At 45.3% G+C, this 144,179-nt stretch overlaps 2 protein-coding genes across 6 annotated transcripts; both read right to left on the bottom strand.

Annotated features, from left to right (window-relative positions):
- Positions 1-47,029: 47,029 nt before the first annotated feature.
- Positions 47,030-52,008, bottom strand: C1H1orf216 (chromosome 1 C1orf216 homolog). Of its 3 annotated transcripts, XM_074012440.1 has the most exons (4): positions 51,831-52,008; positions 49,672-49,846; positions 48,801-49,497; positions 47,030-47,422 (listed from the first exon to the last, which is right to left on the bottom strand). In XM_074012440.1, exon 3 carries the CDS (start codon positions 49,490-49,492, stop codon positions 48,803-48,805), a length of 690 nt encoding a protein of 229 aa, XP_073868541.1. In that variant the 5' UTR covers positions 49,493-49,497; positions 49,672-49,846; positions 51,831-52,008; the 3' UTR covers positions 47,030-47,422; positions 48,801-48,802. The 3 variants fall into 3 exon arrangements, with proteins under 3 accessions (XP_073868541.1, XP_005544051.3, XP_005544052.3); XM_005543994.4 differs by having other exon boundaries at positions 47,030-49,497; XM_005543995.4 differs by lacking the exon at positions 49,672-49,846.
- Positions 52,009-65,528: 13,520 nt separating this feature from the next.
- On the bottom strand, positions 65,529-103,347 carry CLSPN (claspin). Of its 3 annotated transcripts, none has more exons than XM_005543992.5 (25): positions 103,205-103,347; positions 98,560-98,668; positions 97,608-98,056; positions 96,507-96,668; positions 95,751-95,828; positions 95,341-95,413; positions 94,441-94,549; positions 93,670-94,247; positions 85,676-85,867; positions 82,868-83,127; positions 81,265-81,443; positions 81,099-81,163; positions 79,718-79,917; positions 79,219-79,373; positions 78,392-78,618; positions 77,100-77,211; positions 75,188-75,263; positions 74,871-74,974; positions 70,547-70,711; positions 70,318-70,439; positions 69,627-69,754; positions 69,219-69,324; positions 68,566-68,648; positions 68,142-68,303; positions 65,529-67,837 (listed from the first exon to the last, which is right to left on the bottom strand). In XM_005543992.5, exons 1-25 carry the CDS (start codon positions 103,226-103,228, stop codon positions 67,727-67,729), a joined length of 4,029 nt encoding a protein of 1,342 aa, XP_005544049.3. In that variant the 5' UTR covers positions 103,229-103,347; the 3' UTR covers positions 65,529-67,726. The 3 variants fall into 3 exon arrangements, with proteins under 3 accessions (XP_005544049.3, XP_015293973.3, XP_073868527.1); XM_015438487.4 differs by having other exon boundaries at positions 103,217-103,347; XM_074012426.1 differs by lacking the exon at positions 103,205-103,347 and adding an exon at positions 99,531-99,620.
- Positions 103,348-144,179: the final 40,832 nt, after the last annotated feature.

The following is a 144,179-nucleotide window of genomic DNA, read 5'->3' as shown; positions in this document are numbered from 1 at the left end:
AAAACCCAGGGCGGGCTGCTTTCTGGGGTCTCTCAGCTGCAGTGCAAGTGAGGCCTGCACAGATGAGATTCCATCCACCCTGGGCAGCTTTCCTGAGCCTTGGGGGACCAGCTCCCAATGAATCTTAGGCTTCGGTTATCCCTTGCTGTCTATCTGTAAGTCATAACTCCACTTCATGTAACCTGCTATGTGTGTGGGTGTTCTTTCTCACCAGACCCAGGCAAGTTGGTAACCAATGCACAGAGAATCTGCTTCACTTCTCCTTTCTTTCCTCCCTCCCTCCCTCCCTTCCTTCCTTCTTTCTTTCGTTCCTTCCTTCCTGTCTTCCTTCCTTCCACCCTTCCTTCCTTCCATCCTTCCATCCTTCCATCCTTCCTTCCTCTCTTCCTTCCATTAATGATCCCCCACTAGATTTCCATAGGATACTGGACACTTTGCCAGGGCACTGGGGCATAATTTGATTCCTAACCTCAAGGAACTCCTAGCCTGACAAGGGAAACAGAGAGATGATAGTGGTCTTGGGAAGATAGAGAAAAAAACATTTTTAAGATGCATACATTTCTGAATTTCCTCATCTATCAAATGTGAATAATAATCCTTGACTTACAGAGTTGTTCTGAAGATGTTGTCTGGCATTTAGTGGTGGCTCAGTAAGCATTTGTTAAATTTAAAATGTGTTGATGTAGGCTGGGTGCGGTGGCTCATGCCTGTAATCCCAGCACTTTGGGAGGCCGAGGCGGGTGGATCATTTGAGGTCAGGAGTTTGAGACCAACCTGGCCAACATGGTGAAACCTGTCTCGACTCTGTCTCAAAAAAATAAAATAAAATAAAATAAAATGTGTTGATGTAGAATAAACACGACTTAGTGCCTAAGAAAATAGGGGTTTAAGAAAGGAGAGAAATACAGGATGATTCCTAGGTTTCTGGCTTTGGTAACAACTGGGTTGGTAATGGTACCAGGTGGGGTTAGAGAAAGAGAAGGGGAAGAAGGTTAGGGGCAAGATGATGAAACCAGTATTGGACACGCTGAGTTGTGAGAAAGATGATGGGGGAGGGTGTCCAATAGGAACAGGCTAAAAGTGTCCAGACTGCAGGTGAGACATCTGGGCTGGAGACAGAGACGAGTGAGTTAGGAGAACATGATTCAGGCATAGGTGAGACATAGATGAACGGAAGAGGATTGGAGCCCACACCAGCATTTAAAGGGTAGGTGGGAGGAGCACAGGACCCCGAACAAGTATCACAAGGGAAGAAGAGGAGGAGCAGAGAGTGCTATCACAGAAGCTAGAGAAGGAGAGGGTTCCGGGGGAGAGGGGAGGGTCCATAGGGTCAAGTGTTTCAGACAGGCGGTGAGAAGCCTGTTGATTTTGGGATCAACATCTGTATGTATGGGCAGCTCTATCAAGAGTGTGGGTGGAAGCCAGACCACACAGTGTTACAGAGACAATGAAGGGGAAGTGTGTCCACGGACTGCAACTATTCTTCCAAGAATCGTGTAAGTGAAGCAAAGGAAAGGATTTGAATGATAGCTTAAGGAGAGGCAAGCCCATTTTGGAATGGAGACAACCTAAGCAAATTTTTTAAGCTAAAGAAGGAATCAGGGCCGGGCACAGTGGCTCACGCCTGTAAAACCAACACTTTGGGAGGCCAAGGCAATAGGATAACTTCAGGTCAGGAGTTCAAAACCAGCCTGGCAACATGCTGAAACCCTGTCTCTACTAAAAATACAAAAATTAGCCGGGCGTGACACTGTGCACCTGAGTAGTAATCCCAGCTACTCAGGAAGCTGAGGCAGGAGAATCACCTGAACCCGGGAGGCAGAGGTTGCAGTGAGCTGAGATGATGCCACTGCACTTCAGCCTGGGCAACAGAGCCAGATTCCATCTCAGAAAAAAAAAGATTCAGTAGATTGGAAGAAAGATGAGGATACAAGTTGAAGAAAAGTGAAGGGTTGACCAAGAGCTAGATATTTCCAGCCTCCCTTTGGGCATCTCCTTGCCTGTTCTGTGTGCATAGTGAGAAAGCCTAGACCAATTCAGCAGGCTCTGCCTGTGCTAAAAGGGGGCCCCTTTACCTTTGACATAGGCAGATGAGGGCGTGTGAAGGGGTGTGCCTCAGTGTCCAGGTCTACATCATCCACATTTGAGACTATCCACATATACTCTCATTTCCACCCCTAGACTCATATATACCCTTTCTTTTTTAACTTTTTTACTCTTTCAATAGAGACAGGGTCTCACTATGTTGCTCAGGCTCATCTTGAACTCCTGGGCTCAAGCAGTCCTCCCACCTTAGCCTCCTAAAGGGCTAGGACTACAGGTCCCACCGGGGCTTCCCAAAATGCTAGAATTACAGGCATGGGCCATTGAGCCCAGCCACATATACCCTTTCTAACACACTATTTATAATAGACATCATGAAGGCATGTGGAATTTTATTTTTGAGTTGGAGTTTCACTCTTGTTGCCCAGGCTGGCATGCAGTGGCATGATCTTGGCTCACTGCAACCTCCGCCTCCTGGGTTCAAGCAATTCTCCTGCCTCAGCCTCCCGAATAGCTGGGATTATAGGCATGGGCCACCACACCCTGCTAATTTTGTATTTTTAGTAGAGATGGGGTTTCTCCATGTTGGTCAGGCTGGTTTCGAACTCCCGACCTCAGGTGATCCACCCACCTCGGCCTCCCAAAATGTTGGGATTACAGGCATGAGCCACTGCACCTGGCTGGTATGTGGAATTTTTATAGAATGTTCTCTTCTATATTATTCACAAGGTTGTGAGGATCAAGAAGTATATCTAAATGCTTTGCAAAAATATAAATGATACAAATATTAAAATTAATATTTATTAATTAATAATTCTTACTATCATTGATAAACAGGCTCCACACCATGTTGGCCAGGCTGACTGTGAACTCCTGACCTGAGTGATCCTATTGCCTCAGCCTCCCAAAGTGCTGGCATTACAGGCATGACACACACAGAAGCCCATGAGCATATGCAGAGGCTCTCGTACATCCACCTTGCTCATACTGTTTGGCTAGGGCTTATGTGTCCACACGAGTTCATGAATTCACTAAGACACCCTCACCCACTCCCCTACAGGCCCACACAAATCTTTACAGGCTAACACACTTACACAATGCCCACCACATTCTCAGACCCACACACGTCCAAGTTCACAAACACACTCTCACAAACAAGCATCCTCATACACTGCCATTTAGGCTTATGTGAGTATGTGTGCATGCACACACACCCTCTCACACTCACAGAGGCACATGTGCCCACACAATTAAACTGAGAATATTCCAGCCTAAGGAGGGCTGAGTTGACTGAATATCCATGAGCCAGGGAGAATACCTTGGTTAGCGAGCGAATGATTTCACCGCAGACCTGCAGCTTTGCTCCAGGACGTTTGTTTCAGCAGAGAATCAATGTGTCTGCGGCCAAGGCAGAGACAGAAGGGAGCAGGTTTGAAAGAACAGAACTCTCCTCTCTCCCTCCCGGTCTGCCTCTCTGCAGATGCTCAGGGGCTCCCACTCCCACCCTCCTGAGCAGAAGCTGGGGATCCTCTGACCTTAGACAGCCCTTATCCCTGAGACCAATGCCAGTCATCAAATCGTCTCACAGGATGTCTGCACAAACTCAGCCGCCCCAAGCCCCTTGCCTCCCTTCTCCTGGCTTCTCTGATGCATCCCCCACAGGTGAGCAATATGCAGCTGGGTCCCCACTTGGGTGATCTTAAAAATGAGTTCAGGGAAATGAAGAGCTTTATCCAAGGAGTGGTCTTTCACAAGCCCCCAACAGGTGCCTTGCCATTCCCCATAACAGCTGCTTCATACCCCCACATCTCCAGGCCTGCTGGCATCACTGTCAGCATACAACCTCACCTTTTTCTGTTTGGATGTGTTTTTTTTTTTTTTTTTTTCTGTTCTGAGACAGAGTCTTGCTCTGTCGCCCAGGCTGGAGTGCAGTGGCAGGATCTCAGCTCACTGCAACCTCCACCTCCCAGGTTCAAGTGATTCTCCTGCCTCAACCTCCCGAGCAGCTGGGATTTCAGGCCTGCGCCACCACGCCCGGCTACTTTTTGTAGTCTTAGTAGAGATGGGATTTCACCATGTTGGTCAGGCTGGTCTTGAACTCCTGACCTCGTGATCTGCTCACCTCGGCCTCCCAAAGTGCTGAGATTACAGGTGTGAGACCCCGTGCCTGGCCAACTTCACCTTTTTCTTTACAGAGAACATAAATAGATTAGGGACCATCAGAAGGAGACGCTTTTAACTTCCTGAGCCACCACCACCATCAGGAGAAGCTACTCACATCTGTCTCATTTTTGTCTTCTCCCATCTCAGAAGGGTGTGGGGCTGATTGCTCACTGATGCTCCACATCCCTCCCCTCCCACATCGCCTGAAAACTTGCTTTGTCAGCAATTGCTCCCCTTTCTCCTGCGTCTTCAGTCTCTTGGTCTCTACTGGATCCTTCCCTTCACAGATAGATATGGTGCTGTCTCTTCCATCTTAAAAAAATGAGTTCTCTTGGCCAGGCACGGTGACTCACATCTGTCATCCCAGCACTTTCAGAGGCCAAGGTGGGAGGATTGCTTGAGTCCAGGAGTTCAAGAGCAGCCTGGGCAACATAGTGAGGCTCCATTTCTACTAAAATAAATTTTACAAAATTAGCCAGGCATGGTGGCACATACCTGTAGTCCCAGCTACTCGGGAGGCTGAGGTGGGAGGATCGCTTGAGTCCCACAGGTCAAGGTTGCAGTGAGCTATGATCGCATCACTGCACTCCAGCTCTGTGTTACACAGCATACATAGGTCTTCTTCTATACAGCGCTTGCTTCTATCTGCCACTCTGTCTCTCTCCTTTCATTCATTGCCAGTTTTCTTAAGAGTTACCTCTACTCCCTCTCTCCTCCTATCACCCCCTCATTCCCCAAATCACTGCAATCTGTCTCCTGCACCCCACCACCCCGCAACACACACAACTGTTCACCATGGGCCCCAGCTGGACACAATGCTCACTTCTCAGTCCCTGCAGTGGGGACCCCTTAGCAGCACTGAATACTGTTGACCATCTCTTCTACTTGGAACTCTCTCCCCCGGTTGTCTTCTCTCCTAACAAGTCTCGGTTTTCTTGTCCACTTACCTCTCTGACTACTTCTTATTGCCTCCTTCTTCCTCTGCCCTCTTCCTAGACTTCCTAGATCCAATTAATATTAATTATGTAGCTTCAACCTTCTAAAGAGTTCTTTTTTTTTTTTTCGAGACGGAGTCTCGCTCTGTTCCCCAGGCTGGAGTGCAGTGGCACAATCTCTGCTCACTGCAGCTTCCGCCTCCCTGATTCAAGCAATTTTCCTGCCTCAGCCTCCTGGGTAGCTGAGATTACAGGCACACACTACCATGCCCAGCTAACTTTTTGTTGTTGTATTTTTAGTAGAGATGGAGTTTCACCATGTTGGCCAGGCTAGACTCGAACTCCTGACCTTGTGATTTGCCCACCTCGGCCTCCCAAAGTGCTGGGATTACAGGCCAAGAGCTCTTAAAGAAGAGAACACTACTTCTCTTTTTTTCAACTGAAACTCTCACTTTGACCTGAAACCAAATAAAAGCCCCGTAACTGGGTTCCCCGCATCCACTCCTGCCCTTTTTAACTTACTATCGACACCTCATCTAAATTGTCTTTTAAAAATATAAAACCAGCCAGGAGCAGTGGCTCACACCTGCAATCCCAGCACCTCCCAGGCCGAGGTGGGTGGATCACCTAAGGTTCCAGACCAGCCTGGCCAACATAGTGAAACCTTGTCTCTACTAAAAATACGAAAATTAGCCGGGCGTAGAGGTGGGCACCTGTAATCCCAGCTACTCGGGAGGCTAAGGCAGGAAAATCTCTTGAAACTGGGGGGCAGAAGTTATAGTAAGCTGAGATCCAGTCATTGCACTCCAGCCTGGGCAACAAGAGCGAAACTCCATCTCAAAAACAAAACAAAACAAAACAAAACAAACAAACAAAAAAAACCCCACCATATTGCTGAAATGTGGGTGTAGTGAAAACAAAAACAGATGATAGATGATAGCTAGCTGGCTAGCTAGCTAGATAGATGATAGATAAAATACCAATCTAGGCCAGGTGCAGTGGCTCATGCCTATAATCCAAGCACTTTGAGAGACTGAGAAGGGAAGATTGTTTGAAACCAGGAGTTCAAGACTAGCCTGGGCAACATAGGGAGATCTTATTTCTATAACAAATTTTATTTTATTTTATTTTTTGAGACAGGGTTTCACTCTTGTCACCTAGGCTGGAGTGCAGTGGCACACTCTTGGCTCACTACAACATCTATCTCCCAGGCTCAAGTGATCCTCCTGCCTCAGCCTCCCGAGTAACTGGGACTACAGGTGCACACCGACACATCTAGCTAATCTTTGTATTTTTAGTAGAGACAGGGTTTCACCATCCTGCCCAGGCTGGTCTGGAACTCCTGACCTCAAGTGATCCCCCTGCCTCGGCCTCCCAAAGTTCTGGGATTACAGGTGTGAGCCACCGCACCTGGCCTATAACAAATTTTAAAATTAGCCAGGCATGTGGTATGTACCTTTAGTTCTAGCTACTCAGGATCCCAGGAGGTCGAGGCTTTGGTGAGTTATGATTGCACCACTGTACTCCAGCCTGCGTAACAGAGCGAGATCCTGTCCCTAAAAATAAATAAATAAATAGAATACAAATCTGGGCCGGGTTAGGTGGCTCATGCCTGTAATCCCCACTTTAGGAGGCCGAGGCGGGTGGACAACCTGGGGTCAGGAGTTTGAGTCCAGCCTGGCCAACATGATGAAACCCTGTCTCTACTAAAAATACAAAATTAGCCAGGCGTGGTGGCAGGCGCCTGTAATCCCAGCTACTCGGGAGGCTGAGGCAGGAGAATCGCTTAAGCCTGGGAGGTGGAGGTTGCGGTGAGCTGAGATCGTGCCCTGCACTCCAGCCTGGGCAACAAGAGAGAAACTTCGTCTCAAAAACAAAACAGAACAAAACAAAACAAACAAACAAAAATAATACAAATCTGAATGCACCCTTTTGCTATATAAAATCTTTCACTGTCTTCTTTCATTATCTGCCTATAGGATAAGTTCCAAACTCTGAAAGAGGGCTTCCAGGGCCCTCTGTGTCAGACCCCACCTTCCTCTCTAGTTTGTCTCTCACACCTACCCCCTTTCCTTCTCCAAGCCTTTTCCATTCAGCTAAACCCTTTCAGTTCCCCAAATCCAGCACACTATCTCTTGCTTCTGGGCATTTGAACATGGTATTATCTCTGCCCAGAACACCCTCCTGTCCCCGCTGTCCCTCCGTTTATCGAACTCCTACTCATCCTTCAGAGCTCAACTCAGCCATTTCCTCTGCTTACCCTTTGCTCATTTATTCAGAGGGGGCAGCTGCACGTAAACTTTAAGAGCCTCAGAGAGAATGCTCAATCCAGCCAGGGACCTGCTAGGAAAGGGAAGGAACAGGGGGAAGAGGATTGTAGGGTCTTAATGGTTTAAAGGGTGGGAGCTGAGCGGCCAAGCTACTGAGAAAACAAGCGTTCTCTGAACACAGAGTAATAATATACAGAAAAACAGAAAGTTAATGAGAACTTCGGGATTTTTCTCATGTATGTTTAAGTTAAACGTTCTTCTCAGGCGATAATAAACTTACAAAGGGCTTAATAGGGAACACTTAGATGACCAGGAAAATGGACTTAATAACAAGTCATTTATTGAGCACTACAGGCACTGAGTGAAGCATGTTATTGTACATGATCTACCACATTGCTGGTAACAAAATAAGCATTGCTCTCACCATTTTGCAGATGAGGAAGAGTCAGAGAGTTTAAGCGATTTGCCCAAAGTTCTCACAGTAAATCAGTGCCAGAGTCAAAGTTCAGACTAAATCTATCTGAACCCAAAGCCAACTTCTTGATGTTGACATTCTTTTGCCCACTTTTACTATGGGATGGATTTCAGGGGAGATTCTAATGTGCCAAGAAGATGGGGAGCCCATTGGTAGTTCCCACACTTAATGTCCCCATGACACCCATCCTGTGCATGCTGACAGTTTGACAACTTACACAGCAGCTGGTTTGCTCGGAGGAGATCTCTGTTAATTAAAATAGCACTAAGGGAGCGCAGTGCAAACCATGGCAGTGGGTAATGAATGCAAAGGAGGACCGAGGCATGCAGAAATGCTCAGCCTCTACCTGCCAGAGCCCAGCTCCACTCATTGCCCCCAGCCTAAAGCTGCCACTTTGTCCCTCTGGCTACGAGCTGCTGCTGCCTGTCCGCCTACTTCCATGGATGGGGAGGAACGACCTGTCCTCTGAGGTCACACCCAGGGCTTCTACTCTTACTGGGCTCTGCACTCTCAGCCCTTTTTGAACTATCTGTCTCTCCCCGGAGATCCAGGAGGACAAGACCAGCCGGAGATCAGCCATCCAGGCCCCAGGGCTTTGGGGGCATCATCTCAGAGGAAGTGTCAATCCTAGCCTACTCCCGCCCCCATCAAGCTGTCTGTCAGGAGTTGTTGCCTTATGTCTTAGGGCAGGAGCTTGAACCAGTCTGCCTCAGTATCTAGTGTGCTGGGCTGAACCGGACCCAACCTCCTCAATGCCTCTGCCCAGACCTAGGACTTGCTTCCCTGTTGGACCTGGTCCTGAAGCTCACTGCTTTGCTGGGATCCTGATCCACCTTCCTGTTCCTTCTCTCATTTCATTATCATCATATCTCCAGCAGGTACTCTGCAAAAAGATAGTTCTCCATTTTGCAGATGAACAAACTGAAGTTGAGAGCAGGGAAGTAGCTTGTCTAAGGACAGCAGACATTTCCCTTCTGTTCAGAGGCTGTGTTCTTCTGGGATTCCAGCCTTCAGTTCAGCTGTAACTTGCTGTTCTGTCTTTAATAAACCTTTTGTTTTGGAATAATTTTAGATTTACAAAGAAAGTTATAAGGACAGCAAAGAAAGTTCCCTTATACCCTTTGTTCAATGTCTCCATTGTTGACATTTTCTATTACCATGGTACATTTGTCAAAACTGAGAATCTGACATTGTATACTTGATTTTTTTTTTTTTTTTTTTGAGACGGAGTTTCGCTCTGTTGCCCAGGCTGGAGTGCAGCGGCGCCATCTCGGCTCACTGCAAGCTCTGCCTCCTGGGTTCACACCATTCTCCTGCCTCAGCCTCCCGAGTAGCTGGGACTACAGGCGCCTGCCACCGTGCTCAGCTAATTTTTTTGTATTTTTAGTAAAGACGGGGTTTCACCGTGTTAGCCAGGATGGTCTTGATCTTCTGACCTCGTGATCCACCTGCCTCGGCCTCCCAAAGTGCTGGGATTACAGGCGTGAGCCACCGCGCCCGGCCTGTATACTTGATTTTTGAATCAGGAATTTTTTTTTTCCCTCAGGAATAAGCTCCAAATTTCTCTTTTCTGCATCCAAAAGTCCAGTGAGGAGTATGGATGCGTGTAATGTAGCCCCTTCTGCACCATGACACCCACCCTGTGCATTCCTACCTTGCCCAATGCCCCCAACCCCAAAAAACAGAAGGACGATTCAAGGAGGACCAGCTGCAGGCCCAGAGACTCAGATTCCTAGTCAGCATTCTTCAGGTACCTCACTCATCAAGCTCCTCTTTCCATAAGACTTCAAAGATACCTCTTGCCCACAAACACACTCCTGCCCACTAACCTCTAAACTAACTCCACCTTTAATTCTTGTGGACACCCGCCCAATATCAACTCCATCCTCAAAGCTGTCAATAAGATCCAATGAAGCAAATATTTATTGATAACATAGAAATAAATCCAATCCTGTGCTGACCTTAAGCACAGGATTGGTCTCTTGGAGGAAATAGACGCCTTTGTATATGATTAAAGTAGCATGTGGTAAGTGAAGCAGTGTAAACAGTGGTTAAGAGCTTGAGGTCTTCAATCAGAAATCAATGTGACTTTAGCTAGGTGGCATTAATTTCCATGAACATCAGTTTTCTCATCTCTAAAATAAGAGGCTAGGGCTGGGCGTGATGGCTCATGCCTATAATCCCAGCACTTTGGGAGAATGAGGCAGGCAAATCATTTGAGGTCAGGAGTTCAAGACCAGCCTGGCCAACATGGCAAAACTCTGTCTCTACTAAAAACGCAAAAATTAGCCAGGCATGGTGGCACACACTTGTAATCCCAGCTACTCAGGAGGTTGAGGCAGGAGAATTTCTTGAACTCGGGAAGCAGAGGTTGCACTAAGCCGAGATCGTGCCCCTGCACTCTAGCCTGGGCAACAGAGAGAGACTCTGTCTCTTCCATTGCCTTCTAGCATCTATTGTTACTGTTGAAAAGTCTACTGTTAGTCTGATTGTCATTGCTTTTACTTAATATGTCTTTTCTTCTTAATAGCTTTAGATTTCTATTTTTCCTTGATATTCTATAGTTTCAGCTGGGTGTAGTGGCTCATGCTTGTAATCCCAGCACTTTGGGAGGCCAAGGCAGGCAGATCACGAGGTCAGGAGATCGAGACCATCCTGGCTAACATGGTGAAACCCTGTCTCTACTAAAAATACAAAACATTAGCTGGGCGTGGTGGCAGGTGCCTGTAGTCCCAGCTACTCGGGAGGCTGAGGCAGGAGAATGGTGTGAACCCAGGAGGTGGAGCTTGCAGTGAGCCAAGATTACACCACTGCACTCCAGCCTCGGTGACAGAGTGAAACTACGTCTCAAAAAAATAAGTAAATAAATTATATATATATATATATATATATATATATATATATATATATATTCTGCAGTTTCACTGTGAGGTGCTGGATGTGACTTTATGTTGATTTATCCTGCTTGGGTCATCATGTCTATTTTTCATCTGAGAATTTACATCATTCACCAATTTTGAGACTTATTAACTATCATCTGTCCTAATATTGTCTTTCCCTCATTCTGTCTGTTCTCTCCCTCTGAAATTCCTATTAGTTGTATTTTGAAGGTGTGTCATTTTATTATCCAAGTCTCTTAACTTTTCCCCCCCGATCTTTATCTTGTTGTGCTACATCCTGAGTGATTTTCATACCTCTATATATTAGAATTCAACAATTCTCTCCTCAGTTATATCTAGTTAACTGTTTAGCTCATCCATTGAATTATTTTTTCAAAGGTTACAGTCTTTAAGAATTTACTTCAAATTCATCTAAGTTTTAATAATGTCTTATTTGTCTTATGTATTTTATTATTTTCTTTTTCTTTTAAATATTTTAAAACCCTGTTAGAATCCTAAAAAAAACAAAAAACAAAAAACAAACAAAACAAAACAAAACAAAAAAACTAGCAAACTGAATCCAGCAGCACATTAAGAGTATCATAGACCGAGGCGGGCGTGGTGGCTCACGCCTGTAATCCCAACACTTTGGGAGGCCAAGGTGGGCAGATCACTTGAGGCCAGGAGTTTGAGACCAGCCTGGCCAACATCGTGAAACCCCATCTCTACTAAAAATACAAAAATTAGCTGGGTGTAGTGGCCCATGCCTGTAATCCCAGCTACTGGGGAGGCTGAGGCAGGAGAATCGCTGAAGTCTGGGAGGTGGAGGTGGAGGTTGCGGTGAGCTGAAATCGCACCACTGCACTCCAGCCTGGGTGGACAGAGTGAGACCCTGTCAAAAAAAGGAAAGAAGGAAGGAAAGAAAGAAAGGAAGGACGGACGGGCGGACGGACAGAATGAAGGAAGGAAGGAAGGAAGGAAGGAAGGAAGGAAGGAAGGAAGGAAGGAAAAAAGAAGAAGCACTTGGCAAAATTTAACACCTTTTCATGATAAAATATCTGAACAAAGTAGGAATAGAGGCATAATAAAGGCAATATATAGAAAGCCCACAGCTAACATCATATTCAATGGTGAAAAACCAAAATCTTTTCATGTAAGATCAGAAAAAAGGCAAAGTTGTCCACTAATGGCACTTTTAGTCAACATAATATTGAAAGCACTGGCCGGGTGCGGGCGCTCATGCCTGTAATCCCAGCACTTTGGGAGGCCGAGGCGAGCGGATCACAAGGTCAGGAGATCAATACCATCCTGGCTAACACGGTGAAACCCCGTCTCTACTAAAAATACAGAAAATTAGCCGGGTGTGGTAGTGGCGGGCGCCTGTAGTCCCAGGTGCTCAGGAGGCTGAGGCAGGAGAATGGCGTGAACCTGGGAGGCGGAGCTTGCAGTGAGCCGAGATGGCGCCACTGCACTCCAGCCTGGGCGGCAGCGCGAGACTCAGTCTCAAAAAAATAAAAAAGTACTAACAAGAGCAATTAGGAAAGAAAGAGAGAGAGAGGGGAAGGAACGGAAAGGAGAGGAGAGGGGAGGGGAGGGGAGGGGAGGAGAGGAAGGAAAGGAGAGGGGAGGAGAGGAAGGAAAGGAGAGGAGAGGAAAGGGGAGGAAAGGGGAGAGGAGGGAAGGGATAAAGGGAGGAAGGAAAGAGAGAAAGGGAAAGAGAGAGAGAAAGAGAGAGAAAGAAAGAGAAAAAAAAGAAAGAAAGAAAGAGAAAGAAAGAAAGAAGAGAAAGAAAGAAAGAGAAAGAAAGAGAGAGAGAGAAAGAAAGAAAGAAGGAAAGAAAGAAAGAGAAAAGAAAGGGCTTCCAAATTGGGGGTGGAGGGGGGAAGAAGACGTAAAACTATCTTTGTTTGCAGATAACATTATCTTATTTATTTATTTTTGAGACCAGGTCTTGCTCTGCCGCCTCAGCCTCCCGAATAACTAGGACCACAAGTGTGCCATCACGCCAGGCTAATTTTTGTATTTTTGGTAGAGATGTGGTTTTGCCATGTTGCTCAGGCTGGTCTCAAACTTCTGTGCTCAAGTGATCCATCCACCTCAGCCTCCCAAAGTGTTGGGATTACAGGTATGAGCCACTGTACCTGGCCCAGATGATCTTATATATAGAAAACCCTAAAGACTCCATTAAAAAAATGTTAGAACTAATAAATAAATTTAGTAAAGTTCCAGGATATAAGATCAACATATAAAAATCAGTTACATTTCTATACACTAACAATAAACTGCCGGGCGCGGTGGCTCAAGCCTGTAATCCCAGCACTTTGGGAGGCCGAGACGGGCGGATCACAAGGTCAGGAGATCGAGACCAGCCTGGCTAATACGGTGAAACCCCGTCTCTACTAAAAAATACAAAAAACTAGCCGGGTGAGGTGGTGGGCACCTGTAGTCCCAGCTACTCGGGAGGCTGAGGCAGGAGAATGGCGTAGACCCGGGAGGCGGAGCTTGCAGTGAGCTGAGATGCGGCCACTGCACTCCAGCCTGGGCGACAGAGCGAGACTCCGTCTCAAAAAAAAAAAAAAAAAAAACAATAAACTATCTGAAAAGGAAATTAGAAAAACAATCCCATTTACAATTGCACAAAAAAAGAATAAAATACTTAGGAATAAACTTAACTAAGGAGGTGAAAGACTTGTACACTGAAAACAACAAAATATTGATGAAAGAAATTAAACAAGACACCAAAAAAGGGGAAAGACATACCATGTTTATAGATTGGAAGACTTAATATAGTTAAAATGTCCATACTACCCAAAACCAATGCAATTTCTATCAAAATCCCAAGGACATTTGTTTTACAGAAACAGAAAAAACAATTCTAAACTTACATGGAACCACAAAAGACCACAAATAGCCAAATCAGTCTTGAGAAGAACAAAGCTAGAGGCATCACACTTTCTGATTTCAAACTATGTTACAAAGCTACACTAATTAAAACAGTATAGTGCTGGCATAAAGACAGACATATAAACCAATAGAACAGAATAGAGATCCCTGAGACAAAATCCATACATATATAGTCCACTGATATTCAACAACAGTGCCAAGAATACACAAAGGTGAGAGACAGTCTCTTCAACAAATGGTGCCGGGAAAACTGGATATGCCCTGTAAAAGAATGAAACTGCATCCTTGTCTCATACTATACACTAAAATAAAATCAAAACATATTAAAGACTTCAACATAAAACCTGAAACTATAAAAATCCTAGAAGAAAACATACAGGAAAAGCTTCATGACATTGATTGTTGCAATTATTTCACAACTGATGATGCACAGGCAAAAACTCCAAAAATGAACAATTAGGATTACATCAAACTAAAAAGTTTTTGCACAGCAAAGGATACAATCACCAGAATTAAAAAGCAACATACAGAATGGGAGAAAATACTTGCAAACCACGTATTTCATAAGGAATTAATCTCCAAAATATATAAGGAACTCCTAAAAAAAAAGTAGTAAAAACACACCACATAATACATTCAAAAAAGATTTGAATGAACATTTCTCCAAAGAAGACATACAAGTGGCAAATAGGTATATGAAAAAATGCTCAAGGTCACTTTTCATTAGGGAAATGCAAATAGAAACCACAACAAGGTATCACTTCACACCTATCAGGATGGCTATTATAAAAAAATGAAAAACAAAGATACATGTTGGTAAAGATCTGCAAAAATTAGAACCCTTGCATGCTGTTGATGGGAATGTAATCTGCTGCAGTGATTATGGAAAACAGCATGGAGGTTCCTCAGAAAACTGAAGTAGAACTACCATATGATCCAGCAATCGCACTTCTGGATATTTATCCAAAAAAATTGAAATCAGGCCGGGTGCAGTGGCTCACACCTGTAATCCCAGCACTTTGGGAGACCCAGGCGGGCGGATCACTTGAGGTCAGGAGTTCGAGACCAACTTGACCAACATGGTGAAACACCATCTCTACTAAAAATACAGTTAGTCAGCTGTGGTGTCACAACCTGTAATCCCAGCTACTTGAGAGGCTGAGGCAGGAGAATTGCTTGAACCCAGGAGGCGAAGGTTGTAGTGAGCTAAGATCACACCATTGCACTCCAGCCTGGGCTACAAGAGCAAAAAAAAAAAAAAAAAGAATTGAAATCAGGATCTCAAAGAGATATTAATACTTCTATGTTCATTGCAGCACTATTCATAATAGGCCAGACGTGGAAACAACTTAAATGTTCATCAACAGATGAGTAAATAAAGAAAATATGGTACACACATACAATGGAATACTATTCAGCCTTTAAAAAGAAGGAAATTTGTGGACCTAGGTGAAGGGGCCCAGGCTTGTAGTCCCAGCTACTCAAGAGGCTGAGGCCAGAGGGATCACCTGAGCCCAGGAGTTCAAGGCTGCAGTGAGCTATGACTGTGCCACTGTACTCCATCCTAGGCAACACAGCAAGACCCAATATCTGAAAACAAACAAACAAACAAACAGAGTACAAAGAGGAGGAAATTCTGTATGACAACGTGGCTGAACCTTGAGGACATTATGCTAAGTGAAATTAACTGGTCACAGAATGACAAATACTGCATGATTCTATTTACATGATGTATGTAAAATTTACATGATTCTATTTACATGATGTATGTAAAATAGTTAAATTGATAGGATCAAAGAGTGTAATGGTGATTGTCAGGGGCTGGAGGAAAGGGGAAGTGGGGAATTATTAATCAATGAGCATAACTTTTTAGTTAAGCAAGATGAATAATAAGGTCTAGAGATCTGCTATACAACATTGTACCTATAGTCAACAATAATATTGTATACCTAAAAATTTGTTGCCAGGTGCAGTGGCTCACACCTGTAATCCCAGCACTTTGGGAGGCCGAGGCGGGCGGATCACCTGAGGTCAGGAGTTTGAGACCAGCTTGACCAACATGGAGAAACCCCGTCTCTACTAAAAATACAAAATTAGCCTGGTGTGGTGTCGCATGCCTGTAATCCCAGCTACTAAGGAGGCTGAGGCAGGAGAATCACTTGAACCTGGGAGGTGGAGTTTGCGGTGAGCCGAGATCGTGCCACTGCACTCCAGCCTGGGCGACAGTACAAGATTCTGTCTCAAAAAAACCCTCAAAAAAAACAAAAAAAAATTTGTTAACAGGGGAAATCATGTTGTGTTCTTACCACAATAAACCACAATAAAATTTTTTAAAATTTTAACCTATTAGATTACACTATTATCTATGATTTGCAGACTGTCTCTTTTTTTTTTTTTTTTTTTTTGAGGCAGAGTCTTGCTCTGTTGCCCAGGCTAAAGTGCAGTGGCACGATATCAGCTCACTGCAAGCTCCGCCTCCCGGGTTCACACCATTCTCCTGCCTCAGCCTCCCAAGTAGCTGGGACTACAGGCGCCCGCCACTGCGTCCAGCTAATCTTTTGTATTTTTAGTAGAGATGGGGTTTCACCATGTTAGCCAGGATGGTCTCGATCTCCTGACCTCGTGATCCGCCCGCCTTGGCCTCCCAAAGTGCTGAGATTACAGGCGTGAGCCACTGCGCCCAGCCAACTGTCTCTTATAGTATTAGATTTCCTCACTTGTTTTGTAATTTTTTTTTTTTTTTTTTTTTTTTTGGTGAGACGGAGATTTACTCTTTTCACCCAGGCTGGAGTGCAGTGGCACAATCTTGGCTCACGGCATCCTCCGCCTCCTGGGTTCAAGCGATTCTCCTGCCTCAGTCTCCCGAGTAGCTGGGATTATAGGCATGTGCCACCACGCCCAGCTAATTTTGTATTTTTAGTAGAGATAGGGTTTCACTATGTTGTCTAGGCTGATCTTGAACTCCTGACCTCAGGTGATCTGCCTGCCTCGGCCTCCCAAAGTGCTGGGATTACAGGTGTGAGCCACTGTGCCCGGCCACTTGTTTTGTAATTTTTATTTGTGAACATATCTTCTGGGAACTTTTTCTTTACAGGATTCTATTAATTCCTTAGGTTTTGAATTAACTGTGAATTGTTTTGACCAATGTGATTCATTGGCTTTGGATCAATTTTTATCTTGGGCTGGGATTATTTTGATATTGGGGTTTCTATATCAAGAAGATAGTGCAGAATAGTAGCTATCCAGTCACACATTGCCCAAGACAGAGGTTATGACATCTCAGGACTGACAAGAATACTTCTCATGGACTGGGCTGAGTGTCCCATTTTCACTTCTATCCATATTTCCCAGGCAATGAGTAGGTACAGTTTTGTAAGCCAACCTTAATAGACAGGACAGCTCTTTTCCTGCCTCCTAGTTTTTTTGCAAGGAGCCCAGTTCTAGCCTGTAGTCTTGACTGCTTCTCTGGCATCTAGTATTAAAAGCTCAGCCCCAGCCATGGCTGTAATCCTAGCAACTTGGGAGGCTGAGTGAAGGATCACTTGTGCCCAGGAGTTCGAGGCTGCAGTGAACTACAATCATGCCACTGCACTTTAGCCTGGGTGACAGAGCAAGATCTGTCTCTAAAATAAAAAATTTAAAAAAATAAAAATAAAAAGCCCAGCTCCTTGGCTTAGATTTCAACATCTTTATGGGCTCCATGGCTTCAGTTCCCACTTATTACTGAAGGAATCCACAATGTTGCTTTGGCATCTGAAATCTGAAATTTTACCATTGTTGCTTTTAGTTCAGCTGTACATTTTTAAAAATTGAACAAAAAAACCCCCAAAAACCTTCTATCCTGCATTTCTATGTGTTTGGAGCAAAATGCCAGCTCAGTCTGCCATCTTGAGCAGAAGTACAAGGAAGAAATTATTACAAAGATATAACAAAACTTAGCTGGGCGTGGTGGTATGCATCTGTAGCCCCAGCTACTCGAGAGGCTGAGCCTGGGAAGTCGAGGCTGCTCATGCCACTGCACTCCAGCCTGGGTAAAAGAAGTGAGACACTGTCTCAAAAAAAAAAATAAGTAAAAAATTTTAAAATAAATAAAGATATGATAAGAACATGGAGACAAAGATGTCTCAGAAGACAAGCAAGAAAAAAGTTTCAAGCAAAGGAATCGGGATGGGGCACAGTGGCTTATGCCTGTAATCCCAGCACTTTGAGAGGCCAAGGCGGAAGGATTGGTTGAAGCCAGAAGTTTGTTAGCAGCCTGGGCAACATAGTGAGACTCCGTCTCTACAAAAAATATAAAAAATTAGCCAGGCATGGTGACACACACCTGTAGTCCCAGCTACTCAGGAGCCTGAGGTGGGAGGATTATGTGTGCCCAAGAGAGGTGGGAGGATTGTGTGTGTCCAAGAGTTGAGGCTGCAGTGAGCTATTATGGTGCCACTGCACTCAGCCTGGGTAATACAGACATGCTGTCTCTAAAAAAAAATTAAAAAAAAAAAAAAAAAGAAAAGGAATCTACTGAATTATATAAAAAATTGCATTGTGGGCCAGGCACAGTGGCTCATGCCTATAATCCCAGCACTTTGGAAGGCCAAGAGGTGGGCGGATCACTTGAGGTCAGGAATTCGATACCAGCCTGACCAACATGATGAAACTCTGTCTCTATTGAGAATACAAAAAATTGGGCCAGGTGCGATGGCTCATGCCTGTAATCCCAGCACTTTGGGAGGCTGAGATGGGCGGATCACGAGTTCAGGAGATCAAGACCATCCTAGCTAACACAGTGAAACTCTGTCTCTACTAAAAATACAAAAAAATTAGCCGGGCGTGGGGGCGGGCGCCTGTAGTCCCAGCAACTCGGGAGGCTGAGGCAGGAGAATGGTGTCAACCCGGGAAAAAAAAAAAAAAAGAAAAGAAAATATAAAAAATTAGCCAGGCGTGGTGGTACACACCTATAGTCCCAGCTACTCAGGAGGCTGAGGCACGAGAATCGCTTGAACCTGGGAGCCAGAGGTTGCAGTGAGCCAAGATCATGCCACTGCACTCCGGCCTGGAGGAAAGACTGAGACTCCATCTCAAAAACCAACAAAAAACAACTGAATGGACATCATTAAATTTGAAGATGTGGAGGACATCAATGACTCTGGTGAGAGCTGTTTTGTGGAGTAGTGGGAGACAGAAGCCTAACTGAAGAGTGGAAAAGAGCTGATGGAGACAGAGAGATGGGAAGTCCTCCTTCTGACAAGTGGCTGTGTAGAGAGGAGGCTGGGATGGTGGCAGCAGGACAGGCGTGGGGAAGTGTCTGTGGGCTGAGGGCAGGGAAGATGCAGGAAGAGTCAGAAGATGCAGAAAGGAAGAGATGTCTCGCAAAAGCTAGAGATGGCAAGGGTTAGCCACAAAGGAGTTACTGGTTTTTCCCAGAAGGAGAAATCAGAATCCAGGGGGAAAGAAGAAGGATGAGAACAGCACGGAGGTCATTTGAGTTAGAGCAGGGGGTGCAAATGAGGGAGTTCACATTCCTGACCCTGTGGAGTCTGTAGAGCCACGGAGTAGCCCTGGTTGAAGGGATGAGGAGGAGCAGAATAGGTAAAGGCTTGAGGAGGGAGAGCGGGGAAGGTCTTTAGCAGCTGAGGTGGAAAAGAGGAGGGAGTCTCTCTTTGAAGGCAGAAAGGCTGTGGGAATCCCTCCCACGACCCTGGGCCAGCCTGGAGCGGGTACAAGTCAGGCGGCAGAGGGCCAAGGATGAGGAAATCTGGGCTAAGGGTGAGAAGGCACAGTGGCCCAGGTGAGGCTGGATGGAGAAAATGTTGAGAGAGAGAGAGAAAGAAAGAGAAAGAGAAGGGGAATGGGGAAACCACCCCGTTCAGAGAGAGAGAGAGAAAGAGAAAGAGAAGGGGGATGGGGCAAACCCTCCCCCACCCCCCGAGAGAGAACGGAAGTAGGAGTGTGAATATTGTGCGAAAGTAAAAGTTTCCAAAAGAGGAGCTTGGGAAATTTTGCTTATATGTAAATTGTTTTGCAGGTCTATTTGACTGGGACTTGATCTGTAAATGAAGCACAAATGAATGACTGCTAGATACAATAGATCAAAGAAAAAGAAAGACAGAGAGAGGACCGGCGCGGTGGCTCACGCCTGTAATCCCAGCAATTTGGGAGGCCGAGGCGGGCAGATCACTTGGGCTCGGGAGTTTGACACCAGCCTGGCCAACGTGGTGAAACCTCATCTCTATTAAAAATACAAAAATTCGCCGGGCGTGGTGGTGGGAGTCTGTAATCCCAGCTACTCGGGAGACTGAGACAGGAGAATCACTTGAACCCAGGAGGCAGAGGTTGCAGTGAGCTGAGATTGCACCATTGTACCCCAGCCTGGGGGACAGAGCAAAACTCCAACTCAAAAAAACAAAGAATAAGAAAAAAATGAAAGCGAGAAGTGGGGCAGAGAGACAGGCAAGTGGGCAGTGGCTAGGTGAATAGATGAACATAAGAACAACTGGACTAGCTGGTCACTGTGGCTCATGCCTGTAATCCTAGCATTCTGGGAGGCTGAGGTGGGAGGATTGCTTGAGGCCAAGAGTTCAGGATCAACCTGGCCAATGTAGTAAGACCCCATTTCTGGAAAAAAAAAAAAAAAAGAACAGCTGGACAAACAGACTGACTCCTTACCCCCTAAACTTGGTCCCTCTAAACTCGATTCTTTTTTTTTTTTTTTTGAGACATGGTCTCACTCTGTCACCCAGGCTGGAGTGCAATGGGGCTTGATCTCAGTTCACTGAAACCTTGCAACCTCCGCCTCCTGGGTTGGAGCAATTCTCGTGCCTCAGTCTCCCGAGTAGCTGGGATTATAGGTGTGTACCACCATGCCTGGGTATTTTTTGTAGAGACAGGGTTTCACCATGTTGGCCAGGCTGGTCTCGAACTCCTGGTCTCAAGTGATCTGCCTCAGCCTCCCAAGGCGCTGGGATTACAGGCATGAGTCACTGCACCTGGCCTTTCTTTTCTTTGTCTTTTTCTTTTTGAGACAGGGTCTCACTCTGTCACCCAGGCTGAGTGCTGTGGCATGAACACAGCACACTGCAGCCTCGACCTCCCAGGCTCAAGCAATCCTCCCACCTCCGTCTACCACGTAGCTGGGACTACAGGCATGTGCTACCACACCTAGATAATTTTCGTAGTTTTTGTAGAGACAGGTTATCACTATGTTGCCCAGGCTGGTCTTGAACTCCTGAGCTCAAGTGATCCTCCTGCCTTGGCCTCCCAAAGTGCTGAGATTATAGGCATGAGCCACTGCTCCTGGCCTAGACCCAGTTCGTTCGTTTCTTTCTTTCTTTCTTTCTTTCTTTCTTTCTTTCTTTCTTTCTTTCTTTCTTTCTTTCTTTCTTTCTTTCTTTCTTTCTTTCTTTCTTTCTTTTCTCTCTCTCTCTCTTTCTTTCTTTTCTTTCTTTTTTTTTCTTTGAGATGGGGTCTTGCTCTGTCATCCAGGCTGGAGCTGCAGTGGCTTGATCTTGGCTCACTGCAACCTCCACCTTCCAAGCTCAAGCGATCCTCCCACCTCAGCCTCCTAAGTAGCTCAGACTACAGGCACGCACCACCACACCTGGCTAATTTTTTGTATTTTTGGTAGAGTTGGAGTTTGGCCATGTTGCCCAGGCTGGTCTCAAACTCCTGAGCCCAAGTAATCTGCCTGTCTTGGCCTCCCAAAGTGTTGGGATTTCAGGCATGAGCTACCGTGCCCGGCCTACACTCAGTTCTGTTCTCTGCATTTCTCCTCTCTTTCTTCCCTCTGTCTCCTGTTATCAAGGAGCTCAGTGCCAAGACTGAAGTGCAGCTTGGGGGTTATTTCGTGAAGGGCTAGTTCTGAGGGCTGGCGCTGGGGTGGGAAGGGCAGCTTCAAGGGTGCTGGGCCCCTGTAAGATGCAGCTGATGCTGAGGGGGTACGGGGAGACAGAGGTAGGGTGCCCTGGGCATGAAAGCTGCAGAGGTGTCAGAGGTAGAGACTTAATGACAAGCCCTGGGTCCACCTACACAGATGAGCAGGGCTGGGAGGGAAATTGGAAAAGGGACACGTTCATTTTTTTTTTTTTTTTTTTTTTTTTTTTTTTTTTTTTTGAGACAGAGTCTCGCTCTGTCACCCAGGCTGGAGTGCAGTGGCCGGATCTCAGCTCACTGCAAGCTCCGCCTCCCGGGTTCACGCCATTCTCCTGCCTCAGCCTCCCGAGTAGCTGGGACTACAGGCGCCTGCCACCTCGCCCGGCTAAGTTTTTGTATTTTTAGTAGAGACGGGGTTTCACTGTGTTACCCAGGATGGTCTCGATCTCCTGACCTCGTGATCCGCCCATCTCGGCCTCCCAAAGTGCTGGGATTACAGGCTTGAGCCACCGCGCCCGGCCAGACACGTTCATTTTTCAGCAGAGTTCTCTCTCCTTACATACTCTCTCTCTTTCTCTCAATAAAGAGCTGGAGGCTGCCTCGGTTCTGCCTCTCACTCCATTTCGACAAAGGATCCCTGGAGAGAGATTGTAAAGACAGCAAAGAGGGGAAGGCATGGGATTGCCTTCTCCACTGGGACTTGCAGCTGTCAACGCAGTTGCCTGGGGGACACCCAGCCAGCCCTGTTGGCTTGGGTCAGCTAGGGTGGGGGCGGGGGAGGGTCGGAGAAGCAAGAACAAGGCTGGGAGGCTGCAGGGTGCCCCACACTTGAGCAGGTACTCGGCTGGAACCCTAAGCCTCTGGAGCCCCAGGTTGGCTCCTCAGAGGAGGCCTAGCTGCAGCCCAGAAGACTTCTCAAGAACCCCCCCACCCCAACACACACAGGGCTACAGGAACCCCCCCCACCCCAACACACACAGGGCTACAGGAACCCCCCCACCCCAACACACACAGGGCTACAGGAACCCCCCCACCCCAACACACACAGGTCTACAGGAACCCCCCCACCCCAACACACACAGGGCTACAGGAACCCCCCCACCCCAACACACACAGGGCTACAGGAACCCCCCCCACCCCAACACACACAGGGCTACAGGAACCCCCCCCACCCCAACACACACAGGGCTACAGGAACCCCCCCCACCCCAACACACACAGGGCTACAGGAACCCCCCCCACCCCAACACACACAGGGCTACAGGAACCCTCCCCACCCCAACACACACAGGGCTACAGGAACCCCCCCCACCCCAACACACACAGGGCTACAGGAACCCCCCAACCCCAACACACACGGGTCTACAGGAACCCTCGCCACCCCCACACACAGGTCTACAGGAACCCCCCCCCCACCCCAACACACACAGGTCTACAGGAACCCCCCCCACCCCAACACACACAGGGCTACAGGAACCCCCCCCACCCCAACACACACAGGGCTACAGGAACCCTCCCCACCCCCACACACAGGGCTACAGGAACCCCCCCAACCCCAACACACACAGGGCTACAGGAACCCTCCCCACCCACAGACACTCATGAAACCCAGAGCTGTTAACTACTGCACTGGAGCTTGTGCCTGTAATCCCTGCAACTTTGGAGGCTGAGGCGGGAGGATTGCTTGAGCCCAGGAGTTTCAGACCCACCTGAGCAACATAGGGAGACTCCATCTTTTAAATAAATAAATAAATAGTGCTACACCGGGTTCTCCTTCTTCTACTCCAAATCGGGACAGTGGGAGCGCTCAGCTGAAACTCTGGGCCAGGGAGAGGCTGAGTTGCCTCTGAGATCAGCATCTTAGGACACAATTCCAGCCCTCACAGCCCCAACAAAACTCACATCTGTTCCAGAAGAGTGGCTACATCTAGTCAGAGCTGTCTCAACACTGTTCTAAGAACCAGGGGCATACGGCCAACTCCTGGCACTAGGGAGAAAGCCGCTTCCTCCACTCCTCTGCCTGAGGAGGAACTGGTGTTGGTATCCAGTAAATACACACCTGCACACACAAAAACTGGAGGCTCCCTAATGTAACTACAATCAAATAACAATAATCCCAACCCCAACCCAGAGGTGAAATTGTTGGATCATATGGTAATTCCATGTTTCATTTTTTAAGGAATTGCCATGTCATTTTCCACAGTTGCTGCACTATTTATATTCCCACCAGCAATGCACAGGGGTTTCAATGCTCCATATTCTTGTCAACACTTGCTATTTTCTGGATTTTTGTTTATTTGTTTTTGGCAATAGCCATCCTAGATTGCCCTAGTAAAGTAGGGCAGTCACTTCTGAATGTGGTCAACATTCACAGTCTTAATTTCCTTAAGTTCTGCTCACTCCATCTGCCTCTCTAATCGGGTTCCCATCTCCATCAGTCTACTGAGCCTTGCCTTGCTGTGATGGATAATGTGCCAACTTGAGTGGACTGTGTGGTTGCTCAGATTAAACATTGTTTTCTGGATATAGCTGTGAGAGTGTTTCCAGATGAGATTAGCATTTGAATCAGTGGATTCCCTAAAGTAGATTGCCCTCCCCAGTGTGACTGGTCATCGTCCACTCACTTGAGAGCCTGAATAAAACAAAAGGCAGAGGAAGGAGGAATTTGTTGCTTTTTTTCCTGCCTCACTGCTTGAGCTCAGTCATCTTGATGGCAGCAGTGGGCCATCTCTGTTCAACGTATTCCGTCTTTCCTTTATGGGCTTCTCTTCTCAGCCCACAGATGGTTGCCATCAGCCTCTGCCTGCTCTGGGAGCCTAAAGCCAGCTTGAGAGAGGTTTAAGGCCAGGCATGATGGCTCACGCCTGTAATCCCAGCATTTTGGGAGCCCAAGGTGGGAGGATCTCTTGAGCCCAGGGGTTTGAGACCAGCCTGGGCAACATGGCAAGACCTCATATCTAAAAATAAAAAAACTGAAAAAATTAGCCAACCAGGTGCAGTGGTTCACGCCTGTAATCCCAGCACTTTGGGAGGCCGAGGCGGGCGGATCCCCTGAGGTCAGGAGTTCAAGACCAGCCTGGCCAACATGGTGAAACAGTCTCTGCTAAAAAATATATATATATACACAAAAATTAGGCCGGGCACGGTGGCTCACGCCTGTAATCTCAGCACTTTGGGAGGCTGAGGCAGGCGGATCACGAGGTCAGGAGATCAAGACCATGGTGAAACCCCATCTCTACTAAAAATACAAAAACTTAGCCAGGCGCGGTGGCGGGCGCCTGTAGTCCCAGCTACTCGGGAGACTGAGGCAGGAGAATGGCATGAACCCAGAAGGTGGAGCTTGCAGTGAGCTGAGATCGCACCACTGCACTCCAGCCTGGGTGACGGAGTGACACTCCATCTCAAAAGAAAAAAAAAAAATTAGCCAGGCGTGGCCGTGGGCGCCTGTAATCCCAGCTACTTGGGAGGCTGAGGCAAGGAGAATTGCTTGAACCCGGGAGGCAGAGGTTGCAGTGAGCCATGATCGTGCCACGGCACTCCAGCTTGGGTGACAGAGCAAGATTCCGTCTCAAAAAAATAAAAATTAAAAATTAGCCAGGCATGGTGGCACAGGCCTGTGGTCCCAAGTACTTGGGAGGCTGAAGTGGGAGGATCACTTGAGCCCAGAAGATTGAGGCTGCAGTGAGCCATGATCATGCCACTGCACTCCAGCCCAGGCAACCCTGTCTTTAAAAAAAGAGACAGAGGTTTAAGCTGAATGATACCGTGATTACAGCCTATATTCTTATCTTCATCAGTATGGCTCTTGGACATGACTGAAATCAAGGTCACCTCCTCATTGCCTACAGGCATTTCCCAAATTCTGACTAGGTCACACTCTGCTAACTGAAGGGCCTAGTGCAGGGAAAGGTGGGACAATCAGTGGCTAGGAGAGACTTTTGGCACAGGCATCATATTCATGAAGAGCCTTCATTTTATACTTTTATTTCCAATTAAATTATACATAGATTCATCTGACTTTTTTTTTTTTTGAGATGGAGTTTTGCTCTTGTTGCCCAGGCTGGAGTGCAGTGGCGTAATCTCGGCTCACTGAAACCTCTGCCTCCCGGGTTCAAGCGATACTCCTGCCTCAGCCTCCTGAGTAGCACCCGCCACCACGCCTGGCTAAGTTTTGTATTTTTAGTAAAGGTAGGGGTTTTACCATGTTGGCCAGGTTGGTCTTGAACTCCTGACTTCAGGTGATCTACCCACCTCAGCCTCCTAAATTGCTGGGATTACAGGTGTGAGCCACCACACCCAGCCAATTCGTCTTTTAAAAAATTGTTAAAAGGACTAATTTATTAAGGTGCTATGAACTAAATATTTGTGTCCCTGCAAAATTCATATGTTGAAGCCTAAATCCCCAATGTGATGGTATTTGGAGGGGAGGACTTTGGGGGGCAATAGGTTCATAAGGATAGACCCTCACAAATGGGATTAGTGCCCTTATAAAAAGAGACATGAGAGAGATGAGAGATGATCTGTCTCTGTTCTCTACCACATGAGAACACAGCAAGAAGGCAGCCGTATACAAACCAGGAAGTGGCTTCTTCCCAGATATTGAATCTGCTAATTCCTTGATCTTTGACTTCCCTGCCTCCAGAATTGTGAGAAATAAATGTGGTTTAAGCCACCCAGTCTATGGTAATTTGTTACAGCAGCCCAAACTGACTAAGACACAAAGTAAGCATTTAAATTATACCATATTTAAAACACGTTGTTGGCTGGGCGTGATGGCTCACTCCTGTAATCCCAGCACTTTGGGAAACAGAGGTGGGTGGATCACCTGAGGTCAGGAGTTCGAGACCAGCCTGGTCAACATGGTGAAACCCCATCTCTACTAAAAATACAAAAATTAGCTGGGCATGGTGGTGCACACCTGTCATCCTAACTACTCGGGAGGCTGAGGAAGGAGAATTGCTTGAACCTGGGAGGTGGAGGTTGCAATGAGCCAAGATCATACCACTGTACTCCAGCCTGGATGAAAACAAAAACAAAAACAAAAAAACATTGTTTTGGCGTTAGACACTTTTATTTATTTATTTATTTTTTTGAGACTCTGTCACCAAGGCTGGTGTGCAGTGGCACAATCTTGGTTCATTGCAGCCTAGACCTCCCAGGCTCAAGCGATCCTCCCACCTCAGCCTCTCAAGTAGCTGGCACTATAGGCAAGTGTCACCGGGCTTGGCAACACTTTTTTTTTTTTTTTTGAGATGGAGTCTAGCTCTGTTGCCCAGGCTGGAGTGCAGCAGCCCAGTCTCAGCTCACTGCAACCTCCACCTCCTGGACTCAAGTGATTCTCCTGCCTTAACCTCCCGAGTAGCTGGGATTACAGGAGTGTGCCACCACGCCCAGCTAATTTTTAGTAGAAACGGGGTTTCACCATATTGGCCAGGCTGGTCTTGAACTTCTGACCTCAAGCAATCCGCTCACCTCGGCCTCCCAAAGTGCTGGGATTATAGGCATAAACCACCACACCCAGCCCCAGCAACACTTTTTACATGTGCCCTGGACCTTCAAATAAACAAAGGTGGCCTGGGCTCTGACAGCCTACAAGAGGCACTGACTGGCTGCCCCTCCTGAAGACGCCCGCCTCAGTGCTTCACGGTAATTGTCATGCTTCTGCTCCCTCCTCTGCCTGTTCTTCCTTTCCCACCCCCTAAATTAAAGCCTTCCTTTCCTGAGATGCAGCCTCCACTCTCTGGCTCTTCATCTCCCATTATCTTGCCCCACCGCCCCATGTCCACCAACCTTGCTAGGACAAATAATCTCCACATTTCTATCTTCCAAAAAGACTTTCCTCCCTAGCCTAGGCGTGTATTTCCCAACTGTCTAAAGTTGGTTTTCTGAAAACACTCTTAGGTGGAGACCTGCGGGCAGGAATTTTTTTGAGGAATGCTCTTGGAATCGACACTGTGGGGAGGGAAGAAAGGAGGGTTGTGCAGATGAAGTAACTGAATGGTCAGAACAAAAGCCCCCCAAGCAATGCGAAATGAGCTCTGGAAACTGAGTGGCCTTCAGACATGCTTCTCCTTAAGCAAGGGGACCCAGCCTTTATACCCCTACTTCGGTCAGTCACTGGATGTTGATTGCCTGGGAAGGCAGTGTGACCTTGGGCCAGGTGGCTCTCTTCTGCTGAGGGCAAAGGCAGAGGAGCACTCAGCTGAGAACCCTTAGCTACCAACACTCCTAGAAACAGGCAATGAGTGCCTCGTCTCTGAAAGGGGGATGTGGGTGAAGTATCACATCATCTCCTACCAGCCACCTGCTGAGCATCTCCACTTGGAAGCCCTCGGGCATCTCGAACTCAGCATGTCCGAGACTGAACTGAATCTGTTCCTTTTCTGTGTTATTTGATGGTAGGACCAATCTCCTAGCCTTGGCAGCTGAGTCAATTATCCTCAACAACTCCTTCTCCTTTATCCTATATCCAACCAAGACTTCATCCCACAGAGGGTATTAGGCTTTGTTTAAACTCCCTTGAATTCATCATCCCCATCTCCTCTTTCCCCACCACTGACCTGGCTCAGCCCTCACCACCTTGTTATGGCATCGTACTTCAATGACCATCTGACAGGTTCAGTGGAAAGAGCCTCTTAGCACGGCACATGTGGAGCAGGTGCTACATGAAAAGTCTGTTGGGATGCTGTAAAAAAAAAAAAAAAAAATAGAAAGCGTGTGATAATCTCCTAGGAATTAGGAAGGAAGAAAAATGATTTTAATAATAAATATTATTAGTTATAATATGTATAACACTACATAGTATGTTTTGTTGTTATATTTATACAATCATGTCTAATAACTATTAATTTTATATTTATTACATTTGCAAGGATGTCTTTGGGAAAATGGTTTCACAGTATTTCTCAAGAGCCATAAAGATAGTTTGATCCAGGAATTCTGAGAACCTACCCCAAACAAATAGTCTGAAATATGAGAAAAAATATGAACAAAGATGTTCATTCTGACATTATTCATTATAAGCAGCTTAAATATCTAATAGTAGAGAATTAGTTAGATATCTAAGAATGGGTTGTTCAATGGAACATTATAAAACTATTAAAAATAATGGTTTCCATGCTATGTAACAGCATGGAAAATTATTGCAATGTTAAGTCAAAAAATTTGGATTAATCATGCTTATGCACTATAATTGCAACTACGTAAAAAGTATTATTAGGGAAAACAATCTGAAAGAAAATGCACCAGCATGCTAAGAGTTGTATTAGAAAAAAAGAAAAGTCATCCCTGGTATCTTCAGTCCCGCTCCCCACAAGGTAATTTTTATCATTGGTCTTTCTCTGATATTGACAACAACGTCTTCTTAGTATGTAAAGCACTGTGAAAGTGCAGCTTCAAGATTCAGTCTTTTAGATCAGGTTGCTATCCCAAGCCCCTCTTATGTCAGAGTAATTCCATTACCCTACTTCTCAAACTTGTAATTGGTGACCTTATAATACAACATAACATATAATACATAATATAATATAATTATGATATAATAAATAACATGCCTTAGTATTTCACTTCTTTTTGTTGCTAAATAATATCCTATTGTACAACTTACCACATTTTTTAATCCATTCATCATTTGATGGACATTTGGGTCATTTCCATTTAGGCTATTATAAATAATTCTGCTATGACATCATGCACAAATTTTTGTGTGAATACTGTATATGTTTTTGATTCTTTGGGGTATATATGTACTTAGGAATGGAAATGCTGGGTTCTATGGTAACTCTACGTTTAAACGCTTGAGGAATTGCCAGATTATTTTCCAAAGCAGCTGCACCATTTTACATTCCCACTGGCCAGTTATGAGGGCTCCAATTTCTCCACATCCTCACCAACACTTGTTATTATCTGTTCCTTTGATTATTAACATCCTTGTGGGTGTGAAGGAGTATTTCATTGTGGTTTGATTTGCATTTTCCTGATGGCTAATGATGTTCACCATTGTTCTTTTTTTTTTTTGAGGCAGAGTCTCACTCTATCACCCAGGCTGGAGTGCAGTGGCACAATCAGCTCACTGCAGCCTCAAACTCCTGAGCTCAAGCAATCCTCTCACCTCAGCCTCCCAAAGTTGAGATTACAGGCATGAGCCACTGTGCCACTGTTACTCATTTTTAACCCAAACCAGTTTGTTTGATTTTTTTTTTACAAAATAAAGTTTAAATGTTCCCATTATAAAAGTAATTCTTGCATATTATTCTGTATTTGGGGGGAAAAAAACCCGAAAGACTTAAAAAAAATTTAAGCCACACCCAAATAGCACCATCTAGAGCTAACTACCGTAAACATTTCAGTGCATTTCCTTCTAATTTTTTTTTCTATCCTTTCTAGGATATGGTCGAGGTTATGTGACATTTGCAATTTTGCTTCTGGCTTTTTTACTTCATATAATAAAATAGGAATTCTCCAACCTTTTCCTGAACATTACTGGATATAACAATTTCCTTAGCCATTCCCTTATGAATGGATGTTTGGTTATGTCCAGCTGTATTTAATATTGTGAATAATGCAGTAACATGGCGCTTTGATATTGCTCTTTAATATCTGTGTTCCATTTGTCCAGTAAGGATCAGATCTTTGAAGAATATGTCTTTTCTTCCCTTTCCATCCACCTATGTCCTTCCAGGACAATGTTCAGTCCAGAGTAGACTCATTTAAGTCCTTATTATGGTCCTGTTATGAGCATTTGACACATAGCAAAGCATTTAATCCTTGCAACTTCCCTGTGAGGTAGGTAATATTATTATCATCCCTTTTGTCCAAGGTCATTGGCTAATAATGATGCAGAGGCAGAATTTGATTCCATGTAGCCTGGATCCAGAGTCTGAACACTGAACTATCAGTCATCTTGCTTTCCTGTCATGATAGTGGTGGAGGGAATTAAAAATGAGACAGCCAGCCATACCAGCTCTGTAGGTGGATTGGTCCCATATTCAAAACCTGTCACCTAAGCTTCATTTGAAAATGTATAAGGGAAGTGATATGGTTTGGCTGAGTCCCCACCCAAATCTCATCTTGAATTCCCACGTGTTGTGAGAGGGACCTGTTGGGAGGCAATTGAATCATGGGGGCAGGTCTTTCCCATGCTGTTCTCATGATAGTGAGTAAGTCTCACAAGATCTAATGGTTTTATAATGCAGAGTCTCCCTGCACAAGCTCTCTCTTTGCCTGCTGCCATCCATGTAAGATGTGACTTGCTCCTCCTTGCCTTCTGCCATGATTGTGATGAGAGACAGGACTAGCTGGATTTCCTAGGCCAACTAAGAATCCCTAAGCCTAGCTAGGAAGGTGACCGCTTCCACCTTTAAACACGGGTCTTGCAACTTAACCCACACCCGAACAATCAGATAGTAAAGAGAGCTCACTAAAATGCTAATTAGGCAAAAACAGGGAGGTAAAGAAATAGCCAATCATCTGTTGCCTGAGAGCACAGCAGGAGGGACAATGATTGGGATATAAACCCAGGCATTTGAGCCAGCAACGGCTACCCTCTTTGGGTCCCCTCCCTTTGTATGGGAGCTCTGTTTCCACTCTGTTTCACTCTATTAAATCTTGCAACTGCACTCTTCTGGTCGGTGTTTTGTTACGGCTCGAGCTGAGTTTTCACTCGTCGTCCACCACTGGTGTTTGCCGCCATCGCAGACCCGCCACTGACTTCCATTCCTCTGGATCCCGCAGGGTGTCCGCTGTGCTCCTGATACAGCGAGGTGCCCATTGCAGCTCCCTATTGGGCTAAAGGCTTGCCATTGTTCCTGCATGGCTAAGTGCCTGGGTTTGTCCTAATCGAGCTGAACACTAGTCACTAGGTTCCACGGTTCTCTTCCGTGACCTATGGCTTCTAATAGAGCTATAACACTCACTGCATGGCCCAGGATTCCATTCATTGGAATCCGTGAGGCCAAGAACCCCAGGTCAGAGAACACGAGCCTTGCCACCACTTTGGAAGTGGCCCGCCACCATCTTGGGAGCTCTGGGAGCAAGGACCCCCGGCCCCCCAACAGTGGGGCATCTCCAATCACGTGGAACTGTAAGTCCATTAAACCTCTTTCTTTTGTAAATTACCCAGTCTTTATCAGCAGGGTGAAAACAAACTAATACAGGAAGTGATAAGGTCAGAAAAGCTGGGGAGTACAGGGAAAGTGATTCAGCTCCAACCCACAGGATTGCAACTTCCAACTGTCCCCAGCCTTGCACAGTCCTCTTTTCCCACACAGCACCAGAGAGTTCTTTCTCAAATGCAAATCTGGTCCTGTCACTTTCCTGCTTGAGGCTCTCTGTCGTACTCAGGATAAAATCCCCAAACCCGTAACTGGCATGCAAGGTCGTCTCTCGCCCCTTCTCTCTCTACTCTTAGCCTGACTTCTCTCTGCCTCAGTTCTTTCAGGTCCTGCAAACCCCCCACTCTGTTTCATCCCTCTACCTGTTGTGTCTTGGCCTGGAGAGCTTTTCCCTACCTTGCCCCTGCTCACTGTCCTTTGGCCCTGCTCACGCTAAGTCTCTGTTTAAACACTCCTGTCTTCTATCTAGAAAGCCTCATTCAAAGCCCTTGATTAGATTGTGTTCCCTGGTTAAACACATACCTTTCTCTTGACATGAATTACATTTTGTAATTGCTTTTCTTCAAAAATAAAAATTTTTTTATTATGGAAAAATTCAAACATAAGAAAAAAAAGAAGAGTATTCTAATCACCCGACTTCAACAGTTATCAACCCACAGCCAATCTGGTTTCACCTAACCCCCCATCTATTTCCCTCCTCCTGTCTTTTTTTTTTTTTTTTTTTTTTTTTTTTTTTTTTTTTTGAGACGGAGTCTGGCTCTGTCACCCAGGCTGGAGTGCAGTGGCGCGATCTCGGCTCACTGCAAGCTCCGCCTCCCGGGTTTACGCCATTCTCCTGCCTCAGCCTCCCGAGTAGCTGGGACTACAGGCGCCCGCCACCTCGCCCGGCTAGTTTTTTGTATTTTTTAGTAGAGACGGGGTTTCACCGTGTTAGCCAGGATGGTCTCGATCTCCTGACCTTGTGATCCGCCCGTCTCGGCCTCCCAAAGTGCTGGGATTACAGGCTTGAGCCACCGCGCCCGGCTCCTGTCTTATTTTTAAACAATAAAACAGATAGTTTTATTTAATCTATAAATGTTTTATTTAGCAAGTTTCTCTAAAAGATAAGGACTTTCAAAATCATAGTTACAATATCATTATCACGCTTTTAAAAGGCCAATTATACTTGTTTTTTCTTTTTCAACTTTTTATTTTGAAAATTTTCAAACTTACAGAAAAGTTGCAAGAATAATTCAACAGCCCTAAACCTCTCACCTAATTCACTTATTGTTAACATTTTGCCACATTTGTTCTCTGAGACTAAGTCGCAAATGTTATGATCTTTTATCCTTAAACATTTCCAAATGTATTTCCCCAAAACAAGGAAGTTCTTTGATATAACCAAAATACAGTGATCACATTCAGGAAATTTAAGGTCGATACAATAAAATATCTACAATACAATCCATATTCAAATTTTGCCATATGTCCCAATGATGTCCTTTACAACAGGAGTCCCCAGCACCTGGGCCACAGACTGTATAGGTCAGTGACCTGTTAGGAACCAGGCCGCACAGCAGGAGGTGAGTGGCGGAGAGCAAGTATTACAGCCTGAGCTCCGCCTCCTGTTAGATCAGCCGCAGCATTAGATTATCGTCGAGACACGCGAGCCCTACTGTGAACTGCACATGTGATGGATCTAGGTTATGTGCTCCTTATGAGAAAGTAATGCCTGATCTTGAGGTAGAACACTTCCTTCCAAAACCAAAAATCCCTCCCCTAGTCCACTGAAAAATTGTCTCCTACAAATACAGTCCCTGGTACCAAAAAGGTTGGGAACCACAGTTTCACAGAATTTTTTTTCTTTTTTTTGAGACAGGGTCTCTCTCTGTCACCCAGGCTGGAGTGCCGTGGTGTGATCATAGCTCACTGAAGCCTCTACCTCCCAGGCCCAGGTGATCCTCCCAGCTCAGCCTTCTGAGTAGCCGGGACTATAAGCACATGCTACCACATCCAGCTAATTAAAAAAATTTTTGTTTGTTTGTTTGTTTGTTTTTTTGTAGAGAGAGAGTCTTGCTATGTTGCCAGGGCTGGTCTCAAACTCCTGGGCTCAAACAGTCCTACTGCCTTGGTCTCCCAAAGTGCTGGGATTACAGGTATGAGCCACCGCGCCCAGCTCTTCACAGAAACTTTTTCCAATCCTCCAGTATCCAACCCAGAATCATGCATTGCATTTAGTTGTCCTGTCTCTCTCTTTTTTTTTTTTTTTTTTTGAGACAGGATCTCGCTCTGTCACCTGGACTAAAGTGCTAGGCTTAAGTGATCCTCCACCTCAGCCTCCCAAGTAGCTGGGACTACAGGCACGGGCACCAGACCTGGATAATTATTTTTATTTTTGTAGAGACACGGTCTCGCCATGTTTCCCAGGCTGGTTTCGAACCCCTGGCTTCAACTGATCCTCCTGCCTCAGCCTCTCGAAGTGCTGGGATTACAGGCGTGAGCTACCACGCCCAGCCTCCTGTCTCTTTAGTGTCCTTTAATCTGGAACAGTTCATTCCTCTTTCATGGCACTGATATTTCTGAAGAGCACCTGTCAGCTGTTTTGTAGACCGACCCTGAATTTCAGCTTGCCTGATGGTTTCCTCCTGGTTCTGCATTCCTCAGGTTCCGCATCGTGGGTAGGAGTGGTACCTAGGGGAGTCCTCAAGGCTGCATCGGGAGGCAGATGTCCATTGCTTCATCATGATGAAGCTGATTGCTTAAGGTGTCCTATAATTGCTTTTTAAATTTCAAATGATCTGGGGCTTTTTTTCTGCTAGACTGTGAGCTCAATGAGGGCAGAAGTCACGTCTGTTATCTCCATCTTTATATTCCTCAAGCATAGCAAGTTTAAACTGGAAAATCGAACCTGCAAATGCATGTGCCACTTAATGCCTCTCCCTTTATTCAGCCTCACAGCAGCCCCAGGAAGGACTAATTGAGATCTCAGCTGGGGAAAAGGAGGCTCAGAAAGGGGCAGGCTCCATTACAGCGCTGTTTTCCCAAACTTTTCCTGCCTGGGCTGTTTCCTCCCTTCTAAGACTCTCCCTTTGGATGGCACCTGGGAAAAACCTCCTCGCCACCACCTCCTCTCCCGACTTCCCCCCGAAGTAACGGTTTCAATGGAAACAGAAATTCCCAGAAAGAAGGAAAGCAAAGCGCATTAGCTGTCCAGAGCCTAGGGGCTGGGGGAGAATGGTGGGAGGCCCTATTTGCATTTTTCCCATTAACAAGCTGGAGTTGAGCTAGCTTGCCTGGGGAGATCATTTGAGAGGAAAATCTTTGCATATTTTATTTAAAAGCACACTGCATTAGGCGGGTAATAATGCAGAGGGTGGCGATTAGGTGAGGCCTGCAGGGGGTGGGGGTGGGGTTCTTTCCCTTCCTTCCCTCCACTAACCCACCCTGGAAACTCCCCTCAGTCCTGGGAACCAGCCTCCCTAAAGGAACAGCCCTTTGGCCTCAGAGGCAGGTTGAGACTCTAGCCTCAGTAATTCCACTGTTTCTTGCTAAGAGAGCCAGAGAGATAGGAGGAACTGCCCTGGGCAGGAAGAAGGACAGAAGGGGGTGGGACAGTAGACCAGAGACCAGTGTCCAAAGCTGAGACTCCAGCCCCGTGCTTCTAAGTGGTGGGGGTGGCCATGTGGGGAAGTGTGGGGAGATGCTACCCCTATAGGGGGCTTTTAAACATGGGAAAGAGATGTTTTGGTGGTCTCAATAATTGGGAAGGCAGTGCTATTATTAGTATTTCCTGTCTAGGGGACAGGGATGCTAATTGGGACCTTCCATTGCCCAGGACAGGCTCACTCAAAGAATTATCCAAATGCCAAAGGCACTCCCATCGGGCCAGCCCTTCCTGTACAAGTGCAGGAGTGCACACACACACACACACACACAAACCCGCACACGCGCGCACACACACACACACACGCACAAATCAGACCTTTCCTTTAAGCCCTGCCATTCTGTGTTACCACGGACTTAACAGAGTCCTGGATGGTCAAATAGTTGAATAAACAGGTCCCTGCTTCATCACAAGCTGTTGAGTTTGTGCAATTCATTTATCCTCTCTGAGTCTCTAATTCCCAATTTATAAAACAGACACATCAGCTGAGTGTGGTGGTATGTGGCTCCCAGCATTTTGGGAGGCCCAGGCAGGAGGATTGCTTGAACCTAGGAGTTCAAGATCAGCCTGGGCAACATGGTGAAACCTCATCTCTACAAAAAAATACAGAAATCAGCTAGGCATGGTGGGGCACTCCTGTGGTCCCAGCTACCCAGGAGGCTGAGGTGGGAGGATCACTTGAGTCCAAGAGATTGGTCCCAGGCTGAGGTGGGACGATGGCTTGAGCCCAGGCGGTTGAGTGTGCAGTGAGCTGTGATGGTGTCACTGCACTCCAGCCTAGGTGACAGAGCGAGACTCTGTCTCAAAAAATAACTAAATAAAAATAAAATGAAATAAAACAGACACGTCAATGCCTACGTCTCAGGATAGCCGCTGGAAAACAATGGGATATTAGAGGGAAAGGGGTTTATAAAGCGTAAAACTCTGGGCACAGTGGCTCACGCCTGTAATCCCAGTATTTTGGAAGCTGAGGTGGGCATATGACTTGAGGCCAGAAGTTTGAGACCAGCCAGGCCAACATGGCAAAATCCCGTCTCTACTTAAAAAATACAAAAATTAGCCGGGTGTGGTGGTGCGTGCCTGTAATCCCAGCTACTCAGCAGGCTGCGGCAGGAGAATCGCTTGAACCCAGGAGGTGGAGGTTGCACTCTAGCCTGGGCAACAAAGCGAGGCTCCGTCCCAAAAAAAAAAAAAAAAAAAAAAAACTAGTGCACACATAGAGGATGTCATTAGAATGGGGAGCACAGCCCTAGGCTGCTGGTTTAGTAAGGGGCTCCTGAAGGTAGCTGTCCTCTGTGAGAGGTTTATAAGGCCATGGTGATCCTAACCATTCCCGCCTCACTGGGTGAGGGGCTCATATTCACAAGGTCAGCTTCCACAGTTAATGCTGTTTGACCGTGGCTACACCTTCTCCACTGAAAAACAGGGTTGCACCTACTTTATACCAAAAAAACGGAAGTGAAATTAACTTGGAAAATGTTAAATATGATGAAAAGGCAAGGTACTAGAAAACTCCATAATGTAATTTGTCACTTCCAGATGAACCTGAAGAGTCTCCCATTCTCCTCCCGCTGCCTTAGTCTTTTGTCTGTTAGATGGTTACATATTCACTCTTAACTTCTCCATCTCAAAACGCATATGTGCATGAGCCCACACACAGACAGACAAGCTAGAAAGTCTCATTAGGAATTAGGGGAGTATCTTAGTGTCTCACGTGAAAGAAGTTTTACGGCGGCTGTGGTGGCTCACACCTGTCATCTCAGCATTTTGGGAGGCTGAGGTGGGCAGATCACTTGAGGCCAGGAGTTTGAGACCAGCCTGACCAACATGGCAAAACTCCGTCTCTACTAAAAATACAAAAATTAGCCATAAATTAGCTGGGCATGGTGGCATGTGCCTGTAATCCCAACTACTCGAGAGGCTGAGGCACGAGAATCGCTTGAACCGGGGAGGCAGAGGTTGCAGTGAGCTGAGATTACGCCACTGCATACCAACCTGGGCGACGGAGTGAGACTCTGCCTCAAAAATAATAATAATAATAAAATAAAAATAAATAAATAAATAAATAAATATGGAGATCAACACAGTGATTGTACCTAAGGCATGCAGGGAGTGGGAGCATCAAGGAAGTCAATTCAGAAGGATCTGCTTCTATCTGGATGAGTATGGGAGTTGGAATAAATTCAGGCTAGGGTGGTTCGTGAGTCCTGGAAAGCTGTATGAGGATTTCACACAACCCAGACACAAGAAGCAGAATAGGTAGCAGCTTCTAGCTATTCTGGGGTGATGTGGAAACACAGAGTAGTGTGTCTGTCCTCCCAGAAATGGAACTCACCTAAAGCAACTTCAGTTTACTCACCTGTAAAATAGGACAATGGAAAAACCGCCTCATGGGATGGTTGCAAGGGCGAAACCGGAAGGCTCTGACACATGTTGTCAATTTTTGTCTTACCCTGTATCCCTTAGCTGCCCCTGTCTCCACCTCATTCCCATCCGCTTCTCCATTCTCAGTTCCCATTCCCATCACATCTTCCTCCCATCCTGTCCTAAAGCATTTTAGGAATGCTCACAATGGCTTTTGGGAAATAAAAGAGGGAATCTAGAGGCAGGACTTCCTGTGGAAAATATTGCCAATTTTGTTAACATAAGCAACTTTTACTTTCTTTTATTTATTTATTTATTTATTTATTTATTTATTTATTTTTTGAGACTGAGTCTGGCTCTGTCGCCCAGGCTGGAGTACAGTGGCCGGATCTCAGCTCACTGCAAGCTCCGCCTCCCGGGTTTACGCCATTCTCCTGCCTCAGCCTCCCGAGTAGCTGGGACCACAGGCGCTCGCCACTTCGCCCGGCTAGTTTTTTGTATTTTTTTTTAAGTAGAGATGGGGTTTCACCGTGTTAGCCAGGATGGTCTCAATCTCCTGACCTCGTGATCCGCCCGTCTCGGCCTCCCAAAGTGCTGGGATTACAGGCTTGAGCCACCGCGCCCGGCTACTTTCTTTTAAATTATTAATAATCACAAATAATAAAGATTACCATTTCAGTGGCCTCCATCAAAATTAGTTTCAAAAGAGCACAAAAGGGCCAGGTGCAGTGGCTCACACCTATAATCCCAGCACTTTGGGAGGCCAAGGTAGTAGGATCCCCGAGGCCAGGAGTTCAAGACCAGCCTAGGCAAAAAAGCGAGACTCTCATCTCTACCAAAAAAAAAAAAAAAAATTAGCTGGGTGCGTGGCACCTGCCTATAGTCCCATCTACCCAGGACCCAGGAGGCTGAGGCAGGAGGATCACCTGAGCCCAGGAGGTTAAGGTTGCAGTGAGCCATGATTACACCGCTGCACTCCAGCCTGGGCAACAGAATGAGACCTTTTTTTTTTTTTTGAGAAGGAGTCTTACTCTGTCACCCAGGCTGGAGTGCAATGGCGCAATCTCGGCTCACTGCAACCTCCGTCTCCCAGGTTCAAGCGATTCTCCTGCCTCAGCTTCCTGAGTAGCTGGGATTACAGGCGTGCGCCACCACGCCTGGCAATTTTTGTATTTTTAAGTACAGATGGGGTTTCACCATGTTGGCCAGGCTGGTCTCGAACTCCTGACCTCAGGTGATCTGCCCACCTGGGCCTCCCAAAGTGCTAGGATTACAGGCGTGAGCCACCACACCTGGCCTGAGACCCTGTCTTGAAACAAACAAACAAAATCCAAAAGAGCACAAAGTTTGATTCCCTGTTTAGAAAACAAATGGTCAATTATTGAAATAAAAATATTTGCTCCTAGAGTGAAAAAAAATCAAGAAAAAAAAAACACATTTGGTAGTAAAATATTTTGCAATTTACAAAGCAATTTCAAGAGCATTAATTTAATATTCACATTGCTTCTGTAAAGTAGATGATACTTGCTTTCATTACCCCCTTCTTTCGTGTGTGTGCGTGTGCGTGCCAGAGTCTCGCTCTGTGGCCCAGGCAGGAGCGCAGTGGTGCAATCCTGGCTCTCTGTAACAACCATCTCCCCGGTTCAAGCGATTCTCCTGCCTCAGCCTCCCAAGTAGCTGGGATTACAGGCCTGCGCTACCACGCCCGGCTAATTTTTGTACTTTTAGTAGACGCGGGGTTTCGCCATGTTGGCCAGACAGGTCCCGAACTCCTGAGTTCAAGTGATCCGCCTGCCCCAGCCTCTCAAGGTGGTGGGATTACAGGCGTAAACCACCACGCCCCGCCACGAAGGCTCTTAAGGAAGGTCTTTGTGGATTTGTGAAACACCAGACCCTGAGGAAGACTGGGCCAGCGGGAATGCAGGACGCAGTCAGCAAAGCCCTTGCAAGCCAAGCTGAGCAACTTAAGCCCCTGGAGAGCCTTGGAAAGATCTTAAATTGAGGAGGGATGGAGCCGTATTTGCCTTTCAGAAGCCCACTCTAGAGTACTGTGTCCCGTGGATGGGAGCGGGTCAGACAGGAACCGTTCCAGGTGTCCAGATGAGATTTGGCGGTGGCCTGAGCCAAGAGGGCATGAACAGGAGAGGGGCTGAGGCAGATGGGACAGGGCTTAGCACCTGACTGGCACGGAGTGAGGTGGGAGGGCCTGAGGCTCCCCCTACTCCAGGTGATGAGCAGACTGAGCAGGTTGTGGTTGGGGAGATGAGCTCGGCTTCCAACGTGGGAAGCCTGAGGTGCTTGCGGGTGACGTGGGTGGAGCTGGCCGGTGGGCGGGAGGATGTGCTGCAGGTGGGGCTGACGGCAAAGCCCCTGCTGGAGACGGAGGTTTGGGAGCCCCGACAGTGGGTGAGAACTGAGGCCTGGGGTGGAGGAGATCCCAGGAGGGTAAAGGGAAGCGGTCCCACGTCAGCTCAGGGAGGCGTCAAGGTCTAGGGAGCGGTCCTCGCCCTGAGAGCTGTCACTGAATGTTGGGGGCCGGTGCTAACTCGCACCACTCAAGAACACACCCACAAACCCAGTCCCATCACCAGGTTCCCACCCCAGCCCCCTACCCCCTACAGCTCCGTGGCCCCACCCCGCCCTGCAGACCCGGGTTAATCCTCCCCTCCCCGCTTTGTCCGCCCTCGCGCCGGAGGCCAAAGCCCTGGGCGGCGTGGGCGCTCCCGGCAGCTGAGGTGGGTGGGGGCGGGGGCCGCGGGGGAGGAGACACAAAAGGGGGAGGGGTCCGGGCTGCAGCTGCCCCGGACCCGCGAGGACAAAGGGCCTGCTGGCGGGCCGGCCCCAGCCGTTTTCATGCTTGTTGGGATTAGGGGCAGTAAAGGGCGCTCGGGACTGTGCGGATCAACAGTCGGTGCGGGGCGGCACGTGGGGCGGGCTGGGCCCCGCCCGCCCCCGCTTTGTGCGCAGCCCCCGGCCCGCGCCACTGGAGGCGCCGCGGGGCTCCGGGGACGCCGCCCCCTTTGTCTGCGCCTTTCGGGGACAAGCCCCGCCCGGGGAGCGCCGAGCACCAGCTGAGCGCCGCGCTCCCGCCAGCTACCTCTTCCCCGGCGCGGAGGCCTGGAGCCCCCTCCTGAGGCGAGGTCATAGCTCCCCGCCACGCCCGACTTCTTCGGACGGCTCCCATCCCACAGCCCAAGCCCCCTTTCATTCACGGTGAGGAGGCCCTCGGGGGACCCAGCCCTCCCCCGGCTGCGACATCTAAGACCTTAGTGGGATGCACCCCCCTTTCTCCAACGCCACCCTCTCCCCCTTCCGCCGGTCTCCACCCGACGAATCTCTTCTCAAATCTATGGGTGATAAGTGAGAATGGAGCGATTAGGGAATCGACTGGTTCAGAGCCTACGGGTTGGGGGCAGGAGTAGGGCTGGGAGGAGGGGGGATCTGGGCAAGGATAAGGTTCGGTTGGAGAAGCTTACAGGGTTGGACTGGAAATGCAGCCGCATTTCTGGCAGTCTGGTGCCAGGGCTGAGGTGCGGAAACCTCCCCAGTCTGGGTCCAGTCATTTCTGCCAGGGCTAGGGAGGAGGAGGGAATATGTATGTGGGTCCGTGTCCCCGAGTGTGCATGTGAGTGTGAACGAACCATGGTGCATGTGTACGTGTGTGAACGGGTGTGGGGGCTGGTGCCTGAGCGTCTGCAGGTGCGTGGTGGGCGTGAGCACGTATACCAGTGTGGATTTGAGGTCTGGCTCAGATCCCAGAACATCCCCATCTCAGGCTCCTCTTCTCACCACCTGCATCCTTTAAACTCCTGGGTCTGGGATTCCAGGCCCTTTAGCAATGCTTTTTAATATAAAGAACAACTGCTCCACCTATCTCCTACCTCTGAGAGCCTTCTTGTCCTCTCCTAGTCAGATAAAAACAATTCACATTTGTGGACTACTTCCTTTGAGCCAGACAGGCTCAGGTCTAAGCCCTTAACATCTGTTAACTTATTTAACTCTCAGGTAACCTGTAAGATAAGTACTCCCATTGTTCCCATTCTACAGTTGAGAAAAGTGAGGCACAACTAATAAGTGGAGGATCCAAGACACCTGGATCCACTCTACACTAGAAATCACTATCCTCTTTTGCCTCCACTTCTACTGGGTCTTCAGGCTCCTCTTCCTCCAGGAAGCCTTCCTTGACCAGGGCCTTACAGATCTCGCCTCTCCTGTTCCTGTCACCTGTTAATGCTGTGAGTAGGAGCAAACCTACAGCGTTTCCCGTGAGGCTTGAAGCCCTAAGAGGCAGGAAGACAGGTCACAGGCTGCCACTAGGGGGCATTCAGTCTTCTTAGAGATAGCCATTATACAGAGCCCTAACAATCCAGAGCCCACCTATGATATTCTGAAGCCTTCTTCTGCAGTCCTCTAATGCCTTACTCTCTTACTCAGTTCCAGTTCATTTCCTGCCTCCCTGCACTCAGGCTTTAACCCCATCTACTCTGACCATGCTTGATGGGGCTGACCTAGTTGGTGTCCCTGGAGAACAAGCAAGTTCTCAGTGGACCCAGCCTCACAGGGCTCTCTGCTAATCCCTTCCATGCTTTTGGTCCTGTACCTGCAGCCTAGTCAGGCCTCTGCTGTGTGCCCTGTGTTGGTCTCTGGGTCTCTGCTCCAATCTCATCCCTATGTCTCCTACTAAGCAAGACAACTCATGTCACACCCAAAACTTGGGTTAGACTTCCTTGCTCCTGGTCATGGGATTTTATTCTGGTGAGAAAGGTCAAGGGGTGGAGGTAGCTGACTGGCCAAACTCCTACCAAGTGCATGAACCTTTCCTATTCTCCTCACTGTCCCAGAGACTAAGGAATCCCTACCCCAATAACTTTTTTTTTTTTTTTGGAGACAGTCTCACTCTGTCACTCAGGCTGCAGTGTAGCGGCACGATCTCGGCTCACTGCAACCTTCGCCTCCCGGGTTCAAGCAATTCTCCTGCCTCAGCCTCCCGAGTAGCTGGGATTACAGGCATGTACCACCATGCCTAGCTAATTTTTGTATTTTTCATAGAGACAGGGTCTCACCATGTTGGCTAAGCTGGTCTCAAACTCCTCACCTCAAATGTTCCACCTGCCACAGCCTCCCAAAGTGCTGGGATTATAGGCATGAGCCACCGTGCCTGGCCCAATGACTTTAAGACAACATCCACATATAGAAGTCCCTGACTGAAAACTAGACAGAAAGCCAGTCCTGCATTTCCCCTCTCCTAGGTTACGAGTGGCTTGTACATTAGGCTTTTGGGGTCTTTTTGTGGGGGAGGGGGTTGAGACAGGGTCTTGCTCTCTCACCCACGCTTCAGGGCAGTGGTGGGATCATAGCTCACTGCAGCTTCAAATTCCTGGGCTGAAGTAATCCTCTAGCCTCAGGCTCCTCAGTGGCTAGGACTATAGGCATATACCACCATGACTACTAATTTTTTTTCCCTTTTTGTAGGGATGGAGTCTCAAATTCTTGGCTCAAACCATCCTGCTGCCTCAGCCTCCCAAAGTGTTGAGATTACAAGCACGAGCCACTGTGTCCAGCCTGCATTAGGCTTTTGGATGCAAGTCTCATCTACCTGTGCACACCACAGCTGCTCAAAGACAAGAACAGGCTCCTCAGGGCCTCATGCAGGGAAGGCACACAATCTTCTTAATGCATACAGAGCATCTTCACGTCCATTTCCTCATTCAGCCCTTATGGTTACCACAGGGGAGGAAACTGAGTCTAGAGGGTATAGCTCAGGTCTGCCCATAGGAGGTACTGCAGTCACCTCAGCACTTCCCATGATCAGGCCTCGTGGCCAGTGGACCTGATGGAGAACCACAATTCTTGGCTGAGTTGGTTCAGCCACTGGAGTCCTGCCTCTGTTTCCCTGCCCCAAACTCTGCCATCCTGGCTGTGGCTCTATTTTTTTTTTTTTTTTGAGACTGAGTCTTGCCCTGTCGCCCCGGCTGGAGTGCAGTGGCGCTATCTCGGTTCACTGCAAGCTCTGCCTCCTAGGTTCACGCCATTCTCCTGCCTTAGCCTCCCAAGTAGCTGGGACTACAAGCGCCCGCCACCACGCCCAGCTAATTTTTTTTTGTATTTTTTAGTAGAGACAAAGTTTCACCGTGTTAGCCAGGATGGTCTCCATCTCCTGACCTTGTGATCCACCCGCCTCAGCCTCCGAAAGTGCTGGGATTACAGGCGTGAGCCACCGAGCCTGACCATGTGGCTCTGTTCTTGCCAATCTCCTTCCCAAACCCATCACCCCCCAGGGCGTCCCTGACCTTCAGTGACTGGCAGGGGTCCTGTAAACATATAATTCACCACATATTCCCTTGGTCTCACCTTCATCTTTTTCTCAGCTCAGAGAGCTCTTTTCTGGAAAGGAATATTAGGCAGCTTTATTTTTTAAAAGTCCCCTTTCCCTCTAAAGATGACACTCAAATTTTAGATTCAGCCAGGCGCGGCGGCTCATGTCTGTAATCCCAGCAGGTTGGGAGGCTAAGGTGGATCACTTGAGGCCAGGAGTTAAGAGACCACCCTGGCCAACATGGTGAAACCCCGTCTTTACTAAAAATACAAAAAAATTAGCCAGGTGTGGTGGTGCATACCTGTAATCCCAGCTACTCGGGAGGTTGAGGCACGAGAATTGCTCAAACCCAGGAGGCGGAGGTTGCAGTGAGCCAAGATCACACCACTGCACTCCAGCCTGGGCAAAAGAGCCAGACCCTGTCTCAAAAAAAGAAAAAAAAAATTTTAGATTCAAATTTCATACGAAAAAATGTTTTTCTATGAAAAAGTTGTATGTACCATAAAAGTATGATTTATAATAATCATAACTCTTTAATTTACTATGTGACAGGTATAGTTCTAAGTCTTCTATATGTTAGATATTTATTTAAGCCTTGCAGCAACCCTGCAAAGTAGTTATTACTATTGTCCCCATTTTTTTTTTCTTTTGTGAGACGGAGTCTTGCTCTGTCACCAGGCTGGAGTGCAGTGGCGCAATCTTGGCTCCCTGCAACCTCCACCTCCCAGGTTCAAGTGATTCTCCTGCCTCAGTCTCCTGAGTAGCTGGAATTACAGGTGCGCACCACTATGCCCGGCTAATTTTTGTATTTTTTAATAGAGATGGGGTTTCACCATTTTGGTTAGGCTGGTCTCGAACTCCTGACCTTGTGATTCGCCCACCTCGGCCTCCCAAAGTGCTGGAATTCCAGGCGTAAGCCACCGCGCCTGGCCTATTGTCCCCATTTTAAGATGAGGAAACTAAAGCACAGAAAAATTAATTGACTTGCCCAAGGTCAAGGAAACATAAAACAATGGGGACAAGGTTCAAATCCAGGGTGTCTGGTTTTAGGGTCTCTGTTCTTCACCAGGGGCTGTGCTCAAAAGAGCCCTCACACATTTAGAAAAGGGGCTCCTGGCCAGGCACGGTGGCTCACGTCTGTAATCCCAACACTTTGGGAGGCTGAGGTTGGCCGACTGCCTGAGCTCAGGAGTTTGAGACCAGCCTGGGTAACATGGCAAAAACCCATCTCTACTAAAAATACAAAAAATTAGCCAACCGTGGTGGCATGTGCCTGTAGTCCCAGCTGCTTGGGAGACTGAGGCAGGAGGAAAATCACTTGAACCCAGGAGGTAGAGGTTGCAGTAAGCCAAGATCACACCATTGCAGTCCAGCCTGGGCGACAAAGTGAGACTCTTTCCAAAAAAAAAAAAAAGGCTTATTATAAAAATTCACTCTCTTATGCGCTAAAGGTTTGACAGAAGTCTCATTGTCAGAAATCTCCATTCAAATTTAGCCTTAGCCCTTTGCCAAAACATCTCTTAGTAAGTGGAATTTGCTAAAATTGGTTCAATACTATTTCTGTTTAAGTGTCAAGTGTGGAGATGACAAGAATTATTAACTGTTTCAGTGAGAAGTATACTTTGTGAGGTTTAAAATAAATATGTTGGCCAGGCACAGTGGCTCACGCCTGTAATCCCAGCACTTTGGGAGGCTCAGGTGGGAGGATAGTATGAAGCCAGGAGTTTGAGACCAGCCTAGGCAATATAGCAAGAAGCCATCACTACAAAAAAACTTAAAAATTAGCTGGCTGTGGTGGCACATGCCTGTAGTCCCAGCTACTCAGAGGCTAAGGTGGGAGGATCACTTGAGCCCAGAAGTTCAAGGGTACGGTAAGCTATGATTGCACCACTACGCTCTAGCTTGGGTGACAGAGCGAGACGCTGTCTCCAAAAATAAAGAATCGGCCGGGCCCGGTGGCTCACGCCTGTAATCCCAACACTTTGGAAGGCCGAGGCAGGCGGATCACGAGGTCAGGAGATCGAGACCATCCTGGCTAACATGGTGAAACCCCGTCTCTACTAAAAGTACAAAAAATTAGCCAGGCATGGTGGCGGGCGCCTGTAGTCCCAGCTACTCGGGAGGCTGAGGCGGGAGAATGGTGTGAACCCGGGAGGCGGAGCTTGCAGTGAGCTGAGATAGCACCACTGCACTGCAGCCTGGGCCACAGAGCGAGACTGCGTCTCAAAAAAAAAAAAAAAAATAAATAAATAAATAAATTCAAATAAAAATAAAATACAGTATTTCAGATCTGTGAATTTTGGTATCCCTGGGGATCCTGGAACCAATCCCCTCAGATAACAAAGGATGACTGTATGTTATAATTACATGTGTGTCAAAACCATCTAAGGACCTGAACTCATAGTCATAGAGTGCCCTTCAGGGAAGTGGTGACACAAGGGTACAGTTTTTTGTTTTGTTTTTTTGAGATGGAGTTTCCCCTCGTCGCCAAGCTGGAATGCAGTGGCATGATCTCTGCCCACTACAACCTCCGCCTCCCAGGTTCAAGTGACTCTTCTGCCTCAGCCTACTGCTGGGATTATAGGCACACGCCCCCACACCTGGCTAATTTTTGTATTTCTAGTAGAGATGGGGTTTCACCATGTTGGCCAGGCTGGTCTTGAACTCCTGACCTCAGGTGATCCACCCATCTCAGCCTCCCAAAGTACTGCGATTTCAGGTGTAAGCCACCGTGCCCTGCCCAGTGTACAGTTGAGTATGTGCGAGTGTGTATGGTATGTGTCCCTCACAATTCATTTAGGCCCAAAGGTGACACAGGACAAGGACAATCCCATTTGGGGCTCTCAGGGTAGAAGTCAAGTCTCCCATGTCACACTGGGAGGCCCCGAGAGACTTCTCCACCCCATCGGGTCGCCAGGCACAGCAGTCTAAATTCTTCAGTGTCTTTCCCCAAAATCACCTCCCTAGCTCCTAGTCCAGGACCCTACTCAGAAGGGGAGCTCAGATGGTATGGAAAAGAGGCCACCAGACAACAGGTAGAAGAAAAACACATACTCAAGAAATTTAATTCTCTGCCCCAGTTTATTTGTCTTGCGTTGGTCCAAAGGCCGGGTTTACACACTCAATATGTAAGAGCTACAGACAAAAAGTCTTCAGGGCCCACCCCTCACCCCCACTCCCTGGATCTTTCACTCATCCACCTGTCAGGGATGAAACTCTTTAGAGATAGACAGGAAGAGCCCCCCACTTTGCCGATAGGGAGACTGAGGGCCAGAGGCTGCATCAGTGACTTCCATGCCACTGTTCACCCACCAGTGTCCCCTCTTCATACCCCTGCTCACCCACCAGGATCTTGCATTCTCTTGGCTTCCAGGAACAAAAGAGAGCTCAGCTACCTTAGTCGTTGGTTCTTTCCAAGGCTCACCCACTCTGTAACTCACGGAGCCTGCCAATCCCTGTTTGAAGGACCATGCAGTGAAAGAAGGGGTTAAAATTCAGCATCCTAAGCATTTCCAGAGGCTTAGGCTGACACTGCCCCCTTCCCATCCCAGAAAGCCAACCTCTGGCTCCTCCTGACAGTCCGACTTCAGAGAAATGAACCAAACCAATTCGACATCCAATGCTTCTAAAGCCAGAGAGGCACAGCAAGGTAGAGGCAGAGACAGGGAAGCGATATTTTCCTCATCAGCTTTGGAACATCTTGTCTGTTCCTTGCAGGCTTATTAACATACATTGCTTTTCATCAGAAGCTTAAATCAACAGGGTTTGCGACAGCTCCTTTCCCAGTGGAGAGATGGTTTGTTTGGGAACTGGTATTTTAGAATTCCCGTTCTCCTATTCTTCACAGGGTTCCACTATTGTCATCTCCCCTGTCCCCATCTCCCATGTGCCCAAAGGCAGAGTTCAAGAGGGACAGTCCCCTATGTCCTTCTCTGTCCCCACCCCCACCATCATCTCCATCACTACTCCCGGTTCCCCTTCCTGATACCAGTTCTCCACCCACTGCCAGACAAAATTGCAGCCAAAATGCCATAGCAGGCCAGAGCAGCCACTAAACCTCCTACAAGCAAAGCCAACATCAGGGACGATAGCCTCAGCTGAGCAAGTCTGGGCTAAGTGAGGGAAAGGGAAAGAAGAGGTGGCCTGGGAAACCCCAGGAGAATGGGTCAGCCACAACCCTCAGATAAATGATAGCATGCTAGCCCTCTGTCTCCAGGGAACAGTGGGACCCAGTGGAGAAGAAAGGCTGCGGTAGGCCATGAGGAACACAAGGTGTGGGTGGATACCCCACAGTGCAGCTGGATATGTATTTGCACACACCTGCTCATGAGTCTGCCTGCAAACACACATGCTCCTAACATACACCTCCCATGCCTGCAGCCACACACGTGCACCCCTGCACACACAAGGGCTCCCTCACATACATCCAACACAAGCCTGCACACTCAAACTCACTCATAGACACACACATCTTCTGCATATACATCCTCACTCATGTGCATATACACACACTGCTGGGTACCTGTCTACACACGCACATACAGATTTCCTCATTCTTCTTACATACTACACACATACATGTTCACTCTTACATGCTCACATATAGGTCTGCAGATAAATTAGCTTGTGTGTGCACATGTGCACACAGCACACTTAAGCTCATTTATACATGTTTATTCACACATTCCTATACACACCAGCCTACATGTTAGCACATACACACTCATGCCTACCTGCAATCATGCCAGCAAATAATTATGTACTTACTAGTGCACAACCTCACACATGCCTGCAAATATACACATACACCCTTGCACACTTGTGGAGACACACCCTTAGCCCTGGTCCTGGGGCCTGGATGGTGCTGCCCTCTGCTGGAGACAGCGAATGAGCTCCTTCCGGTTGTCTAGGATGGTGTCGAAGCTCTCCTGTAGTCGGGCCTGCTGGTCAATCAACTGATGCTGCAGGCCCCGGATCCACTGGAGCAGTGCCAGGCGACGGTACATCACCAAGTGCACGTGGTGCTTTTCTTTCTCCTGCTCTTTGTAGCGCTCCTGGGCTTGTAAGTGCTGCACAGCCTGGGCCACTGAGGGCAGAAGGGGATCGGGAGGGCCAAGGCCTCGCGGGGTCCCACAGGCAGGCTCAGGACTGCTGCTAGGGCTGTTGATACTCAAGGAACTGCTGGCATAGCCATTGTCCTCCAGAGGGGAGCAGACTGTGCCAGGACCACCCATCTTCTCAGGCTCAGCCCCGGGAATCTCTGCCCCCTCTGGGGGGCTGCGCACCCCTTCCTCAGGGGATCCAGGGGCCTGGAAGGCCTGGTTGTCAGAGGGCGACTCAGAGGAGCTCCTCCTCAGGATAGGTTCCACTCTGCCTGGCATCCCATGCCAATTCTCATTAGCATCCTTGGCACTTGCCATGAAGTTGGAGTTGTTGTCTGGTTGGAGCTCGGGCTGACATACTCCAGGAGGTGGGTCCCCCAGGAATTGGCCCCCCTCAGCTAGCCCTGGCTGGATGGCGAACATCTGGTCTGTAAAGGGAAAGCAGGAGACTGAGTCACAGTAGGACAGGGTGGGGTGCCTGAAGTCAGGGCAACTTAGCTGCAGGGACAAGGCTGAAAGCAAGAGCCCGACCACTCCCTGTCAAGCCCTTTCTCTTGACTCTGGTGACACTTCCCCTCACGGTTTTCGTCCTCCCTGTCTACCTGTTCATTCTCAGTCTCCTGCAGAGGGTTTTTCCTCAGTCCTCAGAGCCAGGCTGTCTTCTGATTTTGCACATTTCTCTCCAGAGGACCTCATTCTCTGCTGTAGCTTCAAGGTCCATCATATGCTGATGACTCTCAGATCTGTCTTCAGCCCAGATCTAACTGCTATCCAACCCTGCAACCAATCATAGGCTCCTCAAATTCTACATAACCAGTCTGGGTGCGGTGGCTCATGCCTGTAATCACAGCACTTTGGGAGGCCGAGGCAGGCAGATCACCTGAGGTCAGAAGTTCGAGACTAGACTGGCCAACATGGTGAAACCCCATCTCTACTAAAAATACAAAAATTAGCCAGGCGTGGTGACAGGCACCTGTAATCCCAGCTATTTGGGAAGCGCTTGAACCCAGGAGGCAGAGGTTGTAGTGAACTGAGATTGTGCCACCACACTCCAGCCTGGGTGACAGAGTGAGACTTCATCCCTCTCCACCCCCCGCCCCCACCACCAAAATTCTATATAACCAAACAAGCTCTCCTTCAGTATCCTCAGCAAGATGGCTCCACCCTCCATCCAGAAGGCTAGGAGCATCCTGGGCTCCTCACTCTCCTTCCTTCTCCCATCTCATTGATAACCACATTCTGACCATTCTTCCTCTTCCAGGCCATTTCTGACCTGGATTATTGCCTCGGCCTTTTCACTGGTCTCTCTGCCCCCAGTTACAAATGTAAATTTCACTTGTCACCACTCAGAATGCCCTCCCTGAACTCCTGCTAAACCTCTATGTGGCCTACAAGGCCCTGTTTGATCTAGCCTCTGCTCACCCTTCCACACCTGCCTTTTGCCACTCTGTCCCTCCCATCATAGCAAACTGCCCAGAGATCTCAAAACACACCATTGTCCTTCTTACAGTATTCCTTTGGCCTATAATATCCTTCCTCTCCCCTCCCCTCAAAGCTCCTCCCTTCTCCACCCAGCAAATTCCTTTTTGTACTTCAAAATCAGCTGTAATATCCCCATATCTCCATGTACCCATGTCTCTGAAGCTGTCTTGATACTGCCGCAATCAATATTACATAAACAAGCACGGTTAGTTATGCCTTCCTCTGGGTCTCCACTGCCCTGGGTACACACTGTCTTATCCAACTTTGTGTCTGTCCCTGGCATACATGGTCGACGATCAGTGAATGTCTATTTAACTGGCAGTTTTGGTTTGTGGCAATGATCTTGTAATAGCAGTTTGTAATCTAGCTTGGACCTCCCCTATATATCCTCCATCATATTCCCCAGAGTCAGCCAGCATAGAGCCCGGAACCAGGCTGTCTGTGCATACTGGTACTTGCTAAGCGAGTGAATGGGAGAAGAGACTGCAGTGAATTTCCATGCTCAGGAAGCTACTCCCGACTCCCCCGGGCTGGAAGAGCTGGGTTCAGTTCCCTCTCCTACCCCAGCCAGGGAGCCCAGCCTTCCCCAGTGACAAGCTTTTCTTCTGAGCCTGCCCACTTCCCTCCCAATGCCTCTGGAACACGGCCACTATCTTGTGTCCCTGTCCCTAGCTTGCTCCATCCTGAGGCCCTGGAGGGCGGGCATACCACACCACTCTTCTCTCCTCCATAACCTGCTTCTAACCAAAATTAGGATTTGAATTGACAAAGGAATTCTACTGACCAAACAGCACTGGGATTAGAACAATTTAAGAGCATGAAGAGGAAGGATATTGTAAGTGGAGCCGGCACTGGGAGGCGCACCATAGGTGGCATGGACCCTCCCCACCCCCAGCAACGGGCAGAAGTCCTGGGGAGAAGGGTGTAGGAACAGTTCCTTTGTAATCGCCCTCTAAGCAAGGCTTGTGGGAAGGTGCCTACAGATCTCCCCTCGCCCCAATTTTTAATTTTTCCTATACTTGGATGGGGCCATGAAGGAAGCTGGGATGGGGTAGGGGTGGCGCTAGGGATCACAGGGTTCTCAGAAATAGTAAAATAGGAACCCCGACACCCCAGGACTAGGTCTCCGCCCAAATAGGAGGCAGCCTCCTTTCCTGGCCTTGCGGGAGTGGGAGACCACCCCAGGAGGCAGAGACCAATCCTTCCCTAGTCTCCTCGGAGGCCGCTGTGACTCCCCGCTTCCCGCGGCTGGGCCCCAAGCCCCCCGCCTCCGACTCACGGCCTAGAGGCGCCCGATCCGGCGCGTCTGGCTATGGCTCCGCCCGGCCCTGGTGGTGTCTAGTCCCTGGGCTGGGGGTTCCTCGGCCTGGGCGTCTCCGCGGTCCAAGGGTGGGTGCGGGGCTCCCGGGCAGCGCGCCCAGCCCCAGGTCCGGACTGCGGAGTCAGGCGGCGTCTGCGCGGCGGGGCGGAGCGGCCCGGCCCACGTGGGCCGGTTGGGTTTTCCGCGGAGCCGCGCGCTAGGCTCTGCGCCGGAACCGCCTCGCCCCCGCGCGGGGCCGCGTTGAACCAGGCCTTTCAGGTCCGGTGCTCTCTCCTATTGGCGTTCGCTGGGCCCTTCCCATCAGTTCACCTCACTGCAGACACCGTGCCATTTTCAAGTGAAATCTGATTAGTCACCACCTTCCGGCTTTAAACTCCTCTATGACTTCCCCACAGCCGGGACAACCCCTAAGGCAGCAGCCGCGGGGCTCTGCGCGTCCGGCCCTCCGTCTGCCTCTCCGGCTTTGTCCTCTACCCTCCCTCTCCGCAGCTACCCTCCCGCACGCCCCTTTCTGCCACGCGGCTTTGGCACGCACGGTTCCCTCGGTCTAGCAGTCTCTTCCCCCTCTCGATTTACTCCTATTTCAGCTCTCTCCTCGGAGAAATCTCTGACTCCCTAGATCGCATTCGTTCCCCCTTGTATGTCAGGGCACGTTCCTTTTCTTCATAGCATTTATCACAATTTGGAATTATATATTTCTTTTTGTGCTACTTGACTAAAGTCACTGAGACCGGGCGCGGTGGCTCACGCCTGTAATCCCAGCACTTTGGAAGGCCGAGGCCGGCGGATCACCTGAGGTCAGGAGTTCGAGACCAGCCTGGCCAACATGGTGAAACACCGTCTCTACTAAAATACGAAAATTAGCTGGGCGTGGTGGCGGGCGCCTGTAATCCCAGGTACTCGGGAGGCTGAGGCAGGAGAATCGCTTGAACCTGGGAGGTGGAGGTTGCAGTGAGCCAAGACTGTACCACTACACTCCAGCCTGGGCAACAGAGTGGGACTCTGTCTCAAAAAAAAAAAGAGAGAGAGAAAGAAGAAGATCCAGCCTGGGACAGGTCCCAGGGCTGATGTCCTGTACCTGGGATGGGGGCTCTCCACAGGACACAGAGCCCGTCCATGACACCTGTGCAGTGGGCACTAGTGCTTTTGCCCAGGTGAGGAGGAACAAGGTTATAAAAAGGGTCCTGGCTTCCAAACTCTAGTGAATTCTTCTCAGAGCTCCACTCTACTGAAGCTTGATCCCCCTCTTTTGCACCCTGGGGAAATGTGAAGTTGGGGACCCTGTTTGGAATAAAAGAGAACAGAGTTTAGTAATTGCTGACCCTAATATATAAGGTACCCTCTTCCAGTTTCAACTTGATTGCAAGTCACCATTCTGCAACCTAGATACTAATTGGCAAATTGAATCACACCAAGAAATCCTATATGCAAAAACAGGGAAAATGGAAAATAAATTTTTATGATTATGATGACTATTTTAAGAGGGAAAAGGAAATAAGAAGAAGGCAGAAGTAATTCAAACTTTGCACACTCCTCCAGCTAAGAAAATACAGGTGGAGATGTCAGCCTCATTTCTACATCAGATCCTGTGGCCTAAGTTCTCTCCCTTCCCTTATCCACTTCAGGTTCCCCTGGCCTTCAGCCTGGGGTGACCAAATCCAAATCCTTACTGTTGGTTGTTTTTTTTGTTTTTTTGAGATGTAGTCTCGCTCTGTCGCCTAGGCTGGAGTGCAGTGGTGCAATCTCGGTTCACCGCAACGTATGCCTCTCAGGTTCAAGCGATTCTCTTGCCTCAGCCTCCCGAGTAGCTGGGATTACAGGTGTATGCATCAGCACGTCAGCTAATTTTTGTATTTTTAGTAGAGATGGGGTTTCACCATGTTGGTCAGATTGGTCTTGATCTCCTGACCTTGTGATCCACCCACCTCAGCCTCCCAAAGTGCTGGGATTACAGGCGTGAGCCACTATGCCCGGCCCAAATCCTCACTCTTAAAGGCTCTCAGCTTTGGTGATCTAGGGTTATGCAGTTCTCCCCAGACCACAGAGCCATAAAGTCATCAATTGTTTGTTCTGCCCAGAATAGCCTTTCTCTGCCTCTGTTTGGACTCTGTCTCTCCCAGCTTAACCATGTGGGTCAAATGAAAGCCTGAAGAATCAAGGGATAGGAACTCCACTCCAGGTGAGCCAGTCGGAGTCTGGGATCTTCTGAAATGAAATTAAAGGAAGATGAGGCAGGGAAGAAACAGAGATGAGAGACAGAAGTTCTGATAATGTTGCAGACCCTGTTTCCTGAATCTAAATTTATAGTTTTGTGTGCCTTATTTTGCCAAGCCTAACTTGAGTGGAATTCTTTCACCGACAATCAAAAGAATGCTGATTAATACAATAGCACAAGGTGGTGACCCCAGGGTCTCTGGGTTCCACTCACCCACCTCTCAACCCTTATTAGGTAGCAGTAACTCCCTTTCTCCTTGAGAGCCATTATCAGTCCAGTCTACACTGTGACCACCCCCTTCTATTCCTCTAGTACTACCAGGAGCCTGAAATCCAAGAGAATCATCTTTGTGTTTCTTGGTTAGAAACGTTCCTCCCACGACGCTATCACCATCTTTTTTTTTTTTTTTTTTTTTTTTCCCAAGACAGTTTCACTCTGTCACCCAGGCTGGAGTGCAGTGGCGTGATCTCAGCTCACTGCAACTTCCACCTCCCAGGTTCAAGCCATTCTCCTACCTCAGCCTCCCGAGTAGCTGGGATTACAGGCACGTGCCATCACACCCAGCTAATTTTTGTATTTTTAGCACAGACAGGGTTTCACCATGTTGGTCAGGCTGATCTCGAACTCCTGACCTCAAATGATCCGCCCGCCTCGACCTCCCAAAGTGCTGGGATTACAGGCGTGAACCACCATGCCCGGCTGATGCTATCACCTTCTGACCTGCAATACCCAGAATCTCAGAGACAGGAACAAAACTCTTAGTCCTTTGGTACAATCATATAAGGTGCCACAACCACCTCTACCTCTTCTTCCTATGCATTCTGGCTGCAAAGTACAAAACATTATATACATTGATTTAAAGCCTATATTGGGCCTGGTGTGGAGGCTCACACCTGTAATCCCAGCACTTTGGGAGGCCGAGGCGGGCAGATCACTTGAGGCTGGGAATTCGAGACCAGCCTGGCCAACATGATGAAACCCCGTTTCTACGAAAAATACAAAAATTAGCCAGGCATGGTGGTGCGCATCTGTAATCCCAGCTATTCAGGAGGCTGAAGCAGGAGAATTGCTTGAACCTGGGAGGTGGAGGTTGCAGTGAGCCAAGATCGTGCCACTGCACTCCAGCCTGGGAGACAGAGCCAGACCCTATCTCAAAAAAAAAAAAAAAAAAAAAAAAGGAATAGACAGAAGAATGGGCTGTAACAATGTAATGGGCCCTGCAACAGAGCCAGGAGGCAAAAGTAGTAAGCCCAAAATAGGGTAAGGAAAGGCTTCACAGAGGTGACTTTTTTTTTTTTTTTTTTAAAGAGATGGGAGTCTTGCTATGTTACCCAGGCTGATCTCGAACTCCTGACCTTAAGTGATCCTCCCACCTTGGCCTCCCAACATTCTGGGATTACAGGCATGAGCCACTACACCCAGCTAGCACAGGGGTGATATTTGAGCCAGGCCTTGAGGGATGAATAAGAGCTCACTAAGAGAAAGCAAGAGAAGGCACAGGAGACTGCATTTTCAGAGTGAGTTCAGGAAACACCCCGTAGGCCAGTGTGGCTGGAGCTCGGTGGGAAGTGGAGGTAAGGTGAGGCTGGAAGATAAAGTTGGCCCAGTTGTGAAAGTTCTTGACCACCATCCAGGGAGCTTGGGCTCTATCCTGCGGGCAGCAGGGAAATAACTGAGGAAGCCCTCAGAGTTCCATATCAGAACAAAGCAAAATCCTGGATGACAAACTACGTTGCTAACTTGCTTTCTTCTCTCTTCCTGAGGTCACATCATCTGTCAACTTCCCCACATGGCTTTGGGAACTTAGGCAAATCAAATCATTTTAAGCTTTTTGTGCTAAATAAAATAATATGCCTTAAAAATTGTTCAATAACATAGCAGTGAACGTTGTTACTTGGGCTCCCAAGACCAGGCACAACACCAGAGGACCTTTGACATGCCAAAGAGCCTTTAAGGCAGATTAGAACGAGAATTATTCCCCAGAATTGGTTCATCTTGGGAAAGGAAGGCCTAGGAAGCTGGTGGCCTAGTTGTTTTGTTCATCCATGTCTCTACTGCTTCTTAAAGGTAAAGCACCTCTTTAGTCTATCAAGAAATTACTGTGTGTTTACCTTAGGTAAAATATGTCCATTCCCCTATCTTCCATCTTGGCTATTTTCCCAGCTGTAAACTGACAATTAGAAGTTTTAAAGCATTTCTAGATCCTTGAAGTCATTTCTTTTTCCTCAACAAAATCTTTCCAATATATCCAGTTTGAGATCTTTCTTCCCCTAAACGCTCCACCTAAGGGCTCTGAGGGAACTTCAGGGAAGCTTTTAAAGTTCGGCAGGGCACAGCTGCAAATCCACTGCACCAGATGAACCCAGGAAATAAATCCTCCCCCTGTCCCCGACCCTGTTCCCCGACCCTGTTCCCCTTCTCACCCACCCTTTCCAAAGGAAAAGGGAGAAACAGGTCTTTTCGGAGCTGCTGGAAGAATGAAAGGTCATATAAACTCTTTCTCTCCAGTGCACTCAAGCGGTCACCAGGAGACCAGAAAAGCCAAATCCAAGGTCCCAAGGCTCTTGATCATCCAGGGCCCACAACAGAGGGAGTAAGCTAGATGGAGAAGCTGAAGTGAAGGAGGAATGAGAGAAGGGGGTGCCTGTTCCACCCCCTTCCTAGCAGCTGCCTCTGTGGGCTCCGTAATCCCCATGCCCTCTCCCCCACCCCACCCTCCGGCCGCCCACCTCTCCTCCACCCACCCCATTCATCAGTAGGAGGCCACTGTATCAGCACAGCCTTTCAAGGCCTGACAGTTCCTTTCTGGGTGCCCCCCACATGTAACCACTTAACCCCCAGCACAAAGGGCCAGGCTGAATGGGCTTGGAGCCGGTGGCTCGTGCAGAAGGGGAGGCCTCAATAGGATTTGGGGAGCTGGGTGTATAAACCGCTCTGCTCCAGCAGCCCTCAATGGAGGAGCTGGAGTCGAGGCATGTGCCGAGGGGAGGAGCTCGGCAGCTGCATCCCGCCCATGAACAATGATTTATTCATTCTCCTGGCACGCACAGAGAAGACAGGCTGGGGAAACATGGCCCCACAAATCGCCCTCAGCCTCAGCTGATTCCCACAGCAATCACTGCAGTTCAGAGTGCCCCCTCCCACTTGTAATGTTTTGCCTCAAGCTTACCCTTCCTCTTCCTCGTAAGGAAGTAGACTACATTACGGGCGGCCTTAAGTAGCCTTAAGTTCAGGCAAGCTTTGTTCTTTGAGTTGGTTGCACCCAAACTCAACCTCACTCTCTCTGAAAGCTTCCTGGCCAGGTTTTCCTCACACCCATTTCACAGCCACAGAAACAGATGCAGACAGAAAAAAAAAAAAAAAAACCAGTGCATAGCAAAGCCTATCTCAGGATGGCCTCCAGCAGGGAGCTGGGGAGCTTAGCCCAGGAGTAACTGACAGCTGATGGGAATGCAGTAAATGTTTGCTGGATGAGTTAGTGGCTGCTAACAAAAGGTGGTGCGCTTGCTGCTCTCACTCCTCTTCCCAGACCCTTTCCTCCTTCCTGTAGCCACATCCATCTGGCTCCAATTCCCAGAAGAATCTCTTGGAAATCTTTTGGGATGAGGGGGCAGAATGAAGACAGGTAAGCAAAGATGCTAAAACCTGTAGATAAACAATGCTGGGCCGGAGTGGGGGGGCGGTTTCAAGAAGTCAAATTGTGGCAAGAGGAAATTTGTTCTCGCCCTCTTGCCTCCATATGTCGTGTCACCAGGGCCAGATCACACACACACATCATCATCATAAATAAAACTGAAAATCAATACCGTTAGCAGAACAGGGAGAGCCAGAATGAAGTGACCATCCTCAGACTGGCCCCTGGGCCTACTGGCCGTAAGCTCATAATTACCTTGTCACACAGAAAACAAATCTGTTGTGAGGGGTGGTAAGTGTGAGGGATGGGAGATCCCAGGCACGGAGCTTGCCGGCTGGGGAGCAGGGGAAGGGGTGCAGTGCGAAGACGGATTGGCCTTCAGTGCTGGTGGTGCAGGAGCTTGAGACTAACAAACTAAGGCCTGAACAGTTTAAGAAAGTTTGTTGTTTTAGTCGGGAGGGTGGACACCTTAAGTGATCCTGCCCAATACTGGTGCGGGGCATGAAGTAGCCTGGGAAAAGGCTTCAAGCCCACTCCTGGAGCCTCAGGAGGGCAGGTGGCTAGGATGCTGCTGCCCTCTGGTGGGCATAAAAAGACAGTATCCACACCTCCAACGCTGGAAATCCATTGCAAAGGAGTCTCCGTTCTTTGTTGTTCTAAAGGCTTGGCCACCAGGACTAGTGCATTCACAGCTTGGATTTCCCAGGAAGCCAACTCTGAGAATGTTTAATGCGCTGGATGTTTATTAAGAACCTCCTTTGGGATCAACAGCTGTGGAAGAATGAGAATGAGCAGGAGTAGGCAGAGAAAGAAGCTGATCTACAGGACAAGCCTGTGACAGCCTCAGCCAACCCCACAGGGAGCTCTGAAGCTAGAATGGCCCTTGAGAGTTGATTCAAAATGAGCTAAGAAGGCCAGGCCTTTATACACCTGTTGCCATTGGATGTGGGCTATCCTTGACCTTGGACAAGGTGTTTTCTGAGGCAATTCCCACCCTGAAAGGCTGTCTGCATAGTGCTTCCAAAAGCTGGGCCAACAAGGCCTTCATGGAAGGGTCCACCCTCCATACCATAAGTCATCAAATATTTGCCGAAGAAACAGCAGGTTTAGATCATGCCTCAGGCTGCAGGCTCAGTTGGGACAGTCTACAAGTCTCAGTTACCGGGGCTGTTATGCACTGATCCTTGGAAACGGTGAGGGGGGCCTTAATGCTCAGATTCATGGATTCATTCATTCAACGAGCATTTGTGGGGATTTACTGTGTGCCAGGCCTTGAGGCAGACACTTTACAAATTTTTTTTATTTAATCCTCACAACTGTGAAGCTAGTATTAACTCAGATTATTCAGATGAGATCAAGTTATTAAGTAGCTTTCACAGTCCAATGACACTTTGAAAAAATGCCACTCACAATGGGACAAGTGCTATTGCTGCCACCAAAGATTTCTTAGGTCAGAAAGGGTCTTGGCTGTCTTCTGTGTGTGTTCCTATGTGTATGAACGGGATGGCTCGCCTTCTGCTTTCAGCCAGAACATTTCCTCTCTGGCAGCCAAGAGCTGTGCCTCAATAACCTCCTGCTTTAATTCCTGCCTAAAAATGTTGCTGCCCAAGGTAACAAAACCACAAGCTTTTTTCTTTTTCTTTCTTTTGAGACAGAGTCTCACTATGTCACCCAGGCTAGAGTGCAATGCTGCAGTTTTGGCTCACTGCAGCCACAACCCTCAGGCTCAAGTGATCTTCCTACCTTAGCCTACCAAGTAGTGGGGACTACAGGCGCGCGCCACCGTGCACAGCTAATTTTTGTATTTTTTGTAGAGATGGGGTTTCACCATTTTGCCCAGGCTGGTCTCAAACCCCTGAGTTTAAGCAATCCCCCCGCCTCAACCTCCCAAAGTGCTGGGATTACAGGCATGTGCCACCATGTCTGGCCCAAAACCACAAGCTTTACAAATTCCTGGTTGTAGCTACAGAGCAAGCCACCATTGCCCAAAAGGAAGCTGGGCTAGCTCCTTCCCTGGAAAGTCAATGGAGAGATAGCCCTGGATCCTCAGTGTTCTTTTAGCCGTCTGATCATCAGAAAGTTGAGACGGTAAGTTCTTCCCTAATGTCTAACCTCCATATTTGCTGCAACTGTTTTGGGACAATAACGCTGAAGGGACAAGAGGCACAGGTGTCTGCTTCAGAAAACTGTCAGTACCCTGTACCTCTCACTAACCTGCCCACTCTGTGTAAGGGGCTGAGGGCTGGAAAGATAGAGAAAACTGTCAGCTGCTGTTCTTCTATAGCCCTGATGGGTTCTCATCCTTGGTCAATTAAGACATCCAGCAACCAACATTAAGATCTTAATTTTCTCATTTAGATTCTAATCATAAATAACCTGAAAGAAAATGAAAGAGGGAGTATGCTTGGAAGTCATGGAACAATTTCTGGGTCTAACTACAGAGACATTCACTCAACCTCACCCTCCCCTCAACCATACACATAGACACACACACACACACACACGCCTTCCCTCCTGGGCCCCCAGAACCTAATTTTTCACGTTTGGAAAACCCAGATGATTTTTGCCTAGGTCCATCTGGTTTTCCAAATAACCTGTCTTTTTGATAAATAACGTAAGTTAAATTAGACAAGACAAACAAACAGAAGGGTGGGCCGTCAGCCTTTTTCCTTCCCTCAGCCTCTGAGAAAAAGAGATGAGGGCTGAAAAACCCAAACCATGGCTCACTCCCAACCCTGCCCCAGCACTTTCTACCCCTTGGACTAGGCAATAATTCTCCAGCCTGGAGCTGGGAGCTGCCTCTTCAGCCCTACCTCTAGCCCACCAGCCATCAAGAATACCACGGACTATGGTTCTCTCTAAAATGAAGGGAAGGAACTCAGGTGTCCAGCCCCATAACCCCTTCCAATCACCCTTAGGCTGTAGCTACTTCAAACTCCCTTTTCCCATTATGAATCCCACCACAGGGAAGGACTAAATCAATAAACTGAAAATGAAAAACCTTTAAGGTGAGAGGAGAGAGGACAAAAAGAGGGGATGGGAAGGATGTGGATGATACAGACCAAGACGATACAACTACTGGGGACAGAAACCAGGCACCTTGGTCTCAAAAGGTAAAATCTGAGGTGACACCAGCTATACACAAGCCATGTCTATCTTCCCAGCTCACTGGAGAGTCCAAGCATACACGCAGGCCTCCATTTCTACTGCTATAACAAGTCTCAGCACATAGCTAGCCACCAGTGGTGGACTATGGAGCTTTGTTGGGGCTTGGCTTCTCCTTCTCACTCAGCTCTACCCATTCCTCAGCAGTGGGTTAGCCTGCATTAGTGCAGCCTCTGAAATATGCACATTCACTTCACATTAATTTTTACCTTTGATCCTAACCATACCCTGTGAGCTAAACCAAGTCATTTCACATGCTGAGGAAAAAAGTTGAGAATGACTTACCCAAAGTCATGATGCTTACAAGCTGCAGAAAGAGCAAGGACTAAAGCTCTCCACCTCTATTCTGTCCTACACTAGAAAGCTCCTCTGTATATAATTCAACTCCATGCTTTTCACCATTAGCTCTTCCAGGTCTCCCATGACTCACTGCTCAGAAAATTCATTGAATTATTTTATGTGCCAGGCATGGTGCTACCCAAAGCATACATTTTTCAACTAAACAGATATGGTCTGTTTTCACAGCGCTTACAGTCTAGCAGGGAAAGCAAGCCTCGACAAACACTAAGGTAACACATCATGATGATAGACCCAAAAGGAAACTTAAGGCTGTGTGAGGTGGCTCACACCTGTAATCCCAGCACTTTGGGAGCCTGAGGTAGGTGGATTACTTGAGGTCAGGAGTTGGAGATCAGCCTGGTCAACGTGGCAAAACCCCGTATCTACTAAAAATACAAAAATTAGCTGGGCACTAAAAATTAGCCAGGTGTGGTGGCGCATACCTGTAACCCCAGCTACTTGGGAGGCTGAGGCAGGAGAATTGACTGCCCGGGAGGCTGAGGTTGCAGCGAGCCAAGATCACATCACTGCACTCCAGCCTGGGTAACAGAGTGAGAATCCGTATTTTTTTTTTTTTTAAAAAAAGGAAACTTAAACAGAGATAGCCTAATTAGAGAAAGGAGTGGTAATGGTCAGAGAAGGCTTCTCTGAAGAAGTTAGACTTAAGCTAACACCTTCTCCGTCTCTATCAAAAATACAAAAATTAGCCGGGCATGGTGGTACATGCCTGTAACCCCAGCTACTTGGGAAGCTGAGGCAGAATTGCTTGAACCGGGGAGACACAGGTTGCAGTGAGCCAAGATCGTGCCACTGCACTCCAGCCTGGGCAACAGAGTGAGAATCCGTCTCAAAAAAAAAAAAAAAAAAAGAAAAGAAAAGGAAACTTATACAAAGGTAACCTAATTAAGAAAGGGATGTTAATGGTCAGAGAAGGCTTCTCTGAGGAAATTAGGCTTAAGCTAACACTCTGAAAATTATGCATCAGTCAGACAAAGAGGGAGGATGTAGAGGAGGGCATTCCAGGAAAAGAGGACACTTTAGATGCTCCTGAGGCTGCATGTCATGAGAAAGAAGAGTAGACAGGAGGTTGGGAGGCAGAGCTATATCATGTATCGGCCATGAAGAGTTTGAACTTTGAGTGCAGTGGAAGACATTAAAAGATTTTAAGTAGGGAAGTATCATCTTCCAAATTATATTTATATAAAGATCACCTCTGGCTGCTGTGCAGACTGGATGGAAGGGAAGCAAAAACAGAAGTGGGGAGGTCAGGAGGCTATAGTAGGACCCTGGAAAGAAATTATGGAATCTTGGACCAGGGTGCTGGCCATAGAGCTGGAAGAAATGAGCTGATTCAAGATGCAGTTTGCAAGTAGGTAGAAATAACAGAACTTGGAGACTGTCTGATTACAGGATTAAGGAAGGGGTCGAGAATGCTCTTCAGGTTTCCAGTCTGAGTGACTAGATATATGGAGGTAGCTTTTACTGAAATGGCAAATACAGGAGGAAAAGCAGGTTTTTAGAGAAAATCACATTTTCATGTTAAGTTTGAGATTTTTTTTTTTTTTTTTTTGAGATGGAGTTTCGCTCTTGTTGCCCAGGCTGGAGTGCAGTGGTGTAATCTCGGCTCACTGCAACCTCTACCTCCCAGGTTCAAGCAATTCTCCTACCTCAGCCTCCCAAGCAGCTGGAATTACAGGCATGCGTCACCATGCCCGGCTTATTTTGTATTTTTAGTAGAGATGGGGTTTCTCCATGTTGGTCAGGCTGGTCTCGAACTCCTAACCTCAAGTGATTCGCCTGCCTCAGCCTCCCAAAGTGCTGGGATGACAGGTGTGAGCCACCACGCCCAGCCAAGTTCGAGATATTTGAGAAACAATGGGCCTTTAAGAAGTGGCCTACAAAATATGATATAATTGTGATACTGGTAATTTCTTTCTTTCATTCTCAAAGAAGGTGAATTTCTTTTTTTCTGGGAGCTACTGGCAATTTCTTATGCTTACAGAGTGGCACTTGACATAATGCACTGACATACATTTTTCAAATGAAGCCCCCCAGCAACTCTGAGACAGCCATGACTTACTATCCTCATTTTATAAACAGAGGCTGTGAAAGGTATAGTGTTATTTATTCAAACTGTGGTAGGCACCACTACATTCCAAACTGTGTGCCAGGCCATGAGTAGGATATAAGGGTAGAAGATACAATACCATCTCAAGGATGACATAATCAAATAGTATCATGGGAACACTCCTCCCAGAAATACTCTTCTCTATCGTTAGGTGCACAAATCTCAGGACAGGATGCCCCAAGAGTGAATGAGACAACCCTAGGAGATAAAAACCAAAAACACCCCCTAAAAAGTCTTTCAGCCTGAGCATTAGAAACTCTCAAAGTGAGCAGAAGTTTGTAGAGAAGCAGTTGAGAAAATGAGGGATGCCAGAGATCTGAGCACCTTGTCTCTAGAGCTTTGGTGAATAAAATCTTACGGTTTATGGAAGAGACCCTAGTATGGCTGTGCAATTGTGAATTAATGAGATGAAATTAGAGACCCGTTTAAAGAGGTTAATACCATGTATCCCTACTCAAGCGTATGGAACAAGGAGGAAACAAAAAGATTGACTGACACTGAGCATACCCTATCTCCCACACTCATGGGCTCTGATCCCTCCAAATATGTAATTTCCAAGCTAGTGGAGCTGAGTCCTCCTGTGAGCCATAGTGTCAGGTCCTGGGGCTTCAATTTCATTAAAACATAGTTGATACTGCTGGCTCAGTGCTTTGGGCAAAGGGCATAAGGGTCAGATCAAAACTGTCCATTTCAATGCTGTTACCAAGATCAAGGCTTAGCTTACTTTATAGCAGCTATCCTGGCATAAGGAAAGTAACCCAGAGTTTAAGGCTCAAGTTTTCTTTCTCCAAAGAGGGCTTTCTCCCAGGAGCCTCAATCAGAAACCATTTTCTTTCTTTCTTTCTTTTTTTTTTTTTTTTTGAGAGGGAGTCTCACTCTGTTGCTCATGCTGGAGTAGAGTGGCGCGATCTCAGCTCACTGCAAACTCCACCTCAAAGGTTCAAGCAATTCTCCTGTCTCAGCCTCCCAAGTAGCTGGGACTACAGGCGCCTGCCACCACCACGCCTGGCTAATTTTTGTATTTTTAGTAGAGACGGGGTTTCACCTTGTTGGTCAGTCTGGTCTCCAACTCCTGACCTCAGGTGATCCAGCCACCTCGGCCTCCCAAAGTTCTGGGATTACAGATGTGAGCCACCACGCCGGGCCCAGAAACCATTTTCTCCCTGGATTTCTCAGGCACAAATTTTCTTTCTTCCCTTTCTTTCCTTTCTTTCTTTCCCTCCCTCCCTCCCTTCCTTCCTTCCTTTCCTTTTTTTTTATAGAGTCAGGGTTTCACCATGTTGCCCAGGCTGGTCTTGAACTCCTGAGTTTAAGCAATGCACCCACCTCAGTCTCCTAAAGTGCTGGGATTACCGGCATGAGCCATCGCCACCTGGCTGAATTTTCTTATCCTCAGTTGTCAATTCCAATTGTCTTTTCCATCTCTCCCTAAAAGACATGTAGGGAAACAAGAGGGGAGAAATATCTAGCCTTCCTGCTCAGTTCTCTTTGGCCCAGCAAAGGCCACCTTGCCTTGGGCACTGTTTAGAGAGTTCAAAGAAAGAGGCAAAAACACTTATCTTGAACCCATGGATAAAATGAAGTACACACAAACTCAGTTAAAGAGAAAGGCCAATCAAAGCTATAACAGGCTGGGCATGGTGGCTGAGCCTGTGACCCCAGCATTTTGGGAGGCCAAGGTGGGAGGATTACTTGAGGCCAGGAGCTCAAGATCAGCTGGGGCAACACAGCAAGACCCTGTCTCTACTAAAATAAAATAATTAACTGGGCATGGTGGCATGTGCCTGTAATGTGGCCCGGCTCTTCCAAAGGTTGAGGAAGGAGGATGCTGAAGCCCAGGAGTTCAAGGGTACAGTGAGTTATGATTGTGCCATTGCACTCTAACCTGGGCAACAGAATGAGACTGTCTCTAAAATTTTTTTTTTTTTAAAGAGTTATAATAGAAGGTACCATTTATATAAACTCAATTATCCTCTTCACCTGAGCTGAACCCAAACCGCTTGGTAAGTTGATCAATTCACTAGGACTGAGAAGCCAGTGAGGGGACAACTGCAGCAGCCTCTCACTTTAGACCCAGAGGGTTTCCCTGGGATGGAGATAACCTGAAAATGAAATGCTCTTCAAGGTTAGATAGGCACTGACCTAAGAATGAACATTGAAGCTGGACAGCAAATCTTCAAGGCATTAAGATTTATTGAAAAACTACATACATATTAAAACATCTTTATACACATTTCCCCCATTATAAGATTACAAATATACAAACATAAGTATTGTCAAAGTCAACATCTTGAGTATTAGAAAACTGGCTGGGTGCGGTGGCTCACACCTGTAATCCCAGCCCTTTGGGAGGCTGAGACGGGTGGATCACCTCAGGTCAGGAGCTCAAGACCAGCCTGACCAACATGGCGAAACCCCATCTCTACTGAAAATACACAAAATTAGCTGCGTGTGGTGGTGGACACCTGTAATCCCAGCTACTCGGGAGGCCAAGGCAGGAGAATTGCTGGAACCTGGGTAGCCTAGGAGACAGAGCCAGCCTATGTTGAAAAGAAAAGAAAAAGAAAAAGGAAAGAAAAGAGGAAAGAGGAAAGAAAAGAAAAACTGTAGAAAACCTACAACCTAATTGCATCAATTAAATTGGTGTTCCCATCTCCCAATAAAAAACTGGCACACTCTCTTCCACCTTCCCAAGTCCAGGTCCTGACACTGAAACCACAGTATTCACATGGAATGTTTTTCGAAAGCAGCATTGATGCTCAGTTCTGAGGGGAAAAACATTTGTCTAAAATTCTAAGAAGCTTGTGGTAGTTCAGGGCAAATGGAGAATGATGGCAATTCTCTTCAATAATATTTTTTTAAATTCCATGGTGGTCTTCTCTCAAAATTAGTAATGAAATACTGAAATGTCGATTGACTAGTGAGGGCAATGTATGTAAGCCAGGAGAATGCAATAAATAATGGTTATGTTTCTTCTTGTCAGACCCAGAAGGGAGGTCTTTGAACAACAGTGCTTCAAATTGAGAATTCAGTCCCAGGGAAGGTCTCTCTGCCTCATAGACTGTGGTGGACAAACACTGGATGTAACGCTTTATCTTCATCCCCAAGCTCCAGAAAATTAGAGCCAGTCTTTCTGACTTGGGTACCAGTTTAAGTCCTTATTAAGCAGCAAAAATTAATTCAAAATTTGATGCTGGCTTGGGAAGAAGCATACAGGAAAATGAAAGGGGTAAGAATAACACAGCAGCCCATCTATTGGTTCCTAGGTCCTCTGTCTAATAAATCTTGCTTTTGGCCGGGCACAGTGTGGTTCATGCCTGTAATCTCAGCACTTTGGGAGGCTGAGGCAGCTGGATCACTTGAGGTCAGGAGTTCGAGACCAGCCTGGCCAACATGGTGAAACCCTGTCTCCACTAAAAATACAAAAATTAGCCGGGTGTGGTAGCATGCGCCTGTAGTCTCAGCTACTTGGGAGGCTGAGACAGGAGAATCACTTGAACCCGGGAGGCAGAGGCTGCCATGAGCCAAAATGCGCCACTGCATTCCAGACTAGGCAACAAAGTGAGACTGTCTCAAAAAAAAAAAAAAAAAAAAAAAAAAAGAAAAGAAATCTTTCTTTCACTGAACCCTGGTCATCATGGTACATATATCATGGGTGTAAAGGAGTCATTGTGGAACTGATTTTCACTGTTTAATCTGTAATGTCACACTTTTCCCTACTCTTCCTCTTCCAACCACTTCTATGACAAAGAGATATTAACCCAGAAAGCTGCTAAGATAAAATGTCAAATGTTTAATGGAAGAAGTGAAACCTAACCCAAGGCCAGGTGCGGTGACTCACGCCTGTAATCTCAGCATTTTGCGGGGCCAAAGCGGGTGGATCATTTGAGGTCAGGAGTTCAAGACCAGCCTGGCCAACATAGTGAAACCCTGTCTCTACTAAAAATACAAAAACTAGCTGGGCATATCGGCACATGCCTGTAATGCCAGGTACTTGGGAGGCTGAGGCAGGAGAATCGCTTGAACCTGGGAGGCGGAGGTTGCGGTGAGCCGAGATCATGCCACTGCACTCCAGCCTGGGCAACAGAGTGAGACTCCATCTTAAAAAAAAAAACAAACCTCACCCAAGTATTCCATGAGTTGTTGATGTTGTAAATACTGCAGAACTGAGATCAGTGGCCAATCCAGGGAATAATACTAGGAAAAGAGATGTCCAGAGCTGTGCAGTAGAAAGAACAGGAATTTCTGTCTGCAATCTTATTGCATTGATTATGAAGGAAGGAAGGATCGTTGGCTTGAGTGTCAATTCCAACTTTCAGTGCTAGGAACTTCTCAAAGCAGTCTCAATGTAGATTTTGGCAACTTTGATGGTGTTAGCTCTCCAAGTATTTGAAGATGCTTCGCTTCAATCCTGAAGTGCTATCTTCTGTTTTGAGGCGCTTAGGTGAAGGAGAAGCCATGAAAGATGGACCCCTTCTCTTTACCTAGAGAGCAGAGGGAGTCAGAGCCAGCTTAAGACCTTCATACAAGTACTTACCTTCAATTAGCTCTCAAGCAACTCATAAATTGTGGATGATTAACAACAGAAAAAAAGAAAGATAAACTTTCTAGGCAAGTTTAAAAGTTGATTACCTACTAGGGGTAGCAATTCTCTTGTACCTTATCGGGGAGTGCAAAATTTCAACATTGCAGCATAAAGAGGTTAAGCCAGAATTTTTGTTTTTAAATGTAAATAAATAAATAAATTCTGGTTTGGGAAGCCACCATATTAGTTCTCAAATTCCATACCTGAGACTTAGACGATTCCTTTGCCGCCTCAGCCTTGACAGGAGAAAGTGTATGAAAGACAAAGTTTCTTGAATTTCGAGGAGCACTGGGGTTACGGTCAGAGAGAGCAGCCAGTTTCTGAAGCACAGCTTTGGGCTGGTTTAGCAGTGAGCCTGTCTTCACCTGAGGAAAGAAGAGTCATCTGGTATCAAATCCCAAGTGCCAACTAAAGAATGAAAAGTCTTTCCCTCCCTGCTTCCCCCTAGATATTGAGGGTACATATTCCTACCCTATTCAAATAGAAAAGAAATAGCAGACTCTTTGACATTAACTCTTTCCCTGCAGCCACCTCCTTCTTCTAATGACAGAGGCTATTCCCTAAGCTGGACCTGGGCGTTTATAACCTGTAGACTATGATGTCAGATTAATAAGGTTCCCAACCAACCTGTTGAGCACTTCCCGGTCTGATGGCTTCAAAAGGATTTCTGAGCAAAGACTTTGATTCCTGAATAACCATAGGGCGACTGGCTGGAAAGAAAAGACAGAGAGGCCTATTCTGGGAAAAGCTGATTAGAATTACTTTTAACTCTAAACAAGTTAAGAAATCTTATAACTAAATCAATATGCTAAAGCCATGGGAACTCTGTTCTATATAATGGTGACTTTGAAACTCTAATAATTGGCTCCAAGAAGAGACACAACTAAGTTGAACAGTAATCATTTAAGAAAAACAAAAGTGGTAAGTGTATGGAATAGTGAAGAGCTTTTTGGAGTTAAATATTCCTGGATTCAAATCCCACCTCTAACACTTGGGTATACAATCCTGGGCAACTAAATAGAGAAAGCCAGAATTAACTACTCTGAGCCTTAGAACATAAAGTAAAACCAGCCACATATACTCACAAATACAGTCTCTACTGCCCAATAGTCTAAGGTCTAAGTACACGGTCTCCCACCACCTCTGAGAAACCTCTTTAAGACAGTATTAGACACAAGCTTATGATTAAGCTGCAATAGCTCCTGAAGGTTAGAGTCACCTCCAAAGCTCTACCACTAACAATCCGGGGGGCTAGACCCTAAGGAGAAACAAGAGCTCACCATTCTTCTGCAGTGCTTTGGCTGTAACTTTCTTGGCCAGTATCATAAACTGACTGTCCTCCCCAATTTCTTCTTCTTCTTCAGCTGTAATTTTCCCCTGCTGTGCCTGAAAAAAAAATTATACAGCATTAAAAAAAGTCTATAGCCTTCCTAAATAGTATGGCCTGGATTGTGAATCTAGAGTTCCTGGGATATTTGTTTTCCTTTTTGCAGGCTTTGCTGCTTTAGACAAAAAAAATTAATCTTAGACAAACACGAAGAGAACTGTCCATGGTATAGCCTTCTCAAAACACAAAAGATAGCTCGAGGATTAAAAAAGATAGCAATATGTTGCCTAAGATTTTGAAACTATCATGACAAGCTAAGTGACAGTCTCATAAACTAGGGTCAGAGTAGATGAACTCCTACCATGTCCCGAAGCCACTGCTCTCGTTCAATTCGCTCCTTCCTCCACCTGGCTTCTGACTCATCAAGCTGTTCTTCAGTCTGATCATCATCAGAGTCTCTGTGGAACAAGTCCATCTGGGAGGCATCATCTAAACAAAGAGTGAAGGTAATCAGCATTCGGCAGTCCTCACAGGAGAGGGTGCTTGGACAGACAAAAAATAAACCCTTATCATTTACTACATAATGATGTAAACTTTTCCCATCCTCTAACAGAAAACAACAGTTACAACTAGGTCTTCACATAGCCTGTTACAGTTTTGCTTGCCATTTGCCATCTGAAACTGGACAAATGTGAATTATAACTGTTTGCCTTTTTTTTTTTTTTTTTTTTTTTGAGATGGAGTCTCGCTCTGTCACCCAGGCTGGAGTGCAATGGTGTGATCTCCACTCACTGCAACCTCTGTCTCCCAGGTTCACGCAATTCTCCTGCCTCAGCCTCCTGAGTAGCTGGGATTACAGGTGCATGCCATCACGTCTGGCTAATTTTTGTTACTTTTAGTAGAGATGGGGTTTCGCCATGTTTTTCAGGCTGGTCTTGAACTCCTGACCTTGTGATCTGCCCACCTCTGCCTCCCAAAGTGTTGGGATTACAGGCGTGAGCCACCACACCCGGCCCATAACTGATTGCTTTTAAAGACAACAACCAGGATACCTATGTTTTTCCATCGAAACTTTCTCATTCGCCCAGGACCATCGCTGTGCAGATCCCCATCAGCAAGGTATCTCTCTTGGTATAAACGTAGCTGTCGCTTATCATCATCCAACATAGTTTTCCTGCAACAGAAGAAATAGGGTGCTCAAAACAAGGACCATTCTGGCTGGTTATAGGGCTTGTCTTAAGATGTACCCTATTACTCAGAAGGGCTTGTTGGGATACTGACATGTGTATTTTCTTGATTTGACTCTGTAGTTCCTCATCAGAAGGAAGTACTTCATCAATTACATCCTCTTCATATTCATCAATTTCTTCCCCATCATACTCATCTTCACTTCCCACATCACTTCCTGACACCTCTGCCTCATCCTCCAGGTATTTCTTCAACCTCCTAGAAAGCAATTTTGAGGATTAGAAAATGCAACAATGAATATACTCACAGAATATGGAAGCAGAGAAAAGCAGAACACAGAGCCACTTCTAATAATAATAAACATAATACATTTGATAATATTTAAATTTTTTTGGTAATAGTGTCCTACTTATGATGGTTTGACTTGATGATTTTTCAACTTTACGATGACGTGAATGTGATATGCACTTAGTATGCTTCTCAATTTACGATGGAGTTACAGCTAGATAAGCTGAAAGTGCATTTTCAACTTAGGATGGATTAATCAGGATATAGCCCATTGTAAGATGTGGAGCATCTGTATTTAAAAGTTGATCACTTAATATGTCTTGTGTGCTAATAACTGTGCTTTACAGGCATTAACATATTATCTTAGGAATGGATACTATTATTCTCTTCATTTTACAGTTGAGGGAATTGAGCCTTTGAAAGATTAAATTTACCCAAGGTCACATAGCTAGAAGGTAGCAAAGCCTGGATTCAACTTAGATTGGGTGATTTGAAAGCCAGAAAACCCTTAATCTCTTCTACATGTATTAGAATACCTGCTGGAAGGTTCAAACTATTTTGTTTTGCATTTGAGCACACTAGCTTTACGAGACAAACTAGAGATGGTGTGGTGTAGAAAGGTAATAAACTGGGACCTTCTTACAGCCTAACAAATCTTGATCCCCACATCAGAAGGAAGACTGAGGCTCAGAGCTCCTGGTAATCAAAACGACTACTAGTTACTTCTTTTGACTTCAGCTCCCCCTGAGAACAAATCTGTTGTCACCCTGGATTCAAAGTCATCTTGGTCCCATGTGGTCCAAAATGGCAGAAGTTTGGTGGCTTTCTAAAAACTGATTTTTATCAAAGACCTATACTGTTTTTTTTTTTTTTTTTTTTTTTGAGATGAAGTCTTGCTCTGTCGCCCAGGCTGGAGTGCAGAGACGCCATCTCGACTCACTGCAACCTCCACCTCCTGGGTTCAAGCGATTCTCATGCCTCAACCTCCCAAGTAGCTGGGATTACAGGTGCGTGCCACCATGCCTGGCTAATTTTTGTTTTTTGTTTTTTTGTTTTTTTTTGAGACAGAGTCTCGCTCTGTTGCCCAGGCTGGAGTGCTGTGGCCGGATCTCAGCTCACTGCAAGCTCCGCCTCCTGGGTTCCCGCCATTCTCCTGCCTCAGCCTCCCGAGTAGCTGGGACTACAGGCGCTCGCCACCTCGCCTGGCTAGTTTTTTGTATTTTTTAGTAGAGACGGGGTTTCACCGTGTTAGCCAGGATGGTCTCGATCTCCTGACCTCCTGATCCGCCCGTCTCAGCCTCCCAAAGTGCTGGGATTACAGGCTTGAGCCACCGCGCCCGGCCAAATTTTTGTTTTTTTAGTAGAGACAGGGTTTCACCATGTCGGCCAGGGTGGTCCTGAACTCCTGACCTCAGGTGATCTGTCCGCCTCAGCCTTCCAAAGTGCTGGGATTATAGGCGTGAGCCACCACGCCCAGCCTACACTGTATTTTCTTAAAGCTAAGTTGTTCTAAATCCTAGGGTTCCTGGAAAATTCCTTCAGGGGCCACTAGTCACTAAGTTTCCCAAACTTCCCACTTACTGTCTTTGAACAGTTCAACTTTCATCTGTTATTCTTTAAAAGATTTTATTTGAACAAAGAGCTCTGCAGATAAGAACAACTACCTTAGAAAAATCTATGGATGACCTAAAGCTGTATGAGAGTTAATTTGACAGGTGACAAATTAGAACCCAAAGTGAATCTTAACAGAATGAAATTATGGGATAAAAGCAACCATATAAATCTAATAGGGATCAATATGATGTCCTATATGTGAATTCCAAATCATTCACATATAATATAATATTAAATACCTATAAGAATTGTCTTTATAAAACTTTTTAACATCATAGGAAAATGTTTCTGGATATGCTAATTAGAAAAAAATGCAAAATTATACACATAAAAAGACTGTACAAATCTCAACTATATAAAAATATATGCATAAAAAAGATTAAGAGGAACTAACTTTCATTTATATCCTGGATGGTGGACATGGATAACTTTTTATTTATATCTCTCTGTATTCTTTTTTTTGGGGGGGTTGGGAGGGAATGGAGTTTCTCTCGTCGCCCAGGCTGGAATGCAATGGCACAATATCAGTTCACTGCACCCTCCAACTCCCAGTTCAAGCGATTCTCCAGCCTTGCCTCCTGGGATTACAGGCCCTGGCCACCACGCTTGGCTAATTTTGTATTTTTAGTAGAAATGGGTTCTCGCCATGTGGGCCAGGCTGGTCTCGAACTCTTGACCTCAGGTGATCCACCTGCCTCAGCTTCCCAAAGTGCTGAGATTATAGGCGTGGGCTACCGCACCTGGTTTGTATTCTTTTAAATATCCTAAAATAAATATTTTACTTTCATGACCAGAACAACATATCAAAAAAATAAGCTGGGCCGGCTGGGTGGGGTGGCTCACGCCTGTAATCCCAGCACTTTGGGAGGCCAAGGCGGGCAGATTGTGAGGTAAAGAGATCGAGACCATCCTGACCAACATAGTGAAACCCCGTCTCTACTAAATATACAAAAATTAGCTGGGTGTGGTGGCACGCACCTATAGGCTCAGCTACTCGGGAGGCTGAGGCAGGAGAATCACTTGAACCCAGGAAGCTGAGGTTGCAGTGAGCCGAGATCATGCCACTGCTCTCCAGCCTGGAGAGCAAGACTCCGTCTCAAAAAAAAAAGGCTGGGCCTGGTGGCTCATGCCTGTAATCCCAGACTTTGGGAAGCTGAGGCAGGAGGATCACTTGAGGCCAGGAGTTTAAGACCAGCCTGGGAACAAAGCAAGGCCCCATCTCTACAAAAAGTAAAAAGAATTAGCCAGGTGTGGTGGCACATGCCTGTAGTCCCAGCTACTTGGGAAGCTTAGGCAGGAGGATTTAAGTTAAAAAGTGTCAAACTGGCCGGGCGCGGTGGCTCACGCCTGTAATCCCAGCACTTTGGGAGGCCGAGACGGGCGGATCACGAGGTCAGGAGATCGAGACCATCCTGGCTAACACGGTGAAACCCCGTCTCTACTAAAAATACAAAAATTAGCCGGGCGCGGTGGCGGGCACCTGTAGTCCCAACTATGTAGGAGGCTGAGGCAGGAGAATGGTGTGAACCTGGGAGGCGAAGCTTGCAGTGAGTGGAGATCGCGCCACTGCGCTCCAGCCTGGGCAACAGAGCAAGACTCCGTCTCAAAAAAAAAAAAATGTGGCAAACTATTAACTTGACTGTTAGGGGAGATTTTACCTAATCTAAGTTGAATCCAGGCTCTGCTACCTTCTAGCTATGTGATCTTGGGTAAATTCAGTCTTTCTGAGGCTCAGTTCCTTCAACTGTAAAATGAGGAGAATAGTACTCACTCATAATTTTTTTTTTTTTTGAGATGGAGTCTTGCTGTATTACCCAGGCTGGAGTGCAATGGGGCAATCTTAGCTCACTGTAACCTCCGCCTCCCGGATTCAAGCAATTCTCCTGCCTCAGCCTCCCAAGTAGCTGGCACTACAGGCGCCTGGAACCATACCTGGCTAATTTTTGTATTTTATTTTGTATTTTGTATTTTTAGTAGAGAGGGTTTCACCATGTTGGTCATGCTGGTCTCAAACTCCTGACCTCAAGTGATACGCCTGCCTTGGCCTCCCAAAGTTCTGGGATTACAGGCCTGAGCCACTGCACCCAGCATAAGATAATATGTTAATGACTGTAAAGCACAGTTATTAGCACACAGGACATATTAAGGGATCAACTATTTTTTTTTTTTTTTTTTTTGAGACAGAGTCTTGCTCTGTCACCCAGGCTGAAATGCAGTGGTGCAATCTCGGCTCACTGCAACCTCCGCCTCCTGGGTTCAAGCAATTCTCTCTGCCTCAGCTTCCCGAGTAGCTGGGACTACAGGCGCCTGCCATCACATCTTGCTAATTTTTATATTTTTTAGTAGAGACAGGGTTTCACCATGTTGGCCAGGCTGGTCTTGAACTGCTGACCTCAGGTGATCCGCCTGCCTCAGCCTCCCAAAGTGCTGGGATTACAGGCGCAAGCCACCATGCCTGGCCTAGTGACCAACTTTTAAATACACCTGAAGGAATGGACATATTAATAACACCTACATTTGCCTTTTCAACTTCTCAGATCGATTCAGGAGTTCTTCTTCATCATCATCTTCATGGTCTTCCAGTGCCAGGTCTTCATTACCAGAGTCACTGTGTTCATCCTACAAAATCAGAATCATATCCAAATTAAGCAGAATAAAATGTGTCCTCCATGAAAAAAGGATTTATAAACATCTGCCCAAACACCTCATTCTACGAAATTGTTTCTGATAAGATGCCAAATTTAGAATTCTCAAGAACTGAGGGGAAAAAAACACTTGAGGGCAGCAATACATGGAGTTCAGTTATGATTACTTTGTTCCCTTCATACTCACCTCATCAGTATCAAACTCATTATCATTTGAGATGAGCCGGAAGTCTCCAAATTCCTCCTCCTCGTCTTCCTCTTCCCTAAAATGTAAATCAATGAATCAATAAATAAGTTGTTGAAAGCAAACTACAAGTAGTCAGCCAAGTTAGGAATTTTAAAAAATTTTGTGTAATTTTTTTTTTTTTTTCTCTGAGACAGTCTTGGTCTCTTACACCACCTGGAGTACAGTGGCACCATCTCAGTTCACTGTAACCTCCACCTCCGGGGCTCAAGTGATCCTCCCACATCAGCCTCCTGAGTAGCTGGGACTAGAGGTACAAAGCCACCATGCTCAGCTAATTTTTGTATTTTCTGTAGAGATAGATTTCACCATGTTGCTCAGGTTCGTCTTGAATTCTGGGCTCAAACAATCTGCTCGCCTTGGGCTCCCAAAGTACTGGGATTCTAGGTATGAGACACCTCATCTGGCCAAATTTAAAACTTCTATTATCACCAAAAATCTCTTCAAGAAACAGGAAGAAAATTTTTTTAATTTTCAATTGTAGTAAAATACACATAATATAAAATTTGCCTTTTTAACGATCTTTCTATGGTTCAGTAGTATTAAGTACATTCATATTGTTAAGCAATCTCCAGAACTCTTTTCGGCTTGCAAAACTAAAACTGTATACCCATTAAACTCTCCATTTCCCCACACCCTCAGTCTGTGGCAACCACCATTCTACCTTCTGTCTCTATGTATTTGACTGCTCTAAGTACCTCATGAGTAAGTGGACTCATACAGTATTTGTCTTTTGGTGACTGGCTTATTTCTTTTAGTATAACATCCTAAGGTTCATCCATGTTGTAGCAAGTGTCAGAACTTCCTTTTTTTTTGAGACAGGGTCTTGCTCTGATGCCCAGAGTGCAGTGGCACAATCATGTTATAGGGATGGGGTTTTGCCATATTATCCAGGCTGCTCTCAAACTCCTAAGCTCAAGTGATACACCCACCTCAGCCTCCCAAAGTGTTGGGATTACAGGTGTGAGCCACCATGCCCAGCCAGCATTTCCATTTTAAGGTTGAATATTCCATTGCATATATATATACCGCATTTTGTTTACCGATTCATCTGTCAATAAACATAGGTTGCTTTCATGTTTTGACTACTTACTGTGAATAATGCTGCTTTGAACATGGGGGTGCAAATATCTGTTCAAGTCCTGCTTTCACTTTTTTGGGGTATAGACTAAGAAGTGAAATTGCTGGATCATATGGTCATTCTATTTTTATTTTATTTATTTATTTATTTATTTTGAGACACAGTTTTGCTCTTATTATCTAGGTTGGAGTGCAATGGCATGACCTTGGCTCACTACAACCTCCGCCTCCCGGGTTCTAGCAATTCTCTTGCTTCAGCCTCCCAAGTAGCTGGGATTACAGGCATGTGCCACCATGCCCAGCTAATTTTTTGTATTTAGTAGAGACAGGGTTTCACCATGTTGGTCAGGCTGGTCTCAAACTCCTGACCTCAGGTGATCCACCGCACCTGGCCTCTATTTTTAATTTTTGAGAAGCCATCATACTTTCCCTAGCAGCTGCACTATTTTACATTCTCACCAATAGTACACAAGGTTACCAATTTCTCCACATTCTCACTAACACTCTTTAGGTTTTTTGATTAAAGTCATCTTAATGGGTGTCTCACTGTGGTTTTAATTGGCATTTCCCTATTAATGATATTAAATATCTTTCATATTCTTGCCTTTTTTACCCTGTTCTCCACCAAAGCATTATAATTTGCTTACTAGGCATATATGAGACTCGAATCCACTGCAAGATTCTCAGAAAAGGTGCAAAGCCCTTAAGATGATCAGTTATTTTGATTTTATCAAAAGGCCAGGCCTTCCCAAGTTCCCAGCAATCTGAGACTTACTTGTCTGTTGGAAAAGAGCCTGAGCAAAGAGCAAGTGCTTCTTCCATTGGATCACCCATGCTGCTCTCCTTCTCCTGCTTATTTAACTCTGATGAGGCCGGAGTGGAGGCATCTACATCACAACAAGGAAAAAATGTGTCACCAAGGAATGATAGCTTTATACTCTTTTCCCAGCCATCTAAAGTCATGCCAGCTCGATACAGTTCTAAGGTAAGCTTGCCAAGAAGAACCTACCATCTATTCATTCAACAAATCCTTATTTAGTGCTTACTATGTGCCATATGTGCCAGGCCACCAGGGATACAGTAATGAACAAACCACTATCCCAGATCTCATAGAGCTTATGTTCAGTCTAGCAGTTGTGTGCGTTGGGGGCAGGGGACAGGAAGTAAGTTAACATTTATGTGAAATTTATTATACATCAGACACTGTTCTAAACTTTGTACATACATTAATCATAAATGATATATCATATGGGCAAAGCTAAAGCAGTCTTTTTTTTTTGAGACAGAGTCTCTCTCTGTTGCCCAGGCTGGAGTGCAGTGGCATGATCTCAGCTCACTGCAACCTCCGCCTCTGGGGTTCAAGCAATTCTTCTGTCTCAGCCTCCCAAGTAGCTGGGATTACAGGCACGGGCCACCGCGCCCAGATAATTTTTTGTATTTTAGTAGAGACAGGGTTTCATCTTGCTACCCAGGCTGGTCGCAAACTCCTGAGTTCAGGCAATCCACTGGCCTTGGCCTCCCAAAGTGCTGGGATTACAGGCATGAGCCACCGTGTATGGCCTAAAGTAGTCTTAAGTTGATACTTTACCACTCTAAGAAAGTAAAATTTCTAAATGTCAGGGCACTAAGCAGTGAATTCAATTTATATAGATTCCATCACAGTCCTGTTTTCTGTGAACTTTTCACCTGAGGTTAAGGGGCTTCTTTTCTTTCTTTCTTTTTTTCTATTTTTAGGCAGGGTCTCTGCCACCCAGGCTGGAGTGCAGTGGTGTGATCTCGGCTCACTGCAACCTTCACCTCCCACGCTCAAGAGATCCTCCTAAGTAGCTAGGACCACAGGCACGTGCCACCATGCATAGCTAATTTTTTTTTTTTTTTCCGTACAGATGGGGATTTGCCATGTTGCCCAGGCTGGTCTCAAACTTCTGAGCTCAAGCGATCCATCCAACTCAGCCTCCCAAAGTTCTAGGATTACAGGCGTGAGCCACCCCACCCGCCCAGGGAATTCTTTTCAAGGACACTGATACTTGAGTGTGGTAAGCCTGATGCTCTCTGTTGGATATTTACCCTGAGAAGTGAATTTTCCTGAACAAAGGTTCAGAAGTTCCTCCATGTTCTCTTTCTTGTCACTCTTCCTGGGTAGATGTTTTTCAGTCTGAGATGTAAACTTTCCAGTACACAAATCCAACAGCTCATCCATGTTGGCATCCATGGCATTCTCATCCATACTGGCCAATGGCAATCGAGTCTTCAAAGCTTGGTACTGATCCCTGTGGTTTCTAACATTTAAGAACCTAAGAGCCAATGAGCACAACGAATAGTGTAAAAAATTCCTCAGAGAAATGGCAAAGTAGGGGGTGAAAAACCTCTGAATTCATTTCCAACACCAGTTAAAAGCTGAATCTCAAATCAGAAAGCAAAAGATTCAAACTTTAGGCTTGTGTTAATCTAAAGAGGGAGGGAAAAGTTTTGTGAAAGAATAAAATGTTACTCAGAAGGTAAAGTGTAAAGGATAACTTTTAGCTTCAGATGATGTTAGAGCAGGGCTTGGCATTATGTCCTGTAATGTGCCACCAGTCTGTGAATTCTCAGCCTTACCCAACAATAATAACATAGCAGGATGGATACAGGGAAATTTGATGACCTTACAATACAAGATCTATGCATTTCAAGTAAGACAGAAATTGAAGGACCAGAATGTTAGCAAGAGCTATTTATGTTTATTTTCTGGACAGACTTTGTTCAAACTTATAGAATGTAATACTAATGGTCTGTACACCTTCTCTTTCTCAGAAGAGAAAGCACAGATGGAGTGACAGAAGCTTACTTATTTTTAAACAAAATTAAGCAGTACCCAGAACCATTCCCGCCCACAGAAACACAAAACTACCTACCCATCTGCATCCAACAGTTGGCTCTGAGTGTCATCTTCTAAACAGAACTGGAAGTCTCCTGCTCCTAGGAAAAGTGTCTTAGGCTCTGGGGAGGCGTTATACAGATCCTGGGAATCCTCTATGGGAAGTGAAGGCTCAGACAGTTTCCCTGAACTCTGGCACCCAAACAAAAACAAACAATAACAAAACATTTTACAAGTGTCATTCATTGTCATGACAACAACAGAAGTTGCTATTTGCAATATTTAAGCTACTCTCAGGAAACTGCAATTGAGGAGGACAATACACAGCCATGAGAAGCATAAAGAAAAATACCTCCAAGAAAGTAAGAATACTGGATGAAGCTTGTTTTTAATACACAAAGGGGGTGGATTTTTTTAAACTGAACACACATAAGCTCAGTACCAAAGTGGTGGGAGTTGGTTGGCTGGGACAAACTTTATTTAGCAATGTGGGAAGCAAAGAGAGGAGGAGATTAGAAAAACCATTACCATCTTACCTTAGAAGCTGAGCTGACCAAACTGCCTCGAAATAGCCCAGGGGAAGGAGATCTGAATCCTCCTGCTGTAGGGAAAAAACTGGTCCCACGGCCTGTTTGTCTGTTGCAAGGCTGATAGGATGGAATCGTGGAGCCAATCAGCTCAAAGCTGCTATTGTGGCTGCTCTCCTTCGTTAGCAATGAACATGAATCATCCTCATCTGAAGAAAGAGAAACACCTTTTAAGTCCATGATTACAGAAATAAGGTGGATTTGTTTAGGAAAAAGAGTTGAGGATGAAACTGTCAGATAAAATTCATAGGCAAACCCCTCAAGTTATATGTTCCAAAACATTAAGTTAAAGGTAAATTACAGTACTAAGATAGCATTATATAATCAGGGCTTATTACTCTGAGCTAAGTGACACTTGAAAGTTCTTTTTTTTTTTTTGAGATGGAGTCTCGCTCTGTCGCCCCAGATGGAGTGCAGTGGCGCGAATTCGGCTCACTGCAACCTCTGCCTCCTGGGTTCAAGCGATTCTCCTGCCTCAGCCTCCCAAGTAGCTGGGACTACAGGCGCATGCCACCACACCCGGCTAATTTTTTGTATTTTTAGTAGAGACAGGGTTTCACCATGTTAGCCAGGCTGGTCTCGATCTCCTGACCTCATGATCCGCCTGCCTCAGCCTCCCAAAGTGCTGGGATTACAGGCGTGAGCCACTGCGCCCAGCAGAAAGTTCTCTTCTTTCTCTTATCCTTCCTAATGCCTATGATCACACTCTTCATTATCCAATTAATTATTATTATTATTATTTTTATTTTTGAGACGGAGTCTCGCTGTTGCCCAGGCTGGAGTGCAGTGGCGCGATCTCGTATCACTGCAAGCTCTGCCTCCTGGGTTCACGCCATTCTCCTGCCTCAGTCTCCCAAGTAGCTGGGGACTACAGGCGCCTACCACCATGCCTGGCTAATTTTTTGTATTTTTAGTAGAGATGGGGTTTCACCATGTTAGCCAGGATGGTCTTAATCTCCTGACCTCGTGATCCGCCCACCTGAGCCTCCCAAAGTGCTGAGATTACAGGCATGAGCCACCGCGCCCAGCCTATCCAATCAATTATACATCTTCCTTTGATCTACATATAGAAATATTTCATTGCTCACTCAATCAACACACATTCACTAAGGCCATTATGTGCCATGGTCTACTATAAATAAACTGCAAGTAAGTTTTCAAAAAATAGACCAAGAAAAATATTCTAATTCATAAACCCCTTTCATTGCCACATATGAAACTGGGAAGTGACCAGATTTTTAAAAATGGGAACTTACAGTACTGCAGTCCTTAAATATCAAAGCTGAGGGACAAAAGAAATGTCAAGTTCTGCACAAGAATCACTACTTACCCAGTTTGCTAGGCTGTTTGCCTGAGTTTTCATCTGTTTCTGATTTTTCTTCAATAGGAAAGTAACTGTAAAATAAGAAAGTAAATTGGTTCAGTATCTGTTCCTAGTTTTTACAGGAGGGGCAAATCCAAGGCAATTTTAAATTTTCTTAGAGAGAATCACTTACCCCATCTTGGAAGAGCTGTCCTTAAATAGAAGTAAAGTAGAATCTGATGAGAGAGACTTGGGAACAGAGAGGAAGCCAACTGCCTTGCCAATTTCACTACTGCCATCATTATTTTCTTTATCCATTTCTTTTTCATCTTTGGTTTCTATTTCTTCACTACTAAGAAGGAATTCTGCAGTCTTTACCAATCATGCCACCACAAAACAAAATAATACAAGTCAAAAACTTTAAAAGCAAATACAATGTTAGCTTGAAATATGGCTGATTGGTTACTGATAACATCTTAAATTCAAAAAGGCAAACTTGAAGGAAGTTCCATATGACCATTATCAACATAATTTTCCCTGACACTTCTAGAACTTTTTTGTATTTTTTTTATCCTTTACCCTCCCAAAATTGCTAAGATTATAAAGGACGACTGGATTATCATTTTACTGAGGCAATAAGAGGTTAATTAATCAGTCTAAGATTGCAGGATGACTACTGATCTCAAACCAAGCACAGACTGAGACAGACTGTATAGCTCAGCCATTGTTTTCTTTCTCCTTTACCCAAAACTAAATATTAACTCAAGTTTCTGGGCGTGGTGGCTCATGCCTGTAATCCCAGCACCTTGGGAGGCCACAATGATGGGAGGATCACTTGAAGCCAGGAGTTCGAGACCAGTCTGGTCAACATAGTGAGACCCTCATCTCAAAAAACTTTAAATAAATAAAATAAAATAAGTGATCCCAGCATACAAAAAGGAAAGCTTTTTTCTTTTCTTTTTTTGAGATGGAGTCTCACTCTGTCACTCAGGCTAGAGTATAGTGGCGCAATCTTGGCTCACTGCAACCTCTACTGCCCGAGTTCAAGCAATTCTCCTGCCTGAGTAGCTGGGATTACAGGTGTGCCACCAGACACAGCTAATCTTTGTATTTTTAGTAGGGATGGATTTTTACAATGTTGGCTAGGCTGTTCTCAAACTCCTGACCTCAGGTGATCCGCCCACCTCAGCCTCCCAAAGTGCTAGGATTACAGGCATAAGCCACCCTGCCCGGCCCAAAAAGGAAAGCTTTTTAATACTTAACAATCGTATCATCACCTGTTTTCCCTAGGCAGAAAACAATACTATGGAACAAGGGCAAGAGGCCCCTCTACAAATGCCTTCTTCAACAAAAAATGAAAATAACTCAGAAAGGCCTCTGCCTCCCTGAGAATTTACTCCAGACCTCGATCTAGCCAAGGTTAGGACTGCTTTTTAATCTGATAGAGAAACCTAAATAAACAACAAACATAAAATTTCCTACAAATACAAAGCCATTTTTAATATTAGCATTATTATATTAAAATATATAAACAAACAGGTGGAAGCCCAGGCAATGGTATTCTGTCAGTACCACTGAATATCTGTATTCAGATACATAATGATGATCTACGGATATTCAATGGTACTGACAGAACTGAAGATACTAAGATTTAGGGATATGTGGGGTAGTTACCCTTACCATGCCCTTAAAACCTCTTATACAATTGAACATGCTTATTATACTCTGATATAAGTCTGACTTTTTCTCTCATATTCACCATGACAAGGTAACAAAACAACATAATTGCCAGAAACCTCCTGATTTCCATCTTCTTCCTCTTCCTCTTCTTTCTCCTCCTCTTCTTCCAGTTCTTCCTCTTCTTCCTCTTCTTTCACTACCTCCTCTTCTCCATCTTCCTCAGACTCATCTGTCATTTCTTCCTCTTCCTCCTCCTCTTCCTCAAATCCATCTTCATTATCTAATTTAAACAGTGCTTGGCGCTTCTGGCGCTCCTCAAACCTTCGGAGTTTCATTGCCTCTTGCAGTTTAGCTTTTAGCACCTGAAGCTTTTCACCTGAACAGAAATATGTAGAAATGCTTTAGACATAATACAATAATTATGTATGCATTTTAGGTAACTCCAGAAGTATTCTAGTCACATCCCAAAAGGAAAATCTGAGACTCTAGTATTTCTGGGCCTTTTTGTTATTTGAACACAAGAGTATTATTATTAATTGAAGTATCGAAGAGAATTTCTGCACCCTGGATAGTATACTCCTCAGGGATTATAAAATAATTGTTCAAAAGAGAGAAAAGGGGGGTAGGGAGTAGAGCTTCAAAAGTCTGTGGCTCAAAAGCCATGAAGAAAAACATTGATAAATTTACCTATATTAAAGAAAAATAGGCCATGCATGGTGGCTCACTCCTGTAATCCCAGCACTTTGGGAAGCTGAGGCGGGCGGATCACAAGGTCAGGAGATCAAGACCATTCTGGCTAACACAGTGAAACCCCGTCTCCACTAAAAATACAAAAAATTAGCCATGCATGGTGGCAGGCACCTGTAGTCCCAGCTACTCGGGAGGCTGAGGCAGGAGAATGGAGTGAACCCAGGAGGTGGAGCTTGCAGTGAGCCGAGATCACACCACTGCACTCCAGCCTGGGCAACAGAGTGAGACTCCGTCTCAAAAAAAAAAAGAAAGAAAAAAAGAGAAACAACTCAAAAGTAAAATGAGCTAATGATATGAACTGCCAGTTCACAGAAAAATAAAAATACATTGTTAATAAACAAATTAAAAGTAATGCTTAACCTCACTTCTAATTAAAGAGCTACAAATCAAAATAATGAGATACATTTTCAACATGTTAGTTTGGCAAAAATTAGGAGGTTTGATAATACCTATTATTGAGAGGAAACAGGAACTCATACACTGTGATTCAGAGTGGTACAACCATTCTGAAAGACAACTGGATGATATATATCAAAATGTGATATATATCATGACAATTCCACTGCAAGGAATTTTGCATCTAATATACCACCATATATCTGGCACTATAATATAATATAACACTGTATGCAACAGCAACAACTGGAACAAACAAGACATCAGTCAATAAGAGCATGGTTTAATGAGTCATGTTGTATTCATTCAATGGAATATTATGCAGTCATTTTAAAAAAAGCCTCAAGGCCGGGCGCAGTGGCTCATGCCTGTAATCCCAGCACTTTGGGGGGCCAAGGCGGGTGGATCACGAGGGCAGAAGTTCGAGACCAGCCTGGCCAACATAGTGAAACCCCATCTCTACTAACAATACAAAAATTAGCTAGGCGTGGTGGTGGGAACCTGTAATCCCAGCTATTCGGGAGGCTGAGGCAGGAGAATTGCTTCAACACAGGAGGTGGAGGTTACAGCGAGCTAAGATTGTGCCACTGCACTCCAGCCAGGGCAACAGTGCAAGACTCTTTATTAAAATTTAAAAAAAAAAGCCTCAAAAGCAATATAAAGTAGATCCTGAGCTCTGGAGTTAGGTGGTCTGGATTAGACCACTGGTCTTACCATTTATTAGCTATGTGAACTTGAGCAAGTGGCTTAAGTGCTCTGCATATCAGTTTCTTCACATACAAAATAAGGATACTAATGTTATTTACCTCATAGGGTTGTAAGGATTAAATGAGATAAAACATATAAAGAACCTAGAGCAATGCCTGACAGGGAGTAAATGTTCAATGTCACACACATTCACAAAAAATGGTATATGGATAAAAATACTCCTATAAGGACATAGAAGAAATTGTTAATAGTTATCTTTGGGAAGACTAATTTTTCATTTGATAGCTTTTTTCAATGTTTAAAACTGTTTTCCAAGTGATATATTACTTGTGATTTCAAGTGGGGGGGGGCGGTGAGAGCTGTCCTTAATACATTTCTAAAACACAAAGCAGAATGCATGTTATGATCACATTATTAGGTGGGTTGTTTTGTTTTGAGACAGGGTCTCACTCTCTCGCCTAGGCTGGAGTGCAGTGCCACAATCATGACTCATTGCAACCTCAACCTCCTGGCTCAAATGATCTTCCTGTCTCAGCCTCCCAAGTATATGGGGCCACAGTGCATGCCACCATACCTGGATAAGTTTTTTTTTGGTAGAGATTAGGGCTCACTATGTTGCCCAGGCTGGTCTCCAACTCCAGAGCTCAAGAGATCCTTCTGCCTTGGCCTTCCAAAGTGCTAGGATTACAGGCCTGTGCCACTGCACCTGGCCCTGTTTTTGTTTAAATACATATACATATGTGCAAAGAAGAGAGTTTAAAAGGATATACAATATGGTTATAGAACCTGTCTCTGATAGAAGATTAAATTTTTCATTTATTCTATATATTTTTCTATAATGGGTATTTGTTTTTTATAATAAGACAAATGATAATTTTTAAAAAATAAAGCCAGCTTGTCCACCCCACACCTCTAGGTGTGCTACACGTGAATCACGCCAGAGATACTGCTGTCCAAAGTCTCCAAGGAAAAAGATTCTACAACTTTTCATTATAAGGTTTTCAATAGCCTTGAAGATCTGTTAGAATACAAAGCAAAAAGCAAAAAACAAAACCTGTGGGCTCAAATACCTGGTTTTGTGTGGCTTGCTCCATCCAACTTCTTAGGTGCTAAAGTCACAGGTACCACATCTGCTTTTAGCTCTTCCTTTCCATCAGTGCCCACGTCTTTCACTATGACGTTCACATTCACTGTGTGACCAGCCCTGGGTTTGGCTGCTGGATTAGCATGCTTCCAGAAACGCTGCTTCAAGGCTTCCAGTTCTAAACCCAAACGCCAACCAGTGTGTCAGTTTGCCATGTTCAAAACTCTTTCCTTTAAGACTTATAAGCTAAGTTTTTTTTAGCTCAACAATGATGAGGAAAACCACACACAAAGAAACGAAAAACCCCTTGCTATTAACTCCTGAGTCAAATTCATACAACTTAACCCAAACTAATGGACTGCCACAACTATTCTTCCTCAACGTTTCAAAAATCAGACTTTAAAAAATCAGACAGAAATGTATACCTGAAATTTCTAAATATGTGCAATTCTTTTGAACATTCTTTAAAAATTCTCTAAAAGTATTAAACTGGTAGGAAAAAAGATTATAATCTCATCTATTCAAGGGCTAAATTTTTCATGGGTTTCCATCTTTTTAAAATTCCCTATTTGTTATTGCTGTTTTTTGTTTTTGAGACGGAGTCTCACTCTATTGCCCAGGCTGGAGTGCAATGATGCGATCTCAGCTCACTGCAACCTCCATCTCCTGGGTTCAAGTGATTCTCCTACCTCAGTCTCTTGAGTAGCTGAGATTACAGATGAGCACCACCATGCCCAGCTAATTTTTTTTTTTTTTTGGAGACGGAGTCTCGCCGTCTCCCAGTCTGGAATGCAGTGGTGTGATCTCCTCAACTTTGGGAGATTGCCAGGCTCCACTTAGGTTCACTCTGTATGCGTTGTGGCCTGGAAACTCTTCAGAAGGTAAGCTGGGGCAATGATAGGACTCACCTCATTTGTTTCTCTTCTCTCAGAGCTTACTGTTCTATTTTGCCTGTTAAATGCCCGAAAAACTTACTTCATATATTTTGTCTGACCTTTTAGTTGTTTAAGGCAGGAAGGTAAATCCAGTCTCTGTTACTTCATAATAGCCGAAAAGTTTCGTTTTTGTTGTCTGAGCTCAGCTTCTAAAACAAGGGTCAGCAAGCTGTAGCTCACAGGCCAAATTCTAGCTGGTAGCCTGTTTTTGTATTATCCACAAGCTAAAAACGGCTCTTGCTTTTTTATTTTTTTAAATTTTTTTTGAGCCAGGACCTTGCTATGTTACTCAAGCTGGGGTGCAGTGGCACCATCACAGCTCACTGCAGCCTTGACCCCTGGGCTCAATAGATCCTCCTGCCTCAGCCTCTGGAGAAGCTGTGACTACAGGCCTGTGCCAGCAGACTGGCTAATTTGACCTTTTTTTTTTTTTTTTGAGATGGAGTCTAGCTCTGTTGCCCAGGCTGGAGTGCAGTGGCGCAATCTCAGCTCACTGCAAGCTCCGCCTCCCGGGTTCACGCCATTCTCCTGCCTCAACTTCCCGAGTAGCTGGGACTACAGGTGCCCGCCACCATGCCCGGCTAATTTTTTGTATTTTTAGTAGAGACGGAGTTTCACTGTGTTAGCCAGGCTGGTCTCAAACTCCTGACCTCAAATGATCAGCCCACCTTGGCCTCCCAAAGTGCTGGGATCAAATTCCCTATTTTGAATGTTTCATTATTGGCAATCTTACCAAATATAGGCAAGGTCAATTTTTTTTTTTTTTTTTTTTTTTTTTTTGAGACGGAGTCTCTCGCTCTGTCGCCCAGGCTGGAGTGCAGTGGCCAGATCTCAGCTCACTGCAAGCTCCGCCTCCCAGGTTCACGCCATTCTCCTGCCTCAGCCTCCCAAGTAGCTGGGACTACAGGTGCCCGCCACCTCGCCTGGCTAGTTTTTTGTATTTTTTAGTAAAGACGGGGTTTCACCGTGTTAGCCAGGATGGTCTCGATCTCCTGACCTCGTGATCCACCCGTCTCGGCAAGGTCAATTTTTTTAAAGAAGGGATAATAAAATGATAATCCAGTCAGTGATACAATTAAGCAGCACGACAGTAATAAGTTTTTTGGTGAAAACTGTTACACTAGTACAATTGGTACAATGAGAAAGGAAATACTGTAGCCCCAGTACCACATGCTCAACTTGTATACAAACGGGCATATATATATACTGGGAACAGTAAGTTTAGCAATCCAACAGTGATATAAATTTACCCCTCTTCCCCACTGCAATATCTTAGAATTTCCTTCTTTCTCCCTCAGTCAGCTGTTACCTCTCTGCTTAACACTTCATATAGTAATGGAATCTGTGATGATAGCTGGCAGTTACAAGTAGAAAGTTCCTTTGGAGTTGATGCACACTGGATATTTTCAGGTGGCCTTCTCGTCCATGATAAAATCATTTATTTTTAAATGGAGTCTTGTTCTGTCGCCCAGGCTGGAGTGCAGTGGTGCAACCTTGGCTCTCACTGTAGCCTCAATCTCTCCAAGCTTAGAGGTGATCCTCTCACCTCAACCTCCTGAGAGTAGCCAGGACTATAGGCATGTACCACCACCCCTAGCTAACTTTTTTTTTTTTTTTTTTTGAGACGGAGTCTCACTCTGTTGCCCAGGCCAAAGTGCAGTGGCACGATCTCAGCTCACTGTAACCTCCATCTCCTGGGTTCAACCAATTCTCCTGCCTCAGCCTCTCTAGAAGCTGGGATTACAGGCGTGCACCACAACACCCAGCTAATTTTTTACTTTTATTTTTAGTACAGATGGGGTTTCGCCATGTTGGCCCGGCTGGTCTTGAACTCCTGACTTCAGATGATCCGCCCACCTCGGCCTCCCAAAGTGCTGGGATTATAGGAGTGAGCCACTGCACCTGGCCAATTTTTGTATTTTTTGTAGAGATGGGTTTTGCCATGTTGTCCAGGCTGGTCTTGAACTCCTGGACTGAAGTGATCCACCCTCCTCAGCCTCCCAAAGTGCTAGGGTTACAGGTGTGAGCCACTGTGCCCGGCCACTTTTCATTCTTCTTTTTAGAGACAGGGTCTTGCTCTGTTGCTCAGGCTGGAGTGCAGTGGTGTGCGATCACAGCTCACTGCAACCTTGACCTCCTGGGTTTAAGCATTCCTTCTACCTCACCCTCCCAAGTAGCTAGGACTACAGGTGCATGTCACCACATCTGGGTTTTTTATTTTTGTAAAGACAGGAACTCGCTATGTTGCCCAAGCTGTTCTCAAACGCCTGGCCTCAAAGTGATCTTCCCACCTTAGTCACCCAAAGTGCTGGGACTATAGGCATGAAACTTTGGTTAATTTTCTAAAATGCACTCAAATCATACTTCAGTATTTTTGTGACTAGCATCTAGATGTGTGGTTTTTTTTCCCCTAGATGGTCTTACTAGAAAAAGAGAAAAATGAAGGAAATCTTTTTATCTTGAGCCCCCAACATTATTAGCAGCAAAAACCCAACTCTAAAGGATGCTATGTTTACATTGCAAACAAAAGAGAGACAAGCTATAAGTCTGCCTCCTATTTTGCAGTGGTTCAGTAAAGCTAAAAGCAACAGGTAGTGGCAGGGAAAAGGGAACAGAAATAGGCAGGTTATTATTGATGCCACTAGAGCAAGAGAAATGGTTGGGTGGGAAGATTACCTGGGACTTAAAATAGCAGTCAGCATGAGAACTGTTCTCATTCACATTACTCTTGTCCAGAAAGTAGAATTAGAGGCAGGGATTATTCCATATGCTATTGCAAGCAACAGAAGTAATGTATTTCTGACATCACAAAATTTAAATTTACATGCATTTTTTCATGGAAACCTTATCCCATATGAGGTAAGGAAACTGAGCTGTTCCCACTGTTTTTACTCTTAACCCCTTCCAATGCATCCACCACACCAGGTACCAGATTTAACTTCCTAAAGTGAGTATCTGATTGAACATTTCCTTTGCTGAAAATGTTTCAATGGTCCTCTACTTACAAAGAGCTAAAGTCCAAGCTCCTAGCATGGCATAAAAACCCTGAATGATCTGGGCAATGATCACCAATGTCCTTGCTATCTTCACTTCAGCCAGGTAGAACACCCTGTGCTTTCTATTGTCTCTGACATCTGCAGGTCCAACCTCTCCACCAAAAAAGTCCTCCCTCACCTCTCTGCCTTGGTATCTCTACTGAGCTCCTTTCAGAAACTTCCTTGACTTCTAGGCTCCAAGTAATGTACCCTTCCTCTAGGTTCCCAATGCACCCTCAATTACATACCTTGATCACAGCACTTACCATCCAGTATTGTAATGGTCTGTTTGCCTGCCTGTCACTCCTATTATACTTTAATTTCTTTAAGAGCAGGGAGTGTTTTACGTGTATACACAGCACCAAACACAGTGCTAAATACAATTTATTGCATGAATGAATGAATGTTGATTCTAACTTCATGTATATTATGGCTGGTCTGGAAACCCAGATTTCATGTCAATTATTTCTAAAGGAAAACATGTTCCAAGTTAAAAAGTAAGTGCTCACCATATGCCAGCCACTATGTAGGTCCCTTTATAAGCCAAGTATAATGCTGGAAAAATTACCTAACCTCTCTGAGCCTCAGTCTCTTCATTTTGCAAAATAATACCTCGTGCTATGAAAATTAAGAAAGACAACTAACAAAGAATGTACCAGTGTCTAATATAGTTGGTACTCAAAAAACGTTTCTCCCTTTCCTATCAGTCTAGGACTGTTTAGGTAACTTTTAGTCCCATAGAACAGAAACTTTCCCTCAGTGTTCCAGACAACAGCTTATTCTCATGCTTCTTTGCTAATGGAGCTGTGCTAGTTCTGTTACACAACTCTGCCACCTCAACCTCCAGCGCTGGTCAAACTGACTTTCACATCTTCCCAATACGCACTACCATGCAGAGCTCTTTCTATCCTTCTCTTCATCTCCAAAGTCAACCCATTCAGTTATCAAACTCACTGAGCATATTTCACACACCAGATACAGTGGCTAACATAGCACCTACCAACAATAAGCTGTTTAATGAAAGAGAATCTTTTTGTGTGTGTGGGTGTGTTTTTTTAATGAGACAAGGTGCTCTTTCTATCCTCTCCATCTCCAAAGTCAACTCATTCAATTAACAGACTCACTGAGCATATTTTACACACCAGATATAGTGGCTGACATAGCACCTGCCAACAATAAGCTGTTTAATGAAAGATAATTTTGTGTGTGTGTGTGTGTTTTTATGAGACAGGGTCTCGTTCTGTCTCCCAGACTAGAGTGCAGTAGTGCAATTTCAGCTCACAACTCACTGCAGCTTTGACCCCCCAGGCTCACGCAATCCTCCCACCTCCGCCTCCTAAAGTGCTAGAATTACAGGCATAAGCCACTGACTGTGCCCGGTTTAATGAAAGAGTCTTGATCGAGTGTAGTGGCTCACACCTGTAATCCCAGCACTTAGGGACGTCAAGGCAGGCAGATCACCTAAGGTCAGGAGTTCAAGACTAGCCTGGCCAACATGGTGAAACCCCATCTCTACTAAAAATACAAAAATTAGCTGGGTGTGGTGGCGGGCACCTGTAATCCCAGCTACTTGAGAGGCTGAGGTAGGAGAATTGCTTGAACCCAGGAGGTGGAGGTTGCAGTGAGCTGAGATCGCAGCATTGCACTCCAGTCTGGGTGACAAGAACAAGTGAAAGTCTGTCTCAAAAAAAAAAAGTCTTGATGTGAACTATTTCACTAATAATAGTAGAAGCAGCAACAACTTTTTGAGTGCTTCTTTAAACTATCCATCTGCATGCATTATTTCAACACATCTTCACCATAGCCCATAAGCCATAAAGTGCTTTTTTCTTTCTTTCTTTTTTTTTTTTTTTGAGACGGGATTTCATATGCTGCCCAGGATGGCCTTAAACTCCTGGGCTCAAGTGACCCTCTTGTGCCTCAGCCTCCCCAGTAGCTGGAACTACAGGTGCACACCACTGTGCCTGGTTTTCTTCTCTTTTTTAAAAAAAAGATGCTTGAAGAGGTCAAATGGCATATACAATGTTAAACAATTACTATGATAGTCCAGATTCAAATCCTGGTCTTGCTACAAAGTCTAAGCTCTTTTTTTTTTTTTTTGAGATGGAGTCTCACTGTATCACCCAGGCTAGAGTGCAGTGGTGCAATCTCGGCTCACTGCGAACTCGGCCTCCCGGGTTCATGCCATTCTCCTGCCTCAGCCTCCTGAGTAGCTCGGACTACAGGCGCCCGCCACCGCACCCAGCTAATTTTTTGTATTTTTAGTAGAGACGGGGTTTCACTGTGTTAGCCAGGATGGTCTCGATCTCCTGACCTCGTGATCCACCGGCCTAGGCCTCCCAAAGTGCTGGGATTACAGGCGTGAGCCACCGCGTCTGGCCACAAAGTCTAAGCTCTTAACCACCATGCCATACTGCCTCAAGGCAGAGTGTGGAGCATCCAACTCTATCTAAGAGTCAGGAAATTTATTCAACGTGGTAATACTTGAGTTCAGTGTTGAGAGATCATTCATTCATTTGATAAATACAAGTGCCTACAACGTGTCATCCACTGAGGAAGCACTAGGGATAGAGTAGGGAACAAGGCAGGAGATCCCAACTCACAGTATAAAGGGAAGGCAGTGAACAAGTAATTACATCCACCTATTCTTCAAGCTGTCCTCTAACCATTCATTGGAAGAAATTTATCCCTCTTGGAATTCCTACAGTATTTTATTCTAAATGTTCTTTAAGAAAATAATACTTTTCCTTTTTCATGTTATTTATTTTCCAATTATCAATGACATATTCATTATCAAAGACATCATTTACCATTTTCTCCTTTGTACTTGTTATTTGCATACTTCTTACCTCCCCCATTAGAGTAAAAGCATCTTAAGTATACCTTAAATATCAGATTTATCTTGGTATGCCCCATAGCAACTTACTCATAGTAGATACTTTAATATTCGTTGAATGAGTGAAAACAAAAGAAATTCAGTTTCACAGATAATTTAAGTGAACCAAAATGTTTCTCTTTAGCAGTAAAATATTAAACGATGTTTTCATCAGTGTCTTAAGATTTGACTCAGGCCAGGCGCGGTGGCTCACGCCTGTAATCCCAGCACTCTGGGAGGCCGAGGCGGGCGGATCATGAGGTCAGGAGATCGAGACTATCCTGGCTAACACAGTGGAAACCCCATCTCTACTAAAAAATACAGAAAATTAGCCGGGCGTAGTGGCGGGCGCCTGTAGTCCCAGCTAGTAGGGAGGCTGAGGCAGGAGATAGTGTGAACCTAAGAGGCGAAGCTTGCAGTGAGCCAAGATCGCACCACTGCACTCCAGCTTGGGCGACAGAGGGAGACTCCGTCTCAGGAAAAAAAAAAAAAAAAAAAAGATTTGACTCAGGATTATAGAAAAAACTTAATTTCAGATTGGAAAGGCAGAAATAATAAATTCCTAAATACCATAACACAATAGCAATGTACCTCATTTTTATATTAACTATCAACAAGTTTTTTTTTTTTTTTTTTTTTTTTTTTTTGAGAGAGTCTCGCTCTGTCACCCAGGCTGGAGTGCAATAGTGCAGTCTCGGCTCACTGCAACCTCTGCCTCCTGGGTTCAAGTAATTCTCCTGCCCCAGCCTCCCAAGTAGCTAGGACTACAGATGCATGCCACCATGCCGGGCTAATTTTTGTATTTTTAGTACAGACAGGTTTCACTATATTGGCCAGGCTGGTCTCAAACTCCTGACCTCGTGATCTGCCCACCTTAGCCTCCCAAAGTGCTGGGATTACAGGCGTTAGCCACTACACCTGGCCAACAGACTTCCATTTTAAACATGGCTTAGATCATTCTGATACCCTGCCAAATTTCTCTAAAAGGGATTCTGCCCATATCTGGAACAACTGCAGGATAAGATCACATGTGGTTATTGGTTTCTCCTATGTTCTCTCTCCTCGACAGTGGTCAATAATCAAAAGCTACCAGGATAATCACACCAGGGAGACTCCCCACAATTTAAAGGATTACCTCTGTTGGTTTCAGGTTCATCAAGTATCACAAAGGAATCTTCATCAGCACCTAGCCGTGGTTTAATGGAAACATCTACTCCCAGTTGCTTAAGTCTATCCAGAGTAAACCTTCTCACTTTTTCAGGTGGCACAACTGCTGATGATTTATTTTGCTGCCCAGGCTCTTCCACTTTCTCATCTGTTTCTTCTGGATTTTGGGGGTCTTCACCCTCCAGGGCATGAGGTTCAAATGCTACAAGCCCTCCAACCTGACATTCCTCACTGTGATTGTTCCCAAGGAAGTTGGATTCCTGTTGCACCACCGAGCTGTCCCCAGGTGAAGGTCTAATGTCACTCTGCTTCTGTTTCTCCTGAATTTCTAGCTCTTCATTTTTTACCAAATCCTTCCCGGAAGACTCATCTGATCCAGTAATGATCTGGGTTTCCTTTGAAACCACAGGGAGTGCATTAATTTCCACTTCATTTTCTGCACCCGTTGTCTGCTCAGAACCTTTACTGTGGTGATAACTGTTCATTTCAGTGGTATTTGCAGTGTCTGTGATTTCTTTGTGATGGCTTGACTGATATTTAGATGACCTAGAGAAGAGAAAATGAGCTGGAGTTGAAAATTATCCTAAATGTGAAACATTCTCATCCCTTAGTATACATCAGTTAAATCAGTTTTAAGGGAGTGAGAAATCTGAACTTTTTATGCCAGATGTTTGCTACAAAACTAAATGTTCATGAAAATAATAATAATAATTTAATATAATAATAAGAGTGTTCTTACTTCAATAGTGCCATGGCATTTCCCTGGCAAGTGGGCCGGGGTTTACGTTTGAAGAAATCGTGAATGGTTTTATTCTCAGGCATATGATATGGAAGGTTAAGTGCAGACTCTATAAAACAGAATAAAACAAGCAAATATATATACTGCATATTCTGAAATGTCACTTCATATTCAGTTAACCAAACATAATAACCAACGCCATCACTAGAAATAGAAAACTCCCCTTTAACAAAGGCAGAGGAGCTAAGTACAGAAGAGTTCCCTGAAGACCAATGGCTTTTAAACCTAGATGTGAAATCAAAATGATCCAGGAAGTTTTTTAGAAATACAGATTCTTGGATCCCATTTCAAACCTACTGAATCAGAATCTCTGTGGGGCCTAAAAATTTATATACAGTAGTCCCTGCTTATCCACAGGGATACATTCCAACACCTGCAGTGGATGCCTGAAACTGCAGATAGTACTAAACCATGCAGTGTTTTTTTCATCTGATAACTGAGAGGGCTACTAACTGACTAACAGGCAGGTAACGTATACAGTGTGATACACTGAACAAAGGGATTTTTTTTTAAATTCCATGGACCATGGCTGACCACGGGTAACCAAAACTGCAAATAAAGAGGGACTACTACCTCTCCAAAGAATCCTAACAGAATCAGTCCACAGACAACCATTAAATTTCTTCCTTACCCGCATCACAATTCTGAAAATTTCTTCAGTTTATACTAATGGTTCCAAGGACTTTAGAACAATGGCCTTTCACCAAGATAAATTCTAAACTTGATATTATAACCTGAGTTCACATTAGAAGTGTTAAACAAATAAAAGTCCTCAACATCCAAGTTGAGCTTACTAAGAAACATTGTGATTTTGCCTCAAAGTTTACTGGGTTGCATTACCTCGAATAAGGCGCTGAGTCTCACTATGCAGTTGTTTTAATGCTTCTTTACTTAATTTGGCTGCCTTTCTTTCCTTAAAGAAAACAAAAAGTGAGACTACATTAATTACATAAATATCCAGAAAGATAGATATTCATCCCTCAAGAGTTTGTTCTCTCCAAGAAAAGAGGAAAGGAAATAGTAAGCCAAATGCAGTGTAAACTCAAGGAATTCATTTAAAGTCTTAGAGAATACATTTGAGTCTCAGAGAATTCGTTCAATCCAATCCATATTTTGTTCCTACTATGTACAAAGCAATATGATGGGTAACAGAAAAATATGATAGACAAAATAAAATATTTATTCCTAAGCAATCCATAAACTCCTGTGTAAAGAGATCAATGTGACTAATATACAGGGCTCTACCTCACCTTCCTCATGGTTCCTTTTGATAACTCACTTTCTTCCTCAAATGAATAGACCTCACTCTCCAAAGATGGTTCTGTTTTCTAAAAGAAATGGCATGTTGATTATTAGGACAAAAACAAAATTCAAATAAGAGGATGATTTAGTTGAAGTCTACTTTTGTCGTCCAACACCACATCATGCTACATTAATAAATCAATAATCATCGAATAGAAATTATTAAACACACAGCATCCTATTATGCTTAGAAAACAAATTAGATACCTCAAATGGAGTTTGGACCCTTATTTCTTTTACCTCTGCTTACATCTTTCCCTAAAGAGGGATAATAACTCACAGGAAGCTAAAAAAAAAATCTTAGGAAGAAAAATTATGCTTCCAAATACTCGGGACAACAATGTTTTGACTGATGCCTCTCTTTGATACCCTTCCTGAAACGCTATAGGGTTCATTTCTCAAAGGCTATAGGACTGCAAAATTTACATCTCTTCCCTATTATTTACCTGCATCTTACTACACCGTCAAGTATCTTAGTCTTTTTTTTCAGCATTCCTAAAAGGGTAATAACAAAGAACTAGTTTCCAAATAAGTTAGCACGTCTATCACTTGTACTGCAAGTCTCCAAAATTAACAGCTGAAAACTTAAGTCAATTGACACGTTTTTCTTCAGTTAAAAAAAGAAAAAATTAAGGTTCCAACAGTAAATTAAAAATATAGCAAAGGTCAGAGGCAGTTGGTTACTGCAATCATGTTTTACTTGCCTTGTGCTTTTTTACTTTGTTTTTTACAGCTGCTCTTATTGATTCTATTGACTCTTCATCTTCCAATGGAGAGTTATTTTCATCCTCCAACCCAGTTTCAAAAAGGTCTTTATCCATAATAAGACAGCCACTGTCATTAAATGGCTGTTCTACATCATCTTCCTAGATAATACATAAACAAAAAGCATAATCCAATCATTTAAAAATCCAGTATTTCACAACATCATATGGCAATTTGGATCAGGCCAGAAAAAGCCCATGTTTCATCAACAGACAAGCATATAAAATCTAGAACATTCTCACTGGTTCCTAACTCACACTTATCCTTTGAAGTCCAAGTTGTGATTTTATGCAACTGTCTAAAACTAACTTAATAAGCAGTAAATTTTTTTTTGAAAAGTCAAATACTTGTTAAGCAACTAGTTTATAAATCTGAGGATGGTTTTTCTAGTTAGTAAACAAGACTTCTGACTGACAGATGCATTAAAAAGCCTTCTTTCAGTTAATATTCATCAGCTCAGAGACAGCAAAGAATTACTCCATGTGCTCATAAAGAAAATAAGAAACCCATTTATTTGGAAATGTCCTCTGCATACCCAAAATAGAATAAGACCAATAAGTTTTATTTTTTTGTTTTGTTTTGTTTTGTTTTTTGAGACAGGGTCTCACTCTGTCATCCCCGCTGGAATGCAGTGGTACAATTACAGCTTATTGCAGCCTCGACCTCCTGGGCTCAAGTGATTCTCCCACCTCACCCTCTCAAGTAGCTGAGACTACAGCTGGGACTACGGCCACCACACCCAACTAATTTTTAAGTTTTTTGTAGAGACGGGATCTCACTCTATTGCCTAGGCTGGTCTTGAACTCCTGGGCTTAAGTGACCCTCTGGCCTCAGCCTCCCAAAGTGCTGGGATTAGAGGTATGCACCTCTGCACCTGGCCAAGACCAGTTAGTTTTAAATAACATACCCTATTATTCTCAACACAAAATAGTCAATTCAAAGCAATATTTGGAAAGCAGAAACAACCTCGAGTACTAACAGCAACCTTTTCTAAAATGTTAACCTACCCAAGCAATAGCAAATTATTCTTTAAAATGTACCTGGTTTTTTGTTTCCTTCTTTTTCAGCTGTCTAATTTTTTCCATTTTTCTCTCCTCTTTCTCAAGTCTTCTTTTCGATTTTACTTTTGCTTTTCCTGCAGTTCCTTCTTTATCATTTGTGTGCTTTTTGGAACTCTTTCTGTCAATGGTAAAGTCCGTAGAGTTTCCAGACTGAAGACTCAGCTCTAAGCAAGGTTTCACTTGTGCTTCGAGATTTTCCTGATAGAAAGACTTCTCCATGTAACTTTCATCACTGTCTGCCAGAGTTTTGTAAATCCTTTTGACTTTTGTATTTTTCCCAGCATAAAAATTCTCTTTATTTTCCTCCTCGGCACTGTCATAGGTAGTTTTCTCTGGAGAGGCATTTGTGTCCTCTGTTTCGGAATCACTGTCTTGTAGAACCTTCCTGTTTTTCAACTTCTTACTTACAAATATCTCTTCATCTGAATCTGGAAGAAACAATTTTCTTTTAATTATACCATCATTTGATCTTCCTCCTAGTCCCACTACTCTTCAAAAATATATTCAGTTATACAAGTGATACATGACATTGTGAAATTATATAACTACTATTAAGAACTGATTGTAGCAAAGCAAATCTAAAAATACATTTTGAAAAACATTTTCCCTGGGAAAAATGTCTCTTACTGGGAAATGTAATTTTATGTATATTTACAATGTGTGAAGTTGTTCTAATCCTCTGGCAGGTGTTAAAATTCCTTTTATTATAGGATGGATGCAATTAACCAGGCAATGTGGTAGCTATTAGACAATCAACAATATAACATAGTTTCAAAACGGTACAAGCACTGTTATTTTGCTTTTATCATAAAACAAACAATAAGGATGGGGCATTAATGTAATAAATCAAGAGAATAATGAAATTAATCCAATCTACTTACAACTGAGGCTCCTGCATACTATTCCTAAAAATAAAATTACTATTACAAACCTCCTTCACTCAAGGGTCCAATTGTTTCACAGCTGCCCTGTCCACTATCTGAAGGACTATCTGCTTCCTCTTGTGAAATGACTTTTGGATCATTGATTTCCAGGTGAACCTAGAAAATGACAATATACTTTGTATTAACCAGCAGGTGACCGAAAGCTCCAAGTACATAATGACACACAAATCATGGGATCATCAACCTGAACTAAGGAAAGAACCAAATACGATGGTTCCTTGAAGGGATGACATTTAGAATTACTGGACAACAAACAAACAAAAGTTCATTTTTCACCTTTGAAGGATGCTAACAGAACCAACTCCTTTAGTAATGGTAAAAGAATGAAAAGAATCAAGCACTTATTATGCCTTTTCTGTGTGAACTGTTCCCCATATATCCATATGATTGATGAGGGGAAGTTTCTATTTAGAGAAATATCTTAATGAATTAACAAATGATAGAATTAGATTATCACAGTTTTATCAACCCTCAATTAAATAACAGACCTCGGCAATTATCATTAATGGCTGCTAACATCACCAAAAGAGAAACAACCAGACATTATGTGCTGCCTAATAGAAGTACCCAATACTAGCTATAAAGTATTCCTGACAGAACAATCAAATTTGAATCCTATCAAGTCTCTAGATCTAACTACCAAGTTACAGGAAATAGAGTGAATAGGGGAACATGTTGAATAATACCACAGAGATGCAACCTAGATGTGGGAAACTCCACAAGTCAAACTGGGTGGTTTCTTTCTTTCTTTTTTTGAGATAGGATCTTTCTCTGTCACCCAGGCTGGAGTGCAGTGGCACAATCTCTGCTCACTGCAACCTCTGCCTCCTGGGTTCAAGCGATTCTCCTCCTAAGTAGCTGGGATTACAAGCGCACACCACCATGCCCAGCTAATTTTTTGTATTTTAATAGAGACAAGTTTTCCCCATGCTGGCCAGGCTGGTTGCAAACTCCTGACCTCAGGTGATCTGCCCGCGTTGGCCTCTCAAAGTGCTGGGATTACAGGTATGAGCAACTGCACCTGGCCTTTGCAATATATTGCAAAGAAAAAAAAAGAGAGGGAGAGAAACCTATAAAGTTAGTTAATACATAAGTAAATGAATATACATGTGTACGTATGTATATTTCCAAATATTTATACATGTATGTATATTTCTATATGCTATATTTCTTTTTCTTTTTCTTTTTTTTGAGACGGAGTTTTGCTCTTGTTGCCCAAGCTGGAGTGCAATGGCACGATCTTGGCTCCCTACAACCTCCGCCTCCTGGGTTCAAGCGATTCTCCTGCCTCAGCCTCCCGAGTAGCTGGGATTACAGGTGCGTGCCACCATGCCCGGCTAATTTTTTGTATTTTTAGTAGAAATGGGGCTGGGCGCGTTGGCTCAAGCCTGTAATCCCAGCACTTTGGGAGGCCGAGATGGGTAGATCACGAGGTCAGGAGATCGAGACCATCCTGGCTAACACGGTGAAACCCCGTCTCTACTAAAAAATACAAAAAACTAGCCGGGTGAGGTGGCAGGCACCTGTAGTCTCAGCTACTCGGGAGGCTGAGGCAGGAGAATGGCGTGAACCTGGGAGGCGGAGCTTGCAGTGAGCTGAGATCCGGCCACTGCACTCCAGCCTGGGCAACAGAGCGAGACTCTGTCTCAAAAAAAAAAAAAAAAAAGAAAGAAAGAAATGGGGTTTCACCATGTTAGCCAGGCTGGTGTCGAACTCCTGACCTCAGGTGATCCGCCTGCCTCAGCCTCCCAAAATGCTGGAATTACAGGCGTAAGCCACCACACCTGGCCCTGTATATTTCTATATACATAAATGTATGCTTTATATATGTATGTATATCTTAAAATACATATATATATGTATATACACACATATATAAGTATGCTTTATATATGATATATACACATATATAATATAAACAATTGCAATATGCAACTTCTGATGATGATTCAAAAAAATGTAAATAATTATGCTAAAGTGACATATAAAAATAAATGAAATATCCATGAGTCAAAGAAATCTGAACACTGACTAGATACTTCTTAGGTGTGGTAATAATATTGTAGTTATCTTTTTTTGGAAAGCCCTTGTCTGTTAGATAGGCACACTAAAATATTTATGGTTCAAATAATATGATATCTGGGATTTTCCTCCAAATAATCCCGTGAGAGGAAAAATGGGTAGTAGTATGAATGAAACAAGATTGGCCATGATTTGATAATACAGGTTGAACATCTCTAATCTGAACCTGAAATACTCCCAAATCCAAAATATTTTAGCACTGACATGATGTCACTAGATGAAAATCCCACACCTGGCCTCATATGATGAGCTGCAATAAAACCTTTGCTTCATGCACGGAATTATTTTAAAATGCTGTATAAAATTACCTTCAGACTATGTGTGTAAGGTATATATGAAATATAACTGAATTTCATGTTTAGGCTTGGGTCCCTCCCCCAAGACATCTCATTAAGTGTATGCAAATATTCCAAAACCCAAAATGAATCTGAAATTCAAAACCCTTCTGGTCCCAAGCATTTCAGACAAGACATATTCAAACTGTAGTTGAAGTAAGGTGATGGGTTCATTATACCATCCTTTCTACGGTTGTATAGGTTTGAAAATTTCTAAATAAGACAGTTTAAAAAGTCGCAAATAAAAACCTAAGGAGAGGTGTGTTAGGTGACTTGATCAGTTAGTAACCAAGCTAATCCTAGATGCCAAGTCTGCCTCCTTGGATTTCTCAGGGCTCTGAATCAACTTATTAATAAAGGGAGAAATATGAACATCAGTAATGTAACAGGGTACAAGGCCTCACCCGAGTGGTTCCTCAAAAAATCATTAAATTGGCCAGGCATGGTGGCTCACGCCTGTAATCCCAGCACTTTGGGAGGCTGAGGCAGGTGGATCACGAGGTCAGGAGTTCGAGACCAGCCTGGCCAATATGGTGAAACCCCGTCTCTACTAAAAATACAAAAATTAGCTGGGCATGGTGGTGTGTGCCTGTAGTCCCAGCTGCTCAGGAGGCCGAGGCAGGAGAATCACTTGAACCCGGGAGACAGAGGTTGCAGTGAGCCGAGATTGCGCCACTGCACTCCAGCCTGGGCAACAGAGCGAGACTCCATCTCGGAAAAAAAAAACATATCTATATATATATAAAAAAAATTAATTTGGATGCTTGGCACAATTTTTTTTTTTTTTTTTTGATACAGCATCTCACTCTGTCACCCAGGCTAGAGTGCAGTGGCAGGATCATGGCTCACTGCAGCCTTGACCTCCAGGCCCAAAGGATCCTCTCACCTCAGCCTCCCGAGTAGCTGGGACTACAGGCGACGCCCGGCTAATTTTTGTATTTTTTTTTTTTTGTAGAGGCGGGATTTTGCCACGTTTTCTACGCAGGCTGGTTTCCAAATCTTGAGCTCAAGCAATCTGCTGGCCTTGGCCTCCCAAAGTGCTGGGATTGCTGAGAATTAATGTGTATGCACTGACGATCCTTTCAACAATCCAAAGCATTGAAACTGTTACTTCTGTTTGTGAATGTGGAAACCGAATTTAGGTAACCAGACAGCTCAAGGAATAGGGCTGCTTTGAATGACGATTCTCTTCTAGGCAATTTGCAGCAACATCAAAGGGCAGGGTGACATTTGACGTTGGGGTGGGGTGAGGTCTCAAAAAATTCAGTAATCAAAATAAATAACATATTAATGCAATATTTTTAAAAAAATTAAATCAATAATCTATGGCTCATGAGGTAAATAATACACCCGCTTTTGTAGATAAAGTTTATTGGAACCAGGGACGGGATTAGGGTGAGGTGAGTAAGGCAAGGTCGTGCAAATGACTGGTCAGATCTTGTCTCTGTTTAAACGTCTGATATTTTGTTCAATATCAAATCATAAAAACTTTTTTGCATTAATTTCGGTTTTTAAAAAAAAATTGCATTAAAATATGAGTTTGATGATTGAGTGTTTTGGCGCCCCTTTAAATTTTGCTCCTAAGGCGAGAGTGCCTTGCCCGAATCCGGCCCCAGAAAGGACACAGGTCTGGAAACATCTATTTTCTACGCCCAATTTCGCCAGGGAGGTGTGAGCCACCAGCCAGGAGCCCCAACGGTGACTTCCCACTCGGGGCCCCGTAGGAAAACGCAAAGGGCCTCCGCGCGATGACCTCCAGGGCCCCTCCCAGGCCCAATGTGGAACCCCCTAACACCGTCGTCCTCTCTTTGCGGAGAATCCCGCCCCGCACCCCTGCAGCCCGGTTCGGCCAGAGCCTCCTGGCTTTCAGGGCACCCTGAGGGGAGGAGCTTCCGCGACAGGAAACGCGCCAAAGGGGAGGGCTGGCGGCAGGAACCGGCTGAGGAGGGGCTGGGCTGCCGGCAGCGCGCGCCGCAGAGACCTGGAGCTCCCCGGCCACGGAGCCCGAAGCGCGGGAAGCCTGGCGGCGGGACGGGACGCCCGGTCGGAACCCATCCCGACCGAGTCTCGAGGCTGCGGGAGCCGACGCGGTGAACGCCGGGAGCCGCAGTCCTCCCGTCCGGGCGCCCCGGGTCAGCGGGGTCTACCCCGGCCCACCTAACCCCTCGGTGCCGGGCCTTCGCAGCCCCGGTGGGGGGCGTGTGCGTAAACTCACCTCAGAACCCACCTCGCCCGTCATGACTCCTGCCTCCCCGGTGCTCCGTTAGGGACGGAGCTGTCTCTGGTTCCCTCAGCCGGAGAGCAGCGGCTCCCACCGTCTCCAGCCCGGCAGCGCTGTTCGAGCTTTCCCGCCCAGCCAGAGTGGAGGTCCCACCCCCATGGTTTGCACCAATCCAGAGGGGATTTTCCAGCGAGTCCCCGCCCCATTCCGACCCACCAATCACGCAGCGCCTCCGGCCGACCTCAAATAACCCAGGCTGGGTCGCAGCTGCTGGTAGCGGCGCCTCGGGGAGCTGGAGGTACACTGGGGCGGGCAGTAGGTACCAGGCGAGCAGTGGTCTTTGACCATTGACACTTGCCAAAGCAGGAAGTGCGGTTGGAGGGGTGAGTCTTCGGGGGGAAGTGAGCTGGGAAACGGTTCCTGGGCACCTGGGAGTGTCCTGTACCTGAACCTTTTTAAAGGGATTCCAAGGTCCCCGTGGGATTTTCTCCACTGACTTCATTTCTGGAGCAGCTAGATCCTGTCTGCCTTTTGTACACGACACTTACCACTGAATATATATATATACACACACACACATATATACACTCTCACACATATACACACATAGACACACACACATATATGTACACACATATATGCACACACACACATATATATGTATACACACACACTGGTTTTTTTTTTTTTTTTGAGACGGAGCCTCCCTCTGTTAGCCAGGATGGAATGCAATGGCGCGATCTAGGCTCACTGCAGCCTCCGCCTCCCGGGTTCAAGAGATTCTCGTGCCTCAGCCTCCCGAGTAGCTAGGATTACAGGCACCCGCCACCAATGCCTGACTAATTTTTGTATTTTTAGTAGAGACGGGGTTTCACCATGTTGGCCAGGCTGGTCTCGAACTCCTGACCTCAAATGATCCGCCCCGCCTCGGCCTCCCAAAGTGCTGGGATTACAGGCGTGAGTCACCGCGCCTGGCCCACTTTTATTTATTAAAGACCTTTAGTCTTTAAAAACTAAAGTGCAATGACCTGATATTGGCTCATCGCAACCTCCGCCTCCCGGGTTCAAGCCATTCTCCTGCCTCACCCTCCTAAGTAGCTGGAATTACAGGTATATGCCACCACACCCAGCTATTTTTTTTTATCTTTAGTAGAGATGAGGTTTCACCGTGTTGGCCAGGCTGATCTCGAACTCCTGACCTCGTGATCCGCCCATCTCAGCCTCCCAAAGTACTGGGATTACAGGCATGAGCCACCGCACCTGGCCTATCCCAAACAATTCTAATCCCAGCTTTGCCACTGTGCTGGCCATTATTTTTTGCCCCTCCAGGTTAATTCTCTGTCCTTCCTTTACCCTGTTTTGTGTTAAGGCAAGGCTGACCTGTCTAGACTGTATTATCCCAGCTCCCTTGCCCTCTGGCTTCTGGTTGGGTCAGGCCCCTGTAAAGGCACTTTATAAGGTGACTGTAAGGAGATGAGAGACCACCAGGAAAGAAAGGTCAGAGTATTTATTGCTCACTTCACCCTCCATGGTCATATCCACTGCCAGCCCAGCTTGCCCAGGACTTTCCTAGTTTTAGCACTGAAAGTCCTGCATCCTGAGAACCTCCTCAGTCACAGGCATACCAAATAGTTGGTTCATCACCCAATCCACTGGCCTCCTCTTCCAAATTTCCAGCTTTAGCTGGGTTCAGAAAAAAGCTCCCTTTCCACATCTTCATTTCTTTACCTCCCCATCATCTCTCAACCCACTTCTGCCCCCACCACCAAAAACAGCCCATCATCCATCCTCTTCTCTTTTTGTGTCCTGGTTTATCCACCTTTTCATCCACTTTACTATTAATTTCTACATCAATGACTCCCAAATATACATCTATGGCACTCCCCATCATATGTGGAGGGCTAATGTTTGTTGAAGCCTTACTCAGTGACAGAAACAGTTGCAAGGATTTTATAAGTGTTACCTTATTTAATCTTCAGAGTAAACTTGTAGGTAATATTATTATCTCTTTCTTAGAAGATGAGAAAAGCAAACTTTTAAAAGGCCAGAAACTGGTGGAGCCAATTTTCAGACTCGAGGTGACTTCAGAGTTCATACCCCTCAGAGAGACCCTGCCTGAGCATCCTCTGTGTTCTCCCTCCTCCTGTGCTGCTTTCCCTGCTAACACTTCCCTTTGCCTGAAATTTTATTTATATCTATTTGTCTGTTGTTATTCCAAGAGGACAGGCACTTTGTTTTCTTTGCCTCTGTATCTTTGCAACCTAGAATTATCTTTCTTAAACTTGAGCATGCATCAGAATAATCTGAAAGGCTGGTAAAAACAGCGATTGTTGGGTCCTAGTGCCAAAGTTTCTGATTCAGTATATCTGAAGTGGGGTCCAGGAATGTATACTTCTTTCTTTCCTTTTTTTCTCGCTGAGTGCAGTGGAATGATCACAGCTCATTGCAGCCTCAACCTCCCAGACTCAAGCAGCGCTTCCACCTCAGCCTCCCAAGTGGCTGGGACTATAGGTGTGCACCACCATGCCCAGCTAATTTTTTATTTTGTAGAGAAGGGGTGTTACCATGCTGCCCAAGCTGGTCTCAGACTCTTGGACTCAAGCAATCTGCATGTCTCAGCCTTGCAAAGTGCTGGGATTATGGGCATGAACCACCATGCCCCACAGGAATGTATATTTCTAACAAATTCCCTGGTGATGCTGGTGTTGCTGATCTGGAGACCACACTTTGAGAACAAAGGGCTTAGAACATCCCAGGTTCAAGGTAGGAAAACTGATGAATATTTGTTGAACTAATTAATTCATTCACTTGACAACCTTTTTTTTTGAGACGGAGTCTCACCCTGTCGCCCAGGCTGGAGGGCAGTGGCACAATCTCAGCTCACTGCAAGCTCCGCCTCCCGGGTTCATGCCATTCTTCTGCCTCAGCCTCCTGAGTAGCTGGGACCACAAGCGCCCACCACCAATTTTTTTTGTATTTTTAGTAGAGATGGGGTTTCACCGTGTTAGCCAGGATGGTCTCGATCTCCTGACCTCGTGATCCGCCTGCTACGGCCTCCCAAAGTGCTGGGATTACAGGCGTGAGCCACCACTCCTGGCCAACAATTTGACAACTTCTTGAGCTCCCTCTGAAAGTGAATAAATGAAATAACATTCCTTATATTAGTGTTTTAAAATATCTTTGGGGAGCACCTCTTCACTCATCACAGAAGCTAAGAGAGAAAGCTCCAATTTAAACAATGGGTGGACAGGGGTAAGCTAGGAAAGGAAAACCTTTTATTCATTTTTTATTGTGATAAAACATATATAACAGAAAATTTACAATCTTAATCATTTTAAAGTATGGAGTTCAGAAGTACATTCAAATTATGATGTAACCATTCTTCAGAATTCTTTTCTTTTTTTCTTTCTTTCTTTCTTTTTTTTTTTTTAAATGGAGTTTTGCTCTTGTTGCCTAGGCTGGAGTGCAGTGGTGCTATCTTGGCCCACTGCAACCTCTGCCTCCTGGGTTCAAGCAATTATCCTGCCTCAGCCTCCCAAGTAGCTGGGATTACAGGCTCCCACCACCATGCTCGGCTACTTTTTTGTATTTTTAGGAGAGATGGGGTTTCACCATGTTGGCCAGGCTGGTCTCGCATTCCTACCTCAAGTGATCCACCCACCTCGGCCTCCCAAAGCGCTGGGATTACAGCTGTGACCTAACGTGCCTGGCCTAGAACTCTTTTCATCTTGCAAAACTGAAACTCTATGCCCATTAAACAACAATTTCTCATTCCTCCCATCCCCAGGAAACCTTTTATTTTACACATTTTATACATTAACTTGTGCCAAGATAAAGTGAGTCGGTATTTAGAATTAGCAACCTGTATTCTCAATTTTGGTGAATGGAACCATAATCCACTCACCAGTTCAGAAACCTGTGAATCACCTTGACCTCTCTGTCCTTTCATTATTGTAGTCATCCAACAATCCTTGTTTATCAAGTTGATAAGTGGCAACCAAGGAAACATCTGGAGTGCTCGCTTTACGGGGATTAGTCTGAACCTGTCCCATAGAGGGCTTCATGAACTTAAGTAAGCAATGTAGTTTCTCAGAAACGTGTTCTTTTTTGGAGATTGGGTGCAGTGGCTCATGCCTGTAATCCCAGCATTTAGGGAGACCGAGGCAGTCAGATCACTTGAGGCCAGGAATTCAAGACCAGCCTGGCCAACGTGGTGAAACCCTGACTCTACTAAAAATACAAAAATTAGCTGGGCGTGGTGGCGGGCACCTGTCGTCCCAGCTACTTGGGAGGCTGAGGCAGGAGAATTGGTTGGACTTAGGAGGCGGAGGTTGCAGTGAGCTCAGATCATGCCACTGCACTCCAGCCTGGGTGAGAGAGTGAGACTCTGTTTCAAAAAAAGAAAAGAAACTTGTTCTTCTTTTTTGTAACTAGAAAACACTGGATGAGAGCATGATTCTCAAGTAGGTTTAATAGGCAGGGCACCAGGAAGTATAGCACTTCATAGGAAGCATTTTGCAATACTGATGCTATTAATCTGGTCGTTCGAATGAGGAAACATTTTAACTAGTAGGATATATTATTATATCACAAAAAAAAAGTTAAAAAGCAATTCTCACATTACAAGTCTGGGGAAAAATCAGCCATGGAACTTAACATGCTCAGCCAGTTCTAAAAGTGCTCTATTTATACGTGCTCCTTGGCAGACAAAAGCAGAAACCAAAGGCTTAAGAAAGTTTGGAGGAAGATAATTGACTGAATTATGTCTTTTATTTCTTTTTCTGCAAATTGAGGAAGGATACCATGTTACATTTTTAGTACTGCTATTCCTCTGGAGTAAAGTTTGAGAACTACCTGCTTTTCCAAAGTCCTGGGCCTCCAAATTACCTTTGTCCCTGGAGAAACACTGCCACTGTGTGGTAGACCTTGGTTATGCCACTCTATCCTGAAACCATTTGAGACGTGGGGGTCATTTTAAGATTTATTCAAGTTATTTAAATGTTCCTATGGTAGGGTAAAATAGCCGCATCTCCCAATATCTTATTTTAAAAATAATTTTGGCCAGGTGCGGTGGCTCACACCTGTAATCCCAGCACTTTGGGAGGCCGAGGCTGGTAGATTGTCTGTGGTCAGGAGTTCACGACCAGCCTGGGCAACACAGTGAAACCCCGTCTCTACTAAAAATACAAAAAGAAAATTAGCCGGGCGTGTCAGCATGGCGGCTGAGGCAGGAAAATCGCTTGAACCCGTGAGGCAGAGGTTGCAGTGAGCCGAGATCACGCCACTGCACTCCAGCCTGGGCGATGGAGTGAGACTCTGTCTCAAAAAAAAAAAAAAAAAAAAAAAGTCATTCCATACAGTTATGAAGCTTCTCTTAGAGAGTACCCTGCTTGAAGGTCAGAGCTGTTTTTCTTGTTTACCATAGTAGCCTCTGACTTTTAAAATGGTACAGGGCCTCAGTGCAGTGGCTCAGCTTGTAATCCCAGCACTTTGGGAAGGCTGAGGCAGGTGGATCACTTGAGGCCAGGAGTTCAACCAGAATAAGAGGAGTTAGACCACTTGTTTAAGTGGGAGATTATGGGAACCTGAACTAGATCAATGGTAGTAACAATGGAGAGAAGAGGATGGTGAAACTCTGTCTCTACCAAAAATGCAAACATTAGTCCAGTGTGGCGGCACATGCCTGTAATCCCAGCTACCCTGGAGTCTGACAGGCAAGAATCACTTGAACCCAGGAGTCAGAGGTTGCAGTGAGCCAAGATTGCGCCACTGCACTCCAGCCTGGGCAACAGAGTGAAACTCTGTCTCAAAAAATAAAAATACACTGGGCACGGTGGTTCATGCCTCTTATCCCAGCACTTTGGGAGGCCGAGCAGGTGGATCACTTGAGGCCAGGAGTTTGAAACCAGCCTGGCCAACATGGTGAAACCCCGTCTCTGCTAAAAGTACAAAAATTAGCCGGGTGTGGTAGCAGGCACCTGTAATCCCAGTTACTTGGGGAGTCTGAGGCAGGAGAATCACTTGAACCTGGGAGGCAGAGGCTGCAGTAAGCCGAGATATCGCCACTGCACTCCAGCCTGCGTAGCAGAGTGAGACTTGGTCTCAAAAAAAAAAAAAAAAAAAGGCCGGGTGCGGTGGCTCAAGCCTGTAATCCCAGCACTTTGGGAGGCTGAGACGGGCGGATCACGAGGTCAGGAGATGGAGACCATCCTGGCTAACACGGTGAAACCCCGTGTCTACTAAAAAAATACCAAAAAAACTAGCCGGGTGTGGTGGCGGGCACCTGTAGTCCCAGCTACTCGGGAGGCTGAGGCAGGAGAATGGCGTAAACCCGGGAGGCGGAGCTTGCAGTGAGCTGAGATCCGGCCACTGCACTCCAGCCTGGGTGACAGAGTGAGACTCCGTCTCAAAAAAAAAAAAAAAGAAAGAAAAGAAAAAGAAAAGAAATATAATAATAGAATAAAGTAAAATGGCACAAGGCTGGGCACAATGGCTCATGCCTGTAATTCCATCACTTTGGGAGGCTGAGACAGGAGGATGACTTGATCTCAGAAGTTCAAGACCAGCCTGAGCAACATAGTGAGACCTCATCGTTACTGAAAATTCTTTTTTAAAATTAGCTTAAGGCCGAGGTGGGCGGATCACGAGGTCAGGAAATCCAGATTATCCTGGCCAACACGGTGAAACACCATCTCTGCTGAAAATACAAAAAATTAGCTGGGCGTGGTGGCACACGCCTGTAATCCCAGCTACTCAGGAGGCTGAGGCAGGAGAATCGCTTGAACCCCGGAGGTGGAGGTTGCAGTGAGCCGAGATCACGCCACTGCACTCCAGCCTGGGCAACAGAGTGAGACTCCGTCTCAAAAAAAAAAAAAAAAAAAAAATTAGCTGAGAGTGGTGACGAGCGCCTGTGGTCCCAGCCACTCAGGAAGCTGAAGTGGGAAGATCACTTGAGCCTGAGGCTGTAATGAGCCATGATCGCACCACTGCAGTCCAGCCTGGGCAACAGCAGAGCGAGACCCTGACTCAATTTTTTTTTTAAAGGTATATGGCCTGAAATATAGTGGGTGCTTAATAAATAATTGTTGAGGCCAAGTGCAGTGGCTCACGCCTGTAATCCCAGCACTTTGGGAGGCCAAGGCAGGTGGATCCCAAGGTCAGGAGTTCAAGATCAGCCTGGCCAAGGTGGTGAAACTCCATCTCTACTAAAAATACAAAAAATTAGCCAGGCATGGTGGTGGGCACCTGTAATCCCAGCTACTTGGGAGGCTGAGGCAGAGAATTGCTTGAACCCGGGAGGCAGAGGTTGCCAAGATCACACCACAGCACTCCAGCCTGGGCAATAGAGTGAGATTCCGTCTTAAAAAAGGAATAATTAAATAATAAATAATTGTCGAATAAGTGGTTAAAATACTGGGGACTAAAAAACAGAAAAAAATGCTAAGACCTTTTCCCAAGGTATAACAGCACATGCACACACCATCAGCTAGTCTGTGTGCAGAAGCTCCCTTACCACGACACTGGGCAAATCTAAAGTATCTATAAAATATTGATCCACTTGAGCACCTATTTTAAGCCTGTACTAGATACAAAGAATATAAAGACAAATAAAATACAGTCTTGTTCTCAGAGAGCTTCCCACTGCAGTCAGAGACAGGCAAGCAAACAAGCACGTGCAACATGGAAGTGTGTACAGGTAGCTGTGGGAGGGAGCTACTTGTCCTTGAGGGAGGGACAACTGACCATGCCTGGGGTAAGTCAGTGGGGAGATGACTCCTAAACTGAGTTTCTAAGATGAATTGAAGTTCTCCAGGCTGGTACAGGGAGGAGAAGGCATTCCAGGTATGTGAAGGGGCTTGAAAAAACATGTTGTGTTTGAGAAACTAAAAGTAGGTCAGTGTGACAAGAGCATGGTGTGGAGGTGTGGCCAGAATAAAGGCTAAACATGTTATGAAGAGGTTAGGTAATGAAGGTTAAACCAGGAACAAAAGGTCTGGAATGCTATGCCTAAAATTTTAGCTTTTAGACAGTATGAACGGAGCAGATGGGGTGTGGGGAGGGGTTTTGTTAAGGAGAGTGATATGACCAGATATATGCCTGAGAAAGATTATTCTAGCAGCATATGAAGCATGGATTGGAAAGGGATTAGACTGGAGGCAGGAAGACCAGTTGTCTAAGTGGGAGATTATGGAAACCTGAACTAGGTCAATGGTAGTAACAATGGAGAGGAGAGGATGGATTGGAAAAAGAGGCAAAGTTGACAGAGCTTGATGGATGATTAACCTCGAGGGGAGCGGGACAGTGGAGCCGATGTGACTCCAGTGACACCCACATTTCTGGACTGGTGAGTGATGGATTGTGATGCCATTCACCAAAATTAAGAATGCAGGTCACTAATTCCAAATACAGACTCACTTTAACTTGGTGCAAATTAATGTGTAGAATGAAAGATTTCTCCTTCCTCACTCTCCCCTGTCTACTCATTGTCCAAATTGGAGTCACTTCTGGTGACTAAAGAGGTGGTCCCCAGGCTCAGCCTTTCTCTCCATTCTGTTTCCAAACTGCTATCCCTACAGCACCCCAAACCCGAACTCTTTTGTATTCCATTCACATATTTTCTTTTCTTTCTTTTTTTTGTTATTGTTGAGACAGTGTCTCGCTCTGTTGCCCAGGCTGGAGTACAGTGGTGCGATTTCAGCTCACTGCAACTTCTGGCTCCTGGGTTCAAGCGATTCTCCTGCCTCAGCATCCTGAATAGCTGGGACTACAGGTGCCCGCCACCACGCCCAGCTAATTTTTTGTATTTTTATAGAGACAGGGTTTCACCATGTTAGCTAGGATGATCTCGATCTCCTGACCTTGTGATCTGCCCGCCTTGGCCTCCCAAAGTGCTGGGATTACAGGCGTGAGCCACGGCGCCCGGCCTCCATTCACATATTTTCTCTTCAATTCCCCTTTTCGCTACCTACCCAGGAAAAGTCAATACGAGAAATTCTTCTACCCTGCTGTGTTCAATTTTTTTTCTCAAGCTTTTTACTTCAGGTTTTATAAAAACCCAAGTGTTTTCACGACTCCCACCTCCATTAAAGAAAGTTAATGGCTTGGTGGTGACAGTAGTGTTTATTTAGACATTAGCATCCCTAGCACTTGTCAATTATACTCCAATTACATATGCCTCAACCAGTCTTAAGAGACTATTCATTTATGTATGCTTGGGGAAAAAGAATTCTACCACATAAGGACAAACAGAGTCTGGTCCATTCCTACTTTTTTTTTTTTTTTTTTTTTTTCCGAGACAGAGTTTCATGCTGTCGCCCAGGCTGGAGTGCAGTGGCGCGATCTCGGCTCACTGCAACCTTCGCCTGCCGGATTCTCCCGCCTCTGCCTCCCGAGTAGCTGGGACTACAGGCCCTGCCACCACACCCGGCTAATTTTTGTATTTTTAGTAGAGATGGGGTTTTGCCATATTGGCCAGGCTGATCTTGAACGCCTGACCTCAGGTGACCTGCCCACCTCAGCCTCCCAAAGTGCTGGGATTACAGACGTGAGCTACCACGCCCGGCCCATTCCTACTGCTATTGCATTTCAGCTCCTGCTTATAGATTGGCTAATATTTGACCCCCTTCAGGAATGCCAGATAATTCAACTATACCTAGAAAGGTAGAGCCTTATGAGAATACAGTAACTCCTTCAAACACAATATAGTTGGGATAGAGGAACACTTAGGAACTTCTAAGACAGGAGGTGTTATTGGACAGACAATATAATTTTGTGCTTACTATAGGCCCAAAGGATGGTTTTACCAGTGGTATTCAACCAGGGGATTTATCATGATTGTCAGAATGGCCCAGACTCTATTGGCATTTTTGTGTAAGACCAAGGTTGCTAAATGTCAGTGAGAAACATTACAATAGGCAAAGAGGAAAAGGATAAGTACTTTAGGCAGAGAAAATAGAATGCATAAAGGCATGGAGACAGGAATGATACTAAGATACTAAGGGAGGTGTCCAACTAATGACTTTAGTGGGGACTAGTAGATGATGATGGTAAGGAAAGTAGGGAATAAGATCTAAAGATAGTTTGTTTAAATCCAACTCAATAAGCATCTACAGAGTGTCTATTTGGAGCCTGAATATCTGCTAGACTCATGAGATATCAGAGAAAACAAGACAAGTTACTTTTCTCTGAGGATAAAATATCATTACAAATAAATAAATTGTGGAGTAGATTGTGATGAGTGTTATAGAAAAGATATGAGGTACTTGCTCCGGAAGCAGGATCATAGCAGACTTTGAATATGAAGAATAGAACTATAAGACATACAGTCATTCATTCACCACACAAACTTTTACTGAACATTGTAGTAGACTGAGAGAATAATCATGGCTGTGTCCTCTCCCTTTTTCAATGTGATTTTGCTGTACCTCCCATCTAATTCAACATCTCTTAAATCTGGGCTGTCCTAGTTACTTGCATTAATAACAGAATAGGCTGAGTACAGTTGCTCATGCCTGTAAATCCAATACTTTAGGAGGCTAAGGTAGGTGGATAGCTTGAGCCCAGGAGTTCAAGACCAGTCTGGGCAACGTAGCAAAACCCTATCTCTACAAAAAATACAAAATTTAGCTGGGGCTGGTGGTGCATGCCTGTGGCCCCAGCTACTCAGAAGGGTGAGGTAGGAGGATCACCTGAGCCCGGTGAGGTCCAGCTACAGTAAGCCATGATTGCACCACTGCACTCCAGCCTGGGCAACACAGCAAGACCCTCTCTCCCACTCCCCGACCCCCCAAAATCAACAGAATGTATTGCAAGTAGCTTTGTACTGGGCACAGTGGCTCACGCCTGTAATCCCAGCTACTCAGGAGGCTGAGATGGGAGGATCACTTGAGCCCAGGAGGTCAAGGAGCAGTGAGCTGTGATCACACCACTGCACTGCAGCCTGGGCTGCAGAGTGAGACTGTCTCAACAACAACAACAACAACAAAAAGAAGGTAGCATTGTATAGTTTCTGAGGCTAAACCTTAAGGGATTTTGCAGGTTTCAGTTTCATTATCTTAGAGCACTGTGGCCATTAATTTTTTTTTTTTTTTTTTTTTTTGAGATGGAGTTTTGCTCTTGTTGCCCAGGCTGGAGTGTAATGGCACGATCTCGGCTCACCGCAACCTCTGCCTCCTGAGTCCAAGCGATTCTCCTGCTTCAGCCTCCCAGGTAGCTGGGATTACAGGCATGTGCCACCACGTCTGGCTAATTTTGTATTTTTAGTAGAGATGGGGTTTCTCCATGTTGGTCAGGCTGGTCTCGAACTCCCAACCTCAGGCAATCTGCCCACCTCAGCCTCCCAAAGTGATGGGATTACAGGAGTGAGCCACCACGCCTGGCCTGTGGCCACTATTTAAGAAACCAAGTTATCCCACTGAATGGGCCACATGGAAAAGAATCAAGACACCTCAGCCAACAGCTAATTGCCAGACATGACCATCCTGGATGACCCAGCCCCATTTAGCCACCAGATAAATACAACCATGTGAGTGACCAAACATGAGACCAGGAGAACAATCGACCAGCTAAGCCCAGCCAAATTACAGAATCATGGGCCGGGTTCTGTGGCCCACACCTGTAATCCCAGCACTTGGGAGGCCGAGGCGGGCAGAACACTTGAGGTCAGGAGTTCAAGACCAGCCTGGCCAACATGGTGAAACCCTGTCTCTACTAAAAATACAAAAATGAGCTGGGCGTGGTGGCGCATGCCTATAGTCCCGGCTACTTGGGAAGCTGAGGCAGGAAAATTGCTTGAACCTGGGAGTTGAAGGTTGCGGTGAGCCAAGACAGCGCCACTGCACTCCAGCCTGGGTGACAGAGCAAGACTCCATCTCAAAAATAAAAATAAAAAAAATTACAGAATTACAGGCTAATAAATGATTGTTTGTTGTTTAGTATGGTTTGTTATGCAGTAATGCATAATTAAAAGAAGCTCCTATCAGGGGTTAGACATTGTTTGAATGAAGCCTTCCAAAAGTATTATTTAGCTGACACAAGAAACCTATAGAATGGGTAACTGTTATTATCCCTGTTTTTATAAATGGAAGCTGAGACCCAGAGTAGGAGAGAGGGTTTATTATTCAGAATCACAGAGCTAACTAATAGCTTAGCTGGGATTTGAATCTCATCTCTCTAACTCCAAGTCCAATGCTCTTTTCACTGCTCCAGGATGCTGCTTTGCTGTAATTACAGATGCATGACCCTATTATCTTCTTAAAAGATAGATATCAACTCTTGTTAGGAATGCCAAGTTTTAGAAGGGTGTTGGATATAAGAGTTCCCAATATAAGAATATGTATTTGATCAATAAGCCCAGATGCTACTAGTAATACTCAGAAAATCACCAAATGTAATGCCTGACACAATGATGCTATAATTTTTCCTTCTAATGGAACCAGATGAGACTTACATATTGTGACCATTAAATACGGTATGGTTATCACAACCCCTCTGCCATTTCTTATATCTACATGTCTGTATTGAGAGAGACAGATAAACAAATGCAAATGTCCTTCTTTTTTTCATTTTTTTCTTTTTGAGACAGGGTTGCCCAGGCTGTAGTGCAGTGGCACGATGTCGGCTCACTACAACCTCCGCCTCCTGGGCTCAAGCCTGCCTCCCGCCTCAGCCTCCCAAGTAGCTGGGACTACAGGCATGCACCCCTACATCTGACTAATTTTTGTGTTTTTTGTAGAGACGGGTGCTTACCATGTTGCCCAGACTGGTCTCAAACTCCGAAGCTCAAGGGATCCTTCTCCCTCGGCCTCCCAAAATGCTGGGATTACAGCATGAGCCACTGCAATTGGCCGCAAATGCCCTCCTTAAAGTTTCTTTATTTGGAAATCCTTCTTGCTTGTTTTGTTTTGTTGTTGTTTGTTTTTTTCCCCCAATATGAAAATCTTGTTTAATTGGGGTGCTTGGTCCATTTCCATTTCCATTTAATACAATGTGCTTGGGTTTGTCTATCATAATATTTTTAAAAACCTTTTCTTTTTGATTTTTTTTTTTTTTTTTTTTTTTTTGAGATGGAGTTTCGCTCTTCTTTTCCAAGCTGGAGTGCAATGGTGCGATCTCAGCTCACCGCAACCTCTGCCTCCCGGGTTCAAGTGATTCTCTTGCCTCAGCCTCCTGAGTAGCTGGGATTACAGGCATGAACTACCACGCCCAGCTAATTTTGTATTATTATTATTTTTTTTTTTTGAGATGTCGTTTTGCTCTTGTTGCTGAGGCTGGAGTGCAATGGCACGATCTTAGCTTACCTCAACCTCTGCCACCTGGGTTCAAGCAATTCTCCTGCCTCAGCCTCCAAGTAGCTGGGATTACAGGCATGCACCACCATGCCCAGCTAATTTTGTACTTTTAGTAGAGACGAGGTTTCTCCATATTGGTGAGGCTGGTCTTGAACTCCCAACCTCAGGTAATCCGCCTGCCTTGGCCTCCTAAAGTTCTGGGATTACAGGCGTGAGCCACCACACCCGGCTAAGTTTGCATTTTTAGTAGACACGGGGTTTCTCCATGTTGGTCAGGCTGGTCTTGAACTCCCAAACTCAGGTGATCTGCCCGCCTCGGCCTCCCAAAGTGCTGGGATTACAGGCATGAGCCACCGCACCCAGACTTTTCTTTTTGATTTTTATGAATACATAATAGTTGTACATATTTATGGAGTACATGTGATATTTTGAGACAAGACTACAATGCGTAATAATCAAATCAGGATAATTAAGTCTATCTTCTTGGTATTTGTCTTCTCTTTGTTTCATCTGTTTCTCCTTTCCTGCCTTTTATGGGTGAACTTAATATTCCACATATTTTCTCTATTGATTCTTAGCTACACTTTTTTTGTTTTGTTTTGTTTTGTTTGAAACAGAGTCTCATTCTCTTGCCCAGGCTAAGCATAATCCTGGCTCACTGCAGCCTCAACTTTCTGGGCTCAAGTGATCATCTTGGTTTAGCCTCCCAAAGTGCTGAGATTGCAGGTGTGAACTACCACATCCGGCCTTACACCTCTTATAATAGCCATTTTAATTTATCATAGTCGGCTGGACGCAGTGGCTCACACCTGTAATCCCAGAACTTTGGGAGGCCGAGGCAGGAGGATCACTTGAGCCCAGGAGTTTGAGACCAGCCTGAGCAACATAGCTAGACCCTTTCTCTATGAAAAAAAAAAAAAAAAACTTGCCACAGTCTACTTTCAAATAATACTGTGCTCCTTTATGAATAATATAAGAAACCTTACAGTGGTATTTTATTTACCTACCTCCTGTCCTTTGAATCCTTGTTATATATTTATTCTGTAAATCTCACAATATGTTATACACATATATAAATATATAAGATATACTTTATTAAAGATCATTTTTGAAAAGGTCTTTTATATTTATTCAGATATTCACCATTTCAAGTTTTCATTTCTTCCTGCAAATCTGAACTTTCATCTGGTATCATTTCCTATCAGTTTCTAGAACTTACTTTAGCATTGCTTATAATACAAGTCTGCCTGGAACAAATTCTCTTAGCTTTTGTCTACCTGCAAATATTTTTATTTTATTTTTGAAGGATATATGTATATTTTTTTTCTTCTAGCACTTTAAAGGTATCATCCAGGCCGGGCACGGTGGCTTACACCTGTAATCCCAGCACTTTGGGAGGCCAAGGCGGGCAGATCACCTGAGGCTAGGAGTTCAAGACCAGCCTGGCCAACGTGGCAAAACCCCATCTCTACTAAAAATACAAAAAATTAGCCAGGCGTGATGGCGGGCACCTGTAATGCCAGCTATTGGGAGGCTGAGGTGGAAGAATCACTTGAACCCAGGAGGTGGAGGTTGCAGTGAGCCGAGATCGCACCACTGCACTCCAGCCTGAGCGACAGAGCGAGACTCTGTCTCAAATAAAATAAAAAAAATAAAAGTGTCATCCATTGTCCTCTGGTCTCCCTTGTTTTTTCCTCTGCCTCCCTTCCTCCCAGACCCCAGTTTTCTGGTCTCCATTTCTGATGTCATTCATTCTTTGTATCGTTGTTTTCCTATAGGCACTATGTCCATTTTCACTGGCTACTTTAAAAATGTTATTTTTAATCTTTGGTTTCAGTAGTTTGACTATATGTCTAGGTGTGGTTTTATATGCAGTTATCCTGCTTAGGATTTGCTAAGCTTCTTAGATCTGTGCATTCTGTCTTTCATCTATTTTAGAAAAATCTCAGCCATTATCTCTTTAAATACTTCTTTTGCTGATTTTTCTCTCTCCATCTGGGACTCCAATTACACATATGTTAGAATGCTTAATATTGTCTCCATTCTTGGACACTCTGTTCCATATTTTCACTCTTTTTTTTTCTCTTTGTACCTTAGTTTGGATAATTTATACTGACCTGTCTTCAAGCATATTGATTCTTCCCTCTGCTGTGTTCAGTCTGCTAAGCCCATTGAAAAACATTTCATTTCTTATTTTTCATTTCTAGCTCTTCCATTTGGTTCTTTTTTATAGTTTCTACCTATTTGCTGAAATTCCATCTGTTCATGCATTCTATCCACCTTTTCCACTAGAACCTCTACATATTTATCAGAGCTATTTCAAAGTCGTTGTCTGATCATTTGAAATCTCAGCTATCACTTCATCTGCTTCTAATACTGCTTTCTCTCTTGACATGGCCATACTTTTTTTGTCCTTTGTGCGTCTTTGTGTGTTCTTTGTGTTTTTTATTATATGCTGGGATATTTTATGTAAAATAACTGTAGAAACTAACAAAAATTTTAAAAAAGGGGAAGCCCCTTTTTGTCAGCTCACTATTGTGGGGGAAGTTAGTCAATGCGATCTGTAGTGGAGCTGGATCTGAGCTTTGTCGTAGCTTTAGTTAGATTCAGTTCACCATTGGCTTCACATGTTTTGAGAGTATATGAGGACTCCTTTCAGCACGGCTTAGACTCTGAGCACCAGCAATATTCTAGTAAACTCTTTATGCTTTAAAGTGGGTTGCCTGTGTGGGAGGATGGCTTGAGGCCAGGAGTTTAAGACCAGCTGGGCAACATAGTGAGACCCCATCTCTACAAAAAATTTTATAAAATTAGCCAGGTGTGGTGGCACGAGCCTGCAGTCCTAGCTTGTTGGGAGGCTGAGGCAGGATCTCTGGAGCCCAGGCGTTTGAAGTTACAGTGAGCTATAATCACACCACTGCATTCCAGCCTGGGTGACAGAGGAGATCCTGTGCCTAAAAAAAAAAAAAAAAAAAAAAAAAAATAGGGCCGGACGGAGTTGGCTCATACCTGTAATCCCAGCACCTTGGGAGGACGAGACGGGTAGATCACCCAAGGTTAGGAGTTCGAGACCAGCCTGGCCAACATGGGAAACCCCTGTCTCTACTAAAAATACAAAAATTAGCCAGGTGTGGTGGTATGCACCTGTAATTCCAGCTACGCAGGAGGCTGAGGCATGAGAATCACTTGAACCTGGGAGGCAGAGGTTGCAGTGAGCCAAGATTGTGACACTGCACTCCAGCCTGGGTGACAGAGTGACAGAGTGAGACTGTTTCAAAACAAAACAGCAACAACAAAAAACAAACCAAACAAACGGAAAAAACAACCGGCCGCCAACTTTCTGAACTGCAGAAGGTCTTTTTCTATTTTACAGCTCAGCTGCTAAATTTGGGGATCATCTGAGATTTATTCTCACCCCTGATTTTCTGTGCCTCAGGACATCTCTCTCTACCTTGCTGCCCTGTGTCTAGCTTTTGCAAGGCGGCTTCTGTACCCCTGGCTAATGCCTGCAGTGTCCCTACTGTTTTATTTTATATTTTATTTTATTTTGATTTTTTGAGACAGAGTCTTGCTCTGTTGCCCAGATTAGAGTGCAGTGGCACAATCTCTGCTCACTGTAGCTTCCACCTTCCAGGTTCAAGTGATTCTCCTGCCTCAGCCTCCCGAGTAGCTGGTACTAGAGGCGCACGCCACCATGCCAGGCCAGTTTTTGTATTTTTAGTAGAAACAGGGTTTCACCACATTGGTCAAGCTGGTCTCGAACTTCTGACCTCAAGTGATCCGCCTACCTTGGCCTCCCAAAATGCTAGATTTGCAGGCGTGAGCCACCGTGCCCAGCCTCACCTTTTATTTTATTTTATTTTATTTTATTTTATTTTATTTTATTTAGGACAGAGTCTTGCTCTGTCGCCAAGGCTGGAGTGCAGTGGCACGATCTCGGCTCACTGCAACCTCCACCTCCCAGGTTCAAGCAATTCTCCTGCCTTAGCCTCCTGAGTAGCTGGGATTACAGGCGCCTGCCACCACGCCTGGCTCATTTTTGTATTTTTAGTAGAGACAGGGTTTCACCATGTTGGTCAGGCTGGTCTCAAACTCTTGACCTCAGGTGATCCACCCACCTCAGCCTCCGAAAGTGCTGGGATTACAGGCATAAGCCACTGTGCCTGGGCACCTTTTATTTTTTGACAGATGCATACCTAAGTAGATAAGACTTTTTCCTTCATATCCCCAATAAGAAAAAAAGGAAATTGTAATAAAATTTACTATGGACCCCCAGACTTTGTCCACTGGGAAAATCATGAAAATGAGAATGACCCTTCCTTCTAGTTGGTACCACAACTCAGACCAAGCACTCAAGTACTCAGAGACTCTGCTGCAAGGGTGCAGGCACCTCTATCACTAACCCCAACTACAGAGAAGCAACACGACCTCTGGGATTCAGAACTATTCAGATGGTGGAAGAATCTCATTTTTAAACAGAGGGCTAAAATCAGTGAGGGTACTATCAAGATATGGTTTAGGTGTTAAATATATAGAAAATAAATAGTATATAAAAGCCTTTGGTTGGTTTCTGAGACTTGGTATCCTAAAATTTTCATCTTATGAATTAGACAAAACAAAACGCAACCTAAGAAGAGAGGCAGCATAGATTAGGGGTTGCGGACATGGACTCTGGAGTGACAGCCCCTTGCCCTAGGCTTATATTTAACTCCTTTGCGCTTTGGTTTCTTTAGCCATAAATTGAAGATAATGGCAGTACCTCCTTCATAAGGTTATTGAAGATTATATAGTTAACATATAATTATTTATTTTATAAATTAATAGACAAGCATGTAGAATATTACTGGCTTATAACAAGCATTATGAAAATGTTTTAAATTATTATCCGCACTAACTTTGGCAGATTTAGAAATACCAGGATGTGTATATAATAATGTAAGTTAAGATTTGGGGCCCAGCGCTGGGCACAGTGGCTCATGCCTACAATCCCAGCACTTTGGGAGGCCGAGGTGGGCAGATCACTTGAGGTCAGGAGTTCAAGACCAGCCTGGGCAACGTGGCAAAACCCCATCTCTACAAAAAATACAAAAATTAGCCAGGTGTTGTAGTGCATGCCTCTAGTCCCAGCTACCTGGGAGGCTGAGGTGGAAGATCACTTGACCCTGGGGGGCGGAGGTTGCAGGAGCTGAGATCGCGACACTGCACTCCAGTGTGGGTGACAGAGAGGGACCTTGTCTCAAAAAAAAAAAAACTTCGTGGCCCAAATTGCCTTCACCCACTCTATACACATGTTCTCAGCCCAAAGTTTCCAAATATTTTATCCATATAACTTAAAGATGCCTTTTCCTAACTACCCTCACTTTAACGACTTAATACAATTGTACATATATTTCTGCTATATGGATCTCAGACACTTAAGGCTTGGCAACAGGGAGGAGACAACCTCAGTTGGCTCCTTGGGAAGTAGGACATGCCTCCACAGTCAGATAGCTGGAAAACAGATGGATGGACTAGGCAGAAATGCTTCTGGACCATTTCTAGTCTCTGGGGAAAAAAAAAAACAAGGCATACTCTGGAACTCCAGAGGTACCAAGAACTCCAAGGAATGTGGCTTTTACAGGGAATAACTTATATCTTTCCTGAAATTGTGATCCCAGAACTTTAAAAATTGCTGGACATTTGATAATCTCAAAATACCTCTGTTAAGGAGGAACAATGGTGGTTTGAACACATATGTTTATCTCCTCTTTTTCCTGGAGCCCCAGAAAAAATGAGAGCAAATGAATAAAACCAGAATAAACCCACGAGAATAAAGAGAGTGGGAGAAAAACATCGGAGGATGAGAAGATGGAAAGCTAAGTGGAAAAATTAGCTGTGGCAGGAAAGCTATATACCAAGCGTCTGCAGAGGTGGTGCTCATGAGAAGCTAGCCATTTCCTGCCACAGAACTCCAGCTAGGCTCAGATACTAGGGGATCCAGGAACCCAGGAAGAAGAATGGGTGGAAGACAAGAGGACTGGTTGAAAGTCTCTATAAGGATTACTTAGCCTCTACAGCCCTCTAGGACCTAGCACCTATCAGGAGTCTGGCAGGAGTCTAGAGGTTTAGTCTGTGGAGCAACTGAACCAAAGGGGAGCCTTAAGAGAAAGAGGGAGTGAGTCACAGGAAGTCTACATACTGAACCATGAGACACACCCTTCTCTGCCCATTCCTACCCCAGCCCCCACAGTCTCCTTATCCTGGTGGCTAGGCTGCTCCCTCCCTAGGCATGCACATGGGAAATTCTCTGGAGAAACTAACAGCCCCAGAGAAATGACCTAAAGTTGGAGCTTCCATTATGAAAAGCTACCAACGGACAAACCTCATACATAGATACATAATTCAAATCAGTCTTTTAATACCTGACTCTTTGATGCGAATGGACAAAAAGGACATTTAAGGAAAGCCTGAAAATAAATGAGGGAGACGAAAACAAACAAAAAGAAAAATATACTATTAGAACATGTAACTCTCTTTGCTTCTGGGGTTTTACACACTTTTCTCTTCCTTCTACCTCCCTGACTGATCCTCTCTAATCTCCTTTGCTGGATCTTCCTCACCTCCTTGATCTTTACATGTTGCAATGCCCAGGACACAAGGACCTCTTCTTTTCTCCATCTACACTCAGTCTTTTAGTGAGCTCATCAGCCTCATGGCTCTAAATATTCTTTATATGCTGTTGACTCTCAAATGTATATTTTTAGACCAATTTATCCTCTGACTCCAGACTGTATATCTCTATGCCTACTCAGCCTCTCCACTTGGTGACCTTACAGGCACCTCAAAACTAATGTGTTCAAAATATATTACCGGCTGGGAGTGGTGGTTCATGTCTGTAATCAATCCCAGCACTTTGGGAGGCCAACGTGGGCAGATCACCTGAGGTCAAGAGTTTGACACCCGTCTGGCCAACATGGTGAAACCCCATCTCTACTAAAAATACAGAAATTAGCCCGGTGTGGTGGTGCATACTTGTAATCCCAGATGCCTGGGGGGCTGAGGCAGGAGAATCACTTGAACTTGGGAGGCAGAAGTTGCAGTGAGCTGAGATCATGCCACTACACTCTAGCCTGGGCGCCAAAGTAATACTCTGTCTCAAAACAAAACCCAAAGTATATTACCGATCTTCTCCCCAAGAATCTGTGTCTACTAAAGTCTCCCTCATCTTAATAAATGTCAACTTATTAATAATAATTTTTTTTTTTTTTTTGAGACAGAGTCTCTCTCTGTCCCCTAGGCTAGAGTGCAGTGGCACAATCTCGGCTCACTGCAACTTCCGCCTCCCGGGTTCAAGCAATTCTCCTGCCTCAGCCTCCTGAGAAGCTGGGATTTACAGGCACACAGCACTACGCCTGGCTAATTTTTTTGTATTTTTAGTAGAGATGGGGTTTCACCATGTTGGCCAGGCTGGTCTCGAACTCCTGACCTTGTGATCTGTCCACCTCGGCCTCCCCAAGTGCTGGGATTACAGGCGTGAGCCACCGTGCCTGACCAATAAATAAATATTAATAAATATCTTTCCAGTCGCTCAAGTGAAAAATGTTATTTAAGTATTAGTTTGTTCCCCCAAAAGTGTTCAAGTACAAGCAATTTATTTTGGAAGTAGGAGAGTGGGAAATGACATGTGAAAGGGACAGCAGCCAATAAAGGGTATGTTATTAAGCTAGCTACCACTGATTGACTGGATCTCAATCCTTCAGGGAAACTCTAGGAAACAGTGTAGAACAGGTGGCTCAGAATTATCCCACCTGAGGGAGAAGAGAGCCAGGAGTATTTATACCCCAGCTCCTGAGAATCACTGGTTGAGGGCTTCCCCCAGGCAGGATAATTTCTCAGCACTTTCAGTCTAAGGTAAGAACTGTTAGAGTGGCATTCCTTTTGTACTTCGGGGAAAGGCCTCAGGCTCAGAAATGCAGATATCTGGGGCACTGATAGCACTGAAATTTTTGAATTATCATTTTTTTTTCTTTTTTTTTGAGTCGGAGTCTCACTTTGTCGCCCAGGCTGGAATGCAGTGGCCGGATCTCAGCTCACTGCAAGCTCCGCCTCCCGAGTTTACACCATTCTCCTGCCTCAGCCTCCCGTGTAGCTGGGACTACAGGTGCCCACCACCTCGCCTGGCTACTTTTTTTTATTTTTTAGTAGACACGGGGTTTCACCGTGTTAGCCAGGATGGTCTCGATCTCCTGACCTCATGATCTGCCCGTGTCAGCCTCCCAAAGTGCTGGAATTGCAGGCTTGAGCCACCGCACCCGGCCCTGAATTATTTTTAATACCTCTCCTTTTCTCACACCCCGTATTTGATCTGTTGTCAAATTCTACCTTCAAAATGTAGTCAGATCCATAGTGATGACCTTCACTCAGGCCACCAGCAACGCTGACCTGAAGCCAAGCACTAGTCTACCTCGTGTGTCTCCCTGCTCTCACTCTCACTCCCTGGATAGTTTCCTAGGACTGTATAACAAAGTACCAAAAACTGGGTGGCTTAAAACAACAGAAATATATTGTCAGGCAGGGTGCTGTGGCTCACGCCTATAATTCCAGCACTTTGGGAGGCCGAGGTGGGAGGATTACCTGAGGTCGGGAGTTCGAGACTAGCCTGAGCAACATAGAGAAACCCTGTTTTAGAAACCCTAAAAATACAAAATTAGGCAGGGCGCGGTGGCCCACACCTGTAATCCCAGCACTTTGGAAGGCCAAGGCAGGCGGATCATGAGGTGAGGAGATCGGAACCATCCTGGCAAACATGGTGAAACCCCGTCTCTACTAAAAATACAAAAAATTAATTAGGCACAGTGGCGCACACCTGTAGTCCCAACTACTTGGGAGGCTGAGTCAGGAGAATCGCTTGAACCCCAGAGGCGGAGGTTGCAGTGAGCAGAGATTGCGCCACTGCACTCCAGCCTGACGACAGACTCCACCTCAAACAAACAAACAAACAAAAAAATTAGCCAGTCAGGGTGGCGTGTACCTGTAGTCCCAGCGACTGGGCAAGCTGAAGCAAGAGAATCACTTGAACCGGGGAGGCAGAGGTTGCAGTGAACCGAGATTGCGCCACTGCCCTTTGGCCTGGGCCACAGAGGGAGACTCCATCTCAAAAAAAAAATGTTTTGTCTCACGGTTCTGGAGGCTAGAAGTCTGAAATGAAGGCGTTGGCAAAGCCATACTCCCTCTGAAACCTCTAGAGAAATCCTTGCCTCTTCCTAGCTTCTGGTGGTTTGCCGGCAATCTTTGGTGCTCCTTGGTTGATAGATGTTATTCCAATCATCTGTCTTTACATGGTGATCTCCTTCTGTGTCCTTACATAAGTCTTCCCTCCATGCATGCCTATGTCTGTGTCCATATTTCCCATTTTTATAAGGACATCAGTCCTACTGGATTAAGGCTTATTCTAATGACCTCATCTTGACTACATCTGCAAAGACCCTATTTCCAAATAAAATCACATTCTGAAGTACAGGAGGCTAGGACTTCAGCCTATCTCTGTTTAGGTACACAATTTAACCCATGACACTCCTACCTCCCATAATCTACTGTGGTCCTTTTAAAGCTCAAGTAAGGTTATGTTACCCCTGCTCAAAACCCTCTAGTGGTTTCCTAACTCAGAGAAGAATTCCTAATTCCTAAAATGATCTACAAGGCCCTAATTGTCAGCATAACCATCATCTTCTCTCTGACTTCCTCTCTTATCATTCTCCTTGTTCAGTTTCAGTCCACTGTCCTTACTGTTCCTGTTAATCCCATAGTGAACCACCATCAAACAGAGAGTTAAGTGAAAGTCTATATATTGAGTGATGATACCCTCAGCCTTCTTCCCTCACTTACTTCTGACAATGCTACCAGCCAAGTTTGTATCTTCAATGTAGAGATTGGAGGATATTTACCTACGGAAACTTACTAGGCTAAGAGAAATGCGTACAAACTCAGATAGCTGAGAGTCCTCCAACGATAGTATCCAAACAGATAGTCTTATGAATGAAGCCCACCAGAAAATAAGCCATTCTCCAGTCAACTTTTTTTTTTTTTTTTGAAACAGGATTAGGCTGGAGTCCAGTGGTATGATCACAGCTCACTATAGTCACTATATCCAGTGGTATGATCACAGCTCACTATAGCCTCGACCTCCTGGATTCAAGTAATCCTTGAACCCCCACACACAGCCTCCCATATAGCTGGGACTAGAGATGCACCACCATGCCCAGCTAGTTGTTGGTTTTGTTTTGTTTTGTTTTTTTGGTTTTTTGTTTTTTTTGAGATGGAGTTTCACTCTTGTTGCCCAGGCTGGAGTGCAATGGCACTATCTCGGCTCACTGCAAACTCTGCCTCCTGGGTTCAAGTGATTTTCCTGCCTCAGCCTCCCAAGTAGCTGGGATTATAGGCATGTGCCACCATGCCTGGCTAATTTTGTGTTTTTAGTAGAGAGGGTTTCATCATGTTGCCCAGGCTGGTCTTGAACTCCTGACAGGGTCTCACTCTGTCGCCCACGCCAGATGCCTCACTGCAGCCTCTACCTCCCTGACTTAAGTGATTCTCCCACCTCATCCTCCTGAGTAGTTGAGACTACAGGCATGTGCCACCAAACCCAGTTAATTCACAATGTATTTATTTTATTTACTTATTTTTTGAGTCAAGGTGTGGCTCTATCTCCTAGGTTGGAGTGCAGTGGTGTGATCTCGGCTCACTGCAACCTCTGCCTCCTGGGCTCAAGCTATCCTTCCACTTCAGTCTCCTGAGTAGCTGGGACTACAGGAGCGTGTCACCACGCCCAGCTAATCTTTGTATTTTTTGTAAAGACAGGGTTTTGCCATGTTGCCCATGCTGGTCTCAGACTCATCAGCTCAAGTGATCCACCCACCTCAGCCTCCCAAAATGCTGGGATTACAGGTGTGAACACCCAGCCTGATTATTATTTTTTTTTTTTTTTTGAGACGGAGTCTCCCTCTGTCACCCAGGCTGGAGCGCAGTGGCGCGATCTGGGCTCACTGCAAGCTCCGCCTCCTGGGTTCATGCCATTCTCCTGCCTCAGCCTCCAGAGTAGCTGGGACTACAGGCGCCCGCCACCACGCCCGGCTAATTTTTTTTGTATTTTTAGTAGAAATGGGGTTTCACCGTGTTAGCCAGTATGGTCTCGATGTCCTGACCTCATGATCTGCTCACCTTGGCCTCCCAAAGTGCTGGGATTACAGATGTAAGCCACCGCGCCCGGCCCAGTCTGATTATCTTGATATGAAAATATGACGCCGGGCGCGGTGGCTCAAGCCTGTAATCCCAGCACTTTGGGAGGCCGAGACGGGCGGATCACGAGGTCAGGAGATCGAGACCATCCTGGCGAACACGGTGAAACCCCGTCTCTACTAAAAATACAAAAAACTAGCCGGGCGAGGTGGCGGGCGCCTGTAGTCCCAGCTACTCGGGAGGCTGAGGCAGGAGAATGGCGTAAACCCGGGAGGCGGAGCTTGCAGTGAGCTGAGATCTGGCCACTGCACTCCCGCCTGGGCGACAGAGCGAGACTCCGTCTCAAAAAAAAAAAAAAAAAAAAAAGAAGAAAATATGAATGTTTCAGATAATAACCTAAGTATTTGTACCAATGGACTTCAGTTTAACTTTCATTTCTGTTGCACAAATTTGCACTTACTGCCTTTAATCTATATTATTCAGTCTAGTAATAACACCTCCATACATACCAAATAAATCTAGATATAATCAGTTGTAAAAATATTTTTAGGCCAGGCGCAGTGGCTCACGCCTGAAATCCCAGCACTTTGGGAAGCCAAGTTGGGCCAATGGATTGAGCCTAGGAGTTCAGGATCAGCCTGGGCAATGTGGTGAAACCTCATCTCTACAAAAATACAAAAAATTAGCCAGGCATGGTGGTGCATGCTTGTGGTCCCAGCTACTTGGGAGGCTGAGGTGAGAGGATCATTTGAGCAGAGGGAGATAGAGGCTGCAGTGAGCCGTTATCATGCTACTGCACTCCAGTCTAGGTGACAGAGTGAGACCCTGTCTTAAAAAATAAAAAAGTAGGCTGGATGTGGTGGGTCATGCCTATAATCCCAGCACTTTGGGAAGCCAAGGCAGGTGGATGACTTGAGGTCAGGAGTTCGAGACCAGCCTGGCCAACATGGTGAAACCGTATCTCTACTAAAAATACAAAAATTAGCCAGGCCTGGTGGTGGGCACCTATAATCCCAGCTCAGGCACAAGGATAGCTTGAACCTGGGAGGCGGAGGTTGCAATGAGCCGAGATTCGACTATAGACTTTTTTAAAGTGTCATTTTTGTTCTTTGTAGTTTCGATTGCTGATTGCACACCTTTTCATGTCTTCTTATGTGAATTCTCATTTTTTCTACTGGATTGTTAATCTCTTACTATGGAACTTGTAGTAACTCTTTATAGTTAATTTTATGATGGTTTTTGTGAGAAGTTTTAATTTTTCATGTAACTAAAATATCAGTTTATTTTATGGTTTCTAAATTTTAGGTCTTGTTCAAAAATGCCTCTCCTTTCCCTACCCCCAACTTGAAAATATTCTATATTTTCTACTATTATTTTATTATTTTGTTATTTTATTATTATTTTATTATTTTGTTTTTGTTTAATCAAACTGGAATTTATTTTGTGTATGATATAAAGAATGATTGGAACATACCATTTTTTCCAAACGGATAACCAGTTGTCCCAACAATATTTGCTATAGTCATTCTTTTCCTTTCTAATGTGAAATGCCATGTTTATCATATACTAAAGTCCACCAGGAAGGTAGGTAGGTAGGTAGCTAGATAGATGGACAGATAGATAATCTGGATTTGGAGATTTTACTGTTTTTTTTTTTTTTTTTTTTTGAGACCGAGTCTCGCTCTGTCACCCAGGCTGGAGTGCAGTGGTGCAATCTCGGCTCACTGCAATCTCCGCCTCCCAAGGTCAAGCAATTCTCCTGCCTCAGCCTCCTGAGTATCTGGGATTACAGGTGCCCACCACCATGCCCAACTAATTTTTGTATTTTCAGTAGAGACAGGTGTTTCACCATGTTGGCCAGGCTGGTCTCGAACTCCTGACCTCAGGTGATCCACCCACCTCCATCTCTCAAAGTGCTGAGATTATAAGCATGAGCCACCATGCCCGGCCACGCTATTGATTTTTTATATGGTAATTTTATACATAATCATTGTATTAATTCTCATTCATTCTAGTAATTTTCAGTTGATTTGTTTGGATTTTTTCTTTTTTCTTTTCTTTTCTTTTTTTTCTTTTTTTTTTTGTTTTTTTGAGACAGGGTCACCGCAGCTTCTACCTTCCAAGCTCAAACAATCCTCCTGCCTCAGCCTCCTGAGCAGCTGGGACTATAGGTGTGTGCCATCATGCCCAACTGATTTTTGTAGAGATGGGGGTCTCACTGTTGCCCAGCCTGATATCAAACTCCTGGGCTCAAATGATCCTCCCATCTTGGCCCCCCAAAGTGCTGGGATTACAGGCATGAGTCACTGTACCTGGCCTCTTTTTCTTTTCTTTTCTTTTCTTTTTCTTTCTTTCTTTTTTTTTTTTTTTTTTTGAGACAGGATCTTCTTAGTCACCCAGGCTGGAGTGCAGTAGCACGATCATAGCTCACTGCAGCCTTGAACTCTTGGGCTCAAGTGATCCTCCAGCTTCAGCCTTCTGAGTAGCTTGGACTATAGGAGTGCACCACTAAGGCTGGCTAAATTTAAAAAAAATTTTTTTTTTTTTGGAGACAGAGTTTCACTCTTGTTGCCCAGGCTGGAGTGCAATGGTGCGATCTCGGCTCACCGCAACCTCCGCCTCCCAGGTTCAAGCGATTCTCCTGACTAAGCCTCTCTAGTAGCAGGGATTACAGGCATGTGCCACCACGCCCGGCTATTTTTTTTTTTTTTTTTTTTGTATTTTTAGTAGAGACAGGGTTTCTCCATGTTTGTCAGGCTGGTCTCGAACTCCTGACCTCAGGTGATCCACCCGCCTCGGCCTCCCAAAGTGCTGGGATTACAGGCATGAGCCACTATGCCCGGCCTTTTTAAAAAATTTTTATAGAGACAGAGTCTTGCTGTGTTGCTCAGATTTGCTTGGATTTTCTAGGTAACATCTTTAATCTTCAAGTGCAGCTACTGGGGACTTGTATCATCTCTTTTCAAAAATATTTATACCTCTTCTTTTTCTTGTCCTTATTCAATATAATGTTGACTAGCAGAGATGAAAAATTGGCATGCGTTTCTTGTTCTTTATTTTAGTGAGGTTTGTGGTTTGCCATTTTTATTATAACAATTTGGAGGATTGACCCTCATTCATGAGAAGCATGCATGTATTATCTAACCAAGCTGTTTACTTAGAGATGCCTCATTCAGCAGATGGCAAGACATCATGGAAGAGATATTCTTGGTCCCATACAAATGTCCTGGTCAGGTGACCAAGATGTTAACAGTTTATATGAGGTGAGTTTCATGGAGACTAAGGGGCTGCCCAAATACTTTCTCAGTTACCCCTTATACCTTGTCCTTGCATGGGTAGGACAGCTTGTGCATATTACAGTAACATGTGCAACTTAGCAGGATGCATCTGTATTTAATGTAAAATATTTAATTTAATAGAATACATCTGTATTTAACATTTAGATACTTATTTAACCCTGAATTATTGCCTTTGTGGGATTCACAGTGTGGGCATTCCCTTATGGGAGACCTCCACTACTAACATAATGTTCACTTTTGATTTCTGGTAGATACTTTTTATTTTGTTTTATTTATGTACTTATTTTTTTATTTACTTTTTTTTTTTTTAATTGGGACAGAGTCTCACTTTGTTGCCCAGGTTGAAGTGCAGTGGCATGAACTCAGCTCACGCCTTCCTCTTTTTCAGACAGAGTCTTGCCCTGTTGCCCAGGCTGGAGCGTAATGGCATGATCTTGACTCACTGCAACCTCCACCTCCTGGGTTGAAGCGATTCTCCTGCCTCAGTCTTGCCGGTAGCTGGGACTACAGGCACGCGCCACCACACCCAGCTAATTTTTGTATTTTTAGTAGAGACAGAGTTTCACTATGTTAGCCAGGCTGGTTTTGAACTCCTGACCCCAGGTGACCTTCCCACCTTGGCCTCCCAAAGTGTTGACATTACAGGCATTAGCCACTGCGCCTGGCCATTTTTTTTTTTTTTTTTTTTTTTTTTTTTGGAGATTGAGTTTCCCTCTGTCGCCCAGGCTGGAATGCAGTGGCATGATCTCGGCTCACTGCAACCTCTGTCTCTGTTCAAGCGATTCTCGTGCCTCAGCCTCCCGAGTAGCTGGGATTACAGGCACCTGCCACCATGCCTGGCTAATTTTTATATTTTTAGTAGAGATGGGGTTTCACCATGTTGGCCAGGCTGGTCTCAAACTCCTGACCCCAACTGATCCACTCGCCTTGGCCTCCTAAAGTGCTGGGATTACAGGTGTGAGCCACGGTGCCCACCCCCCTCTGCCTCTCCTTTTTTTTTTAAGATAAGGTTTCACTCTGTTGCCCAGGCCAGAGTGCAGTGGTGTGATCATGACTTACTGCAACTTCTGACTCCCGGGCTTATGTGATTCTTCCTGCTCAGTTTTCCAAGTAGCTGGGACTACAGGCACATGCCATGATGCTGGGCTAATTTTTGTAATTTTAGTAGAGATGGGGTTTCACCATGTTGGCCAGGCTGGTCTCAAACTCCTGACCTCAAGTGATCCACCCACCTCAGCCTCCCAAAGTGCTGGGATTACAGGCGTGAGCGACCGTGCCCGGTCTTTACCTCATCTTCCTCCACCTCTAACAACATTTCTGATCTGCTTCAAGATCCATATTGTCTGGTTTTACCCCGAATCCTCTCTGTCTCACTGCTTTGGTATCATGGGGACTCCTATTCCTTCACCTCCTCTTCTTCCTTACCCTCCTCATCAACCTTTTTTGTTACCCTTTCCATCTCCTCCTGCTCTGCTTTCTCATTGCCTTCCTTCATCTCCTCCTCTTTACACCTTTAAGTCATGTTTTCACTCATTTATACTTGCAGGAGGGTGATGCAGGACTGGGAAAGGAAAGAAAAATAAAGTGTTTTGTTTGCTGTTATAGTTATCTATTGCTGGGTATCAAATTACTCTCAAAGCTTAGTGGCACAAAGGAACGACCATTTTATTTTGCTCATGGATTCTGGGAGTCAGAAATTCAGAAAAAGAACAGTTGAGGCCAGGTGCAGTGGCTCGTGGCCGTAATCCCATCACTGTGGGAGGCCAAGGCAGATGCATCACGAGGTCAGAAGTTTGAGACCAGCCTGGCCAACATGGTGAAACTCTGTCTTTACTAAAAATACAAAAAAAAATTATCTGGGAGTGGTGGTGCACCCCTGTAATCCCAGCTACTCGGGAGGCTGAGGCAGGAGAATTGTTTGAACCCAGGAGGTGGAGGTTGCAGTGAGTCAAGATCGTGCCATTGCACTCCAGCCTGGGCAACAGGGCAAGACTCTGTCTGAAAAAGAGGAAGAAGGAGAAGGAGAAGGAGAAGAGGAAGAGGAAGAGGAAGAAGGAGAAGGAGAAGGAGAAGAAGAAGAAGAAGAAGAAGAAGAAGAAGAAGAAGAAGAAGAAGAAGAAGAAGAAGAAGAAGAAGAAGGAGGAGGAGGAGGAGGAGGAGGAGGAGGAGGAGGAGGAGGAGGAGGAGGAGGAGGAGGAGGAGGAGGAGGGAAGAAGAAGAAGAAGGAGGAGGAGGAGGAGGAGAGAAGAAGAAGAAGAAGGAGGAGGAGGAGGAGGAGAGAAGAAGAAGAAGAAGAAGGAGGAGGAGGAGGAGGAGGAGGAGGAAAAGAGTAGTAGTAGTTGATATGGTTTGTCTGTGCTCTGAAACATTTGGGGCTTCAGCTAGCAAGACTCAAGTAGATGAGGGTAACTCAACTGGGTGGTGGCTGGAATCATCCGGAGGCTTTTTTATTCACATGTCTGGCTCCTTAATCAGGGAGAGCTGGAAAGCAGGGCTCAGCTGGGACAGTTGACTGGATCACCTACACATGGCCTGTCCAACGTGGTGGCCTCAGGGTAGTCAGCCTCCCGAGTAGCTGGGATTATAGGCATGCGGCACCACGCCTGGCTAATTTCGTATTTTTAGTAGAGATGGGGTTTCTCCATGTTGGTCAGGCTGGTCTTGAATTCCTGACCTCAGGTGATCCACCCACCTCGACCTCCCAGAATGCTGGGATTACAGGCATGAGCCACTGTGCCCAGCAGTCAGACTTCTTACATGACAGCTCAGGGTTCCCCAAGAGAGTGCTCTACTGAGCAAGGTAAAGCACTAGATGGCCTTTTATCACCTAGCCTTGGACATCACATAGCATCAATTCTGCCATTCTCCATTGGTCAAAGTGGTCATAAACCCATCCATATAAAAGGAGGACATAGACCCTACCTCCTGATGGGTGAAATGTCAAATAATTTGTGGCCCTATTTTATAAACACTAGAAGTGCTCAGTTCAAATCAGTGATACAGCCTGCCTATATCAGAGAGGCAATCCCTTTCTACTTTTTCTAAAATTGCCTCCCCTGGGTAAACTCTCTCATTTAGTTTATTTCTGCTACAATGCTCATCACACTTTGTAGTGATCTTATTCCTTTGTTTTGGTTTGTTTGCCTTTTATTGTTAGTCTCATTCAAGATTGTGAACTCCCGGAGGACAGGAACCCTGCTTCTCTTCCTCACCCTTGGATTCCCATTACTTAGCACGGGGTCTGGCACATGGTAGATACTCAATAAATAGTTGCTGAAAAAACAGAATAACATATTAGTCAATAAATATCTTCACACAACTTAATAGATTCTATGGGACCACAAACATCATCTGACTTTACCTTTTCATCATCTCAAGCACTCCAAACATAATCTCAAACCCCTCAAACATCATGCTTGAACACCCCCTAAACTTGGAGCCCACTACTTCCCAAGACCCCTTCCTTCTTTGAATCACTCTGGATATTAGAAAGGTCTTTTTAAAATTATAGCTGGGTGCAGTGGCTCACACCTGTAATCCCAGCACTTTAGGAGACCTAAGCAGGAGGATCATTTGTGCCCAAACAAAAATTAGCTGGGCGTGGTGATGCAGCCTATAGTCCCAGCTACTTGGGAGGCTGAGGTAGGAGGATGACCTGAGTCAGGGTGTCGAGGTTACACGAGCTGTGATCACGCCACTGCACTTTAGCCTCGGTGACAGAGTAAGATCCTGTCTCAATAAATAAATAAATAAATAAATATTAGTCATTTTTCCCAACCTACAGATAAAAGAGGTTTGTTCAGCACTAGGGAGGAAGTGAAAGGGATTGGGCACTTTCTGAGCCCTTTCAAAGTCCCAGGCACTCTGTTAGATGCTTTCCATTCATTATCTCCTTTAATCCTTTCAATAACCCTATGAAATGACTGGTGTCATCTCCATTTTACAGTTGAGGAAGTTGAGGTTCAGACAGGTGGAGACACAACTTAAAGTAACATGTCCTATAAAATGGAAATTGGAGAATTAGAATATAAATCGGAATTTGAATGCAGGCTTATCTCATTTCATAATTCATTCCCTTTACTTCATCTTAGGGAAGAGAAAGAAAAATCAATTGGTGTGGTTAAAAAGTGTAGTAGAAATAAAGGCTGAAATAATCATTGATTGTTTGTCAATGCCCGAGGCATTGCTCTCCTTGCTAGCTATGCCATCTCATTGACAAAGATGGTAAAATCAAATACAGTTGCCAAGTCTCTTTATTCCTGGTGTTTAGACTATGAATATGCAGAAAGCTGCCTATGAAATACAAAAGAAACATTTCTATTCAACCTTGTACTGTAGGGTAATTAAGCAAGAAATTTTTTTTTGAAGTATCCATTTTGAAAAGGAAGAAGTAAAACTATCTCTATCTCTATTTGCAGTTGACATGATTGTTTAATATATATACTTTAAGTTCTGGGATACAAGTGTAGAATGTGCAGGTTTGTTATATAGGTATACATGTGGCATGGTGGTTTGCTGCACCCATCAACCCGCCATCAACCTGTCAATTTGCTGAGAATGATGGTTATCAGCTTCATCCATATCCCTGCAAAGGACATGAACTGATTATTTTTTGTGGCTGAATAGTATTCCATGGTGTATATGTGCCACATTTTCTTTATCCAGTCTATCATTGATGGGCATGTGGGTTGGTTCCAAGTCTTTGCTATTGTGATTTTTTTTTTTTAAGACAGAGTTTCACTCCTGTTGCCTAGGCCGGAATGCAGTGGCGCCATCTTGGCTCACTGAAGCGTCAACTTCCTAAGCTCAAGTGATTCTCCTGCCTCAGCCTCCCAAGTAGCTGGGACTACAGGCATGCACCCCCATACCTGGCTAATTTTTTGTGTTTTTAGGAGATAGAGGGTTTCACCATGTTGCCTAGGCTGGTCTTCAGCTCCTGGGCTCAAGCAATCCGCTCACCTCAGCCTCCCAAAGTGCAGGAGTTCGAGACCAGCCTGGCCAACACAGTGAAACCCATCTCTACTAATAATACAAAAATTAGCTGGGCATGGTGGCGGGTGCACATAATCCCAGCTACTTCTTGGGGGGCTGAGGCAGGAGAATCACTTGAACCTGGAGGCAGAGGTTGCAGTGAGCCAAGATCTCACTACTGCACTCCAACCTGGGCGACATAGCTATACTCCATCCCCACCTACCCACTCCCCCAAAAATAAACCCACACTAAAAACCTATTAGAGGTAATCAGTGAGTGCACCGAATCCTAACTAGTAGACTACCAGGGAGCATCATGTTAGATGTAATAAATGAGTTCATTAAGGTTGCAGATGCAAGTTTAATATAAAAAAATCAGTTGCATAATATTTCTAAACACTAGCAATGAATAATCCTAAAATGAAATTAAGAAAACAATTCCGGCCGGGCGCGGTGGCTCAAGCCTGTAATCCCAGCACTTTGGGAGGCCGAGACGGGCGGATCACGAGGTCAGGAGATCGAGACCATCCTGGCTAACACGGTGAAACCCCGTCTCTATTAAGAAATACAAAAAACTAGCCGGGCGAGGTGGCGGGCGCCTGTAGTCCCAGCTACTCGGGAGGCTGAGGCCGGAGAATGGCGTAAACCCGGGAGGCGGAGCTTGCAGTGAGCTGAGATCCGGCCACTGCACTCCAGCCTGGGTGACAGAGCGAGACTCCGTCTCAAAAAAAAAAAAAAAAATAAGAAAACAATTCCATTTACAATAGCATCAAAAAGAAGAAAATATTTAGAAATAAATTTCACCAAAGAATTTTTTTTTTTTTTTTTTTTTTTTTTTTGAGAGACGGAGTCTCACTCTGTCGGCCAGGCTGGAGTGTAGTGGCTCACTGCAAGCTCCGCCTCCAGGGTTCACGCCATTCTCCTGCCTCAGCCTCCCGAGTAGCTGGGACTACAGGCAAGTGCCACCACGCCCGGCTAATTTTTTGTATTTTTAGTAGAGACGGGGTTTCACCGTGTTAGCCAGGATGGTCTTGATCTCTTGACCTCGTGATCCACCAACCTCTGCCTCCCAATGTGCTGGGATTACAGGCGTGAGCCACTGCGCCCTGCAGGTTTTCTTTTTTAACACTGAAAATTATAAAACATTGTTGAAAGAAGTTAAGGAATACATAAATAAATGGAAAGATATCCTGTGTTCATGAATTCCAATACTTAATATTGTCAAGATGGCAATACTCTCCAAATTGATTTACAGATTCAACGTAATTCGTATCAAAATTCCAACGAAAAGGCCGGACACAGTGGCTCACGCCTGTAATCCTAGCAGTTTGGGAGGTTGAGGTGGGTGGATCACCTGAGGTCAGGAGTTCAAGACCAGCCTGGCCAACATGGCGAAACACCGTCTCTACTAAAAATACAAAAAATTAGCTAGGCATGGTGGCATGTGCCTGTAATCCCAGCTACTTGGAAGGCTGAGGCATGAGAATCACTTGAACCCGGGAGATGGAGGTTGCAGTGAGCTGAGATCATGAGATGGCGCCACTGCACTCCAGGCTGAACCAGAGAATGAGACTGTTGCAAAAAAAAAAAAAAAAAGAAAAGAAAACCACACATACACACAAGTTCCAACTGCCTTTCTTGCAGAAATGGACAAGCATATCCTAAAACTCATATGGAAATGCAAGGGACCCAGAATAGCCAAAACAATCTTGAAAAAGAAGAACAAAGTTGGATGACTTGCACTTCCTGATTTCAAAATTTACTACAAAGTTACAGTAATTAAGGCAATGCGATACTGGCATAAGGATAGACATAAGATTGACGGGATAGAATTAACAATCTAGAAATAAACCGTGTATAGTCAACTGACTTTCTTTTTTATTTATTTATTTTTTTGGAGACAGAGTCTTACTCTGTCACCCAGGCTGGAGTGCAGTGGCGTGATCCTGGCTCACTGCAAGCTCCGCCTGCCAGGTTCAAGCAATTCTCCTACCTCAGCCTCCCAAGTAGCTGGGATTACAGGTGCCCGCCACCACGCCCAGCTAATTTTGTATTTTTAGTAGAGACAAGGTTTCACCATGTTGGCCAGGCTGGTGTCGAGCTCCCAACCTCAGGTGATGCAACTGCCTCAGCCTCCCAAAGTCCTGGGATTACAGGCGTGAGCCACCACGCCCAGCAGTCAACTAATTTTCAACAACGGTGCCACACCCCGGGCGTGGTAGCTCACGCCTGCTAATCGGGAGGCTGAGGCAGGAGAATGGCGTGAACCCGGGAGGCGAAGCTTGCAGTGAGCCGAGATCGCGCCACTGCACTCCAGCCTGGGTGACAGAGCGAGACTCCATCTCAAAAAAAAAAAAAAAAAAAAGGAAAGTGAAATATCCAGCAGAATGTTGGAAAGTTTTGCAAATCACCTTATAAGGGACTGGTATCAAGGATGTGTAAAGGACTCCTGCAGCTCAATAACAAAAGAGATAAATTATCCAATTTTTAAAAAGACAGAAGATTTGAATAGACATTTCTCCAAAGAAGACATACAAATGGCCAGTAAGTACATGGTGTTCAACATCATTAGTTCTTAGGAAAATGCAAACCACAAGGTGATACCACCTCACACCCAGAAAAATGGCTATAATTTTTTTTTTTTTTTTTGAGACTGAGTCTGGCTCTGTCGCCCAGGCTGGAGTGCAGTGGCCGGATCTCAGCTCACTGCAAGCTCCGCCTCCCGGGTTTACGCCATTCTCCTGCCTCAGCCTCCGGAGTAGCTGGGACCACAGGCGCCTGCCACCTCGCCCGGCTAGTTTTTTGTATTTTTTAGTAGAGACGGGGTTTCACCGTGTTAGCCAGGATGGTCTCGATCTCCTGACCTTGTGATCCACCCGTCTCGGCCTCCCAAAGTGCTGGGATTACAGGCTTGAGCCACCGTGCCCGGCTAATTTTTTTAATCTAAAAATAAGTGTAGGCAAGGTGCAGTGGTTCACACCCATAATCCCAGCACTTTGGGAGGCCAAGGCAGGAGGATCAGTTTCACCCAGGAGTTCAAGACCAACCTGGGCAACAGAGTGAGATTCTGTCTCTACTCTACAAAAAATACAAAAATTAGCTGAGTGTGGTGGTGCATGCCTGTAGTCCCAGCTACTTGGGAGGATGAAGTGGGAGGATTGCTTGAGCTGGGGAGGTTGAGGCTACAGTAAGCCATGATTGTGTCACTGCACTCCAGCCTGGGAAACAGAGGATGACCCTGTCTCAAAGTAAATAAATAAATAAAATTAAGTGTTGGCAAGAATATGGGAAAATTAGAACCCTTATACATTGCTGGTAGAAATGTAAAATGATACAGCTACTGAGGAAAAACAGTTTGGCAGTTTGTCAGAAGTTAAACATAGAGTTCCATATGACCCAGGAATTTTACCTCTAGGATTATATCCAAAAGAACTAAAAATGTATGTCCACACAAAAACTTGTACATGAATGTTCATAGCAGTATTATTATAGCCAAAGAGTGAAACAACCCAAATGTCAACCAACTGATGAATGGATAAATAAAATGTGGCGTATCCATACAGTGAAATATTATTCAGCCACAAAAAGCAATGAAGGCCAGGCAAGGTGGCTCATGCCTGTAATCCCAGCACTTTGGGAGGCCAAGGCAGGAGGATCACTTGAGCCCAGGAGTCTGAGACCATCCTGGGCAACATGGTGAGACCCCGTCTCTTAAAAGAAAGATGCAAAAGAGCAAAGCTGCCAATTGAATAGGAGCAGGTGGGCTGAGATTCTATTCAGATGCCAGGTGGTGGCTTGTGGCGAGCTGGTCTAGTTCAGTAGTGTTCAATGCAAGTCTCTGCCCATCTCTAACAAAGTGGCTCCACTTCAATTTATATTGAAGATTTTTATTTGAATAAGGGGTTCCCCTGCTAAAGAAGAATTAAAGCCCCTGGCCCAATTGATAAACCAAAGAAGCTCCTCCTCAACTCCTAAGCTCCAGACTTTGAGGAAAGCTGACGTGAGGAAAGGCTGGGGAGTCAAAGCACTGACAGAGGCCAGTGGCCCAGAGTGCCCCATGCAGCACTGGTGGCTGGAGCCCTGATTTCTAGCACAGCATCCACTAGTAAGGCTCCCTCTGGCACAGCCTAGCTTCAGGGGAGCATTGATATATTCAAGAAGTTCAGTTCCACTTATATACCTTGATCAAGGATGTTCTTTGTGCCTGGCTCTCACTCCCAAAGGGGTGAGCCAAGGCCCTGTCTTCAGCTGGCTCAGGCACAAGACATGTAAACATACTCAGTTCTTGAGGGCTCTGCTCTCCTTTTTTTTTTTTTTTTTTTGAGATGGAGTCTCACTCTGTCACCTAGGCTGGAGTGCAGTGGCACGATCTCAGCTCACTGCAACTTCCACCTACCAGGTTCAAGTGATCCTCCTGCCTCAGCCTCCTGAGTAGCTGGAATTACAGGCACCCACCACCAAGCCCAGCTAATTTTTTTTTTTTTTTTTTGAGATAGAGTTTCACTCTGTCACCCAGGCTGGAGTGCAGTGGTGTGATCTCGGCTCACTGCAAGCTCCGCCTCCCAGGTTCACGCCATTCTCCTGCCTCAGCCTCCCAACTAGCTGGGACTACAGGCACCCGCCACCGCGCCCGGCTAATTTTTTGTATTTTTAGTAGAGACGGGGTTTCACTGTGTTAGCCAGGATGGTCTCGATCTCCTGACCTCGTGATCCATCCACCTCAGCCTCCCAAAGTGCTGGGATTACAGGCGTGAGCTACTGTGCCCGGCCCGCCCTGCTAATTTTTGTATTTTTAGTAGAGACAAGGTTTCGTCATGTTGGCCAGGCAGGTCTTAAATTCCTGACCTCAGGTGATCCGCCCACTTTGGTGTCCCAAAGTGCTGGGATTACAGGCTGCTTTCCTCTTTTGACTCAGCTGAGATCTTGAGCTCAGTATCTCTCAAAGGACAGCATCACAGCAGCATGGGAGAAGAGAGACATCCCATTGTGACTTTTTGCAGGGGTAACAGTAGGAAGGAAGGAGAACTAGTAACTATCTCTGTGCCAGACACACAGGAGCAGGCACATATATAATTTAACTTCCTCTTCAAGACATCCTCAAGCAGTAGATGATGAGACATACCTGAGACACTCAGAGCATGTGCATTGAGGAACTGGGATTTACACCCAGGACCATGTGATTTGAAAATCTGTGTTCTAGAGAAGCTGGCACCTCACCCAGAGTTTTTCACCTTGGCCCCTCTACTGGACCATTTTTAGCTTCCACAATTTACACATTCACTTATTGATTCATTCACTCCATAAATGTCCACAAATAGACATTTGGTGCCTGGTAGGTTGATAGACAACAGAGAACAAACCTGAATACTTGAATGAGCCCTGCCCTCAAGGATTTTCACTATCATGGGAGCCAGGCCTGGAATGAAACCTAACACCAAAAGTTGAGTTAATTACATCCCCAAAGGAGGCTCTGTGATGGTGTGGCCGGTTGGCAAACAGTATTTATTTATTTATTTATTTTTAATTTTTTTTTTTTTTTTTTTTTTTGAGACGGAGTCTCGCTCTGTCGCCCAGGCTGGAGTGCAGTGGCCAGATCTCAGATCACTGTAATCTCCGCCTCCCAGGTTTACACCATTCTCCTGCCTCAGCCTCCCAAGTAGCTGGGGCTACAGGTGCCCGCCACCTCGCCCAGCTAGTTTTTTGTATTTTTTAGTAGAGACGGGGTTTCACCATGTTAGCCAGGATGGTCTGTATCTCCTGACATCGTGATCTGCCCATCTCGGCCTCCCAGAGTGCTGGGATTACAGGCGTGAGCCACCGAGCCTGGCCGGTATTTATTTATTTATTTATTTATTTGAGACGGAGTCTCACTCTGTCACCCAGGCTGGAGTGCAGTGGCGTGATCTCAGCTCATACCGCAATCTCCGCCTCTGGGATTCAAGCGATTATCCTGCTTCAGCCTCCCAAGTAGCTGGGACTACAGGTGCGTGTCACCACGCTTGGCTATTTTTTTTGTATTTTTAGTAGAGACGGAGTTTCACCGTGTTAGCCAGGATGGTCTTAATCTCCTGACCTCGTGATCCGCCTGCCTCAGCCTCCCAGAGTGCTGGGATTACAGGTGTGAGCCACCATGCCCGTCCGGCAAATGGTTTTAATATGAACATAAGGATTCAAAGTTTCGTATGATGGGGGCAAATATATTGTCAATTATTCATTCATGCCCTACCCTGTCCTGGAGGCATGTGGGATGTGAAAGAATGAGCAACCACCATCAGAGAGAGCTGCAGGGGAAGTGGCATTCTGGGTCATGGCTTCTTCTCAGCCACAGCAGGAAGTGGAGGGAGGACTTGCTGAGCCGGCCGAGGTTTAGAGGAGTTTATTGACTGCAGAAATTTGGTTTGGGAGGGTTCTGTAGGAATAGTTTTTGGAAAAGGAACAGTGGGTGTCTGAGTGAGAGTGAGTTTTGAAATGAGAAGGTAGATGATCAGAGTAATCAAGAATCACTCTGTTGAGTGAGACATTTCGGTCCCAACCGGAACTATGGGGCGAACAAATTTCATACTTCGGTTTCTGAAGCTACTGGTAAAACTATTTTCAGCCCAGGGAACAAACTATGGTCTCTGCTTAGGGTAGCAAATAGAATATGGAGAAATTATGTTAGGAAGTGGGGTTGGGAAAGTCAGCCACAAACCAGGCTATCTGAGACACCTGCATTGTTTAAACTTTAGGACAAACTTAGCATGTAGTGAAAAACCTGAACTCTAGTTCGTTTTTCTTTTCTTCTTAGCTGTACAGCAGTCTGACCATTTCTTAAATACTTTCTCCCCTTTGAACTTTCTGTCCCCTATTACTATTTCTGGTTACTATCTGGTTTAATAGAGAGGTAGCATGATGCTGTGAAAAGAATATAGAGTAGGCCGGGCGCGGTGGCTCAAGCCTGTAATCCCAGCACTTTGGGAGGCCGAGACGGGTGGATCACGAGGTCAGGAGATCGAGACCATCCTGGCTAACACGGTGAAACCCCGTCTCCACTAAAAAATACAAAAAAACTAGCTGGGCGAAGTGGCGGGCGCCTGTAGTCCCAGCTACTCGGGAGGCTGAGGCGGGAGAATGGCGTGAACCTGGGAGGCGGAGCTTGCAGTGAGCCGAGATCCGGCCACGGCACTCCAGCCTGGGTGACAGAGCAAGACTCCGTCTCAAAAAAAAAAAAAAAAAAAAAAAAAAGAAAAGAATATAGAGTATGGTGGCCGGGCACGGTGGTTCATGCCTATAATCCTAGCACTTTGGGAGACTGAGGCAAGTGGATCATGAGGTCAGGAGATCGAGACCATCCTGGTTAACATGGTAAACCCCGAATCTACTAAAAATACAAAAAATTAGCGAGGCATGGTGGCAGGCGCCTATAGTCCCAGCTACTCCGGAGGCTGAGGTAGGAGAATGGCGTGAACCCAGGAGGCGGAGCTTGCAGTGAGCCGAGATCACGCCACTGCACTCCAGCCTGGGTGACAGGGTGAGACTCCGTCTCAAAAAAAAGAAAAAAAGAATATAGAGTATGGTATCAGTAGACAAGAATGTAGGCACTAGATTAAAAGTCCCAGTTCCATAATCAATCAGGGAGAGAATTAGCCAGGACTTCAATGCAAGATTTAGAACTCCAATTTTCCCATGCTTCACTGCAACATCATATAATGCAAAGCCCGACTTACTTAACTTCCCTGAGCTTTGGTGTCATCATCTGTACAAATACCTTTCTTAACAATATCTACCTTACTGGTGGTTGTAAAGATTGAGTGACATGAGAAGCCCATAGCAGAGTGCATGACCAGGGTGTGATGCTAACATTTTTTTATCATTACATTTAAAAAAACTACCTGGCTCTATGACTGCACATGGTAGGTGCTCAAATGAATATTCTACCACACATGCTAGGGGCTAAATTGTCCCCCACCCCAATAATTTGTATATCGAAGTCCTAACTCTAGCACCCCAGGATGTAACTGTATTTGGAAACAGGGTCTCTGAAGAGGTAACTGAGTTAAAATGAGGTCATTAGAGTGAGTCCTACTCTGACTGCTGTCCTTATAAGAAGAAGAAATTTGGACACAGACACGCACAGAGGGAAGTCCATGTGAAGTCACTGGGAGAAGGCCACCATCTACCAAGTGAAGTAGATAGGCCTCAGAAGGAACCAACCCT

The sequence above is a fragment of the Macaca fascicularis genome, chromosome 1 (genome assembly GCF_037993035.2).
Source record: "Macaca fascicularis isolate 582-1 chromosome 1, T2T-MFA8v1.1".
Taxonomy (NCBI): Eukaryota; Metazoa; Chordata; class Mammalia; order Primates; family Cercopithecidae; genus Macaca; species Macaca fascicularis.
This window is presented reverse-complemented; position numbering and strand designations above follow the sequence as displayed.

Excerpts from the sequence above, each read along its gene's own strand:
- C1H1orf216 (XM_005543994.4), bottom strand. The coding sequence starts at position 49,492 with ATGTTCGCCATCCAGCCAGGGCTAGCTGAGGGGGGCCAATTCCTGGGG.
- CLSPN (XM_005543992.5), bottom strand. The coding sequence starts at position 103,228 with ATGACGGGCGAGGTGGGTTCTGAG. Across the intron at positions 94,248-94,440 it reads AATGCCATGGCACTATTGAA|GTCATCTAAATATCAGTCAA; the intron begins GTAAGAACACTC and ends TCTCTTCTCTAG. Across the intron at positions 68,304-68,565 it reads GACCGGGAAGTGCTCAACAG|GTGAAGACAGGCTCACTGCT; the intron begins GTTGGTTGGGAA and ends TTCTTTCCTCAG.